We start from the raw sequence: 105,698 nt of genomic DNA, 5'->3' as shown, positions 1-105,698 counted from the left end.
ACCTCATGACGTGATTTAAATGTGTGCGAGGCTGTGATACGTGCTTGGGGAAAGGGGTGTGGTGAAACGAATTACGATCATTAGACATTGGCATCCAGCCTCACAAGTGCATCTTATTTCGAACAGAATGTCGAGCTGAGAAATTCATGCGGCGCATGCCAGTTATCGGTGTAGGCCTAGGCAGATTGACACAAGGGAAATAAATCATGAAATTACAAAGTGTTGTTCACATCACACATGTATTTCAATTGTAATCCCTTTCTCTCATATTCTGTTGTTAAGGATAACGTACGAGAAGTACTACAAAGTTAACAATCGTTTAAATACAATCAAAATTAAGGCGACGTTGCATCCCCCATAGGTACACTTCTCCACGGTATTATATTGTTCACCTCTCATACGGCCTTGGTTCACGTCCGCCCAGCCGCCGTTTCCGCGGTCATATTCGTCGCAAGCGGTACAGTAACAAACGCACTCACGTGACTTCACAGACACAGCGCATTCACGCGGGCGACACAAACACAAAAATGGAATGCACATATCGCGTCTCGGCGACGGCTGTGATTCGTGTCACTACCGTCACAGCTGGGCAGAGGGAGGGATGGCGGCGTCTCATTTGAGAACAATGTTTCAGAACCTCCCCGCCCCTATCGGGCAGCCGGTATCAAATCGAAGTGTCCGGGATCGTTTCATCCCATTTCTCGCCAGTTCTCGCGACTAGACTGGTCCAGCATCACCCTGCCGCCGCAGTCCATACGGGCGGCGGCAGTACGGTGAACTGAAGCTTCTCCGTCCCGCTGACAGATGGCAGCAGTGAAGACGGCCCAGTGGTTAGCGTATGCCGAGTTGTTTCTTTCGTTCAGCGATCATCAGCTGGAAGTCTAGTCTGAAAAATGATTGGGCAGTGTCAATTACGGCTAAGATAGAACGTCACACATGTCACGCGATGGATATTGAATAAAATTAATCTCACACTTGTGACTTGTGTTGAATTATCGGTGAAAGATGCGAGACAGGTGGGTGATGTCGCACTAAGCTGGCGGGGTGCGACTTGGTGCTGGAGTGGGTGACAAAAAGCCGCTAAGGAAACAAAGCCAGTGTGGACATTCAACATAAATTTTGTGCAACTGTGGTAAGCCGAATCATATCAAAATAGAGCGACAACTTCTATGTCTTTAAAAGTTAAAAATATGACGACTTATAGAGAACGCTACGCGATGGTCGATTAACATTTAAAGTTGCAACGTTCAAATTAACTTAATGTTTCATGAAATGACTGCACATTTCCCATTACCCTAAACAGCTATAACATCGATATAAACACCGGCAACGACAAACACCTTCAGAATCCAGCATACAATGCAAAGAACGTCGTAACATCGGCCTCACCAAACACATCGTAACATAAAAAGCATCATGCATATGAACTGAATGCTGGTGGCGCATAGCATTTACACATGAACCACTGGGCGAATCGGCACACATCCTGCGGCCACCACGGTAACCACAGGAACCACAGCGGGAGGTCGTTGGAACCATGCTCCTCGTGCAAGCCAGCTGTCTCGCCGCGCCACGGTGAGGGGAGGAACGCCGGAGCATGGGATCTGCAGTGGCCTGTGGGACGCCGACCTAGTGGCTGCCTTGGAGGCCGGCTACCTACGCCATAGGGAGCCCCTTGGCTATGGTCCTCCGTAAGGAGGTCCCAAGGGGACAAACACAACAACATCTGCAGTGGCCGAGGGCTGGGGTGACGTGAAACATGATTGGAGGACTTAGAATCGAGCTGGCAGGCGGTATCTGTCCTGAGTGTCCTAGCATTTTCTAGTTCACTTATCGCAGCCGGCAGCGATAAGTGGTACCGAAAGGTACCGAATTGCATTTTTAAGAGTAACGCCATCCAAAGATGACAGGTGATTCGAATCTACCCAAGCCACAGTTCATTCGCAAATACGATAGAGCCTAGCAGCAGCATCCTAGTGACAGTGACATGTCAAACGATTGGCGGCGCGAATAATTCGATGTGTTGCTCGACGGGCTCGAGGGTTTAGTTTAGACGACAGGAAGCGCTACGTTTCACACATGCTCCACTCGATGCCCAAAAGATAAGGGTTACACACATTAATTACTGCTCGCTCATACTATGTAAAGGGAACGAAACAATTGGACCCCAACGTATTTTTGTTTTGTGGCACAGACTGTCATTTCGTTACTTTATTACGACGTTTTAGGTCGGCCTCAGCGATCAGACGAAACTGTAAGACGAATGAACATTTCCTTTACAGGCCAGGCGCGATATTCATGAAGCTCTCCGCACACCAACGCGATCTCCTCGCTCTTGAAACAGCGTCAATTTCGTGCAGCCCATCCTTCCGCGCCGTCGACTTGCGCGACCACTGCGCCACCCAGCGGCCGTCCGCGGCAGTTTGACATGCAGCCTCCGTCAACAGGTGGCGCCACCCGCCCCTGAGCGTCCCAGAACACACGGCGCTCGCGAGCGAGAGCGACACCTACCGGCCACGCAGTGGTAACACGAGCTGCCTCCGACGCATGCCAACAGCCATGCAAACGGGGTGGAGGCGGGCTCGGCCGCCCTGGGGAGGGGGTGACGGGGGGGGGGGGTCACTCGGTCACTCTCAGTTCCCGTGCGACTCGGACCGACATGCCACAGCGCCAGTTACCTCTACCGTCGGTGCGTGTCTTTACCTGCAGACTCGCTTTTATCTCATCGTATCTTAGCGTGAAAGCAGAGAGAAGGGTTAGGTGTCTAATCGAGACTGGAACCTGGAAGGAAGAGTTAGGGGTTGCGACTGAGTTAGTAGACACCCGACTGGACAGAAGCGGGAAGATTGGACAATTGATCGCGATACAGTCAGCTGCACATCCGAGAACTGGCCAGCTGCGCATTATCGACCCTGCCAGAGCAAACTCCACAAACTCCCCAGGGATGAACACGGGACAACACTGGTGTTTACACTGGAACTTTACAAAATTCGACCAAACAGTTGTTAGAAGAATCATGCGACCCTTCCCACGTTCCCTGAGCATCGGTATTACAAGATCTAAGAGGGATACAATCCTCCGTGCTACTGCATTGAATGAATCACTGCAGTCGCATGACATCAATTTGTTACGAAAACCATGTCAACAGCTCACGCCATCCAGACATTACGAACTAAAAACAGTCACAGCCACTTCACTCAGATTCCCTGGGCCCGACCGAAGATGAATCCTGCCTTAAACGCTGTTCCACGGCTAATTGTAAGCCCCTGGCAATGACCCATCCCGCAAGCAGAAACCCCATCACAAGCTCTCCCCTGCAATCCCGCTGTGCCCCCATAGCACGCCCCCGCAGTTGTCACGTGACCGGCGCCACTCACTGTTTGACGCGGTCGGGGATGCACACGTGATCCATGGGCAGCAGCTGACTGAGCTCCATCAGACTGGCGACGAACCGCAGTTTGCGGCTGAACTTTGAACTGTGAAAACCGGGGGATGGGGGTGAGAAAGGCGGTTCAATTCACATACACAGTCGGTAGTTACACGGATAGCAATGCGCATCAACCAAAAGGACGCATTGTTGTTCGTGGAAAGTAAATGCGCAGTGCTCACGTAGCAACACCATGCAAGGCATCAATGTAATTAAAAGATTAACTGCAACTTCCAACAATACAAAGTACTGAACACGGAAAGAGCCACTTTTTGTAAGAGCCCCGTCTCAAGGAGACCTCAGTAATATCGCAACTTCGCCACAAATCACGATAAGCTCCTACCAGACTGATAATCCCGCCAGAATCGCTATCAGTAACGACCCACTGCCTCATAAATACAGGCACGTGTCGTAATTCATTGAAGAAAACGGCAATGACCTCTATGGAATGCCAAGCAGGCGAAGCACCATGGATAACGAAGCACCTTTATCATTTTATCATGAATTCCAATGAGAGAATCCCAGTTACCACTACAAAAATCCGCCATCCCACCCACCATCTTATTTCGCTCTAATGGGTCCCACTCCCACTTTCGTCCTATCCCGTCTCCTCAGCTAACTAACCTGATGAAGGGTCTCGTCAGGGCCACGATGGTTTTCACCCAGAAGGTGGGGTGCACCAGGTAGAGCCCCTTGAGGTTCTTCCTCAGACGCCGGTCCACCATCTGGTAGCAGCGCTTCAGCCAGCCGAACGACGGCATACAGGAGCGCTGGGTGGCGCCGTGCAGGTAGATCAGGATGTAATCCTCGGCGATCAGCGAGTCCAGAGTCGTCAGAACGTACCTGTTGGGTGCGGTGAGAGCGGTCAGACAGAGGGAGGGGTTAGATAACGCCGAGAGGGGCAGAACAGCGGGAGTAACGCCCGTGAGGCGATTGTAGGGGCATGAGAGACGCGCCGGCTGAAATCGAGACACGTTTGGGACGAATGATGAAAGTTTGTACCAGCTGTGACCGGGACAGGGTTGGGAGCTTTGAACAGTGACCCTGGATTTTATGACATTTTGTGGGAATGTGTACGTGATTGGCATGTTGGTATACGAACAGCACAGAATCCCGTGTCTTTGCTAATCCCCCAGACAGAAGAGAACCCAGACTGGCAGAAATCTAACTGATCCACCCTCCAGCATCAGTTAGCATCAGTTACTATTGCCGATCCTTGTACTAAATATCACCATCATGTACGTCGTCAGCGTATGAATAATTTGCCAGAGTTTAGAGCTCAATTCCTTGACGTTTTTCAGAGCCAGCCACGCCAATCATCCCATACCTTCGTCTCGGTACTCACAGGAAGAGGTTGTCCATGACGTACGAGTAGTCCCTCCGACTGCGGTCGGGCAGGTAGCAGGCGGAGAACACAATGATGGCCTGGTCACCCTCCAGGCCCAGGTACCCGCCGTGTGACAGCACCTGAGGAAATTGAGAGCGGGGCACAGGTCAGAGGTGCTAGGCATCTGCCGCTGGGTAGTCACCTAAGGGTGAGGGCGGGGCACAGGTCAGCGGTCAACCTCAAAGCCCAGATATTCACCGTGAAACAGGACCTGGAGTGACAGTGGGGCACATATTTGCCAGCGTTCTAGATGCTCGCGGCCAGTGACTACACACATGGAACTTATGAAGATAAACTGAATGTGCCAAGGATTTGCTCATCAGCGAGATCGAGTGTTCAGAACGAGGATGTCTACAAATATGTTCAATAATTACCGGCATAACTTTTGACAATGTGAACCGGTACTAACGAAGACCGAATTAAACCCCCATCAGACACTTCCGATGATTGACAAACCTCAAATACAAAAATGAACGTATGAATATGGAGTGTTAGTCTTCCTGGAACTGCACAATGCATCGGTACTGTCTGACTGCCCTTCTCTCAACCTCCCCGAACACTGACCTCCGTCACCCCTGGCTGACCTTTTTGTAGGGCTCGATGACCTTCATGTCTATCCGCCTCTCCAGGCCGGCCACGACACAGCTGCGCCACGAGCGCTCGTCGTTAATCTCCTCCCGGGCCGTGTACTCGGGTATTGGCTCCGCCGGCGGAAGACCTGAGCAGGGCAGACAGAGGGTCAGGGTGACTCGGGGGCAGGGGGAGGCCCACACGCCAGCGCAGTGTACGCAGGAATCGTATCTGCCGGTGGCAGATCTGACCCACAGAGAGGGATAGGGAGTGTCAGGGGCCGGGGGACCAGGATATCACAATTCACAGGGTCACACCGTCGGCATTATTTATACTCTCGGATCGGCTCAGCAGGAGGACTTGACCAACAGTGAACTGGACGTCTCAGGGCTGGGTGCGTCACATACAGTACCACCACAACTGCCAACTGTGCGGAGAAGTTTCCGAGAATGGGGAACATTTCGGTGGCTGAATCAACAATAAAGCACAGCAGGACAAGACGCCGTGGAACTCGGGGGAAAAGAGCCTTGCAGACTATAAAAACAGCGGCAGACGTCAAGACTGAGTAAACGATCACGGTAACAACCAAGACCTGATAGATATTGGAGGTGATGAAAGCCGAATATTGTCGTGACATGGATAAACAAAGACGAAAACATCACAATCTCGCGGCCTAAATATGCAGAAGGCTCCACAGGGAGCTCCCGTTGATGGTATTGCCTCACGGTGATCGGTTACTGGTATGTGTTTACATTGATTGATGACATTTCACGGTAGGGGCGCTTCCGAATCGTCTCCAGAGCGTTACACGTAAGCAAGAGCCCGTACAACGCATACCAAGCCCCATCTGCCTCATTACAGACGCAAACAGCATACATAATCGATGAGACCCGACAAGCCAATTGTGACGAGCGGACACAGCACAAAAGCGGAAAGTAGTGAAGCCAAGTGGCGCATTTCTAGAGAGCAGTCAACTGAAACATTATCGTTTTAAATTTAGTGCTCGATTGCTGTAATCTGTTTTATTACACAGAGCCACGATGAGAACCGGACCTAACAATGGCTTACTAAAATCAATCGAAGTCACGACTGGCTTCATACCAATTGGAACAGTGAATGGGATATTGTTCATGAACAAACAGTCATTCGGTTAATTTATTCAGACTGAGAATGATTGCGTTTTAGAATGGGAGTTTCATTAACTTTTCCTTCAACAAACTTAAACGCTCCACATTTGCTAGTCATTTATCATGCCCTTTATCTCCCACAAATCACGAACTTCAAAAGTCGAAAATGAAAACATTCCCATGTAGCTGGCCTCCCTCCCCTCCCCCTTCATTTCTACCCCTCTCCCTCCCCGTCCTCCAACTCACGCTCCAAGATGCTGGCCTCCAGTTCGTCGGGCGTCTCGATATCGTCCGGAGTGAGTGTATCCAGCAGCTCCGAGGTGGCCAGCGCCTCGGTCGGCGTGGCCGCCCCGTCATCCTCGCTCTCTAGCTGACTCGAGCCCGACATGGTGTCCTGGTCAGCAAGCACGTCCGCCGAGACGCTGATCTTTTTCCGCCGCGGCGCCCCGCTCAGCGTGGACGGCCGGTCTAGGGGAGGCGTAGTTAGACAGAGTGTGATGGGAGTTAGACATCGTGGTGACTGGTGACTGGTGAGTGTGTGTCTATGAGCGAAAATGTTTCATTAGAACGGGCACGCCATTTGCTTGTAGAAAAGGGCAAACGTAGATCACATCCTAACGGTCACACCTAAACCCATTTAGGCTCATTTCATTAGAGCATTTAGGCAAAAACGTGAGTGAACTCACGGAACGGCATAGACTAAAGCGGCGGTGCATGCATTGTTCTAAAGGTCTCAGATAATGATATAAGTTAAGTCGGTACAGCCCATCAGTACTCAGGTCGGGGATGCCTGAACAACAGACCTGACCAGCATCTCATCTGACAAATGAAGCATGGCTGTGCTTCGGCTAAACATCGTGACTGGAAACTGAGCATGCCTCAGGCTTTACAACAGCACATGCTGCACAAGAAATATCGAAGACATGCCTATGATTATCACAAGCATGCATGATCCCACGTAAGTGTTCCTCGTCCACTGTCCGCGACACCTTACCTGGGGACGCCTTGGGACGACTATGAAGCTTCGGTGTTGACGGTGTCTCGGCGTCATCCTCCGGACCGAGTTTCTCCCGGCTCGTCTCGAGGTTCTCCCTGCTCGCCTCCAGGTTCTCCCTGCTCGCCTCGAGGTTCTCCCGGCTCGCCTCGAGGTTCTCCCTGCTCGCCTCCAGGTTCTCCCTGCTCGCCTCCAGGTTCTCCCGGCTGGCCTCGAGGTTCTCCCGGCTGGCCTCGAGGTTCTCCCGGCTGGCCTCGAGGTTCTCCCGGCTGGCCAGCCAGTCAGCGGTGCCCGTCTCGCTAACACCACTGTCGGCGTCCGCGGGTTTGCCGACCGGCTCCTCAAACGTGTCGCCCCGCTCGGGCGTCTCAGAGTCGTCCAGACTGATGGTGGGCGCCACGATCCGCCTCTGTCCGGCCACCGGGCGCGCGTCACTCTCGGCAAAGAGCGCCTCCAGCGGACGGTGACCTCCCAGTCGGCGCAGCGAGCCGCTCCTCCACAGAGGGCCCGGCGGAGGGGACGCCGCGTCGGCGCGAGACGGAGGCTCGGCCGGCAGGGACGAGGGTCCGCAGCGGTCCGACGGAGCGGCCAGTTCGTGATCCGAGGTCAGCTCAGCCGGCGGGAGGATCCTGCTGCGCGGGGAGGGGGCCGGAGAGGCGACCTCCGTCGCCTCGCTGGGGGCGGGTGACACGGCGTCTGCGGACTGAGTCGCAGCAGCCGACACATCCACCACACTGGCGGACCTGTTCTCCGCGAACGACGGAGAGGGTGAGATGGAGGGCGAGGAAGAGTCCTCGGCCTGCTCGGCGCTCACCTCCGCCTGCACGGTGATGGTGTGCCGCGCGCTGGCCGGACTCGCCGAACCAGAGGACGGACCGTCCGCGGTCACCGCCGCCGGCGCCGGCCGTGACGGCGAGCCGTGCTGCGACTCGCTCATAGAGCTGCGCAGCTCGGCCAGGATACCCTCACCCAGCAGCTGTGCAAACATCTCCGGGTGGTCCAGGATCTCCTGAATGTCCTCCTGGGTCAGAATGTCCTGCAGCCGACCGCTGATGGTGTAAATGTCCTTCAGCTTCTCCTGGTCCAGACACTCGCGCACTTTCATGATGGTGCTGCTCATCTCGATGCTGAGCGGCTCGTCGCTGAACGGCGGCAGCGAGGCCGGCTGGTCGGTCGGCTCGCCGGGGGTTTTGGGTGTGGAGGCGCCGAGCACGGGCCCGAGGCTGGGCAGGTCGTCGATGGCCACCTGTTCACCCTCCTCTTCCATCAACTGTTCGATCTCCCTCAGGTCGTGGCCGAACCGGCCCGGACTGCCGGAGTCCCCCAGAGACGCCGCCGGCGCCACCAGTTTCCTCCTGATGCTGCCGTGCCGCTCCAGCTCGCCCGCCCGCACCAGGTGCTCGATACGATCAGCGTCCGGCTCAGAGACTGGCGTATCGCGCACACGGCGCCGGAAACTCTTCTGTCGCGACATGACTCCCTCGTGGGTGCCCGGCAGCGTGAAATCCTCGTAGTAGTCATCGTCGAGCGGCGTCAGACTCAGCTGACTGAGCGACTCGGGTCCGCCGCCGGCGTCGCCGCCCGGTGAGCCGTGGTGTCCGGGCGGCAGCTCGCCGAAACTGACCGAGCGCGGTCCGGACGAGTCGCCACCGCCGCTGAGGCCGTGCTCGAGACGGTCTCGTACAGTGCGCCCGTCGCCGGCGCGCCACAGCCGGGCCGGGTCGCTGCTGGCCGCCGGAGGAGTGCCGTTGGTGCTTCCCGGCGGCACAGGAGCGCCGGACCCGCCAGTCGCCGCCGACATCGCCGCGGGGGAGTCTGCGTGGGGCAGGACGGGTCAGAGAGGCGGACTAGTGAGCCGGAGATCTGCCTGTGCAGACTGGCTAAAACAAGCAGGCCGTGAGGTTGACAAAAACAAACGGTTTACGGCGTGTGCAAACATTGCAAAACACATCACAGCCGGCGCGCAACGCAAAAAGATGATGCAAGACCACGCAAAAACATCGATAAAACAGCCATTGCAAGGCTTGACTAAGAGCATGCTCGGGCCATTCACAAGCTCTGCGTGACACAGATGCCGCGGCGGCTGGTATGAGGCGGCCCAACGAGACTCTCTCGGTACTGACCCCGTCGCCGGATGGCTTCGGAGGAGGAGAGCGCCGACTTGAAGGTGGCTGTGTCGTCGTCGTACAGGCTGCCGTCCTCGACCGGACTGAGCGCCGCTGTGTGGACAGACGGGGGTCGGTCAGACGGAGAGGGTGTGGGCTGTGGCGCAGACGGGCAGGGCGATATACGCAGTTGCGGCAGAGCTGAGAGGTAACTCCCCTGGCGTCTAGTCGTGTATGACTAAGTGATGACTATGTATGACTACGGTATAACTAAGTGATGTTGAGAGGTCAACTGGGAGAGACGGTAAGACATATGGAGCCAGCGCGCTTAGTTGGGACGAGATACCAGGGCGATGGAAATACTGACGTGCGGACAAGGTTGCCCGTTGCAGTAGTAAGGTTGGACCGGCAGAAAACCGAACACGCTATTTGCAGACACATGAGCTGAGGCAGGCTGACGTATACGCACACATTATGACGTACACATGTCGTGCTATAAGCATGTCGAGAGGACAGACCACAAACAGAGCCGTTTCTGCAAACGGGCGAGAGTGACGGGCCGCGGCGGGGCATCCGGACCGGTCCAAATATTTAGCTCGGCTGGAGAAAGCGGCGCGCAAGTCCGCGGCGCACGAACACGAGATGCAGTCACGTCTTTGTGACACAACCAACACCGGGGCGGCAACGTGATGGCATGTAGTGAGAAATCGACCCACCGCACAGGGTATAAACACTGCGGGGACTGAGCAGATCTCAGTGGCACTGGATGACACTGGGCGCCGTGCAGTGACGGCATTGCTGCGCCGAGGGCGTAGGGTGAAGTCGTATAAGAGTACGCACTTAGTGGATTTCTTGCTCTCATTTAATAATCCATTTGACTAGGATTGCGGGTTTTTTGAAGCGCTGAGTTTTTGCAGCGAGGAATTATCCCGAGGGGGTAGGTGTGGGAGTAGAGTCGGGGGAACGGGGGGGCGATTGCAAGTACCAAGTACTTTCGCAAGTACCAAGCAAGTACCAAGTACTTTTACAAGTACCAAGCAAGTACCAAGTACTTATGGAAATACCAAGCAAGTACCAAGTACTTTGGCAAATACCGAGTACTTATGCAAATACCAAGCAAGTACCAAGTACTTTGGCAAGTACCGAGTACTTTGGCAAGTACCAAGCAAGTACCAAGTACTTTTGCAAGTTCAGCAAGTTTTTCGCCAATATCGAAGCTTCTAGACGTCCGATCGTCACCGGAAAAACACCATTCGATCCCAAATTTTCTCCCGAATCTTTTTATGGCCAAAGCGACGCGGAGCGAGCCAAGATATCTTGTTTGTTTAATATTTGAAAGAAAGAAATCGCAAATAGGGAATATTAAAGTTCATTGAAATAGCCATCAACCCATGGGACAACGATCCTTCAGCGTAAATGGAAGTGGTCTAAAACTGACATTTTCTGAACCGCTGCAGTTGCGTACTCTTACCATATGGGGTGTGCAAGAGTACGCACGCCAGGCGGGTGGAGTACGCAAGCATATGAACACACACCTATGCAGCTTGTACTGTCCAAATGCTTAACTTCAAACTCAGAAGGCATTTAAGTTAATTCTAGTATCCAAAAAGAAAAACATAAAATAAATCTTTCAAGTCTATAAATCGGGAAATAATCATGTCGTGTGTTTCTTTAAAAAAAATGCACAATCAAAAGGGAGAATAACTCGTATTTGGAAGAATTTCGGGTACGCATCTGCATCACAGTGCTCCATTGATGATATACCTACAAAACAAACGTCATTGAGCGATAGATTAATAACTTTAAATTTCTGTATATTCGATTTAATGTATAATTCTGCGTACTCTTACCCTCCTGAACAGTGCGTCCTCTTACCGTACATGCAATTCGCGCACAAAACAACCCCGAAACGTTGTGCAAAACCTCGCAAACAGAATATTGCACTGCACAGTATTTCCCCAGATAACCTCACAAGTTTCCCACAACAATCACGGAAATGTACCTTATCTCAACTGCCAAGTATCACAATTATTGTACCATGCCATAATAATATCATAACGCTCGAAAATAATATTCATCGCCTTAAACTCAACAGCGTCGCCGCTCAACGCCCACGTTCCGTTGGTGACAAGCACGCACTGGCGGCTTCATGTCACTTCATGAACTCGACAAACCCGCGTTGCTAAGCAACCGAAACAGCTGATGCGTACTCTTATCGCCCGCGTACTCTTACCCGCCCTTACCCTATGTGTTATGTCTGAAAACGCCCACTCTCCAGGGACTAATTGCCTCATAAAGCACAGAGCGCTGTTGTAATTGAAATAGCGGAGCTGAGCGGGTAAAATCCTCCAGGGAGGTATGCAATATGCTGGCACGACCCACGCCAGCGGAATAATTTAGTGAGCTGACAGCGGTTAACCATGGGAGTGAAAATACTGGGAGTGAAGGACTCCCAGGAACTGTTCAGCATAGAGCACTTACTGAGCAATATCGCAATGCAAGGTGCTCCATCGATTTTATTGTGCTCCACTCATGTGGAAAGGGCGTGGCATTGTTAATTTCTCGCAAATTTTAACCCCCAGGCGGCGCCGAGCGAGAGAAGTTTGCCCTATCTCACAACATAGGCGACCCTAGCGCCCCTGGCGGCTGTTTGTGAAACTAACAGGCCGTTGACTGTATGGGCTTATCCCTGCTCTCTGTAAGCGCGTCTAGGGACAAATAATAGTATGGGCAGATTGTAGAGAGTGCAAGCTAATGACGAATACCTATAATGAATACAATATATTGTCACAGGGGCCCAGGAACATTCTTCAAGTTGGGGTGCAAGCCCAAAATACCTGACATGACGCATATGAAATAGTAGCGTAGTCAGGGGGCCCAGGAGGCACGTGCCATCTAGTCCCCCCCCCCCTATCGCATTCATAGGACCTATCGGGTCGGAGGGGCTCTGTGGCACCAGTTTACCGCTCAGGGTCTATGCTGGCCATATTTCGATTCAGAAAGAATAGGGCTCGTAACAGCACCTCGTGAGTCCAAAGAAGCCTCACTAAATTGTCCATGAGGGTTACACGCCGGCTTCTGAAGGCTACTGGCGGCCTCTGAGGGCCCTTTACCGGCCTCCTATGGCCGCTAGTGTGCCTCTGAGAGTCCTTGCCGGCCCAAGAGGGGCCATATCTAGGGCCTTACGCCAACCTGTAATCAGTAATGGCCTCACACCAATGTCTCTGACGGCCCCATTACGACGACTGTGAGACTGAGGGCCCTCACTGGTGCTTCTGAGAGCCCACCCGGCCATAAAGACCCTTGCGGTACCAACTGACCTCTGAGGGTCCACGCTGACTATATTTCAGCTGAGAAAGACCTCACAGGTCTCGTAGGAGCACCTAATGAGCCCCTAAGTACCCACACTAAGATCTCCGTCAGGGTCTACGCCGGCTTCTGAGGATCCCATAACGGAGACCGTGAGGGCCCTCAGCAGGGCCTCTGAGGGTTCACAACCAGCACCTCTGAGAGACCCACACCAGTGGTTCTAAGGGCCCATAAGGACACCACTGAGGGTCCCCCAAGCCAGTGCCACACCATTTATGCAACCCTATATTGGTGGCTCTGAGGTACCCACACCTGCGCCTGTGAGGGTTCGGCAAAAGCATATCTGACGGCCACCTACCTGCAACTCTGAGGGCCCTACACCAGAGACTGAGGGCCGCACTGGCGTCTCAGAGTACCTTGTCGGTATCTAAGGACCCCACAGGGCTTCTGAAAATGCCGCCGGCCTCTGTGGGCCCCTTGCCGGTCTGAGGTCCCCCTCCCCGGTCGTTGAGGGCCCCCTGCCGACTTTTAAAGGGTTCGCACCAGCAGCTCTAAGGGCCACACACCCACATGTAACGGACCCACACCAGTGTCTCTGAGGGTCCACAACGGCGTCTGTATTCTGTGAGGACCCTCACCGGCGCTTATGAGGGATTCACACTAGCACCTCTGAGGGGCCACACGGGCGTCTGTGAGGACCCCACACCAGTGCCTCTAAAGGCCCCTAATTGGAGGCTCTGAAGGCCCTGCATCGGTGATACTGAGGGTCCTACCAAAGGCACAACACAAGCCATTAGTCTCCTTCTGAGTCCCACACGCCGCCCTCCCACCATAGGCGGCGGAACGGGGAGGGCACCGGGGCACCGTGCCCCCTCTGATTTGGGCATTTTAACATTAGCCCTATGGGCGTTGCATGGAAAGAATGGGACCAAAAGTCGGCAGTGTCCCCCCCCCCCCTCCTCTTAATTGAAGGTGTTCCGCCGCTACTGCCTCCCACCGGAGCGAGTAAACCTGTATCAATCAACGACTTTACCACCGTTGTACGTCATAATGTTCTCATCACGCCAAATCAAATACCATCCGGAACCAAAATGATCCAGTAAAAAATCTGACCTACCAAAGTTATGATCAAGTTCAGATAAAATCAAAGTGGGATGACAATAGCAGGTGTTCTTAAATCGATGCCGAATCAGCAGAAACCATTCACATGCAAGAGAAATACCTTGTGCTGATGTTTATATAAAACAGACATGTAGGTTCATAAAAGGGAGCAGAGATCCTTCATCGTTGCATCATTGTTGAGGGGGCGGCGCCCACTCGGCTCTCAAGTTGGAGGGGGGGGGGGGTAAGCGCCCCCACTGCCCCCCCCCCTGTTCCCCGGGGTCTATGCAGTGAACGACGCTACAAAAAAAAAACATGTGACACCTAATAGCAGGCACTATAAACATGCGCTCGTACGTATCCCGTCAGACCAGGACGGGGATCGGGGGTAGTACTATGCAATATACATTAACACAGAACTATTTCGTGCTTTAAGATGCATAACATCACATTTTCACCAACATTCTGAGTGCCAGACAAGCCAACAGCAAGGCGTCATTTCGGTAAAATGCATTTAATGATGATCGTAAGCTCACAAAGCATAGCGAGCGTGTTAGTTCAAAACATTGCCGCTAGGGGCGCTGAGGTCGCTAATGCTGAGAGATAGGCCAAAGTGTCGGCGGTCGGCGCCGCATGGGTGTTAATATTTGGGGGAAATAAAAAATGCCACACGGTTTCTACGTGTCTGGGGCACGATAAAATCAGTGGAGCACCATGTTTTGCGAAAAAAAGTGCCCAAAATGACACACCCTACTGAGCATGAAACTCGCATTGGATTCAGGAAACAGAGTGTAACGTGTCAGTCTATGTGAAACCTCAAACGTTCCTGTAGTTTCTGTAGTTATTATAACTCCCCATGACTTCACCGGCCCTGTACGCCGCCATATCGGACACTCATCGGCCCTGTACCTCGTCCCACCGGACACTCACCGGCCCTGTACCCCGCCCCGGGCGACTGTGGGGCCGCCCTGTCCCCGTTCAGGCTACCGGTCGGGTCGCCGGCGGTGCCGGTCTGGGTCAGAGTCGCGGTACCCGAGCCCGTGCCGCGCTCCGTCCGCATCCTCCCCTGGAAACAAACAACGAAACGACTCAGTCTAGCTGGGGCCAACTTTAGTTTATAGGTGAAGACACATTACACTATGGTATGGAGCATGAATAACTGATGAAGACTGCGCTTCCTACCAATTACAGCTCGTCAGGGTGGTGCATTTAATCGCAAATGTCTCAACTCGTGAACAATTTATCAAGAACGGTGATATACGACGCAAGACCGTTCCATGATTAATGGCTCTGATGAAATCTATATGGAGAAGGGAGCCGAATTTCTTTGTAACCTCGGGGTCAGCCGGCGGGCGACACCAGAGACCTTTCGCCGGCGCTAATGGAAAGTCTGTGTGGGACGAAGGGCACATTTCTGCACATGAAATATGGACAACAACCAGCAATATTGCGTGTTTTCAGAAACAGAAGGACATCGGAATTCAGCAGACCGGTGGGAAAGAGCTAGCCAGTAACATCCATTAGAACCTCCCAGCGGTAAAGGTTAAATGTCCAACTGGAACCAGTAATAGACTCGGACCATCCGGCCCCAATCTGGTGAATGACACCGTGACACCGGTGAGGGACACCATGACACCATCGGTGACACACGGGGCCCAAATAGCGAGATTGGGGACAATGCCACGTCATCACTCGATAATGGACTCTAACGGTGACAACACAGTGCCGCAGTGTCGGCCGACCGGCCCCGCCCAGCCGACCTGAGCCGGACAGATAGGGCGCTATCGTGGCTCACAGCTCACGGGCCGTGGTTTAGGACCCGGAGGGGCGCCGCCGCCGACCTCAGCAGGCCTGTCTGTTTGGCTCTGAGCGCCGCCGCGGCAGCGGACGGGAGCCGAGACCGACCCGCGCCGCGCGTCTGCTGTTGCCGCGTCAAGTACGCAGTTCGACAGCCCGGGAATCGACCCGTTCCGATTGCCCGGTGGCTGAGGGGTCGGCCGGAAACCACTCACTTCCGGTCGGCCGACAGAGGGCCGAGGAAAGGGGAACGGAACGCGGATGCAGCGCGCGGCAAGGCGGCCACGCCGGAAAAGAATGATCAGGATAAATTGGCTATTGAGTATTGGCTGTCATTCCACTTGCCGGTTATGCGTAATTTGCGTGGCGCTTTGCTGAAACGAATTATTAGTCGCGAACTTTCGCTTACTTCCCACGCATACCTACGCAATACCACAGCGGCCAGCGCATACATACTATCGATCGGTCAGGAATATATGAAAAAATGATGTCAATTAAAGAAAATCGGAATACCGATACCAAACCAAAAACTAAGCAAAGCCGTGAGGATATACCGAAACCAAACCAACTTTGGAGAATGAGGAAAATACCAACTTTTTACCAATTTATCAGCCTCTTTTGCATTAGTGTTTTTTTAATACCAACAAAATACCAAACATATTAGGATTGAAATACCAAATACCAAGTTGGTATTGGTTTGGTATCGGTATACCAAAAAGTTGGTATCCGATTGACATCTCTAATATGAAGTGAAGACGGCGAATACATTTCCAAATGCACGTCCAACACACGGACACTTACAATCCGATGGGGTTGATGCCTGATGGATTTCCGGGCCAAACTGAGTGAGTGGGTGTAGATTTTGAGGAAGGGGGACTGATATAATATAGGGGGTAATGATGCATTTCCCATCTATGTTTGATGCTGATGTTTGTTAATGAACGAAGGAAGAATGACCAGTTTCATTTTCTCCTATTGAATTATAATGTAGATACCTATGTCACCAATTGCACTGACCAGCTGATCATATTTCGTTCGTTCATTGGGGTTTACGGGCGCGTCGACTGCGGTGGTCATTTTGCGCCCAGCTGATCATATACATCACGAAACCTTTCATCTGAGATCAGAGATATGCATTTTTATAGATACTTGTCGCGGTACAGTCATTTTTTATTCGGAAACAGCCTAATGGGCCACACATTACAACACCCTCTCCTAGCTCAGTAGGGCGGTTAATTACAACGCACCGGTGGGTGCCAAAACATTTTTAAGTCTGAGCGCATAATAGGATAGCTAGCTCATAGCTGGTAATAGATAAGCGGCTCTTTCCGGTTAGCCGCTTTAGAAGCGGCATGCCAGTGCGTATTTAATAATCTGGAGAAAGTCGAGCTGTCTTGGGCAATTTCACACGAGTACTGAGTAGAATGCAGATTGAATTAAACGGTTTAAAGCGTTCGCTGCCGGTAAGCTCCAAAGGCTTATGGGATAAATTGCCTAGGTCATAGAAGGTAGTTTTTTAACCCGGCCGGGCCCGGAGGGTAATACCAACCACCGCAGCCCGGGGGGGCGTTTTTCGCCCCCCCCCCCTGTCTAACTCCGTAAATAAGGGAGCTACGGAAACAAAAGCGATACCAAACGAAAGGTCCTTACGAGACGATTCTAATGCACCTAAAATGTTTGACCTCAGGTCAATTTTCAAGGTCAGAGGTAAAGGTCAAAGGCAAAAACCGCTACATGTGTAGTGATCTCAAAGTAAGCCTTCTAGAGGACGGCAGGCTGCACCAAACCGGCAAAATTGGGTGTCAAACGAAAGAAGAGAATCTGAGGATTCTGAAAATGTGCTCAAAGTGAAAGGTCAAGGTCAAGGTCACGCTCAAAATTGACCTCAAACTTGGCACTTTTTCGCACATCTTGCGTGCTAACTTCCAAAATGTTTTGAAATGTTTCGAGGCTTATCAGTTCCCTATTTGTGGTTCATCTTACGATACAAGGCTGCTGAAAGGTCAAGGTCACAGAAGAGTATCCCTGCTAGAGGCTATTTCACCGATTCAAGTTAGCAATAATAAATAAGACAATTTTGCCATCCGGAAGCTCTAAATGAAGGCTTAGAGGAAAATAGATGCCAGATTCGTGATCAGCAGGTACAAATCCATCATAAACGACCTTTCATGTGTCAAGGTCAACCAGAGGTCATTCGAGGTCACATGAGGTCAACATAAAACTTGACCTTTTCCGAACAAAATATATATCATTCGACGCGGCTTGACAAGGCGAATGCGATGGTACCACTGCCGTAGCTCTAGGACCATTTTTGTGGAAGTTATTTGCGAAAAACTAAAACCACATTTCGGGGTCGTTGACCTGACCTCTGACCTCAGGTCACCAAAACTATTTTTCTATTTTTCTCTAGGTCAAACGCTACACAACCGTGCTCGTAATTTGTCTTTATCTCTAAAACTCTATTTTTAGCAGCTATTTGAAGTTTGCGTCTGTGACGCCGAAGTTTGCTGTGCAGGGGTCTAGAAAAATGGACCTTGTGACGTCATCAAGGGGGCTAGGTCCAAATTTTTTACTTCAGAAGATGTCAAATTGATGGGAAAAAAGGTACTGAAAGTTTCGCCGTCCTATCCCTAAGCGTTCGGGAGCTATCGCAAATATTCGCCAGGGGGGGGGGGCGAAAAACGCCCCCCCCCCGGGCCCGCGAGGGTTTTAAGGTCACTGTAGATAAAACAATCCATGAAAAAGGAAACTACCAGGTACATTAATTAATAAAAATAAAACGTCGTTATTTGGAAGCAATCAAAGAATTCAGTCCCATTGCCGACAGGCATATTCCATAACGCAACATGACGTCATTGCGGCAGGTGCATTGTGCAATTTGTGCATGCTCGGCTGATTTCCAAGAATGTGCTGGCGCCCTTGGGTATAAATCGTGAAAGCCTGATTGAGCCGTGTTCTGGCATATGATACAAATCTTGCCTGGGTGGGCCCTGCCCTTCCTAATCTTGACAACAGCCCCAGGCTCTAGACTAATGGTTAGGAGTTTAGACACCAGAGAACGGGACAAGATGGGGTGGACCACGGCAGTGTGACAAAACGCCTAACCCTTCTCCCTAACGATGATTACCTAGAGGCGAATGACGAAGGCAAACAAATAAAAACCATGACTGAGCGGCAATGTCATTCGTTTTCGAGTTCAATGACTGAACGACCAGTTAAATGGCCTGGTCAAACTTCTTTTAGAGTTCACAACGTCCTCGGCTTAAAAAGAAAACAAACAAAACACGATGTCAAGCGGTACCTATTTATGACAATGCATTGTCGCAAAACTGATTCCGATACCCAGTCGAGGATTATTTCACCAACACAAGCTACGCACTGGTACGTCCTACTCCACGGAAAACAGCTTCACGAACAGGCCATGGCCAGCACATGACCGCGTCGATGTGTGACTTTAGGGAGTGGTGGCGGCACAATGGTCATCTACCTCGTCAGACATGACTTCATCATAACGAGCTGATGGCGGGCTGGGACGGCGCACCAAAGACCACCGGCTGTCGGCACAAAGAACCCCGATGACGGAACGATGGAGCGATGACGGCTCGCTCACGTGACCCCGGGGCCAGTCAGACGGCCGCTGACGGCTCACTCAGACCGGCTGTGACGGGGTCACGTCAGCCAGACCAGGTCGTGAGAGCCGCACCGTCCGCGTCTCGGCCCGCCGCGGCCCGTTCTGTCCCGAGGTGGTGCAGAGTCGCGGCTGCAAGCTCCGGCTCCCGGGCCGGGCTGAGGCAGCTGCGGCTGATCCGCCGTGACCGTGGTCGGCCGGTCGGGACCGGGCAGCCAGTACCGGACCTGCCCGGTCGACCGGGGCGGAAGTGGCCCAGGGCCGAAGCGGGCCGGTCGGTATGAATGGCCGCTACTGGCCGTTCTCACGGAGCCGTGCTGGTATCGCCGGCGGCCGGGCCCGGCGGCGGCGTCATCGACCCGGTACCGGCGGCCGGCGGGCCAGCCGTGGTCCCACCGGGCCAGCCGACAGGACCGGCGGTGGTCCCACAGGGCCGGCGGTGGTCCGTCGGGGGCAGCGGTGGTTCCACCGGCCGGCCGGGCACGGAGGATCGCCGCCACTGGCTCATCCCTGGCCACAACGCCACGTCGTTCTTTCAAACATTAATCGTCGCATGCCCCTCCTTCCGTCCACCGTGCCTCCACCCCGTACCGCTAGTCAGTCCACCCTGCTAGGCAACTTCCGACCATCCACGTTTCATGCCTTTCCTGCAACCACCTTATCATATCTCACCATCCTACATGGCTTGCCATCTGCCTGCTTGCCATCCGTCGGGCACCATGCCTTGCCGGACGCTGTCCGTCTCTGTCCATATCTCTAAGCCCACACATCGACCGCCAGTCTCCCCGCCAGCCCGCCCGTCAGTCAGGCGGATGGCACGACGAGCGGGCCAGGGCGGAGCGCGGCCCGCCCACGAGGACATCGTGGGCGTCAGCCCCGGCCATTGTGTACTGTCCTGTCCGGCACTGGGCGCAGTGGGTCGAGTGTGTGCGTGGGACGGCGCGGGCGGTCCGCGGGCCTGAGAGGGAGAGAGGGTGACGTGCATACTGCCAGCTGTGAGTCAAGTGGCATGAGCTGGGACAAGCACAAGTTGGTCACCTTGACCAACAGTCGAGCAGAGAGCACATACTGCAAACTCTACAACCACCAGCTGTTATAGCTCTGTGCAGTTGGTAATGACCGAAGGAAAGCAAGAGTTTGCCGGGAAGAATTCGATGTATGCAGCGTTGTAACGACCCCGAAAACATCCAGGAAATATCCCTAAATCGTGATAAGATCGGCACATGGCAGAGACCGTAAATTGAAGCCCGAGCGGTGGATTCGCTGCCGTTATCGGGCGAAACCATGAAGCGGAGCCCAAGCATCATTTCTAGCGTTATTTCTAAGCTCATTTCTGGCGTCATCCCGCCTCGAGGCCGATCGAGACTCGATAGAGTGGCGGTCGGTTGGGCTCTGATCGAACTGTGAGCTGGGAAGCCTCCCAGCGACGAGCCGGCGGCCGTCGGCGGCAGGGTCACGGGCTGGGTGAAAGGCCGGGCGCCGTGTCAGCTGGAGGAGCGGTGACCCCGCCGGACGGAGTGCCGCCAGAGGTCGGCACACTTTCACTGCTTCGCCACCGCTGCCGCCGGTCCGCCGCAGGGTTGTGTACACACTGCACATAGCTCGAGTGATGACGGCCACTGCCCTGCAGGCGCCGGCCACGGCCAGCGCCAGCGGCTTCTCCCCGTGAGGCACGGACGAACAGCCGGCTGCACGGCCTTGAACGCTGTTTGTTCAGCGGTTCAGTGCACGAGCCAAGAACTCGATGCTGCGAAATCCGGGTGCACTTATATCAAGGTCAAGAAGAGTAAATTTGACTGCGCTGTGGCGCATAAGCATTCACAGTTAAATGTCTGTATCTGGCTATGCCTACACAGCTCTTCACAAACCATATCGGTCGCGAAGGTACCCATTCACCGAGTAGGTATACAGTTACCTGCTGTTCGATAATGCACCAGACGGCACGTTCCACTGATATGTACTGAGCTTGGCGACCACGACCGTGCAGATATCGAGCTCGAGGGCTCACGATCCTTATCGGCGAGCTAAGCCGCGGCTCAGGCACTCCCAGCCGCCGGCAGACAGCGGGGCCAGGCACGGCCAACACTCGGCTGGCGCTGTCTGAGGCAGTCAGAAGGCATCTCTGTCGCCTTCTGCTGCTAAAACGCCGGACCACAATTATGATCGACTCGGTGGTTGCGAGAAATGAAGGACAATGAATCCTCAGGAGAGGTGCTATTGAGGACCTCTGGAGACACTGACATTGATCCTGCCGGCATCTGACCTTGATTTCGGCAGCAGTGAGCAGTAAGAACGAGGGCTATACTGAACAGCCCTGCAGCATCGACTCAGGGACAGCTCCTGTTGCCAGCGCTCGAATCGAGCCTCGCATTCACTAAGTAACGCATGGGTAAAAACTGATCTCACAGAGATAACAGCCACCTGCAGCACTTTGCTCATCGCACGACTACAAAAAAAAAAAAAAATGCGCAGCCTGCAACGGCAGCTCCAAAACCGCAACCAGTCACATCGCACCGGGTATGTTCTCCCACACGGAACCATCACAGGAATCCAGGAATCCAGTCCAGTCCACGGCCGACTGACACTGGCGCAATCACGGCCACGCTCCCTCCAATCCCCTCCCCCTCCCCAGGTGGGGCCGGTCAAACACGCCCGGGGCTATGTGGACAGACCGTCGGTCGAGGTACTCGGAGACGGCCCGGAGACAGGAGACGAGTCAAGGATGAACTGCAGCACCGGCGGCACCGGCAGCGGCAGGGGGCGGATACAGCGGGAACGGGGCTGGCCCAGCTGTCGACGGCATTGTGTCGCACAGACAGACGACATGCGAATTCAATTATAGCTGCCCCAGTCTTGAAAGGCCTCTCCGGTCGGGATGGCGTAGGGGACTTTTTACATTTAGTGTGGTCTACGACACTCCAAGACGGGTATTATGACTTATGATGAATACATCTGTAGGAATCTTGGGTGAACCTATACAAGTCTTTCTTATATAAAATAACAAATGCTTACCGATTTAAGCCAGAGGAGCCAACGTTTTAGGTAAAGGCGTGTAAAAAAGTGAAACTGCTTAATTGAAAGCATATAAAATACGCATAGTAGCATATCCAGAACTTATCAACGGTAGGTCGGTTTCTCCTAAAACAATATCGCCACTGCCTCGATGCCGGGCCGCGATATCATTGTGCGCTCCCGGCACCAGTGACCATAGGCAATCCCGCTCCATATGCGTGAGCCATTACCAGCCATTGCGGCATTGTGCCGGCCTTATCGGCTTCCAGCGACCGGAAACCGCCATCGTTCGGGCGCCGCGGCGGCGTCATCGCGGCGCCGCGGGCGTCAGCAGCGTCATCGGCAGCGGCTGGTTCGGCGGCGGGTTCCGGGCAGGAAATGACACCTGCTCGGCCCGCTTCCAGTCCCCACATTGCTGCGGCAGCCCTCTCGTACTGCGGAGGTCGACATGAGGCCTAATAAATCGGCCGAGGAAGGATGAGGGTAGACCTTGTCCCCTTCCGCCTGTGACCAATTCCCTGCAGTCAGTACGAGCAAGAAAACCCCAATGGAATGTTCAGGACAGCCTACAACTCCTGCACCGGTCCGGACCGCCGTGGGCGCTTTACGACGGCCCCCAATAACAGCTCGTTTCAGCATTGTGAACTGGCCCGAGTGCCGAGGTTCCTCGTCAGTCGTGGAATAAGCTGGCACAAACGGCCGCCAACACCGCGACTTTACAAACGACTCACCGGCGCCTGCCCGCAACCCGAGCGACAATGACCAAGCTAAGCAGCCGTGACTGGCACATACACCGGCTCCACAACACTGCGAGTGACAGTGGGTAAATGCAGGCCATAAACGGCGGCAGAATGACCGCAAACCACCCGACACACCCAGACGGCGCACCAGGAAAACGGCTACTGCGCCCGACGGCCACCGCACTGCCCTGCCGGTATAAACACTAGCCAGGATTATACCAAGTCGTGGCGCGGACCACCGTTGCCATGCCGCCGGGCGGAGCACCGCGCGACGGCACGTCCTCATCAGTCACCGCCGCTCCACTCCGGCGACAGGCGAGTAATCCGTACAGAGCCACCTGTGTGCCGCGTCGTCCGTCGGACACCGCACGAGCCGCACGTCTCTCCGTCCGTCCCAGACGTCATCGATCTCCGCGGCCGCAGAGGGTCAGACGAGCGCCGGCCGGCCGGCCGAGCAGTACCATTAGACGGTAAGGACGCTGACTATCGGTCGTGGCCACCCATCAGACGGGCGGACGTCACAGAGGCGGGGTCCACAGCGCGTGATTATAGAGTGGACCAGAGAGGCGAATAGAGCTGCGAGCGAACGCTGCCCCGTACGGTTCTCTCTTTATCAGCAGCTGGTCCGTCAGAGGCAACGCCAAATTGGCTCAGACAGATAGCCAATATCGCTGGTCCGAGAGTGGCTATTGAGCGCAAGCCGCGTCCCGCTGACCAACCAGTGACCGGCCGCGGAGTGGACTGACAGCCCGCCGAGTGGAGTGTGCGGACTCCAGACGAGTGTCCGCTGCGGTCGAGTGACGTCCAAGTGCCCGCTGAGTGTCCTGTCAGCTGAGAGACCACCGCGTAGCTCGGCCCCGGCGTTCGGCCACGTCCCCCTACGCGCTGCCGTTTGCCGGCCGGAACAAACAGGGGCGGACGGCGGGTCGGGCGGCGGACCGTGGCCAAGTGGCTGTCGGACATGCCGACCCGCCCTCACCACCTGCCTCCGCGACAGGCGCCGAGGTGAATGGTTGCATATAACGCGGACAACGACACGGCACGCGGCTTCAACGAACACGGGGTGAGGGCAAGGGCGAGACATGGGCGGGGCTGGCGAGGGAGAGACAAAGGCGTGGGTGGAGCGGGGATTTAGCTGGGCGTGCCACCGGTCGCTGTCGCTCGACCGTTGACCTCCATGTCACCTCCGGGTCGCCGCCTGACCGCGGCAGGTCGGCGCTATCGACACTGGGCGCCCGCTGCGCCACGGGCGACTGTGGACGTCAGTGACGCCGCCGGCCGCTCTGTGTACAGATACTGCCGGCACAGCAACGATAGCCGCTGCCTGATCGCAGCTCGATACGCCGAGGTTTCATGTTAAAGGTTGCTGACCGGATTTAAATTATCATCTGATTGAATATGTCAAACCCCAGCAAATAAGGATAACGCTGAAGACAATCTGTATTCTGTGTCATTGACAAGTTGTCATGAGTTCCCCGCATGGACCGCGTCCATTTGCTGCTAAGGCTGTTTGTGACAGGTCATCTGCGACAGAAAACCATACACATTTGCCATTCACCTCACTCCTAAAGCGAGCTCCGGCGGTGGGGCGCCACCACGCGCCGCACATTGTCATCTCCCCGGATGTGAATACTGCAGCGACGCCGTCGACAACACGCGACAAACGGTGGCCTCAGCTCGGAGCGGTCGACCGGAGAGACAATTTTCCGCGCCGTGAATAAGTCACGAGCGCGGCCTTGGTGTCCCGAGCTGAGTCAGTTCCGTGAGCGCTGCGGGCAGCCGGGCACTCCGAACGAGCTTCGGTAGTTTGAACCTCTATTTCATGGATGACAGCTCGTAAAAGGGAACTACCAAAATATATCACAGACTAGCCTAAAAATGAGGTTTAAAACAGCATACATGAAACAAAAGAGCGGACCTCTACAAAGGCACACCATAACACTCGCAGGCGTCCAGTGCAGAACAGCTCGTCATCATTTGACTGCCGCGCCAGCATGTTCCGGCCCGCTTTCGGCGTCCTTTGTTTCGCGGAGTTGGCCCGGGGCGGTACGGACGTGTAACGGTGGCGCGTGATTGCCACCGCCGCTGCCACCACCGCTACACGCACCGGAACTGACAGCGCTCGGCTCTAGCCGGGCCGGGCAGGGCCGGGACAAGAGGCAGTGATCTCGGTGGGGCTGAGCGGCGATCGCGACAGGGCGGTTCGCGGCGCGCCGAGCCAGTTCGGACCGCCACGGACCGCCGATTCCGTACAATCGGTGCGCCGATACGGGCCGGCCCGTCGACACAGTGACCCTGACCGCTGCCGGGGAATGACGACACACACAGGGCCGCCGCTGGACCGCCCCGCAAGTCAGCGGCGGGGTCCGTACAGTCACCAACCGGTTTGACAGACAAAGGGGGTGTAGGGTGTAGTGAACGGTGGCTAGCACACATGCATGATACATGGATTCGGATGGCATTATATATAATCATGGCTGCATTTATCGTAATAGATACCTATCAATAAATTATACTTCATATCATGAAATGACATGAAAGACTCGCAGTAAACTCGTAATGAAAATGTAGGTAAAAATCAAGAGAAGCCCTATAAAAATATTGGGCTGAAAGTTCCCAATGAATGCACCATACAGCTTTCCGTTCGAAGCGGCATGCGTTGAAAATTAACATGCCCCTCCCGGCTCCCATATCTTCTCTGCACAGTTGTCTCCAGTACGGATCACCTCGCTCGCAGTCAGCCACCACCTCAAACATTCCACAACGGACCCCCTCTGACCTCCCGACCACCACGGTCGTTCACGGTCACCGGGAACCTCACGCCGGCGACCCGGGGTCACGTCCGGGTCACCGGGGTCCCGCCCAGGCCGGCCGCACGGCCCCAGTCACGGTCCGACGAGGGCTGGCTCCGGGACGGCCCGGACGAGTGACACTCCATGGACCGCAGTGTCAGCGTCAGCGCTCTCCAGGCACGAACTCGAGCGATACATTAGTCCGAGGACTAGCACTTCAGCCAGATTTCGGTCTCGAGCTTCTAGATTTTGTTCATGGGTGGTTAGCTTGACTCAAAGAGCATGCGCTTGGCATCTCTGGAATAAAGCCAAGGGGATGCCTACTGAAGGAATACCTCATTTCGAATCACCTCTCCGCTTCGGGCAATAATATGTATCAGGCATCTGCCATCTCTCAAAAACACTAAAAACTCCACCATAGTTTTGAAACACGGCCGCTTGCCGCTAAGGGATCAGCACTGACAGATACCTGCTACGATCCCACCATTCCTGACCCGGTATTACCCAGCAGCATCTAAACAATGACCACCGTAACGGTGTGTTTTCCAGCGCGCAGCTGGAGGCCGGTCACACGCTGGGACCGAGCGGCGGAGGGCGGGAGCCCGCAGCGCTCTCTCACGGGGAATACGGCCGCTATCGCGAGTGACTCGCACAACAACGATGTCCTCGACTCAGTGTGGTCTCCCTGACGGCACCAGACGGCCCACAGAGCCCAGACGGTTCCAGTTGAGAGCAGGCATCCGCATGCTCGCCCTGGCAGAGTCGGGCGTTGTCTGGTCGTAAAGTCCCAGCTGAGAGCCCCGAGAGCCAGCCGGACTTGCAGAGGTGATCGTAAGTTAGACCGGTGCGGTATCTCCCGGATTCCCAAACGGTCAGAACGAATCAGCTGAACTGGTAGAGCCGGCAATGCGAAACGACAGACTCCGGGCTGAAAAAGGCGTCCAACAGCAGCACACAAATTGCCCCGGCGTGCTGGTGGGGCGGTCTCAGTCAGACAAATGAAAAAGAGTCCCAGCCAGACCATAAATGCTCAACAGCATATAACGCAATGAGATTGCAGACATTTGCGGCTTTTCAGCGGACATCACAGCAGTCGTGCTCACAGCCAACCCGGTATTACAGCGCTTGAGGAGACAGCCACCAGTTGGACATAACTCACAGAGGCCCGGTTATTGCGGTGACTCGAGGGATTTTCCCGCACAATCCGCGAACCGTGCGCGACAACACAACAGCCATTCGTCCACGACAAACTACTAAATCCAACACAAAGTCATGCCGAGGAACAAAGTTTTCCAGATTCCCTCAGCTCCCTAACAGCGAAATAATTGGCCGGTCGCGCCTGCTAAGCGCAAGGCACTTCGCGGTTAGCTGTTTTCCGGACCATGTTTTGTGACAAAATACACGCCTGTCCAGGCAAGATTACTTTACTACTCCAGGTGCGATAGCCTCTCCCTTCTTCCTCCAAATTGAAAAGGGCTGACGAACTGGAGCAGGAGATAGTCACAAAACGGGCTCGCCAGCTGATTTATTGGGACGGGGTTGTTACATCGCAGCCTTCTAGACGGCAGTGTGTGATCGATCGAGTCTACGGCTCATCAGATTGACGGCACCGTGTTGACAGTATCGCGCACTGCAGCCGCTTCTCCGCTGCACATCAGAGCGTGAGAGATTGGCGTGGGCGTGCTGGAGACTGGGAGAGCAAGTAATGAGCTCCTCGAGCCGACGGTTCGGCCGTCGACAGTTTATACAAGCGCGCCATTATAGATTGCTGTCTAGTTCATGAAGCGCAGCAGTCTCATGGGACGAAGTTCGGAAAAGACTTGGAAAAGGTTGTGAATTGTGTGGCAAACGACTGCGAGCCGGCGGGCTCAACGTTCCATCACACACAGGGTCAAATAACGACTCGTTTCAGGTCAGCCAGGTCAGAGTCAGCCGCCAGGTCATTGTCAGGTCAGAGTCAGGCCAGGTCATGGTCGGGTCAGACTCAGGATCAGATCAGGTCAGGGTCAGACGTCAGGCGTCAGGGCCAGGCCAGGTCAGACTCAGGATCGGATCAGTGTCAGATCAGCTCGGGCCGGGTCATCTGACCACTCACCGTGTCGGCCGAGTGACGGGAGCCGGCCTCTGACCGGTCGCCGGCCCTCTGCTGCTGGCCCGCCCTGGTGACGCCGTTAGGGGCCCGGCTGGAACGCAGACAAAACGCGGCGTGAGGACACTCGGAGACGACACTGTGGCAGCGCAGTGCTCGACTACTGACGTTAAACTACGCAGTGAGGGTTCCCTTTATCATAGACAGTCTCTATTGGTACTCTGCAATAACTTCTGGGGTGTGGTTCAATGTAGGTGGGTATGACAAAACATCTGCGTGATAATGATAATGTCATAACATCGGCGTGAAGTTACAGTGATAATAACGCAAACGGGGAGGCAGCTGGTGAGCGGTGCATTACGTATTGCTGCAAACTGCCAGCCAAAAAGACAAGAATCAGTAGCGGGAAAGTGCAAAGCACGTCACTGGGCTCTTGTCTGCCATATTGCATGCCTAAATTACACCACAGCTAACACAAAGAGCAGGCAAGCGGAATGTGGATATCAATAATTTGAAATCAGTTTTACCAGTTCGATTTTGCACGTTCCTAGGTGCGAAATGACGGAATTTTCGCTTCAATCAATTCAGCAATTCAAAACTCATCAAAGCCCGACGAAAGCTTGCAGCGCACGAATTGCGCCGCGCCTCCAGACTGCCTGATTCAGAACACGTGAATCGAACGGCAGTGTTCCGGCCGAGCGGCTGGGCGCGGCTTTTCACGCCGCCGGGTCGTGTCGCGGCCCAGAGTGGAGGGTTAAGTGCAGGTGTGTCCCGCTATCTGGCGGCATGTGGGACCCCGCTCTGCAGTCTGCGTCACCCTGCTGCTGACAGGGCGCGGTCAGCGGGGCACCACGGAGGGACAGGGGTGCGGGCTGTGGCCGCCCTGGTACAGCACGTCAGGGAGGGGCCAAAGGTGTGCTTCATCGAAAACAGCTATTTCTGGAGGCGAACAAGAACTTCCGTTGCTCTAGGATGGACGATTGTCCACTGCATTTGGCAAAGCTTAGCACCTATAAATAATAATTCATCACAATGCTGCTTTTGAGTAGACACTGCACCTTTAAATCGAGCAGCTCGAGGTTCGAGTGTCCGTGGGAATAACTTCCCTTTGGATCTACTCACCCTCAGGCAAGATAAGTCCTATTCTATCTAAGCTTAGCGCCCTATTAAATCCCATCCACTCGCCTCCCAGGAAGTGTCAATGTCCTCAGCAAGATTGAGGCTCTCCATAACGCGGCACCAGACCAGACAAACGATGGGTGAGCAGCTTCATTTCGCTAACCACAGATTGCCAAAACATGAGCGAACCTCTAGACCTAAACCTAGTAAGACTCCCAGACAAGGATGATCAGCCACAATCGAATCGGCGTCTACTGGTTTACACAACGAATTAGTGTGATCGATCAGCGGCTGTCTATAACTCTCCAGTGAGGTAACGTCTATGCCAGCGCCTGTCCAGTGTGGTGTATTAGCGCCTGTCTAATGTCCAGCGTCGTGAAGTCTATGTCAGCATCTGTCCTGTGTACTGTGTAGTGTATCAGCGTCTGTCCAGTGCGGTGCATCAGCGCCAGTCCTTCGCAGTGTATCAGCGCCTGTCCTACGCAGTGTATCAGCGCCTGTCCAGTATCCCAGCGCAGCGGATCAGCCGCGGCAGTGACTGGCCGGCTCGGTCCGTTCAGGTCCGCGGATCACCAGGAATGGCCGCGCTGTCTGACCGTGAAATACCCGGAGTTAGCAGCTGTCCAGCCGGCCCGTCCGATCCGCCCACACCGGACTGCTACCTCAGCGCCCTCCAGCTGCCTCCCAGATCGGATCAGACGTGGGGTTATGAGCTGGTCAGAGCACAGAAAAGGTACCGATGGACCAGTATGGAAAAGTGCAGATCGCTTAGGCAAGGATCTTCTTATCAAGGAAGGGTCTATTATTAGTTGAGAATCTATAAAAAGTACTGCACCAATCAGAAATCAAAAGGTGTAGTACCTACTTTGATATGAAAGCCAATCCCTATTACTGGTCTCCTTGTGCTTTGTGCTTTGTCGTGGTTAATGGGCTCGTTAACGACAAGGCCATTACGCACTTAGCCACTGGAGCTCCATACAAAGCAGCTGTGTCCTTCGGCAGTCAATGCTGCATGTGCCGTGTTGAACGGAACCACGTAAGTCACGCGAACCGCGAACGCGTCTACATGCTGTACCGGTGCTGGCGGTTTCGACAGCACAGCTGATGCGAGGCAGTACCTCCGCTGTGTGCACGGTGCAGCGCCGCTCACTGCTGTGAATTAAGTCACATCCTGTTCAGATTAGACCTCTCACAAAGCTGATTCACGCTGGAACATGACCTCAGGTGTGGCGGTAAGTAAACCATACTTGGGTTCCTATCCAACAATTCGTGACTGTCACGTGTCGCGTGCCGTTGTCAGTGCTCAGTTGAGCACGCGCCGCACACACCGCAATGCCACCTGGCCCCACCACCCTCCGTCCCTCCCCCTCCCCTTACCGACCAGGTGACCGCCCCCGGCCCTCGCGGTAGGGTGGGGAGGGGGAGGGGACCAGGGTCGGGCGGCCGTTATCGATGTGTCTGACGCCGACCGAAATGCTGAGCATTTCAGGGCTCAGGGCTCAGGCCCGCTATTCTGAGCATGTATCACGGATGAAGTTACGCAATGCGTTAGTGTGGGGGGATTGCAGGGACACGGTCGGCGGTCGCTGGTCAGGTGAGGTCAAGGTCACCGGTGCGTGCCCTGACTGGCCACCGCAAATTGATCCGCCAGTAGCGCTGCTGGCCAGTTGGACCAGTAACTGGTTAATGACGTCACCGGCCACCCCAGTCGCCCTCACAGGTTGGCCTTCACTGCATACAGACACCGGCGTCCGGCACAGCTATCAGCTGAGCGGATGATTCTTACCTGGACAAGAGCGAGTGTAAGAGATGCCCTCCAGTAAGATGCCTCCCACCGTTCGCTGGAAGGGTTGTGGAGGACCTTCCGCCTCAGGTGGACACTACAGTGACGATCACCGATTAAAACACCGCCTCCACCTCCCGGTCACCGCTGACCGCCGCAGCGGGGCGCCGCACACACCACAGCACTCAACTCGAACTCGACTGGCCGCCGCTGCGAGCGTGAGTGGGGTCGGGAGGGAGGGGCGCTCCACCGGCGGCGAGCGGACCAATCAGAGCCGCCACCACTGGCTCCACCGGTCCCGGCAGAGTCTACCGGTCCGACCGACCGACCGGGCGCGCAGCACGGGAAATTCGGAATACCCGCCAGCCGCGCCGGCCGACCCAGCCGGTAAATAGCGGGCGGGGGTGGTAAATAGCCCAGGGCGGCCGGTATATGGCAGAAGGGTGGTTAATTGCTACCGGGATGCTATGACACAATAGCGACCCTCAAAGCACGGCAGGCACGGTTCGTCGGAAGGTCAACTCAGGCTCAAAAGAAACGGTATATACCATTCGAAAGCTGACGGTGAGCTGAATCCAAAAATGTATTTTTTATCAAAATCGATCGATGGCCTTTTTTGAAAATTGCGTTTTTGTAAAAACTTAATAATATTTTATTCAACGGGCTGTCCCGGACATTCTTGAAAACATAAACATGTATTTTTGAGTTCCAGTGAAAGCTGAAAGCCAAAAGAACAATATTCAGCGAAGCAATATTTCCAAACATTAATATGCGTCTCCCACAGCCGACAATAAGGCGCAATCACACATCTCAGTATCACGATGGACCAAAGTCAGCCACACATAAGCGTGAAATGACCCTTATCGACTCGCAGACCCGGCGCTCTCGGCCCGCCTGACCGGCCACGGAAAGAACGTTCGGCTCTCGTTCTACTAAACAAATGTACGTACCTAATATTTGCCACTTTAACTGTCCACATCGCTATTAAAGTTACTCAGGATACCTGTGAAGAAAATCCATTGTTCTGCTTGATTTACAACATGCTTTAATTACATTTTTCTTATACATGTTTTGTTCCATCCAGCTGCGATCAGTGCCCGCGCAGGGGAAGTGAGCGGGGTTTCACTGTCAGAGGCTGTACTGGTGACAGCTGCTGGGCCGTGCGACCGGTCAAAGGTTACCCTGCCCCGCCGGGCGCTACCCCCACTCCACCCGAGCTGAGGCCGGTGCAGCCTCTGACATTTCAGCGCGGCCAATTTTCCTTATATGGGCATGATACCAAGCTCAATTGAGCAAAGTAGACATGAACATATGCAAATTAATGCATGATGTGAAGATGACAGAACAATGAATTTTCTTCACAGGTATCCTGAATAGCTTTAATAGCGATGTGGACAGTTAAACTGACAACTTTGACATTTGTTTAGCAGAACGAGAGCCGAACGTTCTTTCCGTGGCCGATCAGGCGGGTCGAGAGCGCCGGGTCTGCGAGTCGATAAGGGTCATTTCACGCTTCTGTGTGGCTGACTTTGGTCCATCGTGACACTGAGCTGTGTGATTGCGCCTTATTTTCGGCTGTGGGAGACGCATATTAATGTTTGGAAATATTGCTTCGCTAAATATTGTTCTTCAGGCGTTCAGCTTTCACTGGAACTCAAAAATACATGTTTATGTTTTCAAGAATGTCCGGGACAGCCCGTTGAATAAAAAATATTAAGTTTTTAGAAAAACGCAATTTTCAAAAAAGGCCATCGATCGATTTTGATAAAAAATACATTTTTGGATTCAGCTCACCGTAAGCTTTCGAATGGCATATATCGTTTCTTTTGAGCCTGAGTTGACCTTCCGACGAACCGTGAGGGCCAGAGCCTATTTTAAGGGAATTTGACTGGGGGGGCAACCTGGAAAATTGTCTTTAATAATCCATCAACCCTCGCCCGTATTGGTGTTTCCAGTAGCGAGCGTATAGGGGGGGGGGGTCCGTTGGCCCCTGATCGAGCTAGAGCTTCGCGGGAAAAACGACCGTGTTGCCCGTGATGAAAGGAAGCCGATTATACCCAATTTTAACCCGGCGGCCGCTGGGCCTCCGCGCCACCCGCCGGCCGCTGGGGGGGGGGCATAAAGTTGCCCCCCCCCCCTTTACTTCTGCGACGATATCGTCGCAACGCGAAGAGATAGAGAAACGAAACTTTGCATACATCTTCCTGAATACCTAGCCGAGGTTGTGCCCGAATTTGGTGTCGATCCCATTTGAAATGACGTCACAGTGACGTCATAAGTGAAATTATAGATTTGCGACTCTCATATTCCTCACGATACATCACATATATGGGACCGAATATAAAGGGCCGATTATTGGTCAGAAACTAGATGGAAGTGTAGTAAGATGTTTTAGGATGACAGCAGGTGCTGTCTAGTTCATTTACAGTCGAGTTTCATGCTTAGCGTCATCAGAAACGGTCCATATCGGAAAACGACAAAACTTTATGACGTCACTGTGACGTCATCTTAGGTGCTACAACCACCAAACTTTCCTCAAACATTGCCTAGGTATTCATTAGAAGCTATGCAAAGTTTCACGTTCGTAGCTCATCAGGTTTCGGAGATATTTCACAAAACGTAAAGGGGGGGCAACTTTATGCCCCCCCCAGCGGCTCGTGGGTTAAGGTCCTAGGTCATCGGTTGACCTTCCAGGTCAGGTCATTGACCCAAAAGTCGGGAAAATCGGGACCTGTTAGAGCGTCGTAAAGAGTGGCTGCTATGGTTTTTCGGGGTGCTGATCACGAATATCATGTTAGTTATGATCATAGATGATGTCTTCATGCATTTAGGCCAGGTCAGGTCAGGTCAGGTCAACCAGTAAGGGTTTTGCCGGGTATTCGTAGTAGGTGGCAACCGCCTCTGAGAGCTTCGTAACATGTTACGAAGGCACCAAAACTACTTCGTAAATGGTCAAATGGTTGCTTAATTCGAATTCAGCTCCAAAAACTAGCCTAGAAACATATAAAACTCGAAAATGTGAACCGAGGTCATCAAAGGTAAATGATCTGACCTGACCTTCCGGTGATCTTGACACCCACCCTAATGCATGGGAGCAACATCATATCCCATGTTTGAACGTTTGAAACCACGAAAAGACTGCAAACGCGCGGCTAATGCGAGGCGACATACGCCGAATCGCGACCTCGGCCAAACATGGTGCCATGGTGCTAGGCCGCCGGTGCATCTGAAAGAACTGTGGTGCCCCTGACAAGCCTGAAGTTCCAACGACAGGCCCGTGGTGCCCATGACAGGCCCATGATGCCTTTGCGAGGCCGGTGGTGCCCACGTGAGGCCGGTGGTGCCCCTGGGCCCTGACAGGACTGTGGTGCTCCTGACAAGCCTGGAGTGTCCCCGACAGGCACGTGGTGCCACTAACAGGCCCAAGGTGTCCCAGTCCCTGCGAGGCCGGTGGTGTCCCTGCCAGGCATGTGGTGTCCATACTAGGCCTCTGGTGCCCCTGACAGGTCCGTGGCGCCCTTGCTAGACCATGGTGCCTCTGGCAGGCCTATGGTGCCCCTGGCGGGCCTGTGGTGGTACCCCTGACAGGCCCAAGGTGGTGCCCCTGCGAGGCCGGTGGGGCCCCTGGCAGGTCTGTGGTGCCCCTGGCAGACCTATGGTGCTCTTGCTAGGTTGATGGTGCTCCCAACAGGCCTGTGGTGCCCCTGACAGGCCGGTGGTGCCCCTGGCAGGCCTGTGGTTTCCCCGGGCCCCAAGAGGGTGGGGGGTCATGACCCATATGACCCACCCTTAGATACACCACTGGTCATTACTTACAGACTGACTCATTTGACATCCATTGCAAAACAAGTCACAGTAGTTACGTAGTATGTTTGTCAGCCTGTTCCTTTATGCCCATTTTTATAGTGGGCAAATCTCGACGACTAGGGGGGCAATTCTGTTGAGTGCGGGGGCATTTGCCCCCCCAGTTAACATGTTAAAATAGGCCCTGGTGAGGGCCGCAGGAGGCTAGTCGCCGAGAACGAGGTACACATTATTAGCCCAGTATGTTTTCTGTCAGCGAGCGGTTAGATATGAGGCCGAACATCCTTGCTCAGAAGCAGCCCCATCGCTTCTCGACTACCATCTTCTTTTTCCCAGCTCAGTCTGAGCGCCGATTGTGATGGGACGAACAGCAGAGTTCAGGAGAACCGATTGCACCACCCAGAGTCGGGATCAAAAAGTTAGCACGGAAGTTAATGGAATCCAGCACTGGCGTCGCGGAGAGCTGCACCCCCGAGACGACCGACCGGAATTTTCCATCCTTCCTGAGGACACTGGCCGAGGTGCGTTTCTGCCTAGCATCCACTGCTGCGCAGCCGCTGCACATACAGCGCTCACCGGGCGGCTGCGAGCAACGCCAGTTATGTTTATACAGGGTCACACAAACAATCGTGATGTGATGATGCTGGTGAGGGTGCAGCTGCACTAAGTGCACCCGGTGCGTAGTTATGCACATTAACAGAACTGCAAAACACTTCAGCGTCACTGGCAGCACTATTGTGCGCTATGGTGCTGCCGGTGCTACCTAGTACCTACATTCATCTTTCATAAGTAAGTCTTCATTGCTCAAACGTTTTCGGGTGCTAATAAAAATAGTCATACCTGAAACGGGTGCAAATTAATTGCGTGTGCAATGGGCTACAAGCGTGGCAGCAAACAGCAAAGAGTATGATAGGTGAAACGTGTCCAGCAGGTGCAGTTCACAAAGTGACGTTATGTCCCCTCGATGTCGCGTAGGCAATGACGTTTCAAAAGAAAGTACCGACCAGTCCTGAGAGGGGGTCCCGAGGGCGATTCAGTCTGGCCAATATCATCGGCCGTCACTGGCATTGCGCGGCTCTGATTCACTGAACTCATTACTGCGCGCCAACCAGCAGGATGACTAGAGATGCAGATGGCAGCGTTATCCATCGATACGGTCACCGCAGGGGAGTCGGTACATGTCTGGCATGTGGATCGTGCACTGTGCAGAGCTCTACAGCAAGCATAAGCGTCTTCGAGCAAAAGAAAAATAAGACAAGCGTCATCACTCAGTATATATTCGCCATCACGGATCATGAGGAGTTGGCCGGGGTAAACAATCCAACTGACCTGCCGATGCACCATCGGTGCGCAGTGAATGCCGTGCTAACATGCGGAAAATAAATGTGGCGACAGTTCTGGCCATACGGTGTACGTCGAAAACAGATACACATATAAAGGCAAAGCACAACTTAAGATGTATCACCTACCATTGACTAAAAGCGTTCATGCATGCAAATGCCTAGGCAATCCAAAATTCGAAACAAATCGCATTGTTTCCATGACTGAACAAAATAGAACATGTAAATGATCTGTCTGGTTCACCTAGCGACGCCCGTACCCCAGCAAACAGTAAAAACAATGCGCCGTCGGTACGCTAAACTGTCCAGCAGGCATGTTGATGTGACTATTGGTAACAGGGAGGACACCCAGCTCCCGCGCCTCGCGCTCCACTGGGAGCCATCCCCGAAAGGCGCAGCCGCTATCGCAGCGCCATCTGAAAGCCTGGCTCAGGTGGGAGGGCGCCACCGGTCCCGGCTGACTGTCTCGGACCCCAGAGCCCGCCCATGACTGGGGGCACTGTCACTGTCCCCCTCGCCTGTCCAAGAGACAGGCCAAGTGACAGTTCATAACGGCGCGCCCAGGCCCGCCCGAAGGCCCTGCGCAAACCTCATTACCAGCGGGTACAGGTCCTTACGGTACCCAGAGCGAGAACTGGACTTGCCAATATAACAAGTCCAGCCGAGCCCCCTTCCAAGTGACCCCCGTGATCCGACCCCGCCTCCAGCCCAGACCGGACGATCTCCGGGCACCCCTGGTATTGCATCTGTCGGCAGCTCGCGCCTCGCTGGCCCGTGGACGCTCGTACTGGCCGACACACTGCAGCTTTCTGGGCCCGGCGCGGCCCACCCACACCGACTCACACGTACACACACAGGGAGCGGCTCGGAGGCGGCGGCAGCATGCAGCTGAGCTCGCGGCGCGTCACTGGCTCACCTGTCGACCAGCGCGCCGCCAGTGGCGCCCGCCGCCGGTCCCGTCACGTCCGTCTCCTCCTCCTCAATGTCGTCAAACAGCTCGTTGTTGCGTTTCTTCTCGTGCACCCGCTGCAGAATGGCGTCCGAATCGAGCTCGGCCATGTTCATGTGTCGGTACGTCGCCTCCAGGGTGCTCCCTTCTTCGACGAAGCTGTTTTTGGGTGTGAACGGGTAGGCGCCGATGTCGTCGGCGCCCTCGAAGCCGCCGAGCGGTCCGCGCCGCAGCTCGATGCGCTGCAGCAGCTCGCGCGAGTTGAACGACGGCAGCGTGACGTCGGCGATGGCGTCCGAGTCGGCCACGCTGTTCTGTGGTGTGTACGGGACAGAGCTGTGCGCTGAGCTCTGGGAGCTGCCCGCCTGCCGGACGGAGCGAGGGGCAGCCGGTCAGCGGGGAGTCGGGTGCGGGGCAAGCGGGGTCTGATAGAGGGTTGGGTCTGATACATGTCAGCTAAGGTCTGATATAGGGCAGGTGGGGTCTGATAGAGGGAGGGTTGGGTCTGATACAGGGCAGATGAGGTCTGATACAGGGCAGGTAGCGTCTGATATAGGACAGGTAGCGTCTGATATAGGACAGGTAGCGTCTGATATAGGACAGGAAGCGTCTGATATAGGGCAGGTGGCGTCTGATATAGAGAAGATGGGTATCCTGCGCAGGGCAGGCCTAAAAAGGGCCGAGTGGGTTCGAATTGATCACATGCAAGTCTGACACTGCCGCAGGTTCTATTCAAACAGTCACATGAGGTCAAACTGGCCAGATTGATAAAAATCGGGTAGTTGGCTCATCCAGGTCCGGGGAGGTTGGGCGCAAGTGATAATGTTTGAATGACGTTAGTCAAGTAAGAGTCTCACATACATGTCAGGTAAGGTGACACAGCTGACAGCGCCGGATCAGAATCAGATACGAGGCTACTACGGTCAAAAGAAGGTATCATGAATTTTATTGGAAAGATTCGATCACTCTCTCACACACACGCACGCTTACTTCACGACAAGGTGGGTTAGACCATGTTTTTTCTTCTTCTTTTTAGATTATACGAGGTAAAGGCAGCTGCAGCTAACAACGTGATATGTACTCTTTTCGGCGAAACTGAGAATGTCTAAGAGTACTTATATTACAGCCTTGATGGTATGGCATATGACGAGTGCAAACTAAAACAGAGAGACGCGCGATGTCCAACACATTCAGTTAGCGTCACCATCAGGGAGACGGGGAAATGTATAGTTCCATACACCTACACACCAAATACTAACAAAATATATTTGATTCGGTAAATGGAAACCAGAGTTTTCGTCATAACAATTCAATAATATTACTTAATTAAACTATTCCGCAAAATTTCTATTATAGTCCGAAAGGCGCCGCTACAAAGAAGAAGCGGATTCGTCAATGAATAAAGCACATGAGCGACCAGGCCGGACTTGGCAACACCTCGATGTCAGCCAATGCCGCCGACTCCATAGAACCTGTCACATTGACATCCGACGCCGATATCGACTGAGGCCTGACCAAACACCACAGCAACTCCAGAACCAACAACATCGACACTGAAAAGGTGCACTAACGCATACTCCACACAAATGACAGCCACAGCCGCCAATAACGGTCCCGCTCAGCCATGCATCCTACACCCACACAAAATAAAAAAGGTACAGCAGGTGACTGCAAACTTCGCCTGAAACGTCGAACCTCAGCAAACAGTATCGACCCTGCTCGCACTTTCGCACCGTTTGTGACCTGACTGGCGGTTTCCTATATTGTGTGACCGTCTACACGGATGTGACACACATCGCGGTTGGTGTTTGGCAGCAATTTGTCGTTATGGGGCCACCGCCTTCCAGGCTTTGACCACTTGACGACTGAGTGCGGCGGCATTCGCGCATGGCACATCATCGAGGTAGGACTTAGCTGGAGAGGACACGAAGAACTTGAGTTGCTGGACACAGTGTGAGACGAAACCATCAGAACGTCAACAACAGCTGAATCTGTTTACTTACTGGTTAAATACCATTCTAAATTATTCCGCCAGTAGCGTTCACACGGCCAGCCATGTTCCAACGCCGCTCAAACGCCGTCCGACCGGATAGCTCCTCCCGGCCCGCCGCGCCAGCCTCCGGTCCACCTCAGCGAGACAGCGCGCTCACGGCTGCCTCGCGGTCGTTTCTCGTCCTGCTGCGCGTAACCGGCCTGTCGTCCGGCCCAGGATGGACCTACGCGCTGTTCGGCGCCGTCCTCTTCACGCTGCAGACCGCCTATAACTTCTACATCATTATCCACGCCGTGCGTGCATTCTTGGAGCTGCGCAGCGCCGGCGAGCCCCTACTGAGGGCAGTCATCGCCACTGGCTTTGTGGGGATGGTGCTGCTGACTTTCTGGCTCACCATCACCGTGTGTCTGGTCGGCGGCGGACGGAGGTACGCGGTCGCTCTGGACAGGATCTCGGACGTGCTCAGAGACGTGCGAGACACACCGGAGCTGCCCAGGCCTCTCCAGAAACCTGGCCGCACCGGTGAGTGCGCCTGGGCGCTGACGGTCGTTCTGGCGGCTCTGCATGTCGGCTGGGAGATTGGGAAGATCCAGCAGCAGTGCTCGGAGTCGGCAGCTCGCTGCGGTGAGTGGCTGCTGAATGACGCGCCGTTCATCTACGTCTGGCTGTTTGTGCAGATGGTGGCCGTCAAGTTCATGTTCGCCGGTCACCTGATCGCCACGGGGCTCGGCTCGGTGACGGCCGCCGCCGAGGCCACACTCGGGGACGGTGGGACGGTGGACGCCGCCCGGCTGCGGCGGCTCGGCGGCCTGCAGCGCCGCCTCGCCGACGCCTTCTCCGGCCTCACGGTGGCCATGACGGCGGAGCTGACGGCCGTCACGCTGAATGGCGTGCTCAGTCAGATCATCGTGGCGCTGTCGGTGACCCAGGTGGGCGCCGTCGGCCAGCGGGCCGTCTCGGTGCTCTACCGGTACATCCCGATGGCGGCGGTGACGCTGGCCGGGCCGTGCGAGACGTGCCAGCTGCTGCTGCGCCGGCTGGGCCGCTGGCGGGACCTGCTGCTGCAGCTCGAGTGGCTGCAGCCGCAGCAGAGCGCGCCGCCGGCGGCCGCCCAGCTGGCGCTGCTGCACCGGTCGGCGGCGCGCGACCTCGACTCGGCCGGCGAGCTGGGCCTGTTCCGACTGCGCCGCTCCGCCCTGCTCGGCATCCTCTCCACCATCCTCACCTATGTCATCGTCGTGGTGCAGTTCCAGCTCTCCGAGATGTCGCCGTCCACCACGGCAAGCCCGGCCGGCAACGTCACGGCCGCACCGACTGTGCGAACATAGCTGGATGAAATTAACCAGCTCTGAATAGTTCCGATGAATTTGAAATCCACCTCGGGGATTGAAAAGCACAAGCGCTCGTCGGTCTCATATGAACCTTTTAAATGTCGACCAGCTTTCGCAAAGATATCAATAAAATGACGAGCACTTTACAGGTTATCAATTATTAAACTTGGGTAAAGCGGGAGCCTGCTTAAAGCGTATCCGTAGTTATCGCCTTAAATTGTTGCGTAAATACGAAGCAGATAAAGGCACAGTCATAGCTGCTGCAAACGCGATCAGTGTGCAAATGGCAGCGGGAAGCGCCAATCCAATCTTAGCTAAAATAAAAGTACCTGTAAATAGAATTTCAATTTACGGTTCAAAGGTAATACAGGCAAAACTTACACTGGTTGACTGTACTGTATGTCGCGAAACCGGCACGGTGCGCAAGGATCACCTTCATATGCATGTGGATTATGGAAATATTTGTTGTAATGCGCACTAGCTTTGACTAATGTGGGGTAATAGACGAGGGACTTTGGTAGTCTATACCATGAGATTACAACTGTCTCTCACTGCCATTGTCGTGGGTGTCCGTTTCATGATAAATGTTTGTGTTTAGGGGTGGCGCAACGATAAAGCTGCTGTATGACGTTCATGTGGCGTCCGTCCTAATGTTGGAGAGTAAATAAAGTTTCAAACCGTTGCATATTTTGACTGCAAGCCGACCTTTCAAAGATGTTGCAATTTGTTGAGCAACGCATCGGCCGTGGTATTGCTAATGACCGCGACCATAAAGAGAGGAGAAGGAACCCGCGAGCAGTTCATCTCTTCAGGATGTCCAGACTACCTACTGTAGAAAAAAAAAATGAAAGTATTGCTCTCCAGTGGAAACAATCAGCTGAAATACCAGGCAATGGGTGTTTGAATAACCATTAGTTCGGAAATCTTAGGTCGGAGGGTCTCTCAATTCTGTATCAAGTCATGGCTCATGCTATGTGATGCTATGAAAGTTCCCGCACTTAGAAAAGCCGTGTTTAATTGTGTGCGGTCGTAGATTATAAACAGAATGCCTACAAAGTGACACAAATCACCCATTATTCCACTTTACCTTCCCCTGCATTGCCACATCCCGCGCTGTACTGTTCTGAGGAGCGATCAGTGGTCAGCTCACCGTGCTGGTCGGCCCGCGTGCCGTACCGTACTCACCGTGCTGGTCGGTTCCAGCAGCGCAGCCACCTGGGCGCTCAGGGCCAGGTCAATGCCATTCGGTGGCCTCAGGTCAGCCGACACCTCTGGTCGGACGGGGTGAGGCAGCGCAGGCGGCGGGGGCGAGGCTCTGCGCGGAGTCGGACGGCCCACGGGAGACAGCTCGCCCGAGTCGCTGCCTGCAGAGACGTGCGGGGTGGTTACGGAAGGGTAATAGAGAAATAGGTATGACTCATGACTTGGGGGGGGGGGGGCAAAGTGAGTGAGGAGAGAGAGAGAGAGAGAGAGAGAGAGAGAGAGAGAGAGAGAGAGAGAGAGAGAGAGAGAGAGAGAGAGAGAGAGAGAGAGAGAGAGAGAGAGAGAGAGAGAGCGAGAGAGAGAGAGAGAGAGAGAGAGAGAGAGAGAGAGAGAGAGAGAGAGAGAGAGAGAGAGAGAGAGAGAGAGAGAGAGAGAGAGAGAGAGAGAGAGAGAGAGAGAGAGAGAGGCGGAACTCCAAAGATGCGGTTTATCGGGTGCGTATGTGTGAATGACACTATCGCTCGTCAGGCTCCCAAAATGGAAACCAGAGTCGGGGCGCAAAGTCCAGCGATAGGCTGTTTGTTTTCATTGTACCGAGACGACCTTCAGTTCTGCGCGGTGTGTGTGTGTGTGTGTGCGGGGTGGGGGGCTGATAGCACGTATCGCGCGGATACTGACACCAGGAGAGGGAGAAGCTGATCTGAACAGACGGCTCATTATGCTTAGCGGTAGATGCTACCAATTGCAGCACCATTCAACGAGGTGAAATAGACAGTTTTAGCAATGAAAATAAACAATCAACGACAGGTAAAAGGTATGTAATCAAAGTGTAACTAGAGGTGAGAGCCGACCAAAGCCGCTCGATCATCCTGCGCAGCAGTTGTCCGGTAAAGGCGCTGTACGTCTGGCTCGAGTTCAGGATGACAACCCCACCTCACACTCAGGGACCAGCTGCAGTCACCAGCGGTACGCATTCTCACAAGGCAGCGAATAAGGTGCGCCAGCGATGGATCACACTTCCCCGTAACATGAGCAGTACAAATGTGCATGTCAGCGAAACATGAGCCTGAGAGAGTGATCCTAAGCGAGAAAATATTAGGATAGATAATTACCTAACCCGAACGAAACAACGAGAATGAAACCTTATGACGCGAGGCTTTTGGCTGCGGAGAAAAAATATTTGTTTCATGTACATTGTACATTTGTTTCAATCGCAGGGATCATTGTCGTGCTGTGATAGCACATGTTAGTGATGATTAGTGGAAGGATGAAACAACAATGGTATCGGAAAATAACAATGTATTGAGGAAAAAGGTAAAAAACGAGCAAAATAAACAAGTAGGATCGAGTCGAATGGATAGCATGAGTAAGCACTTCCTTTCAATATCACACGGGACCATAAAGTCACACAGAACTTCAGCGACAATCAGTCATGTCACTACGCGGTACGATGTTCAACTTAAAGTGCAAGCTATTATTAAACTCAAACTCAATTGAAATACAAACTATAGTTAGGCAATGCTCACCTGAAAATGCAAGCTATAATTAACTCAACTATAACTCAAACTCATGTGAAATACAAGCTATAGTTACGCACCCGATCCCCTTACCAGCAATACATTTTTTCTATTCTCACTCTTCGGCTCATTCAGCTCATTCTTCTACACAATCATAAAAACAGCAAAAAGGCATCTGTGGACTTATACCCCGAGAAAACCCGGCGCCTAGCCTCTAGCCCTATCCACCCACGAACATGCCACCACGGCAACCGCATCCCTGTCCTCTCGCCCGTCTGTCCATTCTTACATCAGCCGCCGGGACAGCGGCCACACGGGGGTGATTTACCGACCTGCCGGGGCCGGTAGCGCCGCCAGGTGCGCCTGCAGTAGCGGCAACACCGCCTTCCGCGAGGCGGCCACGTTCGCTTGGCTGAACAGGGTGAGCCGCTGGTGAGGAGAGCTGACTCGACTGAGGCCCAGACAGGGCGTCACAGCACCCTCCAGGGCGGCACACACCTGACCAGGGCACACAGACAAATATCAAACACCAGACAGTTCCTTACAAAGGAGCACACACCTGAACAAGGCACACATATGTACAGACAGAGAATGTCACGACAGGGCGTCACGGTGCCCTCCAGCAGGGCACACACCTGACCAAGGTACACAGACCAGACTGCATAGGACGTCAGACAGGGCTAGCAAACCAGCTATGAGCTGTGAACACGAAACAGCCGTACAAAATACACGGGGGCGGGGCGCCGGGGCTGGTGTTCGCAATTCGTAAACAAAACCCTAAATTGCGGCCAAGTAAAGCAGAAAATGACTACTGGCAAGCCGAGTGTCTTACGTTCTAGTTGGCAGTTACATTGACAACTTGTCCTGATTGTGACAGCCACCTGAGTCATAGAAATCACAATGTCGTCGAACAGACAAGCCAACAACACTTCACTACACAAAACTTCAAATAACAGCTGCAAGCCAAACCCGCAATTCACTTGAAAAATGACAGCAGTCAACAATATGAAAGCGTTACATATAGTCTAGTATCTATAAATGAAACAGGCGGTGACCTCATCTAAGCCGACTACCTCAGTCACTGTCCCCAGCCCCCAGGTAACCACTGACCCGAGGTAACCCCGCAGCAACCCTATCTGACCTGGTTCCGCGCCTCATCCTTAGCCGAGAAGACGGCCAGGTCGCGGCTGAACTCAGTCCCCGTCTGGCTGCCCATCAGAACCACCAGGTCACGGCCGGTCGACTGGCAGAGCTGGTTACACGCCGAGACGGCGTCCGGCGCGCGGACAAAGTCCTGGGGGCAGGGCAGAGCGGCACGTCATCGGGGGACGAGAGGGGGAGGGCATGTCAGAACGCTAGGGAATGCTGATGTGCTGGCAATACGCCGGTACGTAAATACAAACCTGCGACTGAAAGACAGCTAATGCGTCTGGAAAAGGGTAGCGTAAGCATATTTTGCATGTGGTAGAAACCAATAATTTTAAGGAGGAAAATGGTAACCGTGCCTGCTACATAGCAATTGGTTAACGACAAGCAACAACCCAGAGCAACTTCTTCAATGAGCTATGCGCGATAACAGATATGTGTTGCATGAGCTCAGTTGACCAAGGTCTCGCATACAATAACAAATAGTGACGGAACAAGCCCGGCCTTTTCACAACACTGTGCAAGGGCACCAGAGGATCTGTGCTTATATCGAATGGCATATAGTTCAGTCGTATTTGGTGTAATACAATACTGAAACTATCAAAACGACGCCGACTCTGGCTATTCTCCGCGGCTCCTGAGTCCTGAGCATCAGCGAGTCAGCTGGCAATCGTCCCATCTTACACCCGGATGGCGCTGCAAGGCTATTCGGCATTACACATTCACTGCTTGCTGCGCAGGGGATGTGACGCTAGGATATTGGGGAATTCATTAAAGACAGCTTACACAATACGGCAAGTTTAACGAATACAAATATTTGACCGGCCGACGTTGCACTCTCGATGATACATTGCTGTGGCGAGGGTTGTGGCAGGAAAATCGTCACCAACCGCTGTACATATGTTGTCTTCCGGTGATCATGTAGATCAGACATGTTTGTGACTCATACAAGAACATTTCTAGGTCCTAGCGAGAACAACGAAACTCAATTAAAAATAATATTTGAAACTCATGGCGCGCTACTCTGGAAAAATGACAAGTAATCGTCGCACTGGCAAACAATAAGTAACCAATCTGAATCATCGAATTGCTTGTTTTCCGACAAAAAAAAAATGATTGACCGCGATGCCTCTCTTTGTACATATACTTGGGTACCGTCTCGACCGGCCAGATGCACCACAGCCAGGGCTGCGGAGTCGATGGATTTTCGGCGAGTCCGACTCCGACTCCGACTCCGGCTTTCAAAAACCAGCTCCGACTCCGACTCCGACTCCGGGCAGAATTGTCGACTCCGACCGACTCCAACTCCCGACTCCGACTCCGCAGACCTAGCAGGGCTGCGGAGTCGACAGATTTTCGGTGACTCCGACTCCGACTCCGGCTCGGGTTTCTAAAATCGACTCCGACTCCGACTCCGACTCCGGTCACAACTGTCGACTCCGACCGACTCCGACTCCGACTCCGACTCCGCAGCCCTGACCACAGCATCGGGCCCGATGGCGGTGACTCGCGGAAGGGGCTGTCAAAGCCACCCAATGCTCAGAGATCTGACACGAAATTCGGCCCGTAAACAAATACCGCACCGCACCGAGCAGAGAGGACGGCGGCGTTCAATACAGGGGTCAGCGTGGACGGCTGCTGATGCTGGGAGATGCTGTGACGGGGTCACAAAGTGTTCCCTGCTACACCCGGAGTATGGTTGGCAGTAAAAGGGACAATAATACCTGCAGATTGGCTCACGCAGGATCAACGTAAATAAAACAACACAATACAAATGAAGATAGAAATAATTTTCTTAGCATGTCGCTGTGACAAACGATAATATTCTGCAAAAAACACGTTTTGGTATTTCAGCCGCCCCAAACAGATATGGAGCACTTCGTTTAAACATTCGGCATTCAGCTGATCTAAAATAATAAGCACAGACACTGAGACAGATATCGGCTGAGCGTCCATCGGTCATATTCCAAATAACGATCTCATTTCAGCAGAAAATTGGACGCGTTAGGTCCCCGAGAGGCTGTGTGGGCCTCGGCACCTAGTGCCGGCCGATAAGGACACGGAACGAAATGAATGACTCACTGAACACACATACGATAGCCGGCCGCCGCTGAGATGGCAGTTATATGTAAGAACTGGCATGTCGCCCAGGTGTAACAGATACGAAATAAAAACAGCAGGTACTCTGTTCGTAAATTTCGGACTATTTTTATTGGAAACAAACTTCGGTCAGGGAAAGGGAGTCAGATAAAGTAAAATTAAGCTGGCAGCGTGGATTTGTTGCATTCGTATGAGTGTCAGTAGGTACGCATCGAAAACATGATCAGCAGGGTGTACCTATGCATAAAACTGTGCTCTGCAATACCCCATGAAAGGTCAAACATGTAGGTTTAAAGCTTCAGATCCTAACCGCTTTCCGTAATCAAGCTAAATAAAGATCACTTCACCCAACTAATATCCAGTATCAATATCCAAGCGGCTGTTGATGCAAAATATAGGTACAGGTGAGAGCATCTCTCCTCATCAGCAAACAACCGAAACCGGCAAAACCAGGGCTGCGGAGTCGGAGTCGGAGTCGGTCGGAGTCGACAGTCGTGACCGGAGTCGGAGTCGGAGTCGGAGTCGATTTTAGAAACCCGAGCCGGAGTCGGAGTCGGAGTCACCGAAAATCTGTCGACTCCTAGGTCTGCGGAGTCGGAGTCGGGAGTTGGAGTCGGTCGGAGTCGACAATTCTGCCCGGAGTCGGAGTCGGAGTCGGAGCTGGTTTTTGAAAGCCGGAGTCGGAGTCGGAGTCGCCGAAAATCCATCGACTCCACAGCCCTGGGCAAAACGATAACAAAAAAAAAAAACGTAAAACCCCACCCGTCTCAGTGAGCACCTGCACCCATCGGCCCCGACTGAAGAGGGGTGCGTCGTACTAACCTTGACTAGCATCGGCACGGAGCAGACGACCGCCGAGAGCGCGGCGCCGTCGGCCGCCTTCTGGTCCTTGCGCAGCAGCTCGAAGCTGCTGAGCCGGCTGACGTCGCCCTTGGCGCGCTGCAGCATCTCGAACAGCTGGTCGGGAGAGTCGCCTGCCGCACAGCGCCGGGCACCAGGTCAGTCTGAGAGTGGACGCTGGGCCGCCCGCCACCGCGGCCAGCCGGACAGCCGGACCGGCGCCCCGCCCCCGACACTCGCCTCGTGTGCCAAACACGAAAACACACCTCGCGCCGCGAGAAACACCGCCCAAAGTTGCCGAGACACGACTGCTTACTCAATCGGAGACGTCACTATGAGCGCTCATCCACAAACGATCCAAGGTGCAGTGTCGTCTCCACAGTGTAACACTTCCTCACCTCGCACAGTTATTGTGACTTATTCCGGGCGGCTGCGCTGCGGTGACGGCCGACACTGGTGGCACCCGGTACTGTTTACATGAGACTGTGAGGGTACGGTGTCCGACGCGAGAGCGGTGGTGACGGTACACCCTGCCCAGGGGCGCCCCCCTCCCCACCACGGACAGCCCAGACCCGACCGAGCCATGGATTAGGTATTCCTTTAGGAATACTTCATCCATGACCGAGCTATGTGCTGGGGAGACGCGGTACCGGCCGGCGTTACATAATTTATTGGGAAGGCAGCTTCAGTACCGGCGCGAATTATTGCGAAAGAAATGACGGTATGCAGTTTTGAGATGCCAGCGGAGAGTCGAAATAAACACATGTCTTCCATAGTATTAGTAACGCGCACATGAATGTGAATAGTTAGGCGGAAGAAATGAAATTATAACAAATGACATTAACCCTCGCCCGTATTGGTGTTTTTCCAGCCGCGAACGTATAAGGGGGGGGTCCGCTGGACCCCCCCCCCTTGCCGTTTCGCCCCTGATCGAGCTAGAGCTTCGCGGAAAAAAACGAGCGTGTTGCCCGTGACGAGAGGGAGCCGATGATACCCAATTTTAAGGTCCTAGGTGGTCCTAGGTCATTGGTTGACCTTGCAGGTCAGGTCAATGACCCAAAAGTCGGGGAAATCGGGACCTGTTAGAACGTCGTAAAGTGTGGCTGCTGGGGGGTTTTCGAAATGCTGATCACGAATATCATGTTAGTTTTGATCACAGATGATGTGTTCATGCATTTAGTCCAGGTCGGGTCAGGTCAGGTCAGGTCAACCAGTAGGGGTCCTACCGGGTATTCCTAGTAGGTGGCAACCGCCTCTGACAGCCTCGTAACATGTTACGAAGGCACCAAAACTACTTCGTAAATGTTCATATGGTTGCTAAATTCGAATTCAGCTCCAAAAACTGGCCTAGAAACATGTAAAACTCGAAAAAGTGAACCGAGGTCATCAAAAGGTCAATGACCTGACCTGAGCTTCAGGTGACCTTGACACCCACCCTAATGCATGGGGGCAACACCATATCATATGTTTGAACGCTTGAAACCACGAAAAGACTGCAAACGCGCCGCTAATGCGAGCCGACATACGCCGAAACGCGATTCTGGCCAAACATGGTCACGAAAAGTAGGTCACAGCCCACAGGTCAAAGGTCATTTGGGTCAGGGTCATGAAATTTTTAGGGTAGGTGTAAAATTAAATAACGCGAGGGTACTGAAAGTTTCGTTGCGATCGGCCGCTTTTTACGCGAGTTATTCGCGAAAAACCATGGGGGGTCCGTTCGACCCCCCCCCCCCCCCTATACGGGCGAGGGTTAAACCAGATAGACGGCGACACATTGCACGGCTATAATAAGCAAATTGAATAGCTACGCACCGATTATATAGTTTGTTTCAAAATCCATCCATCAAACAGGCAGAGAAAATGATAGCATCGCTTGATTGTGGAAAACAGTCATATGTGAAGCTGTATCCTGGAAGGCATCCCTTTCCACCAGCTTCAACTTCCAGCGCAGGCACGAATGGCCGCACAATACACACGGTCAGATAGCGCGCCCCGCTCACTGCCCAATAGTGTAAGTGACGGATCAGATGTCCCGGGAGAGGCGCGAGGTGTGTCCCTCAAAGGTGGGGCCGGGAGGGGGGAGGCTGAAGTGATCAGCGCGGCAGTCCGACACAGTATCGGGTGACAGGAGCGATGTCAGCAGCGTTAGCGCACTGTCTGCATCGCAACAGCACCAGTCAGCTGTCAGAACTGTGTCAAGCAATGCTATTACGGGGCTTCTGTTACCTAATTCAATAAAAGCGTTTTTTTACGAGCCCCCCCCCCCCCCGAAAAAATACAATATATATTTACCTCACGAGTCAGCCAAGAGTGAGACGTTCCTCGAGCCGGTCATACATGTCGCCGTTGGGGCTATCACATGGGCCGTAACATTCGGTAGTCTAGGGAGCTCCCTCCTGCTACGCTTGATACCATGATCTCTATCTGATCTCTATCTGTGAAGTTGCAGCGGGTCTAGAATATAACGCGACACGGGGATGCAACTCAGCAGTAATTGCGAACAACCACTATAATACGGTTACATGTGTGACTGGGACCAACGCTGACCACGACTGGTCCGAGCGTTCCGCATATTTGCAGCAGTCGCCTGCAATCGATGTGTCAGAAGAGCAGCAGCAGTGTCAAAGCCGCGTCAGCAGTGTCGGAGTGATGTCGGAGTGGTGTCCGCAGTGTCAGAGCGTTATCAACAGTGTCAGGGTGGTGTCAGCAGTGTCATAGTGTGGTGTCCGCAGTGTCAGAGCGGTATCAGCGAGTCAGAGCGGTGTCAGCAGTGTCAGGGCGGTGTCAGCGGTGTCAGAACGGTGTCAGGTGGAGTCCGCAGTGTCGCGGAGGCCACTCACCTGAGGACAGCGGTTCCAGAAAGGAGATCATCAGTCGGTCCTTGGGCGTACCGCGCTGCGCTGCCGCAGACATGTTGACCGTGTCCAACACTATGGTGCCTGCCAGCCGAGCGGGGTGGGAGACGGGAGTCAGACAGCGGCAGCGGGGGAGTCATACAGCGGCAGCGGGACACAGCGGGGAGTCACACAGCAGGGGAGTCAAACAGCGGGGTCTGAGGAAGTCACACAGCGGACAGTAACACAGCGGAGCAGTCACACAGCGGCAGCGGGGCACAGCGGGGGGGGGGGGGTCACACAGCGGGGCAGTCACACAGCGGCAGTCGGGCACAGCGGGGAAGTCACACAGCGGCAGTCCGGCACAGCGGAACAGTCACACAGCGGCAGCGGGGCACAGCGGGGGGGGGGGGTCACACAGCGGACAGTAACACAGCGGGGGAGTCACACAGCGGCAGCGGGGCACACCAGGGGGGGGGGGGGGTCACACAGTGGCAGTCGGGCACAGCGGAACAGTCACACAAGGGGCGCCAGCGACAGCGGAGCGGTCGCGGTGGACGCCACAAGCAGCCAAGAAGTTCGGTACTCGGTTTTGTTCTTCATGGCGATTATGTGTTTATTAAATGAACGCAACAAGCTAAAATAATCAATTAATGAGTATGTAGCGCATAAATTCCTATCATGACTACTGCGTCAAAATAGTTTTAGCCGTTCCTGAATCTTCAGCTTGTAGGTTCAGACAAGCAAACAGTTTGAATGAGGAACACCCAGCTCCGGGTCGAGCGTCTTGGCTGCTTTGTGCGGTAAAATGCCTTATGTCAGTGCGTCAAATGTCAAGCTATTGGGAAACAAGCTATGCACATGGACTACAGTCTGTATGTGAGTAGACATCACAGCTGCACATTATATACAAAGGCATAGGCTATTTGTAAAGCAATTATATAACTCCTAATGCACCAAATGTAGCATTATTGACCAGTATAACGCCTTTTGGGGCGACTAACGGAGCGAGCGAGAGGGTGGGCCTTGCACGTGCGAAATTGCGAGGCGGTACCTCCAACTGACTTGTGCACGGCACCCTACTAACCGGTCTCTAGCGATGTGCCAAATTTGAGCACAATCGGCCCAGCCGTTCTCGAGATCTGGGCCTCGTTTCATAAAAGGAATTACTTACGGCGTTCCGTCAATTATGCCAGATTTGGCGTATTTGATGCCAATTCGGTTTCATAAAGCCGGAGACCGGAGTAATTCACGCCATCGAAAGTACGGAGCTTCATTTACGGCAAATGCTCGATTCCGGACCAATTGATGCCATTTGGGTTTCATAAAACGACGTAATTAACGCCAAATATTTTATCAAGCTCTTGATATCAGTGGTGTAAACTACGCACAAAAATGTTGCGTGATTTTGAATTAATGTGAAGATTCGAAGCTAATTTTTGATATATTTTATAATGTTGAGCCCGGTGAGGAAGAAAGAACAGCGAAAATGAGAAAAAGAAACTGCAAATCTTCTGTACCAGTCGCTTTTTGTGGCCACTATCGGAATTTTGTTTATTCGCCGCGCCGCGCCACTTTCGTATTTAGGCACTTCTGCTTAGCTGGCTTTCTGCTGTTTTTAATATATTGTTTTAATAAAGGATGGTCATCAATATCAATTTTGTTTTTTCATACATAATTTTTAAGATTTAAATTCAACATAATTGTTTTATAAATTCTCGTAAAAAAATAAGTGTTGACATGAAATTGTAATTTGTAGGACGCTTGATAAATTACGGTAACTACGCAAATGTGCTTAGTTACGGAGGTGTAAACAATTCCAGTTGTGGCTTTGTGAAACGGATTTATTTGCGCTCCGTAGTTTGAAAGGGTGTGAATTACGGAAAGGTGTAAGTTACGGCAGAGTTTTATGAAACGAGGCCCTGGAAGCGACACCCTGCACGTGCGCACGTGCAAAATGGGTCCCAACTGACTTGGGCACGGCACCCTACTATCCGGTCCCTAGCCATATATCAAATTTAGGCGCAATCGGTCCAGCCGTTCTCGAGATCTGGAATCGACCCCTGCACGTCCGCACGTGCAGCAGCACCCCAACTGTGGCACATGGATATGCATTGCCTAGTGGGTGCCTACCTACATGCCAACTTTCAGCGCAATCGGCCCAGTAGTTACCGAGATATTGCAACTATTACAAAAGTGACACCTCTTCGTTTTGCACGTGGCACGTGCATAAGGGGTCACCCACATGCATCGGGAATAGTCCAATACTTGGTAGAAGGAATGAAGCTACCCTACAAAAATTACCGCGTGTAAATCGGTCAAGTGGTTGCTGAGATATAAGCGTCGCAGAATCGTGACCACGGCCGGCCGGCCGGCCGCTCATACTCAGAAATTTCCGTTATTCTACGTAAGACTCCGCTCGCTTCGCTCGCTCCGTAACAAATGTTCACCTCTTGCATTTCCTATTAGGGAAATGAAATGTGTATTGAACGCCAACCATTGAGTATTGGTCTCTATTCTCTTTCATTCCGTCAGCTAGCATCCCCTCCTACCAGGCACAATAAGTGTCAGCGAAGGTCGGCACCAATGATGTAGGGTCATGCATGCCATAGCTGTCCAAGCATGCTCGCTAGTGCCACCCGGGGACAACTGAAAAGCTGCAAAAACCGCGACGGAAGCTACTATGATTCGGGAGGTAAAAAGCATAAGCCTATTGAGATTAGATTTCGTTATGTGAGGCCGACCAGCCTCGGCACATCCCAGTCTGGAGACCTACCGAGCAGCAGGTCCGCCACCGTTCGGTCGATCAGACTCCGATTCAGCTGGAACAGTCGCTCGGCCACCAGGGTACAGCACGAGCCGACCGGTTCGATCACCACGTCATCTGGCGGAGACGGACACAGTTCAGCTGCCGTACCGTGCCGCTGGAGGGAGCCACGTTCCAGTTCAGTAAATCCGACACGAGACCGAGTAGGTAGCGTCAAGGTGACACTGACGTCAGCGTGCGAGCTCGACGGCCAAGTTCGAAACGTTTCAACAACAAAGGATTGACTGGACAAATAGCTGGCATCAGACTTAAAACGAAAGTTAAACCTTAGACTAACATAACAGTCAGTTTCCATAACTTCACTATTTTGGCGTCCTGATTGATAAATGCCAGAACTGACCTTAGACGGGCGAGTTCTCCCCAAGCCCCGAGTACGATATATCCGTTCCGAGTCGCCACTAACCGGAGAGCGGCCGGTCGGGCTGGCGGTGGTCCAGCACGTGCACGACACACGGCTGCAGCGGCGCGTCCGGACCGTCCAGACGGTGCCGGTCCACCAGTGTGATGAGCAGACGGCCGGCCCGGTGCAGCGCGGCCAGGTCCAGCTCGGGCCTGTCCCAGACACATACGGCGGTCAGGCGCTAGACACAGGCGGATGGATACCGAACTCACGACGGATTTAGGAAAGCTGACTGATGTAGCGGTACCGACGGACAAAAGGTGATACGAAACAGAGTATAACATCACCCACCTTCTGAGAACAACTCACCTGAACACCAAGTGCTCCTTGCCGATGCCGAGCTTGTGCAGGAAGAAGGTCACCTCCGTCTTCAGTGGGTACTCCTGTTCCGGTATGTTGAGGACGGGCACAAACAGTGTCTCCCGGTCCATCGAGCTCAGCAGGTAGGCGTAGGTGAGAGACGCGGCCGCCGAGTCCAGGTCGCAGGACTCGTTACCAAACACGGCATGGACGCGACCGCCGCCGGCAAACTGCCGGCTCTGCAAACGGCACATACATATCACTGAACGCCCAGATCTGACATCACTGAAGACACACACATCTTGTTGAATGATGCATTGCACAAATTAGTGAATGTAGGTACTGCAACAAGTCACTGTCACTGAACAAGTTGCTGAGTTTGCAATATAAATCTTAAAGGAAAAACATTTGAAATTTGTAAATAAAAATAGAAAGAGGTTTCATGAAACAAACTAATTCCACAGCTTCAGAGAAAATTCAGGAGTAATAACTATCCTGATCTTTATCCCAAACATTACCCACAGCTGGACACAGCAGGACCACAAAATGATAAATCATATAAACAAATAGGCACCTAACCTAACTAGAACACCCCAAAGGCACTTACCACAGCAGCCTTAGAGTCCTTCAGAAATCTCAGCATGCTTCCAGACACAAGTAGCTTCAGAGCCTATAACTAAATCAATTTGAAGTGACAATAATTTTGTTTTGAAAATCATCAGAAACAACTGGCTTCATTTAGAAATCTGAAGCATCTTCAAGGAATGAAAAGCAAGTGGATTCACCAAGAATCACTCACTGAAAACCAAGCAGTATTGAGTCAGGGTACTATAGCCTAATAAGATGTTTGGAGTCATTTCATTAAATATACAAAATATGGAGGCATTATATAATTCTAACTTAATGGATATGTTTGGATATTCCTTTTATTATGTAAAACTGGAATACTTTGTAAACTTATCTATCTGAGGGACTAGCAGTCTAGCATCTATTTCTAACAAGAACACTTGAATGAATTGGTGCTCTCCATAGCACATGAGCAAACTGGAATGAAAAGTACTTACCTACTGGAATTCAAATTGTAATGAAAAGTCTGCAGTTTAACCCTATTAGTGGCAGGCTCCTGGCTACCCCCTATTAGTGGCAGGGGGGGGCTGTTTACGACCCCCCCTTGATATCTCGAGATCTAACGGGCCGATTTTCAAAATTCAAACGGCATTCGATTTCGCTCAACGTGATCTACATTTCTAAAAAAATAAAAATTAAAAAATGTCAATAGGGGGCGGTAGAGGGGGGTAAAAACGGGCAAATTGCAGATACATTTTAGACTGTTTATCACGGCCAGGTTTCTGAACCAATCTTAACGCAACTTTTGCCGATCGATAGAGAATGAACCAGTAATTCACATGGATCCTAAAAATATGCATTTTCAAAAATCATAGGCGGATACAGATCATTGAGATTGGGGGTACACAAAAAGTATAGTAAATAAGGTATTTGTTGGTGCTGTTTCTAAAAAGGGTGGTAATGGTCTTGTTATGTTACAATTTTCTCATGAGAGAACGACTACAATTGTATTGGTCATGCATAGGCGGTGTCAGGGCACCTATGTTGGGAGGTAAAACATAACCCCCCTTTTTGGACGCCTGGATCCGCCTATTATAGCAAAAACGTGTCAAAAGAGGATGCACAATAACTGTATATGTTATCACATAATACCTTTCATCCACTGTTCGTAAAACTGGTGCAGCATCGTGATCTTCGCCCAAATGACTCGTTTCACGAATAGGACCCCCCAATTCCCAGTGCTCTGGAGCCGCCCCTGGTAAAGTTATGAACTTGAAATTTTCAGGGAATGTGCCCAATTTAGTTTTAGGAAAAGTCAGAAAATTTCAGCATCGTAGCTTCAGCGGTTTCGGAGCTATTCCCGAAAAACCTGAGGGGTGGATAAAAACAACCCCCCCCCCCTGCCACTAATAGGGTTAACATAATCAGCTACACAGCAATACACAAATTTGAGTCTACAACTCAGTGCCTAGTTAGGTAGGTACCTGAAAAAGAAAATGACATTCTAAAAAAAAAACAGAATATCGGTGGGTTTGTAGGTTTTAGGTTGTAGGTTAGTGGGTTTGTAGGTTTTAGGTTTGTAGGTTTAAAGTAAACAGTTTGTAGGTGAGTAGGTAAGGCTAGGTCCCTTTATGACTACCCACATCATGGGCCTGTTCCAGCACCTCCAGTAGAAATTCTAGACTGGAGGCTCTACCAGAAGTTTTACTGGAGGCGCAGGAATGCCATTTGGAGATTTCTGGAGGTTAGTGTCAGGGATACCCGAAGAATGATGATGGTTCATTCTTGAAAAAACAAAATTTGTTTAATTTTAGTAAGAAAGATTAGGCAATTGAAATAACTTTATAATAAATAACTTTCTGTACCTTCAATTTGTAAAATTAATGGTCAAAGATCCGTTAATTACATTCATATTTGTCACATGTGTGCCATAATTGTAGACCAGAGCCTCCAGTAAACCAACAGAGAAAGACCTTACCAGTCGGGGAAACTATGGTAAAATCTGCTATTTTTAGCAGTCTGCTATTTTTAGCAGAAATCTGCTAAAAATGGGTACGCATGTGACGTCATCGTACCCAAATATAGCAGATTTGGGTACGGCCCCATACAAAAGCAGATCTGCACCCTAATTGAAGCAAATGCGCATCAAATGCCTGGCAGATTCATGATGAGAATAGTGCTGAGAGTGATTCCTGCTATTTTTGTTCAGATCCGACTATTTTCAAATTCATTATTTGAAAATAGTCGGATCTGAACAAAAATATCAGAGGACATTCTCAGCACTATTCTAATCATGAATCTGCCAGGCATTTGATGCGCATTTGCTTCAATTAGGGTGCAGATCTGCTTTTGTATGGGGCCGTACCCAAATCTGCTATATTTGGGTACGATGACGTCACATGCGTACCCATTTTTAGCAGATTTCTGCTAAAAATAGCAGACTGCTAAAAATAGCAGATTTTACGATAGTTTCCCCGACTGTTACATCTGGAGGCTACTGGAGGTTTCTGGAGCTTCGGCAAGAGCTTTCTGGAGCTTTCTGGAGGTGCTGGAATGCCCTCTGGAGAATTCTAGAGCAATTTCTAAAGCTTTCTGGAGGTTTCTGGAGGCACTGGAACAGGCCATGTTTGTCCTAGGCTAGGTCAGCTCAGCATGTGTGACATTAGGATATTGCACCTGGCACTTTTTAATCACATTGTTTATTTACAGTAAAATACACTCAGAGATATAGTAAAACTGCTCTGTGCCGATTTTCCAGCCCAACAGATCAGGGCAACCTCTATAACATGTGGTGCACTGCAGTCAGAGGCGGATCCAGCTCAGAGTTTTGGGGGGGCCAACCATAAAAATTTATCGATCCTTTCCATGCATCGTCCATAAGCGTTATGTTAAAATTATGCTGTTTGGGGGGGGGCAAATCACTGGCAAATGCCCATTTTGCCCCCCCCCTGGATCTGCCACTGGGTGCAGTAATAGAGCTTCCAGCTCGTGTGCAATGCGGCGCAGGCCAGCCGACTGGCGGTAGCCGTCAACCAGAGCACGCTTGACGCACAGCCATCTCCTCTGGGAAGTTGAGGGGCGCATGCGGCGCCCTGGGGCAGAACAGATCGCTACTCTGAGACATGACCGGTAGAGCAAATAATCATACCAACATATACACTGCCTATTGACACAGTCTCATAGGAAGGTCAAGCTCAATATTCATGTTAATACAAGTCTTCGATTTTACTTGCAATTTCGTTAGGTATGTAGGTAGGTAGGTACTAACGTCTATTTTTTACGTCCAATCGTCCCTAGATCCTTTGTCAGCTACAATGACACTCTACCAGCATACATCAACATCTGGACATTGCCCATGTAAAATAAAAATAGAACAAACTGCAACAAACAATTATGACATAGGATCGACGGATATACGGGCACAAATAAAATAAAAAAACACACACATTTGATGAAGCGCAACAACGCGTCGCAGAATCAAGGTTCTCTATATTTACAAATCGCACAATCAAGGACGTCTGTCAATTCAGCAGCAACGAATATCAGCCTCACAGCAGCATATTTCGGGGTCTTTCGATTTGGCTGAAAATCGGTATACAGGGCCTCCTTGATGCGCTGATTCCGAAAATGTACCTCTTTGGGGTGGTATTTTGCACCGTTAACGAGTTAACGACCAATTAACATTTTAACGGGAAACGGTGGGGTCTTTCGATTTGGCTGAAAATCGGTATACAGGGCCTCCTTGATGCGCTGATTCCGAAAATGTAACTCCTTGGGGTGGTATTTTGCACCGTTAACGAGTTAAAGGCCAGTTAACATTTTAACGGGAAACAGTGGGGTCTTTCGATTTGGCTGAAAATCGGTGTCCAGAGCCTTCTCGATGCGCTGATTCCGAAAATGTACCTCTTTGGGGTGGTATTTTGCACCGTTAACGAGTTAACGACCAATTAACATTTTAACGGGAAACGGCGGGGTCTTTCGATTTGGGTGAGAATCAGTATACAGGGCCTTCTCGATGGGCTGATTTCGAAAATGTGCCTCTTTGGGGTGGTATTTTGCATCGTTAACGAGTTAACGATCCGTTAACATTTCAGCAGCATATATCGATTTCAGCTGCAAATTTTCGGGGTCTTTCCATTTGGCTTAAAATCGGTATACAGGGGCTCCTCGATGCGCTGATTCCGAAAATGAGCCTCTTTAGGGTGTTATTTTGCACCGTTAACGAGTGAACGATCAATTAACATTTTAACGGGAAACAGCGGGGTCTTTCGATTTGGCTGAAAATCGGTATACAGGGCCTCCTCGATGCGCTGATTACGAAAATGTACCTCTTTGGGGTGGTATTTTGCACCGTTAACGAGTTAACGGCCAATTAACATTTTAACGGGAAACGGCGGGGTCTTTCGATTTGGCTAAAATCGCTATACAGGGCCTCCTTGATGCACTGATTCCGAAAATGCACCTCTTTGGGATGGTATTTTGCACTGTTAACGAGTTAACGACCAATTAACATTTTAACGGCAAACGGCGGGGTATTTCGATTTGGCTGAAAATCGGTATACAGGGCCTCCTCGATGCGCTGATTCCGAAAATGTATCTCTTTGGGGTGGTATTTTGCACCGTTAACGAGTTAACGACCAATTAACATTTTAACGGGAAACGGCGGGGTCTTTCGATTTGGCTGAAAATCGGTATACAGGGCCTCCTCGATGCGCTGATTCCGAAAATGTACCTCTTTTGGGTGGTATTTTGCACCGTTAACGAGTTAACAGCCAATTAACATTTTAACGGGATAAAGCGGGGTCTTTCGATTTAGCTGCAAATCGGTGTACAGGGCCTTCTCGATGCGCTGATTTCGAAAATGTGCCTCTTTGGGGTGGTATTTTGCATCGTTAACGAGTTAACGATCCGTTAACATTTCAGCAGCATAAATCGATTTCAGCAGCAAATTTTCGGGGTCGGCGAAACGGCGGGGTCCTTCGATTTAGCTGAAAATCGGTATACAGGGCCTCCTGCTGAAATTTTAATGGATCGTTAACTCGTTAACGGTGCAAAATACCACCCTAAAGAGCTACATTTTCGTAATCAGCGCATCGAGGAGGCCCTGTGTACTGATTTTCAACCAAATCGAAAGACCCCGCCGTGTCCCGTTAAAATGTTACTTGGTCGTTAACTCGTTACCGGTGCCACATACCACCCAAAAGAGGTACATTTTCGGAATCAGTGCATCAAGGAGGCCCTGTATACCGATTTTCAGCCAAATCGAAAGACCCCGAAAATTTGCTGCTGGATTCGATATATGCTGCTGAAATGTTAACGTATCGTTAACTCGTTAACGGTGCAAAATACCACCCCAAAGAGGCACATTTTCGAAATCAGCGCATCGAGGAGGCCATGTATATCGGTTTTCAGCCAAATCGAAAGACCCCGCCGTATCCCGTAAAAATGTTATTTGGTCGTTAACTCGTTAACTGTGCAAAATACCAACCTAAAGAGGTACATTTTCGTTATCAGCGCATCGAGGAAGCCCTTTATACTGATTTTCAGCCAAATCGAAAGACCCCGCCGTTTCCCGTTAAAATGTTATTTGGTCGTTAACTCGTTAACGGTGCAAAATACCACCCCAAAGAGGTACATTTTCGGAATCAGCGCATTGAGAAGGCCCTGTACACCGATTTTCAGCCAAATCGAAAGACCCCGCCGTTTCCCGTTAAAATGTTAATTTGCCGTTAAGTCGTTAACGATGCAAAATACCACCCCAAAGAGGTACATTTTCGGAATCAGCGCATCGAGGAGGCCCTGTACACCGATTTTCAACCAAATCGAAAGACACCGAAAATTTGCTGCTGAAATTGATATATGCTGCGGAAATGTTAACGGATCGTTAACTCATTAACGGTGCAAAATACCATCCCAAAGAGGTACATTTTCGGAATCAGCGCATCGAGGAGGCCCTGTACACCGATTTTCAGCCAAATCGAAAGACCCCGCCGTTTCCCGTTAAAATGTTAATTGGCTGTTAACTCGTTAACGGTGCAAAATACCACCCCAAAGAGGTACATTTTTGGAATCAGCGCATCGAGGAGGCCCTGTACACCGATTTTCAGCCAAATCGAAAGACCCCGCCGTTTCCCGTTAAAATGTTAATTGGCCGTTAACTCGTTAACGGTGCAAAATACTACCCTAAAGAGGTACATTTTCGGAATCAGCGAATCGAGGAGGCCCTGTATACCGATTTTCAGGCAAATCGAAAGACCCCACCGTTTCCCGTTAAAATGTTAATTGGTCGTTAACTCGTTAACGGTGCATAATACCACCCCAAAAAGGTACATTTTCGGAATCATCGCATCGAGGAGGCCCTGTATACCGATTTTCAGTCAAATCGAAACACCCCGAAAATTTGCTGCTGAAATCGATATCATATATGCCGCTGAAATGTTAACGGATCGTTAACTCGTTAACGGTGCAAAATACCACCCCAAAGAGATACATTTTCGGGATCAGCGCATCGAGGAGGCCCTGTATACCGATTTTCAGGAAAATCGAAAGACCCCGCCGTTTCCCGTTAAAATGTTAATCGGTCGTTAACTCGTTAACGGTGTAAAATACCACCCCAATGAGGTACATTTTCGGAATCAGCGCATCGAGAAGGCCCTGTACACTGATTTTCAGCCAAATCGAAAGACCCCGCCGTTTCCCGTTAAAATGTTAATTGGCCGTTAACTCGTTAACAGTGCAAAATACCACCTCAAAGAGGCACATTTTCGAAATCAGCGCATCGAGGAGGAACTGTATATCGGTTTTCAGCCAAATCGAAAGACCCTGCCGTTTCCCGTTAAAATGTTATTTGGTCGTTAACTCGTTAACGGTGCAAAATACCACCCCAAAGAGGTACATTTTCGGAATCAGCGCATCGAGGAGGCCCTGTATACCGATTTTCAGCCAAATCGAAAGACCCCGAAATATGCTGCTGTGAGGCTGATATTCGTTGCTGCTGAATTGATAGACGTCAATCAAGGCCATGGTATACTAAATTTTTAGTCCCCGTCAAAAATTGCAACTAGAGGTGTGGCAACCATAGAGGTGGTAACAAGGCAATGCATGGTGACGGTGTGCGGGACTGTGGCAGCAAGGAATGGATCAGCGACGCACCAGAGGAGGGATCCTAGGGGTTCCAGGGCCCCTGAAGCAAGATAACTTTACTCCCTGAAGCACATTTACCTACTATTTTCTGCTCGAAAAGAAATTGAAATAGCTTCATGGACAGACGCACAATACCGATTCCTTTGTAAGGGACAAAATCAATCGCGACGTTTGTGTGTGACTTGCGTGTGCGTGTGGAGCAGCAGGCCGGGAAACAGCAAGAGTGCGTTAACCCTCGCCGGCCGAGGGGGGGGGGGGGGGCGGGGCGGGTGCCGCCCCCCCCCCATAGGTTTTTTTCGCGATAGCTCTGAACACGCTGGCGATAGTGAGCTGAAACTTGGCATACCTGACCTTTGATTCAAGCCCAATCTTTTGACATCAACCGCATTTTTGGGTCAGGTCAGGTCAGGTCACTGACCTATGACGTCATAAGTGAACCTCTGCACGGTCTTCAGATGTCGCAACTTCGCAACGCCCTAACTGCCAGAGGAGATGTCACAGGGAAATGAAACTTGCAGGATCTAGTATCCATTATGAGTTCCACAACTTGTATATCTCGGATTTTTCCTAAAGGTCATATGAGGTCAGGTCATTTTCGTGACCTCACCATTTCTTGGGGAAAAATTCAAACTGCTATTCTGGCGCCGGGAACGATCTACAACTATCTCAAGCACACAGAATCGTGATTTGATGCACTCATTGCAAGGTTAGATGCGTCACTTTTGCAATGTTGACCTTGCGTGACGTCATTTATGACGTCATCAAGGTCATATTAGTTTTTCGTCAATAACTCTTGATCAGATTGAGCTAGCGAGTCGGGGAAGCCACCAATGGACTCAGGAAGACCTGCCGAATCGAATGATATGCGACATGACCTCTTTCGACCAACTTCGTGACCTTAGGGTGCTGACCTGACCTTGACCTGAGGTCAACACCTCAAGTTGACCTGACCCAAACAAAAAGTATATCATTCGACGCGCCTGAGCGAGGCGAACACGATGCTGCCAAAATCGCGGCTCTGCGGCCGTTTTTTGCGAAGTTATTCACCAAAAACTGAACCTTACCCTGGGGCACTTGACCTGACCTCAGAGGTCACCGGTTGACCTAGGACCTTAAAATTGGGTACCAATCTCTGCATCTCGTAACGGCGCACACGCTCGTTTTTTTCCGCGACGCGCTAGCTCCACCAGGGGCGAAACGGCGAGGGGGGGTCGTACCCGCCCCCCCCCCCCCTCGGCCGGCGCGTATGTAGAAAACCAATAGGTCCGGCGAGGGTTAAAGGCTTGTCTACCGTATGGCTGCCTCCGACGGAGAAGGCGTGCCTGGGCGTGCCGGCGCCGAGTGAAATGCGGCGGCTTGCCGGCACCTGGGGCTCGCGTGTCCGTCTCTCGGGGCTTTGCCTGTGCGGTGACGTCGGGGCAGCATCTTTCAGGAAACGAATTACCCCCCCCCCCCCCCCCAAAAAAAAAAAACGCCGAAGTCCCGACCCCGTCCTGGATTTCCTTTGGCACTCGGCTCGCCACAAATAGCTATACCTACCTACTGCAGGTATTTATCTAGCAGGACAATTCCGTCTAAATTGTGTTGGGTTTGGGTATATGTACCAGGTAGCTCAATAAAAACGTTCCTAACTTTTAAGTCTCACCATTTTAACCCGCGCCCCACTGGGCTCTTCATAGCCCCCCCCCCCCCTCCTAACTCCGAAACTACTGGGCCGATCGTCAAAATTCAAACGGCGTCGTCTGATAGCCCCGGAAAAACTGTCGAGCGAAACCTAATTTCATTGACCTCGAGGTCACCGATGACGTCAGAGGTCAGGTCAATGTAAAAATTATTAGCATTTTGGCTTGTTCACATTTTGGGCTCTGGCCGCCGTCTTACAAGTCAGATCAGGCTCATTTTTGGTTTACACACTCATGAACAGATACTTTAGATACCCTGAGGGTTCTAAACTTGTACTTTGATTTTCAGGTCAGGGTCAGGTCATCACAGGTCACGGAAATATTATATCATGCGTCGGTCACATGACACATGTTTTATGGTCCATTTCAGTGATACGATTCCTAGCTATCCAGGGCTAACCGGCGGCTAACATCCACGCCAACTTCGTGAATGTGTACGGGAGTCATGCTCTGTATTTCTGTATTTCTGTATTTGCGCAAATCACCATTCTTAATAATTCTGCAGTTCGGAAGTGGAAGAAAACGTTTGGGGAGGGGAGGGAGAGCGTGCGCGACCTGGCAAGTGCAGGCAGGCTGAGGACGATGGTCACAGCCACTAACGTCGCCAAAGTGGAGGAGATGGTGATGGCCAGCTGAAAGATTACTGTCCAGGCGATAACAGAAAGCCTATAAACATAAGCCTACGCCAGTGACTATTGGCTGCTCGCAGTCCGCAGACATGAAGAAAAATATCCGGGGCCGGAGGTTCGGCTCGCGGTCTGCACTCGGGTCTGCTATTTACCAGTATGGCGAAAAGACCCTCACTCAAAGCCTCCGTGCGGCCATTCAGGACCTGGCCAAGCGATGGGACCGATGCGTTCGCCTGCAGGGCGAGTTCGTCGAGCCGTGAGCCATGTCTGGTTGAGATGTGCCAAAAAATAAACGAGTTATATCAAAACGGAACTTACTTTTTTCCGTATTTATTATCAAATCAACAAATTATTGCGTGCCCAGACAGTGAGCGACACGAAGCGATAATGCACATCAACGCTACGTCATCGTTACACTTCAGCTCTCTCACTCCCATCCCCCATCCCTCCCCTCCCTAACTGGCTCTGGGTCGCCGCAGTAGATTTAAAACGGAACCACCCTTCCTCACGAACAGCAGTAACAGTTCAATAAGTAAGCAGGCTCAGGATAAGAAAACACATTTTACAAAACCACTCCAAGTACGCGGCTTACATCCTTACGCTGGTGGTGGTATGTCGAAAAAATATTGTTTTGATGACTGTTATTAATAACTTGTTTTGTAAACACCAATCTACCTATTGGGTTCACAGAAAATAACGCGGGCGCGCAATAAGGAGACCGAGCGCAGATTGGGCACTCTCCCCTAACAGCCGTTTTCACGACGGGCTATCTGGCGAACGCACCTGATTTGGCCAAATCTGCACCTAGTCTCTTTTATACAAATATCTTCATTCTTCATATCATGAATTTATTTCAGTGTTTTAATCGAAAATAATGTCTGATAATTTGAAAAATGATGTCTTTAAGCATCTGTGCACTCCAAGCGGACAACTTTTAAGAAACACAATGAACCTTATTTTGACCAAATCAAATCTGCACCAAATTTGCACCTAATCTGAACCAAATGTGTACCAGATAGCCGTCGTGAAAACAGTACATACAGGGTGAGCCATAAAGATTTACCCATCGAAAATTTCACTTTGTCTTAACTCTCAAGGCGCGCTGACATAGCCATGTCATCTTTTACATTCATATAACAACTTTATCTCCTAACTAATAAATGTAGTCTGTTTTCTGTATGCTCGCATTCTTCTTATGTTACGCGCCCGAGACGCGAGAGCACTATGGCACGCGGCCGCCGCACCGTCGTTTCAATTATTTTCCTCTATCATCCACGCTATAACAATGCTGCGCCGTATGTCATCTGCGGTGTTTCAGGGACTAGGTAGAGTAGGGTTTTCAGGATATTTCAGTTTGCGAAGCCCGTGGGGCTGAAGTCGGGAATAAATTGTGCCCAGCATTTTTAAGACCAAGGAGTGTTCAGCAGCCAACACCCAGTGGTGATTACTGAATTTCAGGAGCGGCGGATGCCGCGTTAAGACGATCGAACATTTCAGGAGCGTCAGGAGCGTAGCAGAGACAGTGGACGAGCATATACAAAATGAGTACACTGTCAGGATTGGAGACAAGTTTGCGACATACCTATATGCAGAAGATGGCATACCTACGCCAACCCGTTTGAAAATAAAGTGAAATTTTCGATGGGTAAATCTTTATGGCTCACCCATCAGCCACCCATCAGCCCCGCGGCGCGAAGGGCATATGTGAGTATGCGTTTTTGAGTGTGATATGATTGGCGTACCGGTGCGTGCGTTTTGACTGGTGATTCTAAAATAAAACGTAATGTAATGTGAGCAAAAATTGTCATTGGGCATGACATGTGCCGGGCTGCCCTGGTGGCGGGCTGCCCTGGTGGCAGACGAGGCAGTATACAGGGTCCGGCATAAATTTTGTCCTCTCAAAACGTGTGCTCTCCGAACGCTGCTATACATATAAGAGGTAACGATTATTTTTAGTGCTCAGCGTATTCCCCACGGACACAGATTCAACGAACAGCGTTTTTTTTTTCAACTTAGCAATCGCTGGCGATCAGGACGGGCGAGGGTTATTGGATATGTACCACATAGTGCGAAAAGCATCGGTCGATAGCCACCGTCACTTGTTACCGGAGCCTACTGCTTCCCCTAGCTCCGCCTTCCATCGAACACGTGACATAAACTTGTGCGAGCCGCGCCGAACTTCTGTGCCCGCAAGCAATAAAAGCCGACTCACAGGTCCGGGCAGTACAGAGACGGAGACAGAGACAGGCGCAGGCGTCTCACAGAACCTGCTCCAGAGGTGGACAGAGATAGGGTCGGTGCCGTCTAAAGGTGAGCTGTCATTCTTGAAGTCCCACCTAAAATGTCTAGCGAACTATTAGACATCCGTCAGCCAATAGTATATTAGGTAATCCCCATTCCCCATTCGCAAATCGCAACTATACCCTCTACTGTTTGCGGGTTATGAGGATGCTCCCTACTTATAGGTATGTCTACGGATACCGGCATAAGATGATACCAACTTTATTTCCAGCCCCGGGATTGCAGCGTAAAAAATGAAATAGACACGAAATAGATTAGTCGGTTTGTGCAAGTTCAACTGTGAGACACAGTCATTACCGAATAAATAACTACCACTATATACCGAACCTAGTGAATGCTGAAGGCTTTGTAAACCCTGAACACCTAAAAACCTACCTAATAACACCTTATAAGCCTTTATGGGGCAGTTGTAGTTCTTTACCCTGGCTTCTGCTGATTGCTATCCGTCCCGCCACATCTACAGTTAACCCTCGCCGGCCGAGGGGGGGGGGCCCCCATAGGGTTTTTTTTTCGCGATAGCTCCGAACACGCTGGCGATAGAGAGCTGAAACTTGGCATACCTGACCTTTGATCCAAGCCGGATCTTTTCACACCAACCGCATTTTTGGGTCAGGTCAGGTCACTGACCTATGACGTCATAAGTGAACCTCTGCACGGTCTTCAGATGTCGCAACTTTGCAACGCCCTCACTGCCAGAGGAGATGTCACAGGGAAATGAAACTTGCAGGATCTAGTATCCATTATGAGTCCCACAACTTGTATATCTCGGATTTTTCCTAAAGGTCATATGAGGTCAGGTCATTTTCGTGACCTCACCATTATAAGTCAATGGGGAAAAATGAAAACTGCTATTCTGGCGCCGGGAACGATCTCCAACTATCTCAAGCACACAGAATCGTGATTTTATGCACTCCTTGCAAGGTTAGATGCGTCGCTTTTGCAATGTTGACCTTGCGTGACGTCATTTATGACGTCATCAAGGTCATATTAGTTTTTCGTAAATAACTCTTGATCAAATTGAGCTAGCGAGTCGGGAAAGCCACCAATGGACTCAGAAAGACCTGCCGAATCGAATGATATGCGACATGACCTCTTTCGACCTACTTCGTGACCTGGGGGTGCTGACCTGACCTTGACCTGAGGTCAACACCCCAAGTTGACCTGACCCGGACAAAAAGTATATCATTCGACGCGCCTGAGCGAGACGAGCACGATGCTGCCAAAATCGGCGCTCTGCGGCCGTTTTTTGCGAAGTTATTCACCAAAAACTGAGCCGTACCTTGGGGCACTTGACCTGACCTCAGAGGTCACCGGTTGACCTAGGACCTTAAAATCGGGTACCAATCTCTGCGTCTCGTAACGGCGCACACGCTCGTTTTTTCCGCGACGCGCTAGCTTCACCAGGGGCGAAACGGCGAGGGGGGGGTCGTACCCGCCCCCCCCCCCCCTCGGCCGGCGCGTATGTAGAAAACCAATAGGTCCGGCGAGGGTTAATGTTGAAATATGCCTAAAAATCATCCACGTGATCTATTAATGTGTTAAGGTCGATAACAGCAGCATCTTTTATGTGGATATGCTAAATGAAAAGCTTTATATTATTCAGCCTCCAATCGAAGACGCGATGCTTATATTCCTTCCAATAGGTGGCGCCAGTAGTAAACGCCTGCGTGTTATGCTGTACCGCATGTCACTGACAATGCTGACGCTGCGCGGCTGGACGAACGCTGACCATCGTGATCGAGCTCATCGTTAGACGTCAACAAGTTTTATCTGAGATCTCCCAGAATCTCTTTGGATAAGAACGTTTGAACTTAGGTACTGTCTCCTAAGTGCGTGAGGAAAACGTCTTTGCTCATGACATGCCGACATGACTTTATACCTAACCTATGTCCTCGCTGAATTAGATGTCGTAAGTATCAATACATTTTAATTGTCCTATTTAAACATCATAACCTGAGTAGCATAACATAGACACAATCTGAACTTATTACAGACAAAATGGTGGTTCTCGGCGAGGTATTTCCAAACTTCGAGGCGGAGTCTACCGAGGGGCACATTCGATTTCACGACTTCATCCGTGGATCGTAAGTACCTACCTACCTAGTGCCGATGTACCAAAGGCAACCTTTGAACTTGAAAAGAATAGGTAAAGTCATATTATTCCTTTGGTGAAGAATGACATCCATGCTTGTGAATATTTCGGTGACATCTGACAGTTCTTAGTTCATAGGTAGATATCGGGAAAACTATAATAATTCAATTAAAAGTTACTAGTCGCTTTACCCTCCTTCAAAAAAGTCAAACAGGAGGTATGAATTATTCCTTTTTAATCATCAGACAGATGCTAGGCTTATCATGATTATTTATGACTTATACCCGATACGTACGGAAAATAATTTTACTACAGTGACATAGACGGTGACCAAATAATGCACACCAAACTAAAACCACGTCTTCTAAGTAGGACGTTTAGTAAAGAAACCCAGGTATTCCATATCAGCCAGCTACAATGCAGCTACGTGCATTGACGGCTATATCTGCCGAACCGCTGTGCAGCTGGTGCATCCTGCTGGCGCACCCCTCCGACTTCACGCCGGTCTGCACTACCGAGATGGGCGCCGCGGCCAAAATGGCGCCGGCACTGCTCCGGCGCGGCGTCAAAATGGCCTGCATCTCCTGCGACCCCGTCTCGTCACACAAGTGAGTGCAGCTGAAATTTAGCAGACCCGTCTATCTAAAGGAACCGTTTAACCATCGTGCGGACAGAAAGTGTTGCAACCCCAAAGCCTTTTTCGCGGATAAAATAAAAACGGGTGCATGGGTCACTATACATATTTCATGGAAAGTTCAAGTCCCGTTGGCCTTAGGTCAGGTCACCAGGTCACAAAACTACCGTACATTATTGGGTCAAATGTAAACTTTATTTTTGCACTCATCCAGCTCAGAGTGAGGCCAGATGTTCCTCAAACTTCGTGGTGAGCATCTCATCGAGTTTGGCATAGTTATTTCGTTTTTCAATGTTGTTGACCTGAGGTCAGCTAGAAGTCAGGAATCGTAACGCGGTTGCTTGTGCCGTTCAGTTCAGGCGCCCTAGCAACACCCCATGCCCGTTTCGGCAGGACGTGGATCGAGGACATCCGCGCGTACAACGGGCTCGGCTCCGGCCCGTTTCCGTTTCCCATCATCTCGGACGAGGAGCGCCAGCTGGCCAAAAAGCTGGGCATGATCGACCCCGACGAGCCGCGCTTCGACAACAAGCCGGCCACCGCGCGTGCGGTGTTCATCATCGGGCCCGACTTGCGGCTCAAGCTCTCCATGCTCTACCCGGGCACCACCGGCAGGAACTTTGCGTAAGTGCACAGTTGGAGGGGGCGGCGGCAGGGGGCAGGTGCACGGGTGGTATATATGAGGACGAGAGCTAGGGCCACAGCGGGAGTCGGGAAGGGAGGAACGGGTAAGCCGCGATATTGGAAGAGTTCGGTCGGCAGATGACCCGGAATCCAGGGCTGAAATTTAATAATCTCATTTGGCATTTAGCCGGGAATCAGCCGAACATAGCAGGCATTCCGCAGGACGGTAGGAAGACATTCTTCTAAAAACAGGGATTAGTGATCAGCATGGGGCACCACATTTGTACATAAACACAAGTTCCTATTATCATCTCACAAGAGTGAAAACTATGCCAGCGCAGTGCCTCATGATCTCATATTAACACGGATTTGTAGAGGATGTGAACGTTGCGCGGACATGCCGCACAGCAGGCTCCCGTCACCAAGTTTGCTTATTCGGACACTCATATCCCTCTGTCCGACCGCCGACGGGCAACCAGCTGAGACAGCTTTTAATTTGCCTTGAATAGTTGGCCGTCAATTAACCGATCTCGTGCTGCGTTCTGTACGTGAGGGACAGTCTCTCGCCATACGCCCTTGCTCTCGCCTTTCCCCGTCGGCGGCCTACAGGATATGAACGATATGAGCTCTTATTGATCGCTGACCGCTTCCAGGGAGATCCAGCGCATCATGGAGTCCCTGCTGGTCACTGCCAAACACAAGGTGGTCACACCGGAGCAGTGGCAGGTGAGAAGACACCACTGAGGCGCCTTGCAAACTGACCGCTCTCTGATATTACGAACAAGGTATAGGGTTTTTAGAGAAAAAAGGAAGCTAAAATAGGGGAGATGCTCCCAGCTTACGCTTCGGTAAAAACTTAAGTTAAGCATGATTTTACGTTACATTTCCCGGCGAATACTTTCATTCTGCATTGTAATTCACGATTCTGTTTATTTCTTCCACCAATCCGTCTCCAACTCCTGGTTTCGTCCTTGGTAGACGAGACGGCCTATACGCCGCAAACCCGTATCTGAGGAGCAGGCTCCCGTCGAGGAGCCTGAACACAGAAATACCAGACGGGCGTGGTAAGTGGTGCACACACACACACACACACACACATACATGCACGCAACTCTGCCACCTTTGCTTAGCCGCCGTACGTAGCCAGCTCATGACTACCAGCTCTCCGGGATAGTGTTCATACCTACAGCTGGAGGTGGAAATGGAAAGCGTCGTATAGGTACTAGTGTATATTCATCTGATTTCTAAACTCATACGGCACCTTGATATACTCTTAGTTTTGCCCGGTCCTTAGAAGGAAATGTGGTATACGAAGGTCACTTGAATCACATTGCCATTGAAGTATCATCATAAGTCAAGCCCACTCTGACTTGCGAGCCTCCTGTGACAGAGTGCCATTGTGTTCCAGGTTGGCGAAAAGTGTTTCGTGGTGCCGTTCCTGAGCATGGAGGAGGCCAAGGACATGTTCCCGGCCGGCGTGCAGGTGCACCCGGTGCCCTCCGGCAAACAGTACCTGCGCACTACACCCATGCCCAACTAATCCAGCCCGGCAGCAACGGACCCGAGACGGAAACGGATACTGATAATGGCGGGATAGCGAGTATGTTTCTGCTAACTATTGACGCAGTGAGATGTATGTGAGGTAGTGAGAGCCTCAAACGCTGATCCCAGTAGCATTCGCAGAGGGAAATTCAATGGAAACTGAATGCGCTCCCTGTTGTATGTTCGTGTGCTTTGTTTCTCGCGGTTTTATTGCGTAGTTCGTAAATCAAATAGGGAACGTCAAGCAACCGATTTTAGCACTTTACTCTGACAGTCCTATTTCGGAGGCACGGGTGCGTTTGCTTGCAACTTATGACTCGTCTTCTTATCCTTTTGGATGTTCTTTTGGAGACGATCCCCACAATGTGTAAATAAATGTTGCAAAGCCATGTGGTGGTATGACATCGCACAAAACCGGATCAAAAGTAACGGATCATTTGTATTTAATTTTGTACACATCGTCATACATTCGAAAGAGTAGAGCACACACGTCAATTATATGACTTCTGCTGTCTCCAGTATGAAAACAAGGAGAAAACATTCAACGACCCACAAAGAGAGAATCTCAATTAATTCACCGACTTCAGCAGCAACACACATCCACATGCATACATAGGCAAGCACACAATTCCTAGCTCTTAGATACACACCTTACACATCCAAGCACAGGCGCAACTTTCGAATCGGTCACGTCCACACGACATGGGCAACGATGACTCGCGCGTCCCCAGCACACCACAAATCCGTGCAACGGCTCGCACAGACACACGGAACGGTCAGCAGGAGGTCCCAACCAGCGTGCCTGGCTCCAGCGCCAGGCATCTCGGGTCGTCAGCAGCACCCACTCACGTATCTGACCCATCAGTTTGACGAGAAGCAGCGCAGGGAAACTCACTGCAGCCGCGGCCGAACTGATGTGGAGATCCTTGAGGATAGGTGCGATCGTCCGATCCAGTCCGTGAGATGTCAACGCGACATCGCGGCAACGGACAGGTTCTTTGCGAGAGCACCAGCCACACACGCATCTAAGCTTTGCTAGACGCCGCGTTTCCACTTGTCCGCTGTGGTGTAAGAGGTCATTGGCCTGCCTCCGATGCCACATGTTCCGACGCCCACTTTGCCGTTCACAGCCTCCGGCGTTTTGAAGATGGACGACTTGGTGTAGCCTTTGATATTCTTCTTCTTGCTTACCTGTAGATACAAATGTTGTGATTATTTTGCAACAGATGTCGATGGTAGAAGATTATTAACAACATTTGAATGCTTGATGATCCGCCCTGACAGGATAAACCGGGAATGGACACACAGGTAAGACAACAAAAAAATACGCTTGCAAAAATTACCTTGGTGTTGAACTGTTGCCACTTGCTCTTCTCTTGTTCGCGAACCTCCTCCATCTCCTTAAAACGCTGTACCTTCTTCTGCTTCTTGCGCTTCAAGTACTCTTGCTGGTTACGGTTTGTCTTCCGCCTGAAATCAAACGTTGTACATACGTACGTTAATGTCAACATAATATCAACTCCTACATCTCATCAACCACTCATGCCGGTGCATCCGGTCTAGAGACCGACAAGAGTAGGCCGGTACATTGTCTCGATATTGGGGGGAACAAAACACATGGGGCACCAGACAATGACACCGTTGTAGTGGAAACAAATACGGTCGGGATTCTGGGCGTTGGTGCCGGAAAGTCGGTGTCTTCTCCCAGGCATCTTCAGGCTTCGGTAGGCACCGGGAAGGCGGGTCGTGTTCGTGCGCCTGGAAGGGAGACTACACCTGAATGGAATGTAGCGACACCGATGGCACAACATATCTACTTTAAATTCTTACAAGAGCAATGGCCGCAAGTATAACGTCACTTGAAATACGTCTACAGGCAGGCTATTCCTTTATAGATCAATATGTTAACAAATGTCATACTTTACAGCAATCAGTTATAGGCACTGTGAAAAAGACAACGATGGACACGACATTCTTCCTAACAGCTATAGCAGAAAGAGAATAAAGGGGGCGATACGGACAGTACAGATACAAAATGGACTCAAAATCCACTGTACGGTTGTCCAGCGTCGTCAAAATCGGCGGTTTGGTGTGCGACAGCCACCTACGGCTTACAGCCGTTTTCACGGCCCTGAAACACTGCAGAGGTCGCAGTTGGGTGAGTTATCACCAGTCTACCACAACGCTGCCCGCGAAATCACCTTCACCTTTATACGTAACGCAATCAACATCGTTCTCGAATGTTACCTGCCAAGACGCAGACAGATACGATTCAAGCTGGCTCAGACATATTGGCCTTCCAAATAATGGAACATGAAATGTGAACGGGACAATGCTTCTAAGCGCGCAAGTAACAAAGCTTTACCATTTTTCCAGCTTCACTCATCTAGTTTTCGTCCCTTAAAATGTGCCTAATAAAAGCGCCCTGAATGGTACGTTCCAGATGCGCATAACAGATATCCTTCCGACGTCGCCCCCGTTCCGGGCTCCTGCAGCTGACTCACCCTGACTTGGAGGTCTCGGCGCCGTCCTCGGCCTTGGGCTGCTCGGGCAGCGGGTCGCGGAGCAGCGCCAGCCGCGTCACCTCGGCCGTCTTGAAGCCGACAAAGTGGATCATCACCTGTCCGTCCGAGGTCACCTCGTCCACCAGCGCGTTGTAGTACCTGTCGGTGCGGCGACCAAGTCAGTGACACTGTTCTTCAATGCATAAGACACAACTCGTAAGAGACAGAATGCTATGGCTAAGAGGAAATCATCAGCATTTGATTGAGAAGTGTTGTTTTTGGCCATGTATCTGTCGCCATATAACAGCAGAAATTTCATTGGACGTCCGAGGACCGACAAGTAACAAACACCACCCCGAGGCCCGAGATGTTGACACCGAGAACGTCCGTAGTGGTTCCATGAGAGGCACTTACTGTCCATCCTCCGACCAGATGGCTGAGCATTTGTCGCCGACCTCCCAGTCGCGGATCGGCTCCTGAACCTCAGAGGAATCTGCAAACATCGCCATACCCGTCATGCGTAGAAAAAGGACAGCAAAGATAGACATATTGACATCGGTAAAAACAAACACGAGCCGGTAATCGGAAGCTCATGTCGTAGTTCTACCTAATAATACCAAACAGGTCTATCCAAAGAGGTAAAGTTGCTGATTCAAATCATTTTCATACTTAAATTGGCAAAATATCTGCTTGTGAAAGTTTTCAACCTAATGCCTATAACTATAAATGTTTTGAAAATCCGAGGAGAATTACGATAATTGTCAACATTGAGAAGAATAACAGACAATATCAAGAACAGCTCTTTACCAAATTTATCAGTATGGTGACTCAGAATGTCACCGGAAATGAAGACAACGTCCCTACCTTGCGACGTCGAAGAACCCGGAGCTTGAGCGCGGATAAGATCCGTCGTGAGCTCAATAACCTCTAGCAAATCCTTCTTCAACTTCAACAATTCATCATCTGACGGATTATTTGTGAGAGCAGCCTCTACCTATAAACAAAAAGAACATACATCGAGAAACGTTCATTAACAGTCCTGCCTGAGAAACAGTCCTGCCATCAGTGCATTTTTAACTAGTTCCTGACCAGTGATCGGTTAAAAACGGACGCCATTTAATTGCGTCCCAGAAAAGCTATTTCTGGCACCTAAAAGCTGACTCGCCCCAAAATTGGTCCTCAGCACCTATTTGGTGGATACCAGCACCAATCATGGAAAATGACCTTAATTAGCTGTTTCTGGCACCTATTCATCGGTACGCCTTACTCTTTTTTTCTGAATCTGGCACCTAAATGCTGAGCGTAGCACCAATCTAGTAGAAAAATGAACTACTGGCTGGTAGAATCATGTTGTTCTGGTATAATGACCCCGGGAGTCTAGCCTAAAGGTTGCCAGTGCAGCTACACTCTAAGACAGCCCCGTAGTGATCTCAGCATTGTATATGACGTTTAAGTAAGCAAATAATATTGATTTGTTTGAAAAAACAATGTCATTTAAATATTTAAAAGTATTTATCTGTAATGGTTCAAGGGAAACATTTTTGTGAGTAATTGTCTCGATTTTGACCATTAAAACGGGTATTGTATTTTTTGACGTCATCAAATAGCTCCAAAAAAGAATGTAATGTTTTCATTCCGTTCAAGGCCGCTGAAGAAACGCGGGATCTTGCGTGGGACCAAGACCCTAAATATACAGGTTAGTCGGGGGTGACGTCAGCATTGCGACACTAGATTCTGGTATATATACCATAAAAAATCTAGTTTTAAACTAGGCAAAACCGGTTCTGCCTAACCAAAGATTCTTGTCTTCCTATTTATGATTATTAAAGTATTAAGATAAATTTTATAACATTTTCACAGCATATTTTGAAGTTTCAAGGAACAAATATATGCAAATATGTGTAATCTGGTATTGGATTGAAATGATACTAATGAAATAAGCCAACTATGCCAGATGTCAGCGTAACCTGCGCTGGTGATACATTTGTGGTTTCCAAACAAAGTTTTAAAATGTCAATGAATTCAAATTGGAATGGCAAAAGGGCTAGGTGCCTAACGGTTTGGGCTGCTCCTGACTGTATTTACGAATTTGCATCTTGTTTGATTGTAACTATGTTATGGAAAACTCTAACTTGTCCTTAGGCATTGATTGTTTGCATGGAAAGTGATGGTTTTGTCAAATTGTAGGTCCTAACCATCGAAACCGTCCTTTCATTGTAACCACGATTTTCCTACAAGTTATAGCAATATTTTCCAGGGAAAAATCACCTATAATATATGATTTCAAGCTTTTACGACTAGACATCTTAATTCAAGGTAGGTACGTTTTTCGGCTACTAGTCGTTTATTGTTTTCGTTTCGAATTTTCGACCTTCGCATCGAGGTCGTTGTCAAGAAACATACAACAAAAGATTGTTGTATGTTTGAAAACTGAAAACAATAAACGACTAGTAGCCGAAAAACGTACCTACCTTGAAAAATCACCTAGTTAATAAGTATGGGCTGGTGCCTACCCAAAACTTAAATTTTCAAATGATATATCATGTCCCGCACTGGTTACATTAACAAGATTCATGCTTCAAATTATGACAGATAGGTAGCTTGACTACCTATATAGTATATGTTCTGTTCAGGGATGATGAAATCCTGCCAGTATGATTTAAGACCTCATTACCCAGTCTGCAAAATGTGGCAATGAGCTAAATGAGATTTTCGGGGCAGACAAAATTCTGCTCCAAATCAGAATGCTTAGACCTGGGGCAGCGCAATTCCTGCCCTAATAATGAGAATGATCTAATGCTATAATGATTTGGGAGGTGGAGGGAAGCTGAGGAAAGCATTTCTGTTCCAGTTCTCAACTTCTGCCCGAGGTTTTCCAGTTTCTGCCCCAATATTCCTCAAACCTTCCCCAATTTCTGCCCCAATCCATGATGTCTGCCTCGACAAGATCTTGACGAAACCTGCCATGTATTGCAGACTGGCTCATTACTGTATTAAATTTGACGTTATCACGATCATGTTAACATGTTAACATGATCTTTTCCTCTTTCCTTCTTCCAGAAAAGTGCATCTAGTAATTGGCCTGGCTAGTGCACAAGCAAAATCAAGATGGGTTACTGTTTGGTACCAGAATGTACCAGCGGTAACCGAAGGAAAGAACAAGATTCAAATGTGATCCTTCACAGAATCCCAAGAGATGCTGAAAGAGCTACAGGCTACATAGAGCTACATAGACGAAGGACGAGACTACAGGATCTTGCCGAAGCTAAACGTCGACACTCACCTCGAGGTATGTTAACAACTAAAAACTTAAAAAGCTAATAAACGGCTTACATTTAACAAGCGATAAAACCACTGTTATAACTTATACTACATAGTACATACCTATGAAATGCCTAAACAGAAAAGTTCGCGCTAGGTTATCAGAACTTCCCACGGCAGCCCGTGACGGGTGATACGGTGGCGGCCCCGAGGCTCGGTGTGGCCGGCCAGCCTCGCTTACAATGCAACTTGCATGGTCCTGGTCATTTTAATCATTGCCGGAGCTGGAGCCGGAATGCCTATTTGGAGCCGACTCTGACTCAGATGTAAACGGCTCCGTATCCCTGCTTCTAACGTATCCACAGGGCTTTGAACCGCGCCGAGTTGTTACCCCGATCGTAACATGTTGACTGTTGGGCCGGATAGATTCATGGTCCTCTACTACGGCCCCTGGACGTATTTCACAACATGCTTATGTGTTTGGAAAGCGGTCGTCTTTGTTGAGTACCATACTCATTTCTGCCCAGAGCTCCACTGCTATAGATATCCAATTCCATTCATGGAGGGATGTAACGACACGTGACACGCGCCTTTAACGATATGTTTTGGAAATTATATCCAGTGGCGCAGCCTGAACTTTGGTGGTGAGGGTGACATGTGTCATGAATTGGCCCCCTAGCGGAGTGGACCCCTCCCAAAAATGAAAACTCATTGTTTTTGGCCACTTTATTCTCGGAGAACCCCTCAAATTGCACTTTGAACCATAAAATATGATAAAAAAGGCGCGTTTTAGCACGAAATTGGACCCCCGTGATCAGAAATGGGATGACATGTTACCCCTGTCACCCCTGCTGCCTGCGCCACTGAGTATATCAAGGACGTATCATTTTCTATTCGTAAACAGATCCTATTGGTTCTACTGTTTATGTAAAAACGATATGGAATAATGTTGTGGCTGATTTCGGAAGTAGCAATGTCTAATGCTGTTTCCTTTCACAGGTGCATGGCCAAGCGCGCCAGAAAGTCCGACCCGCCGCCCAGCTGCTCAGCCGGTCCACCGCCAAAGCCATCGAGAGATTCATTCCTCAGGAGAAGGAGGCAGCTGACTTCATTCGGCTCTGCAACGACGGGTTCGATGTCCTGAACGGGCAGTCGCCGTGTGACAGCAACCGTCTGCGGCGCGGACTCGGCAGCGCGTCAGTTGAGGCATTCCAGGTCCTTACCGACCTGGAGACAGCCATCCGCAACATGACGGTAGGACAGCGCAGCTCGCTCATGCCCTTCCAGAAGGGCTTCTTAGTGACAATCCGTTCCATGCGAGGGCTCGTCGCTGACATGGTCGATCGTCTGGGTCCCAGTACCTACGTACTGACTGGCCGAGTAAATCAGGACGCCGTGGAATCGTTCTTCGGTATGGTTCGTGGCAAGGGTGGAGCCAATTTTAATCCGAGTCCTAGCGAAGCGAAATCCCGGGTCAGGAACCTGATGCTTATGCACGTGATGAAGCTGGGTCTGAACCCAAAGGTCTCGCGCCAGGCTCGAGGACTGAAAGCATCACGCCAGACTCGACCGGCAGCAGCAGTGGGAGACGAAGAAGGAAGCGGTGATGGAGCGATCGACGACACCGACTTCGCAGAGGAGAGGAGCGTGGAAGAGGACCAGGTGTCTGCAGACCTCTCAGACATGCAGTCGCTGTTTGTGGAGGATAACCAGGGCTCAAAGTCGAGATCGGAAGCGCGGAGCTCAGAGAGAGGGGAGAGGAGTACGGAAGGGGACGATGACTCTGCAGAGTGCAGACCTCTCGGACATGCAGTCTCTGTTTGTGGAGGTGAAGCACCACTACAAGTCGAGATCGGCGTCAAACCGAGTGACGACGTCATCACGGGTGGACCCGCAGACCGGCGTCTCTGCGGAGATGTATGGTATGGCCCACGCTGCAGGGTACGTGGCAGCCAAGTGTCGTAAGGTGGACCCAAATCTGGGGGTCCCATCGGCATTCGCCGAGGAGGAAGTGCCTGTCGAAACAATGTGGACCCGTCTCATCAGCCGTGGTGGACTGAACGTCCCCACGGCTCGGTGGATGTCGGCCTTCCGGCAAATGGAAGCTACCTTCTGCCGACACCACCACATGGAGCCGGACCGCCTCTCCCGCCGGCCGGGCGTGATCGGGTCGCTGACTCGGCTGCTATGTGCTGAGCAGCCCGACTTCGATCCTAGAGTGATCCGCCGCTTCGTGCGCCTCCGCACCTTCATCTGGATGGCATGCATAAACCGCGAGCTTCGTCGCGAAGCCATGGAGAAGCGGGAGGCGCGGAAGAAGAAACAATTCTCCGGCTGAGGAGATGTTATGGAGACATTATGAGGGTTCGATGATGCGCCGCCCGCTGCCGCGAATTACAGTGCAACAGAGTACGGAGGCTGTGATCAGGTGTTTTCTTCATGTGGCTGTATTTGTTTTCTGCTGCTGAGTCTGATGACTGATCGGGTGTTCCTGCATTCGGAGACAGTTGCTCCAATGTTATAACAATGTTTGTGCTTGTTGGTTGTATCGATATTATTGACTCCCGGTCTCCCGGACGAAGTGAGTTTACTGTGTGTTTGCGTGTTAAGTTCAGCACTTTTGAATTTAAAATAACATTGAAGTTAGATTGTTCGTACCACTACCAGGTGTTAGACATGCTAGTGCGTGTGTGCGTGAGTGCTTCTGCAAAGTGTTAGACACCCCACCTAGTTAGTTTCGTGCCATTGGCGTGTTAGCATGATACTGACCGGTTGCACCCTTCGTGTGTGTATACGTAGGATTGTCGTGAAGCCACCCACCGATTGCCAGCACAGAACTGAATAAACACTGGTAGAAATCCGTACCTACTCTGTGTTTTATACATGTGTTTTACTCGTCGGCCGGATCGTTGTTATGGCACGTCACACTTCATGATCAATGCTTTTTATGGTTGCCATTTTTAAAGAAATGTTTGTCCCTTTTCGAAAAGAAGACCGAAAGCGGAATTTTCTTATGGAGGTAGGTAGTACACCTTGGCCCCAACCTTCTGTGGCGGACTGCGGACGCCTGTGTCCGAACCCGGCGTCGTAGTCGACTCCAGTACATCGCAGTCGTAATTGACACGGGGAAATCGGAGTGGGACTTATTCAAACTTACATAGCAGGGATGCTGAGCCGGTGCATTTTGCCCGGATCCAAAGCCGCTGCACAGCTGTAGCATTTTGTCCGGAGCGGGAGCCGACCAAAAAAGAAGTCGGCTCCGGCTCGAATAGAGATTAATAATACATATAGGTAGATAAATTAGCCATCGGGATTGACACGTGGCATCATGTGGCATCTATTTATAGAGACCAGAAGGCAGAAAGTATTGCAGCCGTGTCAGACGAGGCCCAAATGCCTCCCACATACACTTCCGGAGCCGGAACCGCTAGATTTTGCCCGGAGCCGGAGCCGTTTTTACAGTTTACCCGGAGCCGAAATCCTTACTGGGAGCCGGAACCGACTGAGGTGCTCACAGCCCCGCATCCCTGGGTTCAGTCATTGACTCCAAATCTAGTGCCGAGGAGTACCTACCTTAACAACTTACCTGGCGGTTGCGGCCGTCGGCCGGCCGTTCTTGCTGCCATGTCGGCAATTTCGGTGTGTGCACGCTAATATTAACTTTCTAGCATATGCTGTTCAACTAGTGAGTGGTTATATGAGGACTGAAAACCACTAAAGTGAAAAAACAATAATTTACTGCACCGCATCAACATTTCATTTTCAATAAGGGCTATATTCCATGTAACTTAACAGCTATTTTGGCAAAATGACCCTTATTGCTCAATTTACAAGGTGTCGGTTGAAGGCGCACTGACGAAAAAATAAAGTTGATATCGACAAATGGACCCCAGAAATGCAAAGAGGACATCCCTGCCATGATATTAATATGCATATCAGCTCACTGAGACCTCAATATCACGTGTTATCGCGACCCGAAAAACACCTATCTACCCGTAGCGTACAATGCTAGCGCCGGCTCGGTGTCGCAATGCTGACGTCACAGCCAAAGTTGCCACTGAACTTTGGCTACCCCTGCGTGGGACATTGTCCCTTGCTTGGTCCGTTGTTTGCCGCGCAGAGTTGTGCCGTGGTTGTGCCTTTTTCATCCGTTTCTTACTTATGTCATATGTGTGCATGAAGCTTTGATTTTGTTTTTGGTTATTGTGTGGCCGGTCAGTCAAACGCCCCTGTAGAAACCGGATGCTGCGTTTGATCGAGATGGAGTCAGACTTGCAGAAAGCTAATAATATTGAAAAGAGGGCCGGTTGCGTGGCATGTCTGTTCAGAGTTGACATTTTGCTTTACTCCAGTTTATGACCTGAGAGCCTGGCTGGAAGTGACGGATCCAAACTTTTCACGTTAAAATGGCTGAGGGTGCAATAATCTCTAGTCTCTACATAGCGGGCTGGTACCTATAGGAGCGTCTTGCTATGCTGCACCATAGCTGGCTAGTGATTCTCTTTTGGCTAGAAATGGCATTAATCATTATCTCCACTGGCGAAAATGGCACTTGACATCACCGAATGCAACGTTCATGTTGTTAGGATACATAAAATCAGGAAGATTACGCGAATTAGGTAGGCAAACGTGGAATAAAATAGGTGCTGGATGTTTTGGTTTTGGTGCTGAATCAGCAAACAGCAAATACGGAGTTCAACTAGACGATCTGGCAACTTTAGGCTGTGTGGAAGCAATTAGGTGCCAGATTCAGATATTAGGGTCGAATAAGCATTTTGGGGCTGATCAGCAATTAGGTGCCAGAAACAGCTTTTTAGGGACCAGAAACAAATATTCCCCGTTAAAAACTAAGAATCCAAAACTATCAAAATCTATCAGAAACTAAGAAAAGTCAATCTAAAATTGGACTTTTTACACCACTTTGACCGTTGACGTCCATTTTTGTTAAAATTTTGGCAAACTATTTTTTAAAAAATGCGTGCAAGAGTTTCGCTTATCCACCTCACAACATTGTGAAAATATCTCTAGAGAAGCTAAGTGTGTGTGTGTGTGGGGGGGGGGAGGGGGCAGCAAATAGGCATTACTATTGCAGATGTCACACAACGGTTTTCCAACCAATGAGAGGCACTGTAGGCTTGTTGGTTTGGTTGCAAGTTTGCAGGTTGTAGGCTGAGCTACGTTTGGTTTGGTTTGATTCATAGACCACGTTATATCTGATATAGAGACATATGGTGGTCTTTGTTTGATTTAGTTAGAAAGAAACATCTCCGGGAAAGCACGCCTCCTTGGTTGGAAAACCTTCGTGTGACATCTGCACCAGTACCTAATACCTACCAACAATTTGCCCGCCAGCGACTGGCAGGTGATGCGGAGGCCCAACTGCCGCCGGGTTATTAGTTGGTACCCACTGACTACAGGATCGTTTGAACAGCAACGCACACTGAGCACGACGACAAAAACATCCACGCCAATCTTTGGGACCAAATGACACATGACAACGGTCGCAAAAACAGCAGACAGCTGGCTGACAAGTTGTGAAAACTCAAGATGTGAGACCAAAATATGACAAATGATCTGTAGGGAAAGCTACAACCCAGTCACAAGCACTCAAAAGATTATACTCCAGCTGGTCACCATTCCTCTCTGGCCAAAGGTATGGCAGCCACCAACTGCATTTCCATTCATGACATACCTGTTTCAGCTGTTCGTTGTATGTATTCAAATTGTCAACCAGATCTTCCGCCATGTCTTATTGTGAATGGAAAAAGCCTTTCAATAATCTGAAACAAGGTTTCCAGGTTAGTGATACTGTAGAAAGTAGGTGGGTACCTACCACATGTTGCCTTACTTTAAAAGTGGCCACCGGTCTTAGTGAGGACGGCTTGGCGTAGTTAGGCCGCCGCCCTCCTCGCGAGGCCAGTAACGTAAGTTAGAGCCACTAAAAATATGAATACCTAATGGGTTGTAGGTTTTTAGGTTTGTTAGTTGTAGGTTGGTAGGTTGTAGGTAAGTACGTAAGGTTAACCCGCGCCGTGCTGGTGGCCTGAACTTTCCGCCGAGTGCTGGGGGGGGGGGGGGGCGTTTTCACGCCCCCCCGTCTAACTCGGCTCCTGGGCCACGTAGCGACACGCGGTAAGCGGCAATCGAAAGAGTGTCAAAAATAAGGACGAAAACACTTCGGTCATTTTTTGGGTCAGGTCAAAGGTCAGGTCACCAGAGGTCACCAAAGGTAAAATGTTGACTATTTCAACATTTTGGAAACTGCCAACGGCTATCTCGGGAACCGATAGAGCTACAGCGCCGCGGAAAAGCGCATTCGATAGCCCTTTTACAGACCTTTCTGAGTAATGTTCTCAGATTTGACCTCAGGTCAACGGTTTAGCCTCCAGAGGGCAAAAACTCCAAAAATAGCCGTTTTTACGAAAAACGTTTTTTCGTCAATAACTTTTGACTCATAAGCGCCATGACATTACTTTTGCCAGCATCGTGTTCCTCTCGTCGAGACGCGTCGAATGAACTATTTGTTGACCTTGAAAGGTCATTTTGAAAATTTGACCTCAGGTCAAGGTCATGACCTGACCGAAAAGGGTCATGTTGCATATCAGTCGATCCGTATCGTCGAGCTGAACACATCTGACGTGTTTTCACCGCTCTAGCACGTCTCTATCAAAAGTTATAGCCAAAAAACTGCTGGCGACCGTTCATGACCTGAGATGACCTCAGGGGCACACAGAGGGGTCACAGGTGCATTTTTCCTATTCAGTGTGTCATGTTTACCTCTGAACCGATGTTTGAGAGCGTTTTGAACGATATTCGTCCAAAAGAGGCGCATTTCAATTTTCTCCCATTGACTTATAATGGAGAGGTCGCAAAATTGACCTGACCTTAGGTCACAGATATCAAAAATCCGAGATATACATTTTATACATACTGTTACTCATATCAATCGCTGAAAGTTTCAAAGTGATCGTTCAGTCGGTGTAGCTATAGCGAGCCTTTGAACTTTTTTCTGAGGTAAGGTCACTTGACGTGACCTGGTGACCTGACCTTGAACGGCCTAGGTCTGAAATTTTCACAACATGTGCGGAAATGATGTAGGAACACGTGTACCAAAAACAGCGGCGCTGCGCGCCGCCGTTTTTGAGATATTCGCGAAAAACCTGAGGGGGGGGGGCGTAAAAACGCCCCCCCCCCCCAGCACGGCGCGGGTTTTAAGTCATGCTTTTTGTTTTGTTTTTCTTCTCTGTCACGCCACATGCTGACTGGGTATCGTATTTGGATCCAGGATGTCAAATTATGTAAGAACATGCAACATTTTTCAACGCACGCCCTGCTGGGTGGGTGTTTGAACATCCCCCCTCCTACGGTTTTTGCGGCACACCTTATCATACATCTTTTCTACATAGGTTGTGAAAATTTCAGACCCAGATCACTTAAGGTCAGGTCATCAGGTCAGGTCAAGTGATCTCACTACCTACATACCTAAAAAGTTTCAATGTCTGCCAAAGCTACACCAAGTGACCTATCACTTAGAAACTCTCAGAGACTGATAAGAGCAACATTATGTGCAAAATGTTCATCTTGGAATTTTGATATCGATGACCTGAGGTCAGGTCAATTTTGCGACCTGCTCATTATGTCAATAGGAGAAAATTGAAAGTCACCTTTTTTAGACGAAAGTCATTATAAACACTCTAAAACACCGAATTACTAGCATCTTTGACACACTGAACATGAAAATGGTACCTGTGACCCCTTTTTTGCCCCTGAAGTCATCTCAGTTCACCAATGGTAGGTATCTGGCTGTTTTTTGCATCCTAATAGCTTTTGATAGAGGCATGCTAGAGCAATGAAAACACTTTAGTTGTGTTTGACTCGACGAAACGGATCAACTGATATGCAACTTGACCCTTACCGGTCAGGTCATGACCTTGAGGCTTGACCTGAGGTCAAATTTTCAAGTTGACCTTTCAAGGTCAAATGATAGTTCATTCAAAGCGTCTTGACGAGAGGAACACGATGCTGGTACCTAAAAGAAAGTTTGTGCAAGGTTTCAATCAAAACTTATTGCAGAAAAGCATTTCCAAAAAATCAGCTATTTTGGCAGTTTTTGCCCCCTGTAGGCAAAACCGTTGATGGTAGGCCAAATCCCAGATGATTACTCAGAAAGAGCATTAATAGGGCTATCAGATTAGCTTATCCGCGGCACTGTAGCTTTGTCAGTTTCAGAGCTGTGCATCAATTTGTTGAAAATTGTCAGCATCTGACCTACAAATCAGCGAATTTTGGCCTTCAATAACCTCCTGTGACCTGACCTGACCTATGAACTGACCAAAAAGTGACCAAAGTGATTTCTTCCTTATTTATGACGCTTTTTCAAACGCCGCCTTCCATGTATCGCTACGTGGCCCAGGAGCCGAGTTAGAAGGGGGGGGTGTTCAAACACCCTCCCCCAGCTGCCAGCACTCAGCAGGGCGTGGAAATCCAGGACCCCCAGCCGGCCGCGGGTTAAAAGTGAAGTTGGACTTTAACCCATGAACAATAATCTGATTAATTTGGACAGTGTTTCACAGCCTGACACTGCAGTGATCTATTGTATTTGTACAACGTTTGATATTATTATGCCATGACCCTTCAGCATTGCGATATGCAATCTGCCTGATCCTAATGCGAGCATTCAAATTTGTTGGTTTCATGGAAACCCGCAGCACCACCGCACCACCTGGTGTAATTAAGTGCAGTGCCAGTCGGGGAAACTATGGTAAAATCTGCTATTTTTTGCAGTCTGCTATTTTTAACAGAAATCTGCCAAAAATGGGTACGCATATGACGTCATCGTACCCAAATATAGCAGATTTGGGTACGACTCCATACAAAAGCAGATCTGCACCCTAATTGAAGCAAATGCGCATCAAATGCCTGGCAGATTCATGATTAGAATAGTGCTGAGAATGTCCTCTGATATTTTTATTCAGATCCGACTATTTTCAAATCATGAATTTGAAAATAGTCGGATCTGAACAAAAATAGCAGAGATCACTCTCAGCACTATTCTCATCATGAATCTGCCAGACATTTGATGCGCATTTGCTTCAATTAGGGTGTAGATGTAAGTTAGGGCCACTAAAAAAAAAGCTTTTGTATGGGGCCGTACCCAAATCTGCTATATTTGGGTACGATGACGTCACCTGCGTACCCATTTTGGCAGATTTCTGTTAAAAATAGCAGACTGCTAAAAATAGCAGATTTTACCAGTTTCCCCGACTGGTGCCTTGAACAGGGCCCGTATCCATGCACATCCGTTCAATCCAATGCTTCCAAATCTAATCAATCCAAAACCATCCATGAACCAGGTCTGGGTCAGTGAGCACTGAGCACCTCGTCTTGGTCTAGTCCCCTGGGCAAAAAAAAGTGAATTGTTCCAGCACCAACACAGCTTCAGAGAGACAAAATATGTCATATACTATGCCATATATCACTCTTATAAATTGAAATAACCCGGAGGGACAGAAAGTTTACAAACCAAGGCACAAACTGTAACGTACAAACTTCATACAAACGTACAAACTCTGTAACTTCAACTTGGGTAGCATGTACAAACGAACAAACAAAACGCATTAAAAGAATGTGTGTTCTATTCATAACATAGTAGTCCCAGATGCTGCTGATTCACCAAGAAAAGTTCAACAAGATCTGGCAAAAGGTTATGTGTTTTTAATTTTTTTGGCAGGGCATATTGCAAAATTAAAATAAAATAATTCGAACATTTTTGTTGAATTCTGAAGGCAGAATACATAAAAGAAAATAGAAATATATCATGAAACACTCGCGCTTTGCAGTAATAAAATTGAACACTATTCAGTCCTTTTCAACAAACTGGCGCATATGTGACGTTTGTGAAAGAGAATGTACCGCCAAATTTCAATAGAGGTCCGTCGCTTTACACGCATGGAGTCGTCAATAGGCAATAGGCAACTGGGCAGGTCTCATGCGACTCGATATGACTCTTTTTACATTTTTTTTTTGCAACTGCTTCAACCAGCCTGACGCTGTTCTATATACCCTAGTTTTTGCACTTCATAAGTTAGGTTTGTTCGGGTTTGTTCATCTGTATGTTCATGCTTGATTCGCTATTTCACACCTTGGTGTGCTTTTTATTTCTTGTCACAAGTCGAAGAAGAGATTGGTCAATTTTAGTAAAAGTTTTTTATTTATAAATGTTGGCTAGATGTTGGCTGGTGCTGTTTTTCTTTACCTCAGTCTTTTGCCACACTTTTCAGGTTTAATGGAGACAGTAAGTGGCCATCACTGCAAGCCAATCAGTGATACGGCTCACTTCATCCTGGTCACCTGCAGCCCCTGAGGTGACTGTTCAAGTGGCAGGGTGTTGGATTGGAATAGCTGGCCACTCAGCCAATTTATCATCATAGTGTAGGAAATGTGAATATCCTCTTATCAGCAAAGTAAACCGAATAGCAAAAAAAAAATACAGCTGTCACATCACTATTGTGGCATACTCACTCACCAACTCCTCCCGGCTCTCATCACATAGGCACCTACATATACAATATGCAATGGTCTTCATTAAGCCCCCAAAATGCTCTCAATTTAAACTAAATCAATACCAGACAGTAGATGCCTGATTGAATTATATAAAATAGTTCATATGAGCAAACAATTTCTCTTGTTAGTGTTATAGAAGCTCATATTTGTATCACTAGCCAAAGGCTGTATTTCAGGAACTGCAGATCAACACTGCTCCAATATGGAAAAGCTAGTCAATGAAGAGGCTGACTTTGATACTCAAGAAAATGTGCAACCCAGCCAAGAGGCATCAATCAAGAGAATTGATAAAGGCACTGTGCACAATATTTGCTCTGGCCAGGTGAGGAGGAAATTGAATTCATTAAATAATTACCTTAGTAACTGGTGTTACTGTCATCTTACTGTGTGGATTCTTTTAAAAATGAAATAAGAGTTTATGGTATCAACTATCAGGCACTCAGAAATAACAGAGAGATGAACTGTGTCTGCTTCATGCCTATGATTGAGTCCATATAACCAACTCCCTGCCCAGTGAGACAACAAACAGCACAAGTTTGTATTTTGGCTATGTACAGATTTCCTTTTTAATTAAAAAATGGATGCAAAGTTAACTCAAGGATGGTCTGAATCATAGGTATTGAATATAACCCATCCTTGTGTAATGATATCTAAGTGACTTTATATCTTGCTGATCTGAGGCCAGCCTCTCCTGTGTGTAGGTACATGGGTATGCTGTACTGTGTTTATGATGTGCAAGGTGCTGGAGTCCATATGTTGTATGGATATATGGACACATGAACATCAAATATTCATACCTTTTCAACTAACCCTCGCCCGTATTGGCGTTTAGCCAGCCGCGAACGTAAGGGGGGAGGCCTGTTAGACCCCCTTGCCGTTTGACCCCTGATCGAGCTAGAGCTTCGCGGAAAAAATGAGCGTGTTACCCGTGACGAGAGGAAGCCGATGATACCCAAGTTTAAGGTCCTAGGTCATTGGTTGACCTCTCAGGTCAGGGCAATGACCCAAGAGTCGGGAAAATCGGGACCTGTTAGAACGTCGTAAAGTGTGGCTGCTATGGGTTTTTTCGGGGTGGACTACGAATATCATGTTAGTTTTCATCACAGATGATGTCTTCATGCATTTAGGCCAGGTCGTGTCAGGTCAGGTCAGGTCAACCAGTAGGGGTTCTGCCGGTTATTCGTAGTACCTGTCATCCCCATTCCATTCCATTCCAGTGTATTTTAGTAAACAAGGATCAAATAAATGTACAGAGCAAATAAGGGATCGGCGCAAAAGCATCGCTTAAATTAAAGCGCCTCTCCGAAACATCTTACATCTTAAACATCTTACAAAGGCACCAAAACTACTTCGTAAATGTTCACAATGCTGCTAAAATTCGAATTCAGCTAAAAAAAAAAACTAGCCTGGAAATATGTGAAACATGGAAATATGTGTGAACCGAGGTCATCAAAGGTCAGTGACCTCATCTGACTTTCAGGTGACCTTGACACCCACCCTAATGCATGGGACCAGCGTCATATCATATGTTCGAACGCTTGAAACCACGAAAAGACTGCAAACGTGCGGCTAATGCGAGCCGATATACGCCGAATCGTGATTCCGGCCAAACATGGTCTCGAGAAATAGGTCAAAGGTCACTTCGGCCAGGGTCATGACATTTTTGAGGATAGGTGTAAAACTGAGTAACTCGAGGGTACTGAAATTTTCGTCGCGATCAGCCGTTTTTACGCGAGTTATTCGCGAAAAACCGAGGGGGGGGGGGTCCGTTCGGGCTACACGGGCGAGGGTTAATCATATGAAACAATGGCTCCCAAAACTGTCTCCCCTTCCCGTGTGTACACGAGAGTTGAGCTCCATCGTATCCATTGTGTAACTGCCGCGGGGAACTGTCCTTCCACGATATTCCTTCGAGGAATTTAGGGCAAGTGAATTTCAATTCCCCGACTAAGGTAGGTTAGGGCCTTTGGGGTATTTTTTTATCGTAGTATTCCCACCCAACTAACTTTTATTTTATCCAGGTGATAACCAGCCTCCGCTCGGCGGTAAAAGAGCTACTTGAGAACGCGCTGGATGCCGGCGCTACTTCAGTGGAGGTCCACCTCTGCGACCACGGCGCCACCAGCATTGAGGTCATCGATAACGGCAACGGAATCACAGCGGACGACTTCGAGGCCGTAGGTACGTCATTGCACGATTTATGGCAACTTAGAAGATGTATTTTCACAAATTTTTAGTGCGTGCTCCGCTTGAATGATGCTATTGGCACGTTTCTTAGGCATGCTAAGTTGACTTTCTTTTTCAATTACGATTGAGCGGTTTTGTTAGACTGTTCGTAAAAATTGGTTTTTGGAGCACTCAAAGCTGGGTTGTATTGTGTCCACAGCCCTGAAGCACCACACCTCCAAGTTGCGAGAGTTTGACGATCTGCCCGGCGTTGGGACGTTCGGGTTCCGCGGGGAGGCTCTGGGGTCGCTGTGTGCACTGGCCGACGTGTCCATGGTAACACGTCACCGCCAGGCGCCGGTCGCCACCCGACTCAAGTTTGATGTAAACGGTCGTCTCATCGAACGAACTCCAGCTGCCCGGCAGGTAAGGACGGATGAAAAACAACACAATACTCCTTGTTTCAATAGCGGGAAAGTACTTGCTCTAATTGATGTTTTTATTTTCCGTAATCTTCTTCATGCGTTGCTGTTATTGCTGCTACTCTGTGTTGACTGGTCCTCCGTTCAGGTGGGTACGACGGTGACCGTGCGCCAGCTGTTCAGCACTCTGCCGGTACGGCGGCGGCAGTTCTGTGGCCGGGCGCGCCGTGAGGTCACGGACCTCCTGCAGCTGCTCTGGGGATATGCCCTGGTTGCCGACGGTGTCAGGTCAGTCAGCACACGGTGTCGGGTCTTTTTGGCTGAGGTAGAGCGGCTATTGGATGGCAGGTTTCGGTAGTTACTTTGTTTGATGGAATATGCACGCATGCCGAGTTTGGATGCCTGGCTAGATTTGCAGAAACATCATTCCAGAATCCAGAGGTTCGCCCACCTCACATTAACTTCAGTCACCAGACTGTACAACGTGTTGCCGTCAGTCGGTCATTCTCATCTTTACTCATCACCTGCCTTCCAGACTTTTCACGATCGCCGACCTGTCGCCGTTTTCGACTCGACCTCCAGGCTCCATCACACCCCCTCCCCTCCGCTGCGTCAGACCCTGGTCGTGCCATTCTCCGTGACCACCCGTCCCTCTCCAGGCTGGTGTGCACCCAGCAGGCGGCCGCCGGCCGGCGCAGCGTGCTGCTGAGCTCTCCGGCCGTGGCGGCGCTGCTCGAGCGCGTGACGGCGCTGTTCGGTCAGAAGCAGACGGCCACCCTGCTGCCGCTCCAGCCGACGGCGCCGTCAGACGGGACGCGCGCCGAGTTCGGGCTGGGCGCAGCGGCCGAGCGGACACAGCCCAAAGTCACGGTGCAGGTGCGACAGATGGGGAGTGCTGGCCAGGGCGGGCTGGAGATATACCGGTTGCTTTGCCTGAGTTCCTGTGCCTGAGCCTGGCTGACTTTTTTTAACCACATTTTGAACATTATTTTCGATCATGCTATTTCTCTTTCATTGTGCACAAGAGTCAAGACTAGGGTAAACGAAGATCAGATACGCTCATGTTTTGTAATCGTACAACCGACGCAAGATTAAGAACTGTTATCGAGATTGAGTGGTGCATGGTTGCTATCCTAGGTGAGTTGATGGCAAAGAATGTGGTGGGATATGGATAAAGATAGAATGCTGGACGGAAGGGGAGAATGCGTTCTGAAACATCATCAATATGTGCTACATCGTGACGATCGTAGAACATACTTTGACTGACCGTGTATGTTCCGTCGTCTTCAGAGTGGTCTGATCATTTATTCATCTGTTTATTCTAATTATTCAGGGCCTGGTGTCGTCCTGTGAGCACGGCAAGGGCCGTAGCGCGACCGACCGTCAGTTTATCGCCATTAACGGCCGGCCGTGTGATCATACCAAGGTACGTGCGAGGGTGCTGGGGTTAACCAGCTCTCACAGAATACACGGGAAAGATATACCGCTCACCATGCCTACAGTTTGTTATGCGTTTTTTCTTCTGTGAAAGGCATTTGCCCAACTGTCATAATATGCCAACGATCAAAATGCCTAGGCATTTTTATTTTACTTGACTAGGTCATTAATGTTTTGGTCTATGATCTTGTGGTAACAACCAATCACTTTGCATTTAGTGTCCTGATGTCGTAGTTTTTACGATTTCGCCCGCATCGACGCCTTGCAGGCCTATTGATATGAAACTATCGTAACGTAATGTCAACAGTAACTGTAACGCCGTACCTCTGGCATTTTCTCCACTGTGCACAGATCTGTCGCCTGGCGAACGACGTATACCGGAGCTACAACCGCCATCAGAGTCCCTTCCTGGTGCTGTCACTCACTCTAAGCCGACAGCACGTGGATGTGAACGTGACGCCCGACAAGCGCATGCTGTTCGTTCAAAACGAGAAGTTTCTGCTCGCCTGTGTCAAGGTCAGTTTAGAGTCAGCTGTCCATATGGTCATTCAGGTTGGTGGAAAAGAAGTGAATACTAAGTAAAAATGATACACGTAATCATAGATAACATGATTCATGTTATCTATGACGTAATGCATTATGGATTCTACAGATTTGTGTTGGATATTCAAAAGCTTGGTATAGGAGGTACGGCTCTCGCGAGATTAAGGGGTAGGTTTTGCCCTTTTACATTTCCGGTTATATCTCAGAAACTAACCGATCTACGATGAAGCCATTTTAAACGATCATGGCAGGCTTGTGCACGGTGACTGTAATTAATAGCTTGTGAACGAACAAGTCTATCGCATCTTCAACACTCAAAAGCTTAAGACGACCAAGATATAGCCTGAAGTATACTAAATTTCATAGGTGCAAAACCTGCCGCTAAAACCCGCGAGACCTTACGTACCTACTAAGCAAGAAGCATTGACTCATTGCACGACCGCAAAAATGGACGGCAACACTTTTTTGCACTGATTTTGAAACCATTTGGCACGTGCTCATTGCAGGTGTAGCATACTCTGTTGTATTAGTGCGTGCTTAACCTTATTCGCGACTAAGCTCCTTATATCATTTCTGCCGTTCGCAGGAGTCACTCGTCCAATGTTTCGAGAGCTTGCCGTCGTCGTTCAGAGTGGCTCCGCTGGCGCCGCCCGGTCTGCCGCCGGTGACGTCACAGTCGCCCTCAGTGACGTCATCTTCGCCTTCGGGCGGCCCGTCCGGCGACTGGATCTCGGCCATCAAGCGCAGCGCTCAGAAGAACGGGGGCTCGACCTCAACAGCGGCCGACAGCAGCAAACGTAAGCCGGAGTCGATAATGTTAGGGAAAACCTAATTTTCTACTCGGACGCCCGAAAGTTTTCGAGACATTGCCTTCAGCAGGGTCTCAACTTTCGAACGTATCTGATCTATTGATGCCTTTTTATTTATTTTTTGATAATTTTCTTGCATCCCTTGCTGTCATCCTAGGAGCTACGGTTCCCTGACCGCAGTTTGCGTCCGTTCGGCAGGTCAGTGTCTGGACCGTTTCTTCCGTCGGGTGCCGACTCCGGAGAAACCTGACGGAGGACCAGACGGCGGGGAGACAATCGCCGACGACCCTGCCACCGCTGGCGAGAGTCCAGGGGAGCGCCTGCTGTCCTCTAGTGCTCCGCTAACGCCCTCTGGTGCTCCGCTAGCTACCTCCGCCGCTGTCCCTTCTGGGGTCAGTACTGCCGTCTCCGCTGCTGCCGTTCCAAACGACTGCATTGATGGTGACTCAGAAATCGCTGTCATTTATCCGGAAACCGACTGCGACGCTGCTGAAGAGACATCGTATACGGACAATTCAGTGGCGACATGCAGTGTGGCCGAACGCCTCAAAGACACTGATGTGGTCGAGTTGACACAGTCGTCGGAGGGAGAATGTTATCAGCCGCCGTGCGAGGAGGGAAACGGTCTCACAACTCCGAGGACGAACGCTGAGACTATGGAGTGTTTGGATGTGACGGAAGTTTCAGTAGACAGAACAGCTGGGGTCGTGAACGAATCGGAATCTCAATCGGATGGGGCGCTACAAAAGCGGGACAAAACCAATGGCACTGTCGGCCCATCCATACCAACCTCTGAGCCAGTGGAGGTGGAGACGGCGATATCCCCCGACTCCGGTTTTACCGAGTCCTCTTCTCAGGAGAGTGATGACGGCGCGAGGAGGCAGGGTCGGAGGCGCGCGCGGCTGGCGTTTAGTATGGAGCAGCTGCGACGCCAGCTAACGCAGCTGGAGAGCGCCACGGCGGAGAGCGGCGGTACAGGACGCGACTGGCGGTTCCGGGCCGCCATCAAACCGTCAGACAACTCGGCCGCAGAGGAGGAGCTCAGTCTGCAGATCAAGAAGGACGACTTTTTGAAGGTGAGCACGGTACAGTTGTGGGAGCGGGGTTGGGGATGGACGCATGATGGCCTCGCTTTTTGCATGCTCCTAAATCACAACGAACAGAGGAGCGGGTTTTCTGATAAGTGCTGTCAGCTATCGCGAAATCACCTGACTCAACATATCATCACCAAACATACGTGGAAGATGACGATTAAGGAAGGTAGCTTAATATTTTCATCGCACAGTGCGGTCTTATAAGCCCAACTCATCGACGTGTGTGACTGTATCTTCCTCTGTTGATCACTATCCACTGGTCGATATCTAACAAATGATCGGTGGTTCGCTGCAGATGCGCGTGGTGGGCCAGTTCAACCTGGGCTTTCTGGTGACCCAGCTGGGACGCGACCTGTTCCTGATTGACCAGCATGCCACCGACGAGAAGTACAACTTCGAGCGGCTCAGTCGACAGCCGCTCTCTAAACAGCCGCTAGTTGTGTGGGTAGCTTCGGACAGGACTGGGTGTGTTCCGTGCAGGGAACGGAACGAGTCCCTGTGCTTTTTCCCGTCAATGTACTTTTATGCTACAGCCGCCATTTTCATTGTTCTATTGTTTGACAGTGGTACTACCCAGTTATCGTGCACAAGACGTACAATACCATGAATCCCTCACTCGCTAGTGGAGCTGACAGACCCCCCCCCTCCTGGGCAGCCCCCAGGAGCTGGAGCTGCCGGCCACCTCCGAGGAGACGCTGCTCTCCCAGCCGGAGGTGTTCTCGGCCGCCGGGTTCCACGTGGCGGAGGACGCGGCAGCGCCGCCGGGCCGCCGTCTGCGCCTACTGGCCGCGCCCGCCGTCCAGGGCGTGGTGTGCGGCCGATCCGACCTCGAGGAGCTCATCTGGCTGGTACAGGAGTCGCCCGGACCGCTGACCGCTCTTAGGTGAGACCCCGGTACGATGGACGTTCTCTCAGGTGAGACCGCGGTACGATGGACGTTCTCTCAGGTGAGACCGCGCCGCAGCAGCGACTCTTAGATGAGATCTCGACATATTGTGGAGGTTCTCAGGTAAAATCCGTTACGATGGTGGCTCTCAAGTTATACGTTGGTGTGATGGAGGTTCTCAGGCCACCAAAAGTTATTGTAGGCAATGAATGAATCGCGATAACCATACATTATAAATACCTACTCAGTAATTGAATAAATAAACAATTAAATGACACCTAGTGACCCCTGACCGCTTCTGTGACCGGCAGGCCGTCGCGGGTGCGCGCGGTTCTGGCGTCCCGCGCGTGCCGCACCTCTGTGATGATCGGCACGGCTCTCTCTCATTCGGGCATGGCCCGGCTGGTGGAGCACATGGCCGAGATGGACCACCCCTGGGTGAGAGACGGGTGGTGAAGTCCGATTAGGGGGGAGGGGGGGGGGGTAGATTTCGGGATGCAGACATATGGACGATCACGTTAGGATATAGAAATTGAAAATTGTTGGATATGCTACAGTCATAATCAATGAGTACCAATGGTGTCTTCAACTCAGGCCAGCAGTTGCGATAGGTCAAATGTTTGGATGAAATGCTCCGGATGAGTTAAAACCCCGTTGTGTTGTGATGAATCATGATGTCCGCTGTGTTTCAGAACTGTCCCCATGGCCGGCCGACGATGCGCCATCTGGTGTGCCTCAACATGCTGGAGAAATCGTGACCGCCCGCGATAGACTACCTAAACAGGCTGTCGGTGGTAGTCCTCTCCTTCACACCGCCTCAAAATGCTCTAGAAGCGGTGAACGCCCGCGTCAGACCGGTATCCTCTGAAGGACTCCTGGCCGGGCAGATGTGGATCAGGGCAGCGGCAGACCGTAGAGCTTGTCGCTGTGAATGAATGTAGTAGCTCAGCTTCGTCGTGTTGCGGGACTTGAGCCATGTCGATGGCGTACTGCCATATAATTCCTGAAGAATCCAGAATTCATATTGCTCGGCTGTGATTGTCATTGTCATAGACGAGTACGCCACTTGTCTTATTGTGTATCGCCACATAATCTTGCTTCCATTCGCAGTTACTGGTAAAGCTGTGACTGGTGCATACCCAGCATTTGACGTTTTATTTAGATGTGCATATTTTTGTAGATGCTCGTCGTCACTTTCTCTTGGTCGCAATTGTCCCAGGCTAACGCATATATGTAAAGCCATCACCCCATAAAACGGGGTGGGTAATGCTTCATTCAGACAGTATTTCATAGTGTGCCAACGACCAAATGCGCATGAATACATGATGTATGTGAAAATAATGAACAAACTTGCCGTCGCTTAGGTAAGCTCGGATAGGGAGCGTTCATACAAGAGGGTCATATAACCGGTCCTTCCAGTGCTAGTGGTTTTCAAAATGAGCCGTGAATAACGTCTGCTGCAATGCTCGATATGATTGGTGCTTTGCCACAACTTCGTGTGCCAAAAATGTCAAAGATTTTAGAGAAAATTCCAGGTTCATCCCTGTTCACAAGCAACATCTGAAAGACTAAAATTGTGCACAAAATGCATATATTTCAGAGTGGTTGCCTCATCACACTGCATTGCACGTTAGCACACATCACTTTGCGCACATAAGCACACATCACATTGCACATGACTAGAATGTCAGCCGCAACGTATCACTTTCAACCACACCAGTTCACAAACGTCAGTGCAGCACAGCTGTACCGACTTCACAACACAAACAAGCATACCTTCAAAGAAGGAATCGGGGCGAGTTCGCATTCGGATCGTCACCGCACCATTCGCTGGTCTGGGTCACTTATAAGTTCACATGCAATAAAACGGTAACAAGCACTCAAATCTCACAATTTTCAGGTACCGCATTCTCGTAGCAATCACTCTGCGCGCGAACAAACAACAATCACATAACGGCGAGGCTGGCCGTTAGTCGCAGCACACTATACACTCGCAGGAGATAAATGCGGAAATCTATCTATAGATTATTACGTCGAACAACTAAAACGCGCTCGGTAAGGACCCCGTCTATGGGACATGGGTTACTCAGGGCAGTGGGTCGTCCAATGCCCGCAAATGTGACCATGCGCGACATCTATCGCACATTACACGCGCTTTGAGCCCAACCGTCGCAGAACCTGAGGTATCTCTACAAATCTGTCTAGTCCTACTGCGTCAGTTCCCACTCCTTCTCTAGTCTCCCGGCCCACAATATTATCTGCGCGATAATATCACCAACACTTTTCGGGTCATTCTTCTAGGCAGCTCGGTTTCCAACACTTTCAGGTCGTTTATCTAGCAGCCCAAACTACCTCGACCACTCCTCCCATTCCCCTCCTTGCCCCACCCGCTAAGCTCACCCTCCGCCGTCGCTCCGGTTGACCCGGTTCCTCCGCCGCTCAGAATCCGTGCGTATCGCGCTTCAGGTGGAGCCAGTCGATGAATCGCTGGTGGCGGCGCCGCTGCCGGTTCAGCTCCGTGACGGCGCGGCCCAGCTTGAACGAGTTCTTGCGCAGGTACATGCGCGCGTCCTCCTTCAGTTGGCGCAGTTTGTCCGGGTGGCTGTCGTCGAGAAGCACGTTCTCGGTGAGGTAGGGGTTCAGACGGAAGTAGCTGTGAGTGGGCAGTAGCTCCGTGAGAATGGTGTGCACACCTGGAACGGGGAAGGAGGGTCGGTCAATGGTCGGCCCGGGTCTGTCTCGGACTGTTATAGACTGACAGACTAAATCCAAGGGAAATGTTCCGAGAAGTCATCCATCAGCAGACTAAACGGAAAGGAATCTAACGTTTGACCAATTGTGAAACAGGCATTTACAGCACGCACAAGAGTAAGAAAGGGAAATTAACTCACTGACTAAAAACATATCAACATGCCAGCCATGAGTGGCGCATAAAACATGAAAAAAATAACAAAGCGAAATCAAAGACCGCACACACTCAAATCTTTTACCTTCAGTATCTGTGGCACTGTCGACGAATTTCCGGATCTTGGTCATCCATGAGGTGGCGTCGGGCGCGGCGGCGGCGGCGGCGGCCGTCGGCCGGGTGCTGAGCATGCTGGGCGCGAACCGGCCGGTGCCGATGGAGACGACGCACTGCAGGGGCTCCTGCGGCCACAGCTGGCGCGCCTCGTGGATGGCGATCGCCGCCGGGTTATTCACCAGAATACCGCCGTCCTGAGCGTAAGGAGAGTGTGTGGTGAGCACATGGCGATAGGACTATGTGGGAGTGCTGAAACAACCATCGCACCTTGGCAATCTTGTAGAATGCAGACACTGACACTACGAGGCAGCCTGCTTTACAAAAGCGCTTGAAGAGAAATCCACGAAACATCGGAAGAGAAAGAAAGTCGAAGAAAGCACACAAATAAAACTGGTGCCGGTGGCTAATGCGATGTTAGTTGGAAAAAATGTTGAAGCTGAGAAATATGCAGATTGCAGCAACATTTACGTTATCAACTGGATGCGACAAAACGAATCCATAAATACGATGAAAAGAAGATAGCATTCAGTGAGCGTATATAGTAACGCTCACCGTTTCACGACAAAAGTAGCGTGACGCGCCTGTCCACCACCCACTCCTGGGTGACCCTGTCGGCTCTCACCTGGTGGAGCATGTCCCCAATGCGACACTCCTGGAAATAGCCAGGGGCCGCCGCCGACGCCTGGACCGCCTCCCACACCTTGTACCGGCTGCTGCCTGCGAGAGCCGCAAAACGCAACCTTAGATCGAGGTCAGCAGTGCACACGCAACTCGACCGCAGGCAGCCTTTCGATACGACAGATTTACATGATGAAAAACATGCATAAGGGTAGCTACTAGCCAAACGAATGATTCCTTTCTCTAAAAGCTGGACACTGTGTCCAGTGACACTGGACCTGGACAACTGAACCACTGAGCACTGAACCTCCAGTTAACTGAAAGCCCCGAACAACTGTATTAAGATTATTCATCTATCATCCAGTGCATACCCTGGTAGTGCGACTGCACGTGGTGCGGGTGGTTGTAGCTCCGAAATATAAACGCCTGCAGCTGGTCACTGCTGACCAGCGTCGATACGGCTGCCACCTGACGGAGAGACGAGAAAATACAGTCATACGGCAACCCTATGTACCGGGAACCAGCTGCGCCAAATAGTAAACGAATTCCTTTTTTCTGTTGATTTTATCTTGTTTGCGCCATTTCCCGGGCAAAAGCCGCGCTGTGTCTAGGGGACTTGGCTAACCACAGATGGCTGACCAGCGCAAATAAGCTGATGTGAAAAGCTGTCACCGATGGTGTGCATCAGTTACACGCAGTCACGTTCAGCCGCCTCAGCGAAAACTCCACGACGTGTTAGAATGCAAATCATATAGATGTCACCCTGAAAGATATCAATGGAGGATAACCTATCAACTCGTACCCCACCTGTTCCGACCGTCCCGCTCGGTACCTTGGGCGCGGCCTGGTCGCGGCTGAAGGCGATGAGCGGCTGCATGCCCAGGTTCTGCTGCAGGATGACGCGCCACGCCTCCGTGTCGTAGTAGCTGTGTTCCCAGAGCAGCTTTGTGGTGCCCTTGAGCCGGGTCTGGGTGAACACGGCCGTGCCCAGCCGGGTGTACAGCTCCTCCACCTCGTCCAGTGACCGCTTCAGGGGACCTGCAGGCGGCCGGTCCGTTATTATCGGTAGGAGAAAGTGATATGTATTGCATACTGACACCTAAAATGAGTCGTTTATGTGGCGTAACCCAATTATAGACGAACTAAGCTTTTACAAAAAGTTCCGGCAATAGCTCTCGCCATAATATCCCGTTAAAAGGTACGGAAGAACTCAATACCTGGCCCGCCCGCTGTACCCTCCGGCACTTTGTTTGCTCCATCCGTTCGCGAGCCCGTCTCCCTCAACTAACAGTCCTACAGATAACAGAGATCCTACCCAGTGACCCGGGAGTAGTGAGTGTAACTGGTCGCGCGGTCACCGCACATTTTCTGTCCATTACGGAGTCATTGATCCCGGTTCTGGGCGACAGGTAACAAGCAGTTTCCCGCGCTGCTGTCCTGCTCCGACTCATCCAGTAGTTTTCCCCGCACCATCGCCTCCGACTAGCCCAGCAGGCAAGCGAGCACCACCCAGCTCTCACTTAGTGCCCGTCATTTTCCCGTGTGCTGGCCCCGACCCTCGCTCACCCAGCAGGCAGGCGAGCAGCGCACCGGTGCTCACACCGCAGATGAGGTCGAACATCTGGTACACCGGCTGCCCGCTCAGGCGCTCCAGTTCCCGCAGCAGCTCGATGGCCAGGATACCCCTGCAGGGCGGCCACAGGGTGGTGAAATGACGCGTCAGCGGTAGGCGACATGCCACACTGGTGGATAGCATGCCAGTCTACTGTCTAACAAATACATACCGAAAGACCTACGGCCCATTATGTGACAGATCAAAGGGAAAGGGAATGTAGAGGCTGACAGACCTTAGATAATGCACGACCGCGGTACCATACGATAGAATATGGATCACGTTTAATATCTATCGTAAATTATATTTCAATTTTAACTTCGATCTTCCCGACGCACTATCGTAGTTAGACTGCTGTGAGGACAAGAGCCGAACGAGTACGTACGGCGTACAAAATATTCCCCCAGCACAGCTCCATATCGGTCATTATCAGAGCCGTCAATCCACCCAGGCCGTATCAGTCCTGCAACACAACGCTGTCAGGCCCGGTCACACAGCGTACCAGCTGCGCGCGCGGCCACTAACCGTATGCCGCCGCCGTCGATGCTCAGGATGCGGATGCCGCGGCCGGTGACAGGCCGCACGTAACCGAGCAGCGCCAGCGCCTCGCGCAGCTGCATCTGGACCACCTTGTCGGACGTCTCCTCGTACATGGTGAGTAGGCAGGAGACGGCGCCCTCCTGGGGGCGGTGCATACCGTGTCAGGGGTGACACCATGACAGCGTCACGGACACCGCAGGTTTTGCCGAAACAAAACTTCAGACAAACGAAAGAAACTGACTGAAGAATGTTACTGTGCAACAATTTCATAAAGTCTTATAAAAAGCGTAACAAGTTCCTTTATGTCATCCCTGACCGGAAAACCACCGTAAATCCGCTGGCGACAATCCGCTGGCGATCAGCCGAAAACGATCTATTTGATTCCCAGCCACGTCACATCACCCAAACTTCCATCATCCAATGACGGTACAAGCTCCCCAGCCAATACGATCCCTCGCAGGTCGGCCAGACTCAGCATTTCTCACCATGAAGGCCAGGTTGATGGCCTCCGGGTGCTGCTGCAGGTGGCGACACAGGTCCTCCACGCGCCGCGAGCGTGACATATCGGTGCGCGCGGAGCGAACCAGACCGACCAGGTCACGGGTGCGAGCGTCAATGCCGCCCTAACAGACAGACGGAGCCATGGGGAATGTCAGAATTCCTAAGTGAATAGTTAAGATACTAATTCAGCAGATTTGGCATTTGTCACACATGCGAAATGGGCTGGGATTGGCAGAAATGGACTCGAATTATGACAATCCTGAGAAGATTAACAGTTCAGGTGGCAGAACACTGATTTGCTTTGACATACCCTTGCTGATGCCAGTTCCAGTTTCCATTTAGGCACCACCTTTGGTTGAGGTTTTTCAGGAATCTTCAGAAGACTCATGTAACTTTGCCATGAGCTGACATCTGGGGGCACTCTCTGTTCCTTGGCTGCAGGAAGAGGCTCTTGGGGAGGACTTGACTTGGCCTCCTGCTCAACAGAGGACTTTGAAGACAACTGTGACTGCAGTTCTGGTGCTTTTGCTTCATTATCACTGACAATCTTTTGCACAGGACTAGTTGCCTGGGCTTCACCAATGGTTCTGTGCACCAAGTCCCTGAGAACCTGGGTAAGCCTCACATGAAGAGAAGCATTTCTGAGTTGTGTTCTTGATGCCATCTTAAATCAGCATAAATCTGAAAGAAGAAATGACTGAATTAGCAAGTGGTTACAATCAATTAGCACAAACATATAATTTATAATATAAGAACGCACCTAAGAACGCTACGGCAGCCTTTCGTACAAAAACATAAGTTTGTTATGGTGTGTAGGCATGTAACAGACTATAGTGATTCACCAGATGCTGGTGATTGGAAATAGGAACAGCAAAGTAGGATGCATTCAGTTCCTGGAAATTGATAGATGATACTGTTCAAGAATTCAGCATTCAGTACTTATGCCAAAAAGGATATCAATCTGTCCCACAAAAGGGAATTCCTGAACCATAGGTACCTGAAAAAGGAAGGGAGTTGCTGCCACTTTGACCCATCATCTCCAAGAACTTCGGGACCCATTCTCACATCTCAAGCAGCATTTATTAGAGGAATCAGAATCAAGTATCAAGGTCTTAAGGGCTCTGGAAGAAGATGTTGAGGTCGAGATCTATTAACCCAATCAAATTATTCTCAGATGATAGGTATGCTTTGATGTATTTATATGCTACCATACCCTCTGGCTTTGTAGTTTGTACATAATAGTTTTATTAGAGGATCCAGACATATGCCATTTCATGCAGGTCACAGCATATGCAGGTACCTACCTACTCCTCAAAAAAGGTTTGTTTTCAATGGAAAAAATAACTTGGATTTCATTTTTATATGAGTTGACATTGACATGACATGACATGACATAACACAGACCAAAGCCATATAGAGACAACAAATATAATAGTTATACTTTAGCCACTCCCCCCCCCCCCTTAAAGGGACACTCCCACCTTAACATTAGTTTTGAGTTGAGATCAGGGCCTCGTCTAAGGAATTTTCACTGGGGGGGCCAGAGACAACCTAGCCAAACCTAGGGTACCCCCAAATCCTGTTTTCTCACCGGATTTAGACCACTTATTTTTCATCACAGCCCTGACACCATGATTTTTTTTTTTAACTAAAAAGAAAATAGTGGACGATCCGACCCATGGTTTTATATTAGTTTGTAGCCTCCTCACCTTGCCCCATGAGACAGTAATGATCACACTTCTCGGTGTTGAGCGTTTGTTTGAGTGGCAGTGCCTCGTCTAAGGAATTTTCATGACGAGCCTCATGTCGATGGCCCGCACGCATAATTTTTTTTTTTGCGAACCACATCGGTTTCTGATGGGCCCCGCCGACTTCTGAGTGCTCGGTACCGAACTCTGAGGACTAATTCCAGCTTCTGGACCCACGTCGGCCTCTATGATAGCCCACACTGGTTTTATATGATCCATACCAGGCTTTAAAGATCAATCTGAGTAGAGACCGTATTTTCCCACGTAGAGCCCCCTCAGACGAGTGTAATGCCTGTGTATCAACTTGGAGACTGACTACTGAGGGCTTCTCAGGTGGATTCTCCATAATCGCCGTGGATCTCCGACACAACCTTAAGGTCGTCAGAGGCTATAGTGTGAGACAATCGGGGCCCCGTGTAGTAGTGCAATTTGAGGCCCGTTGGGACCCTAAGTGACTGGGATTTGCCCTCCGGGACTCCATTTTTGTTTTTCTTTTGTTGGGTTAGGCCCTTTCGGTCTGACGAGACCATTTCAGAGCCGGAAGGATGATAGGAATTAGGGGCAGACATTGGTCTGGGCAGGCACCCCAGTGAGTCACCTGGGCTGAACCTGTCCAGTCGGACAGGCCGCCCAGCCCGATGGCACTCACTGCACCCGGCTGCGGACTAGCTCCAGTGGAGCCGTTCCCGTGTGGGTTAGAGTGCCTGTCCAGCCCGGAGCAGGGGGTTGCGGCATGGAGAAGGATTTGACTGTCCTGAGGATGGAAAGCACGGCTCGGTGCCGGGACTCCATGCCGACTTCTTTAGATAACCCAGAGCTGTCAGTTCCCGTCGCCACACACAGACCACCAATCTGCGCCTATGTACGACCCACCCGGAACGGGAACCTGCTTCATTACGATTAGGAGCTATACTCTAGCCGCACACCGGTGACCGTCCAGCCAGAAGTTGGACGCCGCATAGTGAGGACGACGATAGGCAAAAACAACAGATTGACGCCCCGAGGACAGAAACAACAGATTAATAGGAGAATTTGATACGTTATTTGATACGTTATTTGATACGTGATTGATAGGAGAGACTAGGCAAAAAAGGAGAATTTTTTGCCGGTAGAGCGTTGGACTCCTCGTGGCTCGTGGTGAGGGCACGCGTCCCGGTTATAACAGTCCGGGTTCGAAACGCGACGGAGTCGCTCGATGTTTATGAGCCTCCTGGCGAGTATAGTTGCGGTTGGTAGCAGGCCGTAGCTGCAGTCGAAGTCAGTGAGGGGACCGGCCGTGCGCGGCTTTGTGCATACGTTAAACTTTGGGCTCTAAATTCTGCCATAGATCAGGAATTGCGCGATCGGAGGGTAGAGGGCAGGGCAGGGCCAACGCAACAAGCTCTGCTTAGCGGGGGCTCTGTCCTTGTGAATCCTTCGATTCAAAAGGTTCGGACTAAATTTATAAAAAAAAGAATACCCGGGACACGGAGTTGGGCCGCCTGAAAAGACGAAATGTAACGTATTGCTGAGCGAAAAAAAAAATGGTTCAGGTAAACAAAATAAACACTTGATAACAACCCTAGGTAATCGGGTATATCAATGTGCTCACATTGCATCCATGTGTCGTTTACGCGTTTGTTTTCATGTGGACTGACGACTCGCAATAAAAGTTCGTTTGCTCTTTCGCTATTGCCGGCCCCCCCAGTAGTGACTTTTTGCCCTGACTGGGGGGGCCAGGTTGGTGACTGCGGGGGTTTGGCCCCCCCAGTTAACATGTTAGACGAGGCCTTGGTTGAGATAGCCAAATTGGTGGCCATGGCCTGCAAATACCGGTTTGGGCACTCACAACATCGACAAATGCTTTAATTCGGAGATATGGAATTTCAAACTTGCAGTTTTCGGATTCTAAGGGGCTAGTGCATTGGTATGCCCCCTTAGAATTTGTGACGTCAGCGGAGATCTAACGATTTTTAAATCTTTTACTAAAACGTTTGGTAGCACGCGGTGGTATATGCTGCTTGGCGCGCAACAAATGCCGCACTTTCAAATAAAGTCGCTAGGAACAGCGGAGATCCCAAAAAGTAAACAAAAGTAAAAGTCTAATATCTTGAAAACCGGTGAATATTTTTCGATGAAATTTGGTAGATATTCGTTTTCGCTCTTTCTGAACCGAGCGACATCACTTTCGTGCCAATTCATTAACTTTTTTGAAGGTGGGAGGGTCCCTTTAATTCCCATTCACTGCACCCTGTGGCCTGTCACTGATAAGTTTCAACAGGTAGAACAGCACACCGACACCTTTCTTCCCGTCCCATGCAGGATTCACAGCACTCGTTTTCCAATTCTCACAAATCAAATTTCCCTACACGCAGGAAAATCACAAACATACCTTCCTCCTTCGCTTTGTTTTCTACCCCTATCGCCTCTCTGCCTCCCTACGTTCCTTGGGTATTGGTTCCTTGTTATGAATGGGATTGTTGGCCTTGTTATGAATCTGAGTTTTTCAAGGCCATTATGCGTCACATTTGCCTAGCAGTAACAATATTATCTTTGGGTATCCTGAGCTTATGTCGTCATCAGATCGCTCCGATTGTTGGCGAATGGAAAGACGCCAATTTTATTTCGCTTCAATCGAAACCATAGAGAATTAGCATCAGCGTTCTGCGTTTACCGTTGTGAAAAACATTTTGTGTCTTAAAAATTACGATAATAAGTGTTAACATAAGAAACAACTCCAATTTCGTCTACATTCTGTTGTAATAAACCCGGAAGAGATAATTTTAATGACGTCATTATCCCACTTAATATATTTCGTTCTTACCCAATTCATGGGTAAGTGGGCCATGGCGTGACCCGTCCACCACACATCACACCACTTTTCGACCAATCAGCGCACGGGTGTGTCCACAACATTGTATCTCATTGGCTTATTTCTAGGGCGCCGTGCACGGAAGATATCCTGGGTCCTTGGGGCTGGCGCGTATGGAGAGGTGCGTGGGCCCCGTCTCTCTCTCTCTCTCTCTTCTCCTCCTCTCCTCTCTCTCCTCTCCTCCTCTCGCTCTCTCTCTCTCCTCTCTCTCTCTCTCTCTCCTCCCTCTCTCTCTCTCTCTCTCTCTCTCTCTCTCCCTCTCCTCTCTCTCTCTCTCTCTCCTCTCCTCCTCCTCTCTCTCTCTCTCTCTCGCCTCCTCTCTCCTCTCCTCTCCTCCCTCTCT

The 105,698-nt window shown here is 50.7% G+C and overlaps 5 protein-coding genes across 17 annotated transcripts; 2 read left to right on the top strand and 3 right to left on the bottom strand.

Annotated features, from left to right (window-relative positions):
* Positions 1-222: 222 nt before the first annotated feature.
* LOC122364642 lies at positions 223-57,606 on the bottom strand. 5 transcript variants are annotated; one of them, XM_043335237.1, is made up of 22 exons: positions 57,400-57,502; positions 54,629-54,631; positions 54,172-54,362; positions 53,574-53,803; positions 53,268-53,416; positions 52,814-52,921; positions 50,044-50,142; positions 47,186-47,337; positions 44,259-44,411; positions 43,450-43,615; positions 41,583-41,761; positions 37,041-37,438; positions 28,085-28,172; positions 14,951-15,086; positions 9,629-9,724; positions 7,506-9,320; positions 6,758-6,979; positions 5,399-5,532; positions 4,773-4,894; positions 4,052-4,270; positions 3,378-3,476; positions 223-886 (listed from the first exon to the last, which is right to left on the bottom strand). In XM_043335237.1, the coding sequence occupies exons 3-22, from the start codon at positions 54,205-54,207 to the stop codon at positions 832-834; spliced, it is 4,656 nt and encodes a 1,551-aa protein (XP_043191172.1). In that variant the 5' UTR covers positions 54,208-54,362; positions 54,629-54,631; positions 57,400-57,502; the 3' UTR covers positions 223-831. The 5 variants fall into 5 exon arrangements, with proteins under 5 accessions (XP_043191172.1, XP_043191170.1, XP_043191171.1 ...); XM_043335235.1 differs by lacking the exons at positions 54,629-54,631; positions 57,400-57,502 and adding an exon at positions 57,578-57,606; XM_043335236.1 differs by lacking the exons at positions 54,629-54,631; positions 57,400-57,502 and adding an exon at positions 57,521-57,541.
* Positions 57,607-65,788: 8,182 nt separating this feature from the next.
* Positions 65,789-71,167, top strand: LOC122364641 (peroxiredoxin-6-like). The gene is made up of 6 exons (XM_043335234.1): positions 65,789-65,895; positions 67,880-67,970; positions 68,443-68,586; positions 69,006-69,236; positions 69,890-69,962; positions 70,645-71,167. Exons 2-6 carry the CDS (start codon positions 67,885-67,887, stop codon positions 70,774-70,776), a joined length of 666 nt encoding a protein of 221 aa, XP_043191169.1. The 5' UTR covers positions 65,789-65,895; positions 67,880-67,884; the 3' UTR covers positions 70,777-71,167.
* Positions 71,168-71,199: 32 nt separating this feature from the next.
* LOC122364640 (survival of motor neuron-related-splicing factor 30-like) lies at positions 71,200-86,179 on the bottom strand. Of its 5 annotated transcripts, none has more exons than XM_043335231.1 (7): positions 86,108-86,179; positions 82,236-82,323; positions 74,147-74,276; positions 73,697-73,775; positions 73,283-73,441; positions 72,122-72,248; positions 71,200-71,969 (listed from the first exon to the last, which is right to left on the bottom strand). In XM_043335231.1, exons 2-7 carry the CDS (start codon positions 82,287-82,289, stop codon positions 71,814-71,816), a joined length of 705 nt encoding a protein of 234 aa, XP_043191166.1. In that variant the 5' UTR covers positions 82,290-82,323; positions 86,108-86,179; the 3' UTR covers positions 71,200-71,813. The 5 variants fall into 5 exon arrangements, with proteins under 5 accessions (XP_043191166.1, XP_043191165.1, XP_043191163.1 ...); XM_043335230.1 differs by having other exon boundaries at positions 86,089-86,127; XM_043335228.1 differs by lacking the exon at positions 86,108-86,179 and adding an exon at positions 86,067-86,106.
* Positions 86,180-86,466: 287 nt separating this feature from the next.
* LOC122364638 (mismatch repair endonuclease PMS2-like) lies at positions 86,467-95,808 on the top strand. 2 transcript variants are annotated; one of them, XM_043335223.1, is made up of 15 exons: positions 86,467-86,526; positions 86,824-86,907; positions 87,283-87,428; positions 89,128-89,287; positions 89,493-89,698; positions 89,843-89,982; positions 90,354-90,570; positions 91,028-91,120; positions 91,483-91,647; positions 92,261-92,471; positions 92,682-93,559; positions 93,873-94,018; positions 94,233-94,460; positions 94,775-94,901; positions 95,156-95,808. In XM_043335223.1, the coding sequence occupies exons 3-15, from the start codon at positions 87,309-87,311 to the stop codon at positions 95,219-95,221; spliced, it is 2,757 nt and encodes a 918-aa protein (XP_043191158.1). In that variant the 5' UTR covers positions 86,467-86,526; positions 86,824-86,907; positions 87,283-87,308; the 3' UTR covers positions 95,222-95,808. The 2 variants fall into 2 exon arrangements, with proteins under 2 accessions (XP_043191158.1, XP_043191157.1); XM_043335222.1 differs by lacking the exon at positions 86,467-86,526 and having other exon boundaries at positions 86,567-86,907.
* A 229-nt stretch (positions 95,809-96,037) lies between these two features.
* LOC122364639 (calcium-independent phospholipase A2-gamma-like) lies at positions 96,038-105,058 on the bottom strand. 4 transcript variants are annotated; one of them, XM_043335225.1, is made up of 10 exons: positions 104,876-105,058; positions 101,067-101,437; positions 100,741-100,878; positions 100,241-100,395; positions 99,670-99,788; positions 98,936-99,141; positions 98,475-98,571; positions 98,108-98,202; positions 97,454-97,679; positions 96,038-97,156 (listed from the first exon to the last, which is right to left on the bottom strand). In XM_043335225.1, exons 2-10 carry the CDS (start codon positions 101,418-101,420, stop codon positions 96,903-96,905), a joined length of 1,644 nt encoding a protein of 547 aa, XP_043191160.1. In that variant the 5' UTR covers positions 101,421-101,437; positions 104,876-105,058; the 3' UTR covers positions 96,038-96,902. The 4 variants fall into 4 exon arrangements, with proteins under 4 accessions (XP_043191160.1, XP_043191162.1, XP_043191161.1 ...); XM_043335227.1 differs by having other exon boundaries at positions 104,930-104,963; XM_043335226.1 differs by having other exon boundaries at positions 104,901-104,945.
* Between the last annotated feature and the right edge of the window lie 640 nt (positions 105,059-105,698).

The sequence above is a fragment of the Amphibalanus amphitrite genome, unplaced genomic scaffold, assembly GCF_019059575.1.
Source record: "Amphibalanus amphitrite isolate SeventyFive unplaced genomic scaffold, NRLGWU_Aamphi_draft 000688F_arrow, whole genome shotgun sequence".
Taxonomy (NCBI): Eukaryota; Metazoa; Arthropoda; class Thecostraca; order Balanomorpha; family Balanidae; genus Amphibalanus; species Amphibalanus amphitrite.
The sequence above is the reverse complement of the archived record's forward strand: the minus strand, read 5'-3'. Positions and strand labels throughout refer to the sequence as shown.

What these genes read in the sequence shown, in the direction of transcription:
- LOC122364641 (XM_043335234.1), top strand. Translation starts at nt 67,885, where the DNA reads ATGGTGGTTCTCGGCGAGGTATTTCCAAACTTCGAGGCGGAGTCTACC. An exon ending in CACGACTTCATCCGTGGATC is followed by an intron (nt 67,971 to 68,442) that starts GTAAGTACCTAC and finishes ACCGCTGTGCAG; the next exon opens with CTGGTGCATCCTGCTGGCGC. An exon ending in TCACACCGGAGCAGTGGCAG is followed by an intron (nt 69,963 to 70,644) that starts GTGAGAAGACAC and finishes ATTGTGTTCCAG; the next exon opens with GTTGGCGAAAAGTGTTTCGT.
- LOC122364638 (XM_043335223.1), top strand. Translation starts at nt 87,309, where the DNA reads ATGGAAAAGCTAGTCAATGAAGAGGCTGACTTTGATACTCAAGAAAAT. An exon ending in AGCGGCCGACAGCAGCAAAC is followed by an intron (nt 92,472 to 92,681) that starts GTAAGCCGGAGT and finishes TCCGTTCGGCAG; the next exon opens with GTCAGTGTCTGGACCGTTTC. An exon ending in TCTAAACAGCCGCTAGTTGT is followed by an intron (nt 94,019 to 94,232) that starts GTGGGTAGCTTC and finishes CCTCCTGGGCAG; the next exon opens with CCCCCAGGAGCTGGAGCTGC.
- LOC122364640 (XM_043335231.1), bottom strand. Translation starts at nt 82,289, where the DNA reads ATGGCGGAAGATCTGGTTGACAATTTGAATACATACAACGAACAGCTG. An exon ending in ACAACGAACAGCTGAAACAG is followed by an intron (nt 74,277 to 82,235) that starts GTATGTCATGAA and finishes TTTTGTTTATAG; the next exon opens with GTAGAGGCTGCTCTCACAAA. An exon ending in ATCTGGTCGGAGGATGGACA is followed by an intron (nt 73,442 to 73,696) that starts GTAAGTGCCTCT and finishes CCGCACCGACAG; the next exon opens with GTACTACAACGCGCTGGTGG.
- LOC122364639 (XM_043335225.1), bottom strand. Translation starts at nt 101,420, where the DNA reads ATGGCATCAAGAACACAACTCAGAAATGCTTCTCTTCATGTGAGGCTT. An exon ending in TGGAACTGGCATCAGCAAGG is followed by an intron (nt 100,879 to 101,066) that starts GTATGTCAAAGC and finishes TCTGTCTGTTAG; the next exon opens with GGCGGCATTGACGCTCGCAC. An exon ending in TTGGGGACATGCTCCACCAG is followed by an intron (nt 97,680 to 98,107) that starts GTGAGAGCCGAC and finishes CCTTACGCTCAG; the next exon opens with GACGGCGGTATTCTGGTGAA.
- LOC122364642 (XM_043335235.1), bottom strand. Translation starts at nt 54,207, where the DNA reads ATGCTGAGATTTCTGAAGGACTCTAAGGCTGCTGTG. An exon ending in CGGGGCGGGGTACAGGGCCG is followed by an intron (nt 9,725 to 14,950) that starts GTGAGTGTCCGG and finishes CTGTCCACACAG; the next exon opens with CGGCGCTCAGTCCGGTCGAG. An exon ending in CTGACGAGACCCTTCATCAG is followed by an intron (nt 3,477 to 4,051) that starts GTTAGTTAGCTG and finishes CGGTTTTCACAG; the next exon opens with TTCAAAGTTCAGCCGCAAAC.